Source organism: Grus americana, chromosome 3 (assembly GCF_028858705.1).
Source record: "Grus americana isolate bGruAme1 chromosome 3, bGruAme1.mat, whole genome shotgun sequence".
Classification (NCBI taxonomy): domain Eukaryota; kingdom Metazoa; phylum Chordata; class Aves; order Gruiformes; family Gruidae; genus Grus; species Grus americana.
In genome coordinates, this window is record NC_072854.1 from 59215609 (window position 1) to 59337504 (window position 121896).

Genomic DNA, 121896 nt, shown 5'->3' on the forward strand with positions numbered 1-121896 from the left:
AATGGATAAAACTGTGCTATAAAAGAAGGGCCTCTGGGACCGAGGCTAAAGTAAAATTTATCTAAGCGAGCTGCGATGCTAATCCATCTGCAAGCGATAAATTATCTTATGTCCCAGGTGTGGCATATTATCCGAAGGGTGCCTAGTGATTAAGGACACAAAGGTATAGATGTGGCTGAGGTCCAAGAAAGCCCCAAGCAATTAGTGGTGACTGGAAATTGTCAACAGTTGCTCTGAATGTTTGATAATTTCCTCTGCGCTCAGGTTTGCCAAGGCACACACTCCCAAGTGTCTGTGGTCGGTCTCCAAAGTGTGCATGGGGTGCAGTGGCAGGGCCCGGCTGGGGACCCACGCAGCTCCGGGTAGGATACTTGCAATCTTTTCAACAAGGTACTAATACACCCCCTCCCTGGCTCCTGCTCAAGTCAGAGGGTCAGGTCAATAATTAGGAGGAGAAAAAAAAAAACACCAAAAAAAAAAGAAAATGGGAATGCTTTTTTTTTTTTTTAAAGTACATAAATAGAAATATTTCTGTTTGGTGAGAAACAAAAAAAAAAAACTTAAAAAAAGTCCTTTCTGTTCTAAAGAAAACAAAAGTAATTCTTGGAAATGCTGAATTGCATTGTGGTATCATTATAAACTGCTGCAATTCTGAAAGGTCTTTTGAAGGGGCCAGCACAGTCCCCATAAATTAACAACAATAAAATGTTTAGCCAGCAGGCAGGGTGTGTTGGACTGGATACCCAAATCAGTCCATATCGTTATACAAACTGATTATGTTTCAAACAGTAAAAATGGAGAGCTGTTAATGGCAGCAAGCGTGTTTACATAACTTGGTGTCACTGGAGAAATCAGAAACAAACTCCTCAGATTCCCTTATTTGCAGGGAAGATGAACAGGATCCAGATGAATGGCTCCTGCAGCGAAACCCTGAGCCCGTGCGCTGGAGGAGCCGCGCTGCTCCCAAAGCAGGCTGCCGTTCCATCAGATGATCTGGGTGAAAGCTTCATCTGGCTGATAAAACAATAATTTGTGGAAGACGCCAACTGGATTATCAGCATTATTCGGAGGCTGCGGTGGGAGAGGGAGAGCAGAGACATTCGGGGTTGTACTCGCCGACTGAGAGCGTCTGGCATGAAGAAGGATGACACGCGCTCAGTGGATTAGATGAAGCCTTTGGGTTTGAAACCTGTGCTCCGCTTCATACCCAAACCCACACTGCCGCACACGGCCGGGTCACACAACAGCCCTTTGAAACCCTCCTCGTGCACCACGGTCCAGCGTGAGGTCGCTCAGTGGCGCAGAGGGCTGGCGTGGTGCCTGGTGCGAGCAGCGCCTCGGTGCCCGTCCCTGCGTTCCCCTGGTGCTGTGGCCCAGCTCTCCCACTAACCCACCGCGCACACACGTGATAGCTGCAGCACTGCACACGTGCGTTGGCACTCACGGAGGGTATTGCAGAGGGGACTGTCTAAAACTGGTCCTCACCACTTATATTCTCAAATCTCCATCTAACCAGGATCCATAAGATCTACCCTCTGTTTCAGGAACCCATGAGAAGGGAAAGCTTCAAGGGCAGCTCAGAGGCAAGACATAATGTGATATTCTGGACGTACAAAGAAATAACACTGCTTTACTATATGACTAGGTTGGGCTAGATGGAGAGCTGGCTCCCAAACAGAACTGAGAGTGCCAGTTTCAGCCTCTGTGACAAGGTATTTTCCAGCCTTGCTGGAGGACCCAGGGTACCCAACAGACCCAGGATAACATAGTCACACTGAAAGTGACACTTCACATTCGGGAGTTCCCCTCGAACTGCCATGAGCCTGTCATAGCTCACGGTCTGGCCTCTCCTCGCCTAAATCACCCGTCTCTTCAGACCCTGCCTTAGCCATGTACAGGTGTGCTGACAGCCCGGTCAGTGCCTTAACCACCACCAACCTGATTGCTGTCATTCATCGTACGCTTCTCTACCTTTTCGCTTTTTACCTGAAATACATTGTTCCTTATTCATACAGCACTATGCTATCTGTCTGATTGGAAGGGTTTGGGGCTGTTTATCTGCCACACTGTAGCTTCCCAAAATCCCTGCTAACACCAGGGTTCTCACTTCCATACAATCACACATGAGAACTGTGCTTCTTCCCCAAGGAAAATGCTACCTATTGCATTATTCCGCTGTTATACAAACAAAATCACCATTCATCTAGAGACCTTCTGGTAATTCTCACAAAATGGACTTAACTGACTCTGCTCTGTCCTCCTGGGCTTTGACATCCTTGTTGCTACGGATTTCCAGTAACTTAATGTGGATTAGTTCACCCCTAGAAAAATTGCCAGCATTTGAAAAGATGCCCTCATTAAACACTAATCAATATGAGGCTGTTTCTGCAGTCATTTTCCATTGAACTCTCGTTTTTGCTCCAATTAGTCTTGTTCGCTCCTTGCCACAAACTCAGGGTTTTGATTAAAGGGTTCATTATCTTCTGACCTGTCATGGAGACAAAACCACAGTGGAAACTTCTTCCCTATCCACTGAGAGTAATCTAGCAGAGGTCGAGCTCCCTCCTCGATGCCACGGAGCCTGCTGTATGCCCCGAGGGGCTTAGTCACATGGAGAATCCCAGATAGCTGCAGCAATACGGAGAGGCTGAGGAGGAGCTGCTTCCAGGAGAGCGGGGTCCATGACTAATGGCTACAGCCCTGCTCTGCATCACAGAGCAATTCACTCAGTTTTAGTCAGAATTTGCTTTTCCCACTTCACTAAGTATGGGTGCCTTCTCTTACCTTTAGGTATCAGTGTAAAGAGGAGTCTGCTTGGATTACATTTGATGCATATTTTAAATTATGGTCTTTATAAGCTGTTAGAAAATTGGCTTCAGTGAAAATTAAAAGATCAAGACTCAGTAATTTCACCCACCAGTCACCTTATTAGGACTATTTTTAGAGAGTTAGACAGGCTGTGGTGGGGAGGAGAAGGACACCAGGAGAAGAGGAGGGGGAACGCTGTGTCCCATCAGAGCCAACTGGATTGTCGTTTGCATCCTGCTGCTGTTCAGTTTATGACATGCAAAGGGACCCTTTGAAGATCTCCAGTGAACCCAGTTTATCAATATCCTTCCCATGTCAAGTTGTTGTGACCCAATGAAAACTGGTGGGGGTCAGGCTGCTGCAGAGGGCTCAGCAATCCCCTGGTGCTGCTACCGACCTGCCCACTGCTCAGCAGCATCCACTGAGCAGCTGAACCCCCCGTGTGAGAGCTACATGCAGCCACCATTGGTAATCACTGCCTTTGACCGGGCAGATAGACCCTTCCCACCTTGTCTCCATTTACTGTAGCCATGGATGTTGTTTGTTCGTGCTCTGATATGGAGCTACAGGGCCGCTGAGAGAAAACTTGTCAAGTTGGGTATCAGATCCTTGCTGACAGGGCCAAGGAAGATGGGCTATAACATTGATAGGAAGGTTTCTTTGGGGTGCCTGCATAGCAACTGAGTTATACTGGATATTTTGGCTTGCATATACCACACAGTCATGGTTGAAAAAAATCAAACATAATAATGTTTTATTTCATTTATTTCACTCCAGAAACTGGAGGGCTATGTGTAGACCTGATTGAATGCATTTGGCAAATATAAAATATAAAAATAAAATTTATCTGCTTTGTAACGCAGCTGTGAACTGAAAGACTTGCTTCAGTCAAAAAGATGAGGGGAAGATGCAAGCATTTCTAAAGTCTAACTGTTTTGTTTCAGTGGCCTTAAGAAAAGAGAGCTTAATTTATCATTTCAGAATACCAATTTTATTTTTATGCTGGGCTACAATTTTAAATAAAAGAGATAAAAGTTCAATTGCCTGAAAGCTAAGTGTTTTATTTTGGGTTCCCACAAAATATTTTCTTTGAGTTATTTAGGGGCTAGTTGGCTTTGGCCAGTGATAGTAAACCCTTGCTGTGCCTCAAGATCTGGGGAACTGGAATTGCCTTCTCCAAATCCTGGCTCTCCCAGTGACCTGCACAGAGACTTTTCCTGTGTCTCTCCTCCAATTTCTGCTTGCCTGGCTGGGCTGAGAGCTCCCTGGGGACAGGCACTGTTGTCAGACACCTACTTGTGCAGCTCCTGGCATGCTGGGGTTTCTGTTTACATAGGTGCTGCTGCAGTGGGAGCACTTTAATAAATGTCTCCCCTCTCATATAAATGTTATTATAACTGCTGAGCACTGTAGAAAGTCCCACACCTGTCCTCTCCCAAGACTTTGAGAAAGAGAAGGGAACAGAAACCAGCTGCAACTGGAAACCACAAAAAAGTTTGATCAGAGTTCATCTCTGAGGTAGCAATACCAACCGTGCTATTATAACCAACATTTGAACCTACGTTCATAAACAGAGATGACATTTGTTCCCAGGAGAGGCTGCTGATATGTCATGCACACACGAGCTGTATGGGCATTTCTTCTGATTCTCACACGCTGGTTGCAAAAGGCAAGTAGCAAATCCAGACTGATACCACCTCCCTGCTTCTGTCATGTAGCAGGTGGCTGGCGTGACTGGGTACGTCACGTTTGGACGTCTTCGGTCCTCCAGAATTAGCCATGAGGCTTCACCAAAAGACTCCCTGAACTGTAATATAAAAATAAAATGTCAAACATATGCTATACAAAAAAGGAAACAAAAGAAAGGCTGTAGTTATAAATGTAATATGAGCTTACTAAGGTCCAGGCTGCCACGGACATCACTGCTGCGGGTTTTAATAGGCTTTGAAATAGAAACCATTAGCATCTCATGTATAGCAATTCTAATTCTAATAAACAGTATTTCACAATCTTACCCCAGAGTCCATTGCATAAATCATTAATGCATTTTACTACTTTTTGGAGGCAGTGGAAGAAGGAATGGGATGTTCACGCTCTCTGCCACAACCCCCCATCGCTGCCATGACCCGTGAACACTGTGTGACAGAAAGGGACATAATCCAGTCTAAGCAGCTTTCATTCTTTTGGGTTTTTTATTTTCACAGCCTGCAACCCTTCTGCTCCTCCTCAAGCACAAGCACTGGCAATGGGATCACTAAGCAGGGTGCAAGCAGTTGACGGGGCCCTTTCTCCTTGAGACCTCTGCAACTGCCTTTAGTATTTCCGCAAGCTGGAAAGTATGCAGTCGCAGGGCTGTGTTTCAGTGCAGACACAGGGGGTTTGATCATTGTGGTCCCCTCTGCTGGCATTGACAAAAGAGAGGAACAGAACAATCTGTCAAGCAGCTCCAAAAATGTCCCAGGTCTGGTCCAAACCCAGAAACTCACAACTAAGCATCAAACTTTAAATCTGGTACAGAACTGCGGACTGTGAAAAATGTGGTCTGATGGTTGGGAGGAATGTCTGTGCAACCCCTGGTAGGACTCTCCTGAAACCACAAATCCCATTGAAATCCCATCTAGATGATAAGGTCTCCAGACCACAGAGCATGTATTTTATTTGACTGCAAGACCCCAGGCAAACTTATTAAAAAGCCTGGAAAAAAATAATCAGCTGTGGGTTCTGTCATACCTATTTATTGAAGCTTGAAACTGGAACCTTTGTCACGGAAAGCCAGGCTAGTGTGTAATATTACATATCCTACATGCTGAAAAACAGTGAAATGAGGAAACTTCAGTGGTTTAGCAAGGGACAGCTGTCACATGAAAGAGGAGACATGCTGTTCTTCCATGTTGTTCCTGTGCCAGACCTAAGCAACCTTCCTTCCCCTTCCTCACAGAGCACAACACAATGAGGTCCTTCTGCAAAAACTCAGTGAGTTTTCAGATTCAGCTTTTTCCAGAAACTTTTCTCATTTACTGCTTGTCCCACCTTGACTCTCAGCCTTGTAAGATCCTCAGCCCTCAGCGCGCTGCTGCCGTCACTCTTTGCCACGGCTCATCATCATGCTACCATCAGACTGTTCTCCACCAAATCTCTTTCCCTCTCCCCAGCACAATTGCAGACCTCATTTCACAGGCTCCTTTGTCACCTCCTCCAAACACAGCTGCCAGTTCCTTTCTTTTTTGCCCTGTTCACCCCTCACACCTGCCCTTCTGGCGCTTTGCCTCTCCTGCTCTGCTCTGAATTTTAATTCCTCCCTTCAGCTGCTGTCTGCAGTTCCTATGTCCTCTCCAAAAAGATTTCAGGAAACCAGGATTGCTTTATGGTGCCTTCTCCCTAGATCACGTTCCTTGGATACCTGTATCCCCTTCTCTACCTCTCTATATCCCTTTCCCTACTTCTCAACAGGACATCCATAGTGGGCATCTTCTTTCCTATGTGGGGTATGTCCCTGTGCTTTATCCTCCACACAGCACTGCCTTGGGCTCCTCCCTGGCTGCAGCTTCCTTCCACCTGCCCTCCTTCCAAGTACCTGTTCCCTCCCACCTTCTGGATTCTGGTTCTATTCCCTCCTCTCCAGCCCTCCCATTAAAGACCCGAACAAGATCTTAGAGCATTATTTCCTTCTTTATTTTCCTACGGTGCTCTGGCCCTGGTTTAAGTTCCTCACTCACCACTGACCAACAAATTCTGCTACGTCTTATCAACCAGGACGCAAGATTGGGTGTCTTCTGAACAGCACTGGCATGGTACATTGATGATTTCAAAGAGGAATCACGGTTCAGCTCTGAAATTAAGTGCTGTTTGTTTTGGTATGTGATAGCTAAAGACTACTTGGTACTAGTCCATTATGACTGACTTTTATTTTACTTTATGATGATGCAATCAGTGTAGTCATGTAGCAACAGAGAGAGAAACAGTATGGCACACTGAATTTAACATTCACACAGGTAAGTAGTGGGCCAGAATGCAATACATTGCATTAAGTGTGCCTGTCTGACAACTCTGATTGAGACATAAGTCAAAAATATACTCTGACTCTTCCCAGATAGATAAATTATTTCTGTAATTCGTTAAACTGCATGTGCACATAATTCTGGAGAAGCAAGAATTTCTGAATTTAAAGACTTAAAGAGAAGACTGCAGGGCAAAAAAAAGTAAAGTTGTCACGTGTAATGAAGATAAAGTACCCTTGCAATAAATTTAATTATGCAATAAAGTGCCAGTGTGGTGTGCAAGGAATTTGCTCAAGGTTCCTAAGGTAGCCTTTCATTCATTTTATCTTGCATTCTTAAGCACTAGCAGTCAGACTTCCGAGAGAATAGATTAAAGTATATATATCACCTCCTCATTATTTGTCTTTTTAAAATGTACCAGAGACAACATGTACAAGTTGGTTAATGCAAACTCTTCACTTTAAGAATGCAGAAGCCAAGAAGAATTCATGTAAAGGTATTTATTTATTTATTTATTTGATTTCCACATAACATATTCAAATATAACATCTCAGTCTCTTTGAATAAAAGTATGAGTGGTTTACATCACTACACACTTTTCCACAAACACATTGCCCTGTGTCTTTGGCACTCTGGCTCGGTAATACAGATGTAGATCTCACAGATCTGCATGACAAATATGATTGTAAACCCAGTGATAATTCTTCTGTTTCTTGTGTATTTACAGTCAGCTGCTATGAATAGAGGACTTGGGGAATGGCCATGCAGCATTTACAGAAACAAGATCATAACTGAAATGGATGTGATTTTCCCTTTTCATGTCATTTTTAACCACAAGACAACGATAGGCTTGTATACATTTTTGGGTACAATGACCCACATTTTATGCTGATATATCCTGGCAGAGCCTCACTGACTTCAGTAAAAATCCAATTTATTTGAACTTCCAGGAAATTCAGCCCTCTTTTCCTTAGAAGCATTTTTATGTATTCCCCTGAGAAGGCAAAAGTAGGTTCAGCATTTTCCTTGAGCACAGTCCCATGTGCTGCAGCCCCTTCTGTTGCCTGTCATGTTGGTCATTTCAGAAGGTAATCAGGTGGTCTATGGGCATCCCACATTTTGTTCTGCGTTTGGCCTGCAAACTGGTGGTGTTCTGCTGTACAATCTTGTGGCTTGCTATATACGGATTTGGGCTTGGCTTGTACTCACTGTGGTCTAAAGTCATGTAGGAAGGATTAGAACCAGAGTCTCAAGTAAGAAGATGGTTTAGAGCCCTGTAGAGGTTTTCTCATCGAAGGGGAAAAAGCCTCCCACACAAGCATCTCTAAAGAAGGGATTACCTGTTTTCATTTACCACTGAAACAAACCCAAGCATCTCTGAGATGTTTTTGTGGCTAATGCATAGCTGGTATTGTGAGAAGTACTGTAAGTGGTGGCTGAATCCTCTTCTCAGCGATGCCCATGTAAGGCTGAAATGACTACTTTTTGCTGAAGGAGTAATCCAGTTTTACACCGTCATAAGTGAGGGCAAAATTTTCCCCAATGGTTGAATGTCTTTGTCCCAGTGAAGAGACTAAACAGAGTCAAATCAAAGTGGCAAACAAGTACTCCTCAGAGGTGCACTAATTTATATCAAACTGTCCTTCATATTAGGCCATTGTTCTGGAAAGCGTTTGGGCATGTCTTTATCCTACAAAGCAGGTAAAACACATGCTGAATTCCAAGTTGATGCCCCTGAGATTGTAATGCTGGTAGTGAAGACTTTTGATGAGCTTCTACCTGTGCTGCAGAGTAACAGAAATTAGGTAAATGTGTTGGATCACTGCCTGCCCTCCACTCCTGCAAAGCAACCTCTGGACTCAGTACCAGGGGCCAGTGGGAGTCAGCCAAGCCTGCAAGCATGGCAAGATCAGTGGAAGACCCTGAAGGCTGTGGGCAGGGCAGTGGCATGGAACAGTTGTGCCTCACATCTCCTACTGGGTGTGATGTGGTTGGGTTCATGGTACGTTCAGCGTGGCATTGCTCTGCCCCCTTATAAAGTCTCTGTATGCTCTATAGTGTCTTTCCAAGACGCCCTTTTCTGGGCACGGGGGAAAGTAATTGCTGCAAAAATGTGGCAAAAGCCATATCCTTTTTGTTTTCATATAGGATGCAGTATTTGGCTGCGTAATATGGAAAACTATTTGTCACATGGGATATTTGGCAGCTCTTGCACTGGTGCGTGGGAGTTGGGAGCTGTATTAAACTGAACATCCAGGCTCCATGGGCCCATGTTTTGACACACAGCTGGGACGGGGTTCTCCTGAGCCCATATAAAAAGGAGTTATTCCTCTACACTTTTAGTTTGGTTGCGTGCAGTAAATATCCTGCCCTTGAGGTATCCTGCTGAGTGTGTTCAGAAAGGAGTGGCATCTAGAACTAGCATCAGAGTAGGATTTCGGCAATGTTGTGCTCCCTGCAGAGCACAACTCACAGCATGAGGATCATTCAGCTTTCGGTATCCACCCTCTGAAACTCATTGACAAAGATCTGTGAACCATGGATGTCTGTAGAGTTTGGGAGATGTGGGTCTTTATAGAGTCATAAACTGAACTCTTGGATGGCTGTGTATCGACAGCTGAAAAAGAGTTTGCAGTCAATAATAGCATGGTTCCTTTCTTCCCCCATCACTAAAAACTGTTAGTGGAAGATATAACCCAGGAGTTATATCTTCCATAGTGGAAGATAACCCAGGTACTATGGAGGCTAGAGATTGGAGTGGGTGGGTTATACAACTTTCAAGAGTCCGTAAAAGTAACTAAGGGCTTATCTATACTTCATATCTGAAAAAATATAATATAATAAAGGTCTCCGTTCCTCTGTGTTAAGCTTTTCCTGTTCCAGATCTCATATACCTCTCTTCCGTTGACAACATACCAAGATTTTTAGACCACTAAATTTAATAGTCTTTTTGCATCTCTGCCTTTCACAAAGGTGGACTTGACCCTTGTGTAGATGAGGAGCACAGCACTATACTGCTGTGCAGACATGCTTACTGTGTAAGCAACATATTTGCTTGAGACCATGCATTCTTTAAGTTTCATAACAGGACTGCTAAGGTCAGAGATAAAGCTTGCACACCATGCTGTTTGCAAAACATCTCAGGGTGTCTAGAAATGTGCTGGAACAAGCATATTATACCCTACGGAGCCACAAAGTTTTGCTTCTAGGAAGTTAGTCCTGCTTGGAGTAAGAATTTGCACTGACCATTGTGTAGTAAATTACACATTTTTTCCAGCGTCAACCTCATACTTTGGTTTTCCCTTGACACCTCCGATATTTTCACAGGCCGTGACCTGTTTGCGTATCTCATGTAGAGGACTAGTTTTATTACAGATGTTAAAATGGCATCATAACAACTAGGAAGTTTTGACACGTGCTCTGAAATCAGCCTTCACGACATATCGCCATATCTTCTCTTTTCAGCGTGCATGTCGTAGCAGCATACAGCAGCACATACCAGAGACAATCCTGGGACAACAGCACAGCACGACACGCAGTGACCAGCCGAAGGCAGTCCCTCATGGGGTGCAGTGGTTGTGCTGAAATCCTATCATGTTGCTAGAACATCCTTTCAAAAACTGACCCAAAGTCTGCTGGGAATCTTTTCAGGGTTTTGCATGAGGACACCCTGGTTCGATTGTGAATTAAATGTGCTGGGTGAATGTGCAGTATGGGACCTTTAAGAATAGTCAAGGTACCACAAAAGAACACCCATGTCCATTAGGTAGTAGGTAGGATCAGTGAACTAACTGAACTTTAAGGAGCTAGAGTAAAGCATGAGTATTTTCACATGCATGTTTCAAGGTAAGAAACTGGCTCTGTGTTTCCATTCTAGGTTCAAAGAAGAAAAAATATCATATATGAATCCAAACATTTATAAACCAGAGACATCTCTTTTCAAAATTCCCTGTCAGAAAATTGGCAAAATTCTGCCTGTATGGATTTTTGTATATAATAAAGTGCAATAAGATGAAATGTAGTCTCAGGAACAGAGACACAGGTTCCATGAAATCTCTCTGCAGAAATAGATGTATGTGCTTAGAAATCCATGGAATAGATCACTTTGGAGCTTTTGTCTTTCTCCTGCTTGGCTTCAGCAGGTACTCCAAGGCACTCAGACAGTGTTGCCTTATTGCTTTTGCATTAGCTTGCATCATGAAAAAAAGGGAAGGTAGTGTTGATAAATACAGAACACATGTTGTGCAGAAAATTCCTCTCCTTCCCCTTCATGGTGAGGGAGCATGTTGAATTTTGAGGGAGTTTGAATGGCTTTAATGGAGTTGGTGTGAAGGCAGAAGTAGAGTTTATATATAGCAACTTAGAGCAGGGACGGAAAGCAGCACATGTGCACTGGAGGGACAAGGACAGAGCTACTCAGAAGCATCGTAAATTAACATAGTGTGATGACATATGAAAAAAAGGGACCTTGTTAACGAACCAAATTGTTATTGCAATGAATGTTTATTTTTAGAGTTACAGGAGGTATGTTTTAGAGGCTATTAGTCAAAAAAAAAAAAAAAAAAAGAAGGGAGGGGGGATTTCGTTCAACATCTGACCACATGCTTCTGCCCTGCAATCCAGGGAAACAAGGAGAGCATTGGATTTCACAGATAGCACCACAGACAGCTATTAAGGCCTAATCCAGTGTCACATTTCTGCCCAGTGCTGGCTAACTACCAGCACAATTTGCTGGCTTCTCTCTCTCTGTGTTTCTTCATTGTTTCAAGCCATGCAGAGACTTATCCTAATAATGGGTCAACCCTCAGCCAAATGTGTTCAATTGAAGGCCACCATGGGAGAATGGCAGGATATTGTCTTTCCAACAGCAAGTGAATTTCAGGCAGCTTAAGGCGGTATCCATTTCACTATAATGCTGGTTTATGTTACAGCCCTTTTCAAACTTCTAATTGCCCTGTACTGCTGACATTTATAGACATCCCCGACTTTAAATGAAAACACAACACTGAGGTCAGGAGGAGGTTCTGGGACAGCAGAGATCCCAGGTGAGGCCAAGGGAGGAAATTACTTCAAAACTTCCAAATGCTGAACATGTTGGGGTGGGGGGAGGAGAAGAGAGAGAAGACTAAAATCCAGAGGTGAGGGAGACCCTATTCACAGCCTCAAAGGTATTGATGCTTAATAGTGGCTCTTACTTATCCATACATTCAAAGCCTTGAGCACAGATGGTCCTCTCCCCTCAATTTCTTCTTCCCAGGTATAAACATTTTGAAATATTTATTCATCTGGATGTGTAACTCTATTTTGGCCCAGCTCTTCAGTTGTGCTAAATTGGTGGAGCTCCAGCGAAGTCACTGACTTTATGTCAGCTGGGAACCTGTTCTCACCGGAGTGAGAAAGTGCTCTGCCTTTTATAGAGGAGAAAACTCCCAGATTTTCTTTCTTCTGTCCAGGCATCCTCTTCTGAGGAAAACTGATTTAGCAACGGCTGATGGTAGGAGATATCATTTCATAGGCTGCCCCTTACTTTCTGACATGCTGCACAACCTGTTAGCCACAACATGAGGTTAAATCTGAGTTAAAAGACCAAACTGAAGAAACAAGACATGTCTCACATTCACACAGGGATCTGTTACAGTGGTAGACTTTGTCTGCTCACTTCGCATTACCCCTGTGGTGGAAATGGCTCCGCTAGTCCAGGGGAAAATACCTTGCAAGAACAAAAGTGAATCATAGAGTCATAGAATCACAGAATCATATAATCATATAATGGTTTGAGTTGGAAGGCACCTAGTTCCAACCCCCCTGCCATGGGCAGGGACACCCTCCACTAGACCACATTGCCCAAAGCCCCATCCAACCTGGCCTTGAACACTTCCAGGGAGGGGGCAGCCACAACTTCTCTGGGCAACCTGTTCCAGTGCCTCACCACCCTCACAGCGAAGAATTTCTTCCTAACATCTAATCTAAATCTACCCTCCTTCAGCTTAAGGCCATTACCCCTTGTCCTGTCACTACATGTTCGTGTAAACAGTCCCTCTCCAGCTTTCCTGTAGGCCCCCTTTAGGTACTGGAAGGCTGCTATAAAACCTTCTCTTCTCCAGGCTGAACTACCCCAACTCTCTCAGCTTGTCTTCACAGGAGAGGTGCTCCAGCCTTCTGATCAGTTTCATGGCCCTCCTCTGGACTTGCTCCAACAGCTCCATGTCTCTCCTGTACTGGGGCCCCCAGAGCTGGACGCAGTACTCCAGGTGGGGTCTCACAAGAGCAGAGTAGAGGGGCAGGATCACCTCCCTCGACCTGCTGGTCACACCTCTTTTGATGCAGCCCAGGACACGGTTGGCTTTCTGGGCTGCAAGCGCACATTGCTGGATCATGTTGAGCTTCTCATCCACCATGAAGGGATGCTACCATATTTTTGTGGAATGTTATTTATTTCCTTGTATCTACAGCTATTCTTATGCATTTCCAGGGTGGGGCGAAGCCTGGCCTGTGCTCCCCAGATGCTTGGCACCCCTGGGACTGAGCTAGGCAGAACAGGACAGGGAGGCAGAAAGCCGGTGCTGCACCAGGGAATACACTTTCTTCATTCAGCCTGTCAAAGGATGCCTATACCTTCAAGGCATCATCCCATCCTGTGCAAGGGAAACTTGCATCAATGAGAAATAGTGGAGAAGAAACTTTGCAGTGTCACAGCCTCACTACCCAGGGAGAAAGATTGCAGCTGCCTGATGGAGCACAGAAGCAGTGCATGATACCACGAAAGCTCAGAGATCTGTGGAGCACACACAAGAGGGTAAGACACGGCAGCTGGAGGGACCCCTTGGTTCTCTATCATGAGTGCCACAGCTCCTCAAGAAGTCTTAACAGGTCATCATTTTGTTCCTGCTGAAGGATTTCCTACTGCACCGACAAAGGGTGATGTCTTCCTGCTACTGAATGGAGAGAAATTCAAGGGGAAAGGGATAGGGAAGGGACTGCGGAGACCTTCTTGCTCTGTTCAGTGCCACTAAGTAGAGCTAATGCCACTAAGTGATGGTGCCCTGGGAATTTATTTTTTCTCTTTGATTTATCAAATATAGACAGGCAAGGAATAAGACTGCAATCCACAGTTAGACTGGGAGGAAAAATCAGGATGTGAAAAATTCCTGTGCTGTTTGATCTGCTGCTTGGTGCTGTGCTTTATTTTTTTTTGCTTGTGTCACTATCACCTTTTGAAAAACAGGTTTATGAACTATGAGACTGTGATGGAGGATACGTGATATTGGACTAGAACTTGGACAATGAACCCAGATTACTATTCTAGAACCAGACAAAATTAAGATAGTTTTCTATTAATTATGTGAAAAAGATTATAAATGCCAATGTAAACAGATGAAAAACAAAGAAAATATGGATTTTGTTTCAAATATATTGTTGAAATATGTTTACAACTTTCAGGTACATAATATTTTTTACTTGAAATACAGGCATGTTTATATACTATTCTATATTTCTGTGATTACAGGTTGATATTATTAATGAATATTTATAATGCTTTTATATAGCAATAGAAAAATCTTCTAAACATAGTCAACTGTGTGCTGATTTTAAAGTCCTGTATTTTATCCTGCCCATAGATACACTCCTACGCCTTTCCTGGTGTCTTGCAAATTATCTAGTAGACATGCACCAACTACTATGCAAGATATCCAATAGCTGCACAGTGGCAGATTAGAGTACTTCAGGCCAGTAATTTAGGTTGCTGATGATGCTAATGATTCAAATGCACCTCCAGTGACTGTCAGTGGGAGACAAGTAACAAAACATTTTTTAAAATCCTGTGACAAATACCATAATGGGTTTGATTCAGTTGCTCATACACAGATATTTAGTGTCACTCCAGAGACCTTACAGTATCTAAGAGGGGGTATCTGCCACACAGGACTGGCAGACATAAATAGGACCTCCAAGAGAATCATACATTTCTGGAGCAACAGTCTGAATATCTTTATGATAAGGACAGAGGGGGAGGAGCGGGGGGAGGCTAATACTTTCCTATGTTCAGCAGAACTGAGCCCTGGATGTCTTATAACGCTTATAGATCTGACCTTTCCTGATTGCAGGAAGTTTAAATTGAAAATTGTCACCCCAAAGGCAATTTCTGATAAAGAAATGAGGCTTTCATTGTGCAGGAAGAGGTTCACTTACTTTGCTTCCTTGTGGAAAAGAAGCATGGGTGCCACATAGCCAGCCAGTAAAATTCAGAGGAGATCCACTCGCTTTAGTGGGCAGATGTTAATCTACCACACTTAAGGAAATGGCCTGGCAAGATTCCTCTTCCTGGGATTTTTGCAATTATAGAGAGTCATAGAATGGAATATCACTCAACCTGTCATAGGGATAGACAAGGAGGAGAAACTCAAATTCCTTCAACTTGGTGTTTGCCCCCATTTTGAAAATACAGTTCAAGTTTTAAATAACATACTATTAATACAGTGAAGTTTGAGACCTAAGTGAAGTTTAGGACCTTACAAAGCACATCTGGACCTAAAGTAGCTGTTCTTTCCTATGTATCCGTTCCTATCTCCAGGCATCAGCAGAAGATACCGAAATTCTTCCTTATAGAGAAGACAGTCAAGTCCCCTAGGACTGGTGTGGTACTTTGTAAGCTGAGACGTAGGTGTGCAGAATGCACCGGACAGTCCTCCTTCTCTCCTGCAGCTGCTCTTCATGCTTTTGCTCCTCACTCACAAAATCGAGACTTAAAAGCCTTGTCTTTCAGCATCCCAGTGTTGTGTCAGGGTTAGTCAAGTAACATTTGCGCTGCGTTAAGCTTTCAGTGGCTTTCCTGCTGATACCTTGGAAGGCCTGGGCCACAGCGGTCTCGTTCAGCTTCACTTCCTGCCTGATCCATCCTTGTCCCACACCGTGCAGGAAACTCCAGAGCTGGAGAGAAGGAAAGGAGAGGGAGATCTCTTGCAAATGCATTCATGCAATATCCCATCTTTGACTTTTTTTTTTTTTTCAGAGTGGTGACAACACGAATCTGTGTTATTAATAGGTGTAGTGACTGCAAACAAACTTACCCATTATTTTATTTTATTTTAGTGAGAGCTGATATTTCCATTAAAAATTCTCCAACTCAAATTTATTGCTGGAGTATAAATTACATTTTCTATTTCCTCTCTCTCTCTTCTTAATTTCTGTCAAGTGACGACACTGTCTAAGGAGGAAAAATGTCATTCTCATAATGGGATCTGTCAGTTCCCTTAAGCCCTGGTAGGTTTTTATTTGATGCTGTTGTTCCTTTCTGATTCTAGCTGTTGATGAAAAAAAGGTCTCTTCAAAACCATACTTAACATAAAGGTATTTATGAATGGGAAACCTGTTTCTAATGCAGCTCCTTGTTCTTGCACTATCATTTCTGAGCAGAAACTCTGACCCATGTTTCCACTGTTTTCAGATTTCAGCTTGTTAAAGGGAGTATTCAGTTTGCAGCACAACATTCAGCCAACATTTCATTACATTTTGGGATCCAATTACTCATGCAGAGGGTTGGGTTTTTGGGCTTTTTTTTTTTGGTAACTTGGTGTAAGTTTCCTTTTCCTGGTGAGGTTTTATTTTAATTCCCTTCAGTCTGCAATCTCCTACAAGTATTTAGTGATATTTTTTAAATCGTGGCAGAGCTACAAAATAAATATCTTTTTTTTCTTTTTTTCTTTTTTTTTTTTTAACAAATCTGGAAAAGAACCAAATCCAGATGAAATGCATCTCCAAGATTTTTGAGTGAAAGCAACATTAAAGGATATCTAATTAGACCTACAGTAATAACATCACCATCCTTGTTATGGGACATATATATATCTAAAGGCTTGTGATCTGCTGAGTTAGGAAGTTAGCAAGCTGGAGGGTCTACCACAATTTCTGAGCATCCAATCAGCTACACCACATATTACACACACCATGGAAATTATAACCTACTCTATAGCTTTTGTGTAATCAATTTGGAATGACCAGATTTGCTCTCAAAACAAGACTTCCAGGATGCAAAAACCACAGATCTGAACAAAACCACAACTCCCTATATGCAAACTATCACATTTTCATATAGTACAGTGAATCTAAAGAATTTAAAACAAGATGCAGAAAATCTGAAATGCCAGCAAACTAGTTGTGCTGTTTGCCTATGACCACAGAAAATTACTCTGGATGTCCTATACAGCCTGTAACTTTTAAAAGAACATTTAATGAGTATATAGGAATTGCCATCTATGAATCCAGGCATATAGCTTCACCAAATCCTAATATAGCATCTCTTCTGCTTGCTGTTGCTTGGCTCCTGAATGCCAGCACAATCTTTAAATGGTAATCTTCCTTACTCTCCAAAATGCTGATCTGTTCTTGTGAATTTTAAGTAACATCTGTTCTTAAGAATTTCAATTACTTTACTCAACATTGATGTAAATTGTTGGGTTTTGTTTTGTTTTGTCTTGTTTTGTTGGGGTTTTGGGGGTTTTTTTGGTTTTTTTGTTTTGTTTTGTTTTGTTTTTTAGTTTTCCCCTTCTACTGCATCTATTTGCCATTTTATGCAACATATTGAGTTTTGATGCTTTTATTAATCTTTGCAAAAGCTATTGAAAAGGACATTCAATATCATAAATAAGTAAACCTGGTCAATTTGGAATAGCCCATGACTGCTATGCATTGAAGGAGGCATTATGAACCAGTTCTGTTCAAACAAAGATACAAGGCAGCATCTTACCTTGTGAAAGCCCCATTTATTTTGCCACGTTTCTGTTGCATCATCCCCTATGTCATGAATACAGCTAAGTACTCCAAGCACTGCAGAGTCTGCATTCAACATATATTCTGGACTAAATCTTTTTCTAGACGATCTAGAAAATACTCTTTTAATACTCTTTTCTTGCTGAGATTTTATTAGGGAATGTTACCCGGTTTCAGATCCAACAAAGTATTTTTATTGATCAATTTCTCCACAAATCATCTTTCTTTTCCTTCATTTTTGCTTGAGGGGTCCAGATTTGAAGCCATCAACCTAAAGCTAGAGACACCTAGACCTAACTCCCAGACTCTTAAATAGCCCATTTGCATATCCTGGGGAGAATCCCTCCATCTTTACAGACATGGGCAGAGACAGGGGGAGAATGGAGAGTGTTGTCCTTCCCTCCCACCACACTGTCCACCTCCTGGCATTAAGTGAGCTAAACCCATCCAGCCTCTCTATTTTAAGAGAGCCCCTGCTGCTGCCTCAGAGGATAGACAGACTTGCCTTTGCAGCACTTTGTGAGTGTGGTTTGAAAGCTCCAAAGAAGGTCTAAGTTAGCAGAGCTGAGCAGGCTCTGAGACAAACTAAGGGAGCTTATACGAATGGTCATGTCATCCCAGCAAGGGAGGTGGCAATAAGCTCTGCTGTGCTTGTGGTAACAGGGCAACGAACCGATAAAGTACTCTGGCTAGTTAAATAAAAGTACATCTGCCCATATCCTTCGTTCTTCAAGCATAAATAGGAATTATGTCATTTGTCCCTCTAACACACATTAAGAATAGAAACATTGATGTCTGTGGTGGCTCTGTACTACAGAAATAGGGACTATACTAACTTCTGAAGAGCTACATTTCTTCACAGCAACTGACCCCCAGATTTTTGAGGCCAAATTTTCAGTACTCTAAATTCAACCTATTCACATCACGCTATTAGGACCCTCATTTCCAGGACATTTTACGCTGCCATAAATATTAGAAGTTTCTTAGGGTCATGAAACTCTGAAGTCATTTGACTACAGATATCTACATAGTAGATATCAGCTCCTGAACTGCCCATTCTTGCTTCCCTTTATAGCCATTTGGGAGAGAAAAAGTATGTTTACAACGGAATTTTATGACACACTTTAAAATTGCCCAAATCCTTTCATCAAGGAGGGGTAAGAAAGTGTACAGAAACTAGCCGGCAGTTGTCTTTATTTTATTAGCTGAATCTTACCCACAGAGTCAGCTGGGGTGAGGCTCTTGGAGGGGCAACGCTTTTAAGACAGTGATGTACTAAGGACCGAGAGCAGCAGCAGCTAAAGCCCTGCTCTGGCTGGAGAGGCTGCGCAGCAATGTGGTCACAACTGCCTCACGTAATGCAGGAGCGCACATCGCCCTCGCTGATGGCTCAGGGGAACTAAAGCTCTCTCCTCTCACCTCTGTGACAAATCCATGCTTGCAACTTGTGGCTGCTTTGGATCAGAGAAGCAAAAGATAGGGAGCAATGAGTGTCTCGTTAGAGAAATAGTCAAGTAACCTGAATCAACTTGCAACACAGAGGTGTCTATTTTGACACATAATAGCACAGTATTTATAGATCTTTTCTGGGCTCCAGGAAAATGTTCTGCTTTCTGTTGTGCTCAGTGAAATAGATCTGGATGCCGTTCACCCCTCTTGTTATCACTAAAGTATTTAAACACCTACTCCCTTATCTCCATCATGCTGTGGATCAAAATGACTGAGTGAATGTTCTGAAACTTTAAGCTGTTGGTCTGGAGTTATTCCAAAAAAAAAAAAAAAATGCAGATAAGGAAACAGATTTACCATGTTGTAGGAAAATATGATGGGAGAAAGGGGCAAGATTTCTTTTCTTGTTTGGTCCATACTGGCCCAAATAATGGCTAAGCCTAAATCATGTCTTCCTCTACCCTGCAACTGTTTAGAGAAAACAACACTTTTCCTGAGCACTAACAGGAGGTTCTGATGGTTCACTCTTCACTCAGAAAGAAATGATTGCCCAAGGCTGGGGACCCAATGGTCCTGTCCTTGGGGCAAAGCTGTCAAGAATGAAGAGAATTTGCAGAACACTTCTTTGTTTTGCTGAAAGTGTCTCAAATTCATTACATTTTCAAGAAAACAAATGCACACATTACACAGAGAGCGTTCTGTCATCAGGAAAATGTTGATCGGATGTATTCACAGTAAAGAACAAAAGCATAAAGATAAACAAGACCTTGACAAAGAAAAGTATTTAAACATTTTTGAGGTATATGTTCACAGTAAAACATCTCCATAATCACTTTGCTGAAGCATATCCAAAATACAAAACTAACCTACTTAGTTTTCTAGAAGTGAAATTGGGCAATGTGGTCCTCGCTTTCTTGCATGTCCTGTTGTATCTACCAATCACATAGCTCAATGCAGTACAAAACTTCTGTCAGATAAGAACAGTTGCATTTAACATGCAGTTTCAACCCACAGAAATTATCAAGCCCAGAAAACAGATTTTTGCATATAAATATATACACATACACAAACTCATCTACACATATACAGTCTAAATGTGTTTCCATTACTTCCTAAGTTATTGCAAGGCATAAGAAGACAACACAGTCAAGTAGCCCACCATAGCACATCCCCCTGTCAAACAGAATATGACGTAATTAAAAACTGCAATGGAGCTTCATACAACTTGAGCAAATACATTATTTAGTGGTGAATTTCCTGGGAGGGCTGGTGGGGACCTAAGGAGGTCCTAAAGTTCCTCTTGCACCAGCACCCTGAGTGGTGTTTCCCAGGGTAACAGCCACACCACTGATCAGCTTACTTGCTCCCACCATGTCTGCACCCAGTACTGTCATGTCTCCTTTATATCCAGACAGTTCCTTTTACCATGTTTTAATTTATGAAGAACTCTCTAGTATGATTTTCAGTCTACAAAGGCAAGTACTTCAAGGAGATGGTCTTCATGTAACTCATAAACTCCAAAGTTTTCCTACCATGGGTAGCATCTACTCATTATGGGGGGAGGGAGGAAGTCTGAATTGCAGCAGCCACAGCTCAGTTACACCTCACGTAAACTACCCTTCTATAGGAATATATGTGGAAAGATGTCAAGTCAATACGTGCCACCTTCCCTACGGCTGGAAACAGTTGTGCTTTCACTTATCCCCCCTAACTTTAGACATCTGCCTCTGGCAGTGATCCTCTCTCCACTGACAGAAAAAGAAATTTAGCAAGTCTCTGCCCATAACTTAAGCACCATTGCCAAGGACCTGAAATTATGTGGGATGACTCCAGGTTTCTGTGATGACCTGCCATAGTCCATCTCCACTTAAATTTCTATATGCAGTTTCAGCAATGAGACATTTTAAACGTTGAAACTGTCCTTGCCCTGCCTGAGATTACACACTGCAGCATACCTATTTGCTCATGACAGTCATCGCTGCAAATGAGCCTAGCAGGTAGTCTTGCATGGCACTTCATGATCATGTACCTTGGCCACGTATCCTAAGACTTTTTCCTAGCTTTCACACTGACACGCAGTAGCTAATTATAAAAGCAAACTGTAAGCCTATCTGTTTGCCCTTGCCTGTTGCCAAGTAATGTTTGGTTTGACGTGTGACAATAGTATCAAGATGCTTGAACCAAGGTTGAAATATAATAAGAGAATGATGTTCAGAGGAAACAATTGCAATAAGTAACTTTCCTCATAAGGAAAAGAATCAGAAAACTATACACAGTCTTAACATTTTAAATGCTCTTTCACTTTAGCAATAGCTTATATGTTAGAGGATAAATTTAACTTTGTGTATTAAAAGTACTGCTATCATTTCACTTTCTTCGATATTTATAACAAATAAAGAAATATGTATCTCTCTTTATAGACTTACAAAATCCCAATAATTTCTTGAGGTCTAGACATCCAGGCCTGAAAGATCAGATGAACTTTTTGGGTTTTTTTGTTTTTGGTTTTGGTGGGTTTTTTTTTTATAAAAGAGAAGAAAAAGAAGATAATATAAAATACCCAAGTAAAGTTTTGGATCCATGATTCCAGAGCTGTCTGGTTACTTTGTCTGTGACTTTGATCCAGCCAATGTCTACAGCTATGCATAGTTTTATATATTCTGACCTTCGTGCCGCCAATGACAAATAAGATGTAGCTAATGCATAACAAATTGCAGATTCACATCCTAATCAGTATCACGGCACAGCAGAGATCATCCTTTTCACCTTTGTATGTCTTCTCAAGCCATGATAACCTGACTAAAATTAACATACTTTCTAAGGCATCAGAAAGCAAACAAAAATGAAGTCTTGCTCAGAATATGTATTAAATTTTTTGTCTTCAGGATTTCTGGACAAAACCTGAATCCACCAATTCCAAAATTTCTGAAACCTTTTCCTAGTTCAGTCATTTATTTTTATATGTGTTATGTTCAGTTTTATATCCTAAACTCACAAGTTCTTAAATATAGCCATTTAGAAGCATATGGGAGAGTTGAGCTGGCATTCCTATTAAGGCTGCTCCAATACTGACAAGTTCCTGACATGCAATCTTCTGCTTTTTAAATTCTACTTGGTTGCCAAACCCAGGCATAGATTGGAATAGTCTGTCCATACATAAACTTCCTAAATTCCCATTCAGTTGATAACATCGTATTCTTTTGGAAGTCCTAGGAATTGAAAATTATTATTATTATTTTCCTTGCTCAGTAGTCAAAGGAGATCCCTGTGGCTTCTACTCAAGTCACTGAAAGGTAGAGGAGAAAAAGAAGTGCCACTGTCTGATATTCACATACCTTTAATGTTAGGCAATGCAAATTAATCTGCTTTGATAGAAGAGTAGTACCAATATCAAAGTCCTGAGTACCTATTAATTTCTAACAGAAATGCACCATGGCTTCCAAAAAAAAAAAAAGCAGGAAAGCAGATCTTTTCTTCATTTGTTCCAATTCATACCTGTTCTGGCTATTTATGGCTTGTTCTTTCCACCCAGTCTTCTGCAGGCATTTTTGTTCCTCATGACCCTTCAGCACTTTCTCTGGATGCCTCTGCCTGTAAAGAAAGGTAGGATTGGCTTTTGATTAAACAGCTAAGTCGCTGATGAGAATGAAAATACTTTTCCTGCTGTGGGTGGAGAAGGAGTGCTTGCAATGGCTTGACCTGGTCTGGTCTGACAGCTCTCTGTGTTCAGTAACTTGTCTGAAACATTTGTTATGGGATGTCAGCCATTTATCTCAATCAGTGTTGAAATTTTTAATAGGAGACTACTGGAAAACAACTTTCTGTTAGAACTATTCTACCTTTACATAACAAACAACAAAATATTTAACATTCATATGGAAAAATCTGAAGCAGAATGGATGATATATTTTAATATTTTACTAACATTATGTATTATTTGGCCTTGTTTAATCACATTTCTAATTTAAATTAACATCTGGCTCCTCACTGCATCCAGAAGAAAGAATATGTTCACCTCCACTATGTTGTGTACAAAGACACAATAGCAGGTTCAAGAGACAGTACAGTTTATTTCTGGATGGCAGATGCTCTGTGGTGTAATCATTATTCATTGGCTGCAGGGATTTTCAGGCAGGCTGCCAAACAGCCCATGTGCCTCTGCTTATTGCCACATTTCTTAAAGGTAGGCTTTTTAATTGGAAAAGGGAGAGATCATGTGTGATTTGCTATGCAGTTCTTGACAAGCAGTTTTAAAAATTAAATGCTATGCTATTTTTTCACATGCAGGAAACTTTGGTGAATGTGATCTGCCTCTCCAACAATCACACATTAAAATATAAAGCTCCAGAGAACACAACTGTTGATAAGAAGAGAGGAAAACTGGGAAATGATTTACACTGGGCTGCAGTTTGGGCCCTTAGGTAAGTGCATGAGAAATATAATGCACATATCTACCATAAAGAGCAAGTGGTATATTCACTGATGCATTCCTTCTCCAATGCAAAGTGCTCTTACCATGTACTTTTCATCTCTACCTAGACCTGTATCTTCATCTATACTTTGTACAATATACCCCTCCCATGTGGCAATGGATAAAACACAGATCCACAGATCAGTCTAATTCCAGGGTCTGATGGACATGACAAACATATACTTTGCATCTTCTAGACCCTATCTAAGATTTTACTGTTGTCCATATCACCACATCCTTAGGTCTTGGTCTGTAGATATAGGTTGTAGCCCTATAGGGATAAAACTACAGGATTTTGTCTTAAAGGAACTAGACTATGGTGAAAGGATGATGTATTGGGTTTGTGTGGCAAGGTTTTAGCAGCAAGAAAGCACAAGAGTAGCTTCTGTGAGAAGCTGCTAGAAGCTTCCCCTGTATCCAACAGAGCTGATGCCAGCCGGCTCCCAGATGGACCTGCTGCTCGCCAAGGCTGAGCCCATCAGCAATGGTGGTAGTGCCTCTGAGGTAACATAGTTAAGAAGAGGGGAAAACCCAAAAAACTGTCCAACATCAGAAGCATCCAGAAGAGAGAGGAGTGAGAATATGTGAGAGGAACAACTCTGCAGACACCAAGGTCAGTGGGGAAGGAGGAGGAGGAGATGCTCCAAGCAATGGAGCAGAGATTCCCCTGCAGCCCATGGAGGTCCATGGTGGAGCAGATATCCACCTGTAGCCCATGGAGGACCCCATGCCAGAGCAGTTGGATGCCCAAAGGAGGCTGTGACCCTGTGGGAAGCCAGCACTGGAGCAGGCTCCTGGCAGGACCTGTGGCCCCATGGAGAGAGGAGCTCACGCTGGAGCAGGTTTGCTGGCAGGATCTGGGACCCCACGGGGGACCCATGCTGGAGCAGTCTGTTCCTGAAGGACTGCACCCTGTGGAAGCGACCCACGCTGGAGAAGTTCCTGAAAAACTGCAGTCCGTGGGAAGGACTGACGTTGGAGAAGTTGGTGGAGGACTGTCTCCCGTGGGAGGGACCCCATGCTGGAGCAGGGGAAGAGTGTGAGCAGCCCTCCCCCTGAGGAGGAAGGAGCGGCAGAGACAACGTGTGATGAACTGACCACAACCCCCATCCCCCGTCCCCCTGTGCCACTGTGGGGAGGAGGGAGAGAATTCAGGAATGAAGTTAAGCCCAGGAAGAAGGAAAGGGGGTGAAGGAAAGGGGTTTTTTTAAGATTTAGTTTTTATTTTTCATTATCCTACTCTGACTTGATTGGCAATAAATTAAATTTCCCCAAGTTGAGTCTGTTTTACCCGTGACAGTAATTGGTGAGTGATCTCTCCCTGTCCTTATCTCGACCCACGAGCCTTTCGTTATATTTTCTCTCCCCTGTCCAGCTGAGGAGTGATAGAGCAGCTTTGGGGGGCACCTGGCCTCCAGCCAGGTTCAAGCCACCACAGATTAATACATTTCTTCACTGCAAACTTGAAAGGTCCAATTTTCACATTTCAATGTCTAGAAGTCATAAATCCATTTCTAGCTTTTAGCTTATTTCAGGTTTGTAAGACTTGATTTCAGCATGTCCAAATGAAAATGTCACCTAGATATATAATGTCTTAAGAGATATCTAGTTCAGCTTCGTCTTCTTGTGTGTCTCAGCAGTGTAAATGTGTACATCTGAGCTGGTCGTCTAAGCTCTTCTTTCAGACAGCTAGAGGAAGAGGCTCCTGTAAGGCACTGCTCATCTCTTCCGGAAGTAGATTTTTAAAGTAGATCTGTTAACCACAGCTTAAAAATGCCTTTTTTTTTTTTTTCCACATTGACAATAAAGAGAAGCTAGGGAACTAGCCCACCTGTAGACATCTGCATTGTAGATATTGCACACGCCTTGCGTACTAACCCATAGGGCTAACAAAACACAACCAAGTTTGAAAACTGAAAGTGAGAGGGATAACCTATGAGGAAAGAGTAGAAATGCTAACACATTAATACAGCCTGGTTAAGCTGTGACAAAAGCTCTCCTTCATGTTCTTCGGCATCACAAATACCAAGAGAGAAAAAGAAATTTTCTTGATGTGCTGGGGTTGCCCAGCTTTATCTGCATCAGTTGACTGGCAGTAAGACTGAGGTTGCCTGCAGACTGCGGGGATGACCCAATCTCTAAATGTGGGTGGAAGAAGACCAGAGGGTGCCAGCATCCCACCCGCAGTGTAGTGCAGCCATGGGGCCCTGTAGGAGCCACTGCCACCTCCTTGTGCTTGCACCCACTCCTAGAAGCCCCCTTTCACCAGCCCTCCTGCATCTATTTTGTGTTTCAGCACCTTATGAAGATTTTGTGATATATCACCAGGGGTCAAGAAGGCTGTGCTGACATATAGCTAGAAATAATGAAGTAGAAATAAGAACAAACAGAATAAGTATAAGGAAAAAAGAGTTTCCTAAAGCTTGCTAACAGTGAACTCTTATCAGGCATAAAAGAGAAGCAGCTCATTACTTGCAGACTTTTTCTTCAGTGTCTTCAAGCCTGACCATCAAAGGCATTATGAAGCAGACAGACACATAGCACTCTCACAGATTCCCGAACCTGTTTGTGATCAAAAGGTGTGAGGTCCCCTGACACTTCTGAAAAATATCTCTACAGGTAATCTGCTGCTATAGCTACTTTAATAACTTTAGATATCTGACACTTTACCCACTTTTTTGCTCTTCTTTAACCCTACGAGTGTACCTGCTCAACTTTCTTCATAAGATCTCCTGTGAAGCTCCATTAGACTACTGCTTTCCACAGTTACCAAGATATGAATAGAGACGTCTTGACTCTCATGCTCGCTCCCTCTCTGACTTATCCTCCCCTTTTAGGAAAGCTGTCTGACTGAAGCTATTGATTTAAATCATGTAGACCAAATCTGCCAAGCTTTCAATATTTTGTGAGTAGGCATTGTTTTCCTCCCAGTTGGAGACCGCCTTGCTTTTGCACCTCAGTTGTTTAAGGCTAGGGTATGCCTTAACAGAGATTTTTTTATACCATGTGAAAAATCAGGTGTGTAAAGCCCACAAAGGACGGAGAAGCTCCATTTTAGAGTATGATGCTGAACTGGCACAGGATAGATTAAAGTCATAGGGGCCAAAGCTGGGCTTCTGGGGGCTGCTGTGGGTTATTCAGTTGGCAGGGATTTTCATGTGTACATTACGGCAGAAAAGCATCCTACAGGTGAAGTTTGAGGATGGAAGCTATGTCCCATCCTTCTGGGAGCACGAGGGAGTTTTGGGGCTGGTGATGTATGGAAGGGAGAAGGGGGATGGACACATTAGTCAAGAACATCAGGACCTCCAAGCTGCTGGCCCTGCTCCTCAGGTCCCCAGTGAAATAAGGGGTCTAAGATGTTTAGGAAGGAAAGAAAGGAGCATCTCAGAATAAAAGAGTCTGCAAAATGTTCTCAGATGCCAAAGAAGTCCTTGGGGGAAAAAATAAAAATAAAATTTTAAAAAAAGCAAAAAGCTTTGAGTCTGGTCTGAATGATTAAGCAGCTTTTTCTGTCTCTAATTTCTATGACTTCATACTTGTGTGTTGAAATCCAGACTCCACTGAAACTGATGATGAAACTCCCACTGAATTCCAGGAGCCAGGCTTTTATCTGTAGCGTCTAAGGAGAACTTTTGCTAATTCTAAAAGTCCTAAGTGCAATTTGAGGAATTTCCAGCTGCCATAAAAGCTATTGTTATCTTCCTAGTACTGCCAGCACAATCCCATTTGAAAAGAATTCTGTACAAATACATTTGTGTAAGTATAAGGCTGCCTTTCTGTTTCTCATTGTCTGTAACAAGACATGTTTCCACCAATCAGCCTGAGAGTTAAAAACTAGTTATCTTACAGACGGGTAACTAAACCTTAATGAGATTGAAGATTGGCTCCCAAGTCTACATGGTCTGTAGGCTGCCTATCAGCATTTTTTATGCTGACAATTCCTGCTACTCACAATTGACAGTCTGAAGTGAAGCTCCCAGGCTCCAAAAGTCTATAGCTACAAAGGGAATAAGGGAGATCTGCAGGGCATTTGGAGAAGCCAGTTCATTCCACACAGACATGCCCATTGCAAATACTATGAAATGTGGAAAGCAGGAGCATACTTTAAATGCTCCTTCTCTCTCCATGCTAGACTCCTTCCTCAGCACCACTGCAGCACAGGTGTCCTTCTGGGTTTGGTTTCTTTCCCTGGCTGAAAAAGGGTCACACCACATCTCCCATGTTCCCGCAATTCTTTCATTTTTGGGAACTACTGAGGGAAATGCAACATATCATTTCCCTTTAGCTGCAGCAGTTTAACTTTTCATTTTAGGAATTAAATATTCATGAACACAGTAAGAAGGAACCAGTGTGAGTGCAGCTCTGTGGTTTAGTGCGTCTCCCATGATGATGGAAAGGAGAGGGAAAACGTTCTCAGGAGCAGGAGGGAATTCAATGCTGCTCTTGCTTCTTGAATGCTGTCAGCCACGGCATGTTGTCTGAAAAGGATGAAAAGGACTGTTATTTCTTCCAGTTGTCATGAGAGGGAATGGCTAACGACACTGCCTTGCACACACCTGATTTGTGTAGGCATTTTCTCACCTTTGGGTGAGGAAGGCAAAGCAATGTCCAGCCTATGGATCCCAGGATCACTCAGAGCATCAATCACTCGGGCTTTCTGGGCTTTCTTATTTTCTTAGGACACATATCGTTCTCATAGCATTTCCCTTTTCACAATGGCAGCAGGCACTGGAGCATTTCCAGTGCATTCTCTGGTGCTGGAAATGCTCAAGCTTCCAGTTCTGGAATGATCCAGCTATTGCATGGACCAGCATCAGTCCTGATAGGGAGACAGGCCCATGTTTCCTCATCTGTGCCCAGGTTTCTGCTTCCTCCTGTGCCACCTGCGTAGTCTTAGACAAATGATCAATCTCAGCTCCCAAGAAGCAGCAAAGGCATAAATCAAATCAAACAACTTAGGTGTTCTGAGTCATCCTAGTATGTAATTAAAGGTAACGAAAAATATATGCATAACAAGGGTGACAGGTTGCCACAGCTCAACCCATCAGCGCACGGTTGTGCTTGCTGTTGGCTTTATCCAGGAATCATCATTTGATGGGACTCCTTTCCACATCATCTGCATGGCAGAGTCAATGTCACCTACTCACTATGGTGATTTGGATATCTGCATAGTTTCATTCGTACAAAATACTAGTGGCTCTTGACATTGATTCTTTGCAAGACACTTTTCCAGGTTCTTTCCTTTTTCACTCTCTTCCTTGACTACCCTGAATGTTCCCATGTGGTTATAATTGCTTTTAGCAAAGCCATGCTCCTTAAAAGAAGCATACAAGTCAGTATGCAGCACACAAGAGACAGATTGCAAAGTTGTGTTCAAGTTTATTGAAGTTTCTTGCTGTACTGACAAACTGGACAAGGATGTATGAAAAGAGTAAAGCTAACTAGAGAAAATCCTGGTGACAATTGTTCTGTCCTACAAATGCCAATTTAATGTGCCTTTTTTTCCATCTGATGTGCAAAATGATGAGAAAAAACAGATTTGATGAGAACCATGTGCACAGCAATATGAATAACATTATATGAATATCATTAATAATATTTCTATCAAAGGGTTGGGGGCTGTTTTTCTTTAGTTTTCCATTTTATATAAATTACCGTTATTGCCTGTTTTTTTCAGACATCAAGGCCTCCTAAAATATCCTTAGATAAGGACTGAATTTAGCAACCATAAAGCAAAGCAGATACCTGTTGATGGTGAAGTAGAAGAAACACTGCTGTGCAGAAAAGAATCTTGTATGGCAACCAGTCTTCCATCTACATTTCCCAAGGTAAATAACTGGATCCCTTTTCCTTAGGCATTTAACACGAGGCATATGAATTGATCAAAATGATACATACACATCAACCATCTACATGTTGTGAAGTAATTAAACTAAAATGCATTAGATTATCAGCATATAAAATAGTAATAAGTCATTGTATTGAATTAATTTGTATCAATTTGGATGTGCTACAAGTCTGGCCAAACAAGCAAAAATTCCCTGCTCTTGGGAAATTCCTTGGCATCAGCTCTATACATATTCTAAGAATACGCAATTAGTTGCTTCTGTTTAAAACAGGAAAGAAAAAATTCATAGAACCAAATAGCTCTTCCCCACAAATGCTTACAGACTGAATATTCTGAGAGAGGATCTTTGAGATGCTAACAGAAAAATAGCATGAGACAGAAGAAATATTTTTGACCAGAAAAAATCAGCAGGAAAACAACGAAAGTGATCTCTTGAATGTAACAGAAAGCAGAAGTGCCAGGGAAGCTTTTTGCCGTATAACAGACTGGTTTCTAGCAAGAAGGAAGAGCTGAAGAATGATGGTTTATGTAAATAAGTCAAGATAATAGGGGCTAATAAATTAACTTGCATTAACACAAAGTATAAATAAATCCCATGTTTATATTTGGATGCTGAAAAAATTACTGACACATAAATGAAAAAGTAAGAGTTTTTCCATGGCTATCAATAGTACAGTACCTTAGCAGATTTCCTAGAAAATCATCCAAACAAGACAGCAAAGCCTGCCTGTACTTACTGGAATTATATTTGCTGGAGAGAATAAGGATCACACTACTAAAGAGAATTAAAGCTGCTATGGCGGGTGTAGTAGCCAAACAGCAGAGAATACATTGGAAATGTATAGTGTATTTGTCAGCTAGACTGTGGCTTTCTGAATACTTCCAAACTATAGACATGGAAAAAAGCTTCCAAGAAATAAGATCTCACTATACTTCCCAAAAAACCCAGACAAAATATGGAAAGATATTTATGAAAGGCTTAGATTTCCCTCTTTTATATATTAGTGTTTGGACTCCATACTCATGAGAAGCCCCAAAGAATGTATAGCTTACAAGCTAATATGCCATCTTCGTATGCAATGAATTATGATATGGATAACTTTTGCAAATATACATACAAGAAAGTGTGTTGTGATGGAATCAAGGTTGTCTGGGAGAGCACTTGGCTTCCTTTCCTGTGAGATCGTCCCTTCCCTGCAATCCCCTGCCTTGTTCACTACAAACTTGTCATATTCTGCAGCAAAGGAGCCAGGAAACCCAAAGAATAAAAACTGTGTTCTTAACATATGATTCTGTTTCTATCTCCGCATATGCATTAGGATATGCTTATCCTCTTGATCTAGTTTAGCAAAAAAGAGGAGAAAAGGAAAGATGAAAACTGAAACAATGAAATAATAGAATAATAATGAAATGAAATGAAATGAAATGAAATGAAATGAAATGAAATGAAATGAAATGAAATGAAATGAAAGAGAAAGGGAAAAAATTGGAACTTTAGGTAGATTTCCCAGTGTCTTCTTTAAGAAGCATCTTATGGAAGAAAGCAGACACATGTCTGTGAGAATTTTGGGGTTTTTCTTTCCTTGTTAAGCAATTTTATTATTTTTTAAATTGAGATAACTTCACAGTAGCTTGCTTTATAGTGTGGACCCACAAATGACTTTCCCTGTTCTGTTATTAGCTTTAATTTAGAATTGCAACAAATGTATTTTTCAATTTCTTAGGAAATGCAATTTTTTTAAAATATTGTGATACTTGTTTTGTCAACATGGCAAAATGTCATATCAGAAGTGCAAGAATTTTTTAAATCTTTACTAAAACTTGGGTTTAGGCAACATGTGACAAAGCTCAGTGGCATCTGTAATTTGTTTAAACCTAATAAATCAGTTGTGCCATACATGTCAAATAGATACTTCATCAGCTTCAGTGAGGCTTCATATAAGAGTGGGAGCTACTTCACTGGTTAAAGGAAAGATAAATATTGAGTTCCATTCTCAGATATATTAACACAAATCTGGAATTATTCCAGTTAAAGTCAATCAAATTGCTTTAGCTTCCTAAAATCATTGCACTGTGATGCAATTGATATCATCACTCAATTTTCACTCATGCGGAACATACGAATACTGTTCACAATCTGCAAGTCTCCTAAAAAATCTATTCATACAAATCTATATGCAAGTGGAAAAAGATTTTTTTGAGGCTTGCATTTAATCATTTTGCTTTCTGAATTGTGAAGTTTTCCTGCATTGTATCATGGTCATGCTTTGCATACCAAGAGATATTAGTAATGGCCGTTAAAGTATCCTGTCATTTTAAAAAAACAAAATTACAAAATCATCATGACATTTGACAGGATTACCACTTGCAAGAAGAGAATTACACAAATGCAAGAAGCTGAAAGGGTGATCGCTTTCGTTATTTCTTCATATTATAATATTGGATATTAGTCTTCCTACAGTGTTTCCAACACAGGGAATTATGTGGGGGAGACCGTTAAAAGTGTTTTCTGTCCACTATTAATTGGCTTCTGTGGATGCCCGTGAATTTAGACATTTACTTTAATAGTAGACTTTGTCCAACATTAAGCATATTTGAAAATTGCTTCTGCAAGTTACTAGTGACTGGGAAAAATGTTTTCCTCAGGCTGAGCCCTTCTTTGGTTAAGTATTGTCTCAAAATAGATCCCACAGTGGGACAAATGTGTTTGTTGCTTAGATATAGTCTGCCAGATTTTCATGTGGAATATTTCAAGCCGAGGAGGGAGAATGACCTGTACCATGCAAGTTCTTCATGGGCGTTTAACACCCACAGTTTGAAACTCTAGCTCTGTTTATTTTCTCAAATAAAAACCAAGTGCTTGTTTCTGGGTCCTAGGTTTGGACCAGACCTCCCTGTCAGTGAGGCCTGGCAGGAATGACTGAATAAGCAACCGCTTTGGGTCATGCTAAAGTAACCCTGGGTTACTGGCTAGAGAGAGTGGCCAGAACTTGCAGTTGCTCCTGGGCTGGCTGACAACTGAAGCCTGTTGTTGCTAGCCCTTCCCCTGACCTTCAGCTTGGCTTTTGGCTACTGACTTTGTTTTGGTCCCTGAATCCAGATCTTCATCCTAAACACTGACTTGGACCATGTGCGTCCTATTGCTTAAACAAAGGTCATGTGATGGGTTTTTTCAAGTGTGAGGAGTAAATCTTAAGAGTCTCGTGTCTTCGCGGGAGTGTTTCAGAATATGCCACCCCTGGTGAATTTAATTCAGGTGCTCCCTGGCAGCTGGGTTAGCTGAGGGTGGATGTGAACAGCTACAGCAGAAAGCCATCCTCTCATTACTGCATCCAGATGTGCACACCTTTCGTATGAGGTGCTAGGACTCATAAGGACATATCCTGTGACAGCGCTGGATGAAGTGGCACTACTCTGAATTGTTTTCATTATGTGTTAGGAGAGACCCTGTTCCTTTCCAGATGCCTACGCTGAAGTGCTCACAGCCCACCAACTCAGAAACATTTCCTTCCTATTTGTTATGCTCCATATTTCTGTCTAAGATTTTTATTCTAACAGATGGAAAGACACAGACTCTACAGACCTGTTCTAGCTGTTGACATCAATCCAGCTTTCATTTTGTAGCCCCAGAACAGAATTCATGACGTGAGGTGTACAGTAGAGCAACCTGGCATCTGAGGAAGTCAGCTTGGCTTTGTTAAGAAGATCACACAGTTTACAAGTGGATACAGCAGGTTTTAATAACTACAGCATTTCCTCATGCTGATTGTCAATATTGGAACAGAGTGCCAGGACTGTATCACCATGCTTTCTGGGGCAGCCTTTAAGAAGTTGCGTGAGGGACGTGCTCCAACCAAGGTAAGGACGCACAAATTGGAAAGACCCTATCAAGCCAAAAATGGGCTGCTATTAAACATCTCCCTATAAACTGGCCTTTAAATGGCCAAAGGTTTGTGATTTACAACAGTTTGAATGCTGACAATGGCAGGGATTGTAATGAAGGGTAAGCTAATGATACTGTTGAAGATGTCTAAAATTCCTGCCGTTTTCAACCAAATCAGATATCAGGGCTGCTATCTAGTTTGTTGAGCTGGATGTTGTGAGGGAAAAGAAACACCGTGGGCTAATAATCTCCTATTAGCCTATAGTGATAAAATATTTTGAGGTTGAGGTGGAACTAGAAAAGCTGAACTTAGCTAATGAGTATGACATTGGTAGTTTAGCTCCCTGTGTTTGTGGACATCTTTCGAGCTTTGGTGACAGAGTACACTGAAGACTGAGGAAATCTGTGTGTTACAAGAAAACACTAGGAGTTCATTCTCCACCACAGTGCCTTGAAATTTCTGCCACAAAGGAAATTGCCCTGCACTACTGTGTAGGCAGGGATTGAAATTTGGGCTATTAGGAACCAGATGCTAAGTGAGGTTGCAGGATCCCTGCTCACGGTAAGCTACTGTGGATCTGTGCACTTTGCAAGAGCTTGGGGCTTAAAATTATCTCAGATCAGCAAGTAGATTGAAGTTACACACTGGGCTTCCAACCCAAATTTTCTCTGAAAACTCAAGTGAAGTGAAAAAAACCCCCAAACATATGGATCAATATACCTATGCTTGTGCAGCCTGCATTTTCGTCCACAAGAATTGCTGGATTTCTATCACAAATGCTTGCATTGAGCTCCATTGAATACTGTAAACCACTTTTTACATATGTGAAAATGTGGTTCCTTTACTTAGAGCCTGTCCTGAGTCACATCTGCTAGGGACGAAAAGTGAAACAAAAAAAATGTGGGTTCTACCCTCTACTAAAGTTTATGTGAAAAATCTCACTTTAGCTCAGGGAATATTTTACATTCCAATAAGTGATTTGTCAGTACTAGGCAAAAGCTGGACCAGTTAATGGCCCCACAGTAAGAGTAAAGACAGCGCTCTCTGGGTTGCTGTGTGGCTGGCTTTTCTCTGTTGTCCTCTCTAGTCTGATCTTCCTTCTTGTCCTTACAGAGGTCAAAGAATCCCAGTTTGGGTTTGTCTTGACTGAAAGCTGCTTACATCCCTCTGGTCCCAAAGCTGCTAGTGACTGTTCCAGCTCTTCTTGTCTTTCTGTTCCTAGATGAGCTTTAGTAGCTCCCATTTTTCAGAAAGAAAATGGGCTTTCTTCTCATGGAAATGGTAAGCAATTGGTCCAGCTCATCATAGTACAGATGGGATCTTAGTGAGCTACCAGACAAAAACACTGGTCAGGTTTATAGACACCAAGAATGTCAGGTGCAACAGATTTGCAGGGATGTACTGGGCCAACTCCAAGTGCAAGACGGTGCAGACAGATTATTAAGAACAGTTCTGAGAAAGTCTTGGATGAAGTTCAAATCACTGAAATGACTAATGCGTTTCAGATTTGGCCAGGAAGCAGCATTAAGCCTTCATTTTCAACAGAAGGGCACCTACCGTTAAACAACGTGTTCTCTCTGACACATCACTTTTTACCAACTTCACTGTTGCAGCAATTTAATCGCTGCTTACTTTTACTACCAAGGCAAACTCTTATGTGAGGTTTGTGTGCAGATAGGATGATTCGTTTCGTATGTCCAAAATATGTTTGCTGCAGGCTGGGTTTGCTGCTAAGTAGATAAACCACATCTGAAGCACTAATGCTCTCATAAACTGGCTTGTGCTTTCTGATCTTCTTTTAAACACAGCTTCTACTCAGCATCAAAAAACATTAGCACTTTTCAGAGAAACCAGATCCCTCAGCTTTGACACATGATTTAGCACTCTGATCATTACACAACACATGGTTTCAAAGTGTCTGTTGCAATTTTAAACATGTATGATGCTACTTGAACTACACTGCCTTTTTCACAAACTGCCCTGGGGAGTTTATTGAACATATTTTCAGTCAGGTTTCCTGGCACTTTAAGTATAGTTTTCTCAAATAGCAGGGAATGTTGAAGAACTACATGAAACAAAACAATGCAGTGTGGACTGAGCAGGTGCAACTTTCATTGCCTGTACTCAGAGGTGTTGTGAATTCACAAGTGTTTTGAGTTATTCCAAGTTAGTTTTGATCTGTCTTATCCCATTTTGGCATTTGCAGAGAGTCTAAAAACAAGTATAACACAAATGCCACGACTGCTGGAAAGCAACAAGAAGTTCCTTCCTGCCACTTTAATTTCCTCCTTTAGTATCCTGAGTCCTTTACGGAAGGCAAACTCCTGGCAGAGGCAGATTGAGCACTTCCAAGGTTGCACTTGCTTGTATCAGTATGGAGCTTTTCATGGTCAAAGGAGTGGGTGAGAGAGTTTAGTTTGCAGAGGGATGCCCTCTTTGATCCAGCTCACCACAGACCCACATAAGTGCTAGTGACAGCACTAGGGAGGGCTGTGGGAATGAAAGACTGAGCCCACAGGACGGGATGAGACCACCGCTTTCAGCAGCAGATTAGATTTATACCAGATTCAAATAATCCTGGAGGTACAGCATGAGTAATACCCGTTGCTCACAGCCACTGGAAAACCAAATCAGCCCAGGCTATGCTTATTGCTGAATCAACTCCTTCCTTACAGCTTCAGAAACACAAAGCTGTGCTGCCTGCCAGCAATAGGAAAGAGGAAAATGTGGATCAGAAACTCCAGCCTGCAAGAGGATGAAGGAACTGAAGCTCTCTGCTCTCCCCCGAGCATCACTGACTGCAGCGCACTGGGAAGAGGAGGCAGGATATTAGGTCTGATAGGAGCAGAGCCGCTTTGTTGATGGACAATTGCTGGCAAGGATTTCTCCTTGAGAGCAGGTCTCTGTACTGGTTATCTTGACTGCTCATCCCTCCTGGTGACAGGTTTTGTGGATCCACAGCACTGTGCAACAGCTCCCATGCTGCAGGCAGCTGAGGCGACAGCCTCGCATCCCTGCTTCAGTCAGTGGGAGAAAGTGGGTGCAAGAGATCCCGGCACTGCCTTGTGGCACACACCTGCCCCACAGCAATGGCCTGGCTGGGGCTATTGGAAAGTGAGCTGGGTACTTCACAGCTATGAATTGGGCTTTTCCAAAAAAAGTTGTGTTCTGTGAAGCCCCTTGTCTGTGTCAGTCAGCCTTGCTCACTTCAGCCAGACAAAGGAAACAATGGAGCTACTGCAAAAAAAACCCTTTTCCTGGGAGTGCCTTCAGTTCTCACCAACTTCAGTACCAAAGTCCACACTAAACAAGAGGCAGAATTTAGTCCTACCTGTGCTCATTTGAGCAGGTACTATTACCAGGGCTATTCCAAAGTAAATGGGGTATCTGCCAAAATATCAACCCACTTCACCTTGTGATTGCTTCCTGGTGTGCCCCTGTTTCAGGAGGAATAGGTTAATAAGGAAAAAGCCTTAACCAGCTGAAAGGAGGGTGTGGTGCTCGGGGGCTAGCTTCAGTCATCCCAGTTTTCCTGCAGACACAAATACTAATTGGCCATGAAAGCAAAAGATACCTTTCTGAAACCTAGCTTAGTGAGATGAGCAAATCGTCACGGGCTGCTACAAACCCGCTGTTCCAGATCTATAGACAGACGAAGAAAAACCTCTGCCCCTGAAGAACAAAAGGAAATCTCACCTCGTGGGTGAAAGGATGTAATGGTATCATTATCAGTGGTATTTGACTAGACTGAGAGTTTTGTGTTGTGAAGGTTCAGCTGGAAGACCTACACTTGCTTCTTTGGAGCCTAAAAAGATCTGGTGTAAAACCACAGAAGAATCAAAAGTTGCAGAAAGCTGCACAATTAATTACTTCCAAAATTCTCAGATATAGAAAAGACAGTTGTTAGTTTGCATACACAAGTATAATATCAAGGTCTAATCTCAACTGATTTTACCTTTCCTTAGGCAAGATATATAGACCAGGGATCTGTCACTTTGAAACTTTGACCAAAATTGTATTTTAAGTCATGATAGTAAGGGCTGCTGATCAAGACAAGCTCTGGCACTTTTGAAACATGGTTGTCTGACCCTTGGAAACACTCCTTGTCACTCTAAAACTTGTTATCCTACAGACACTGTTTTATTCTCTTCTGCTATTTGTCAATAAGGCACATATCACTGTCACCAGGACGCATACAATTTGATCTGGCATTTTCTTTCTCATGTGGGAGAGCTGTTTCATTGTAGGCAGTCATGGCAATATACAATGATATGGGGTTCATAAGATAGCAATCAAATCAATGAAATCATCATCTGGTTAAAGCAGAAAGCAAAACATATGTGAAATAAATTTTAAGCCAGCAGAAAGAAAATCCAGTGCTGCCATCACCCCGCTACACTATCACCTGTACAGAAACAGTGCGTGTGCGCTGGGTGATCCTGCCACCCACCTCCCAAAATCACGTGCATGCTGACCAGTCCTGTCGTGTTATTATAAAGTGGAATTTATGCACGCTACAGCAACTATGGAAAGAGTGCAAGCTATCCTCGTCCAATGTGCTTTCAGAGAATGTGCAGAGAAAACAATCAAAGGCTTTGGAAGTTTTTGGATTGGATTTCTGAGCCAGCAAGAAGCCTTCATTCGTGAGGAAAGCGTTCTTTGATACAAATAGCTTTATGTCTCAGGAGTCTTCTTCCCACCTTCATAACCACTTCTCCGTTGTTGAGGACTGTTACTGTTCTGTGGGGAATCCAACACCTGGGTAGTGGGTTTTAATTATGGGACAACTACCAGGTAATACAGAAGTAGCTATTTTTATTATGCTTTGGTGTCAGAGTTTTGGGTTCGCTTTGTTTTGTTTTCCCAAGGGGTGTCGCAGGATGATTGCGAGGCGGGAATTTCCTCAGCTAATGTAAAAGCCCTGACTGAGTGAGGCAGAGGGCCAGGCGACCGAGCAGCACTGAGACACTGAGCACGGTGCCTGCCTGGAACTGGAGCCAGCTCCTGCTCCTCCACTCCCTTCCAAGCTCCTGTTGTGCCTGGCCATGGGTCCACAATGATCACACCGGATCTGATCTCTCCCAGCTGACCCAGATACAAATGTTTGATATGGATACAATGTGGCCATGCAACCCTTCTTCCAACACGGGAAGCACCTTATTTAAAATTTGTTAATTTTACGCTTCCAAGGAAGCAACCAGAGGGGGGACAATGACTGAGCCACAAACCTAATTGATGGAAAGATAAGCCGGTGCAATCGACCCAACAAATTGGTACTAGCAAAATGTGTTTATTCACTAGCAAAGTTGATCAGTACTTTGCATTATGTTTTTGTGGTACCTCTTGATCTGGTAGGAAGAGCCCTTAAGATGGAGTTGCTGTAGTGGTGAACCTCAGCTTCAAGTAAAGTATTGCAGTGCCCAAACCGTAACAGACCCTCTGGATCCCAGTATACCAGGAGTGGAGAACAGAGACGTTCATTTTGCCCCTGCATGGAACCAGAATAAGCTTGTCAGTGTTTATTAGCCTGGACAGCACTGGAAAGTGGCTGAATGGCCTTGGAAGTAGCATAGCTGACTTTCATATTGCGAAGCCTGACTTAATAAATCCTGCTAAATTGGAATTAGTGGTGCATGGGACTGCTTTGGGATTTCTGCCCCCATGACATGGCTAATTAATAGTCTAGATAAACCATCCATAGATAAAGGCTGACGAGATCAGAAGTACCCAGTTCAAATAACTGCTATCTCTACCTTCCGATTCATCAGTTTCCTGGTATTTCCTGCATTTCTAGCGCAGGCACGTGCAGCACACAGTGTATGTATGCCTTTGGCATACAAGAGAAAGAGATTGAGTGGGAAAAGACAGCCGCGCAGCACATGCTTCCTCTCCAGCCACACATCTTCCCTGAGAAAAAGGAAAGGATTACTTTGGTACACGCCGCACTGGCTCTGTCTACACTCTTCTGGGAGGCGAGATCAAACCTACAGGCCAGATTCTGCCTGCAAGCCTCTAGCTGGGCATCCCTGTTCTACCTGTTAGAGCAGTGCTGAAAAGCAAAAGCTTAATAAATAAAGATTTGGGGTTTGTCTAATGAAAGGAAACAAATCCCTCTGCATCCTACAGCAAAAATTGTTTAAAGTCCTCCATTGATTTTGCACTGGCAGCATTGAGGGCTGTTTTCTCTACAGTTCTGCCCTGGGAATGGCAACTTCCAGCAAGACCTTATGTTCTTACACTACCTCAGAGCACACTGTCATTGCTACATGGCACCATGCAGCACCGTGCAAAGAGATAATCAAGGATGCCAGAAGGAAGATAACCAGTGCAGCACTGCACTAAGCAGCTTCTCTGAGCGCTGCTCATTTGCTTGGGTCCCGTGCCATACCGATGTGGTGACGCTGTTTCTGTTCCTGGAGCAACCTCATCCAGTGCCAGCCCAGACATCTGGCACCAAATCTCATCACACAGGCTTGTGTTAACTGTGAAATTTATGAATGGTAATTACCAGTCCACATTTCTAATTCATTTTACTACTTATGTGTCCACTAAAAACTAGGGAGGCTTAACCATTGGCCCCCATGGAAGGGTGGTAGTTGGACTTACGTCTCTGAACCTGGAGTTTGATGCACACAGTGAAGGTTCACATCTGTTAATGTCTCTCCTATTTCTTCTTCACCCCTTCTTCCTTCTCCCAGCATATGCTGGCCACATCTCATATAGGCACAAAACCACCTGCAAGAGCCGCTGATGTCATTTGTTCATAGAGTTTGCAAGGCTGGCTGGTCTGCTTCTAGATGCAGTAGCACCAGCAGCCAGTATGGTCACCAAAAACCTGTACCAGCCTGGTCTATCTCAGCAGCTCCTATTTCTTATCTTTGGGTTTTTAATAGCACACATTCATTTTACCAAGGCAGGTTCTTTTCTCCACAACACCCACTGAAAATGTGTCTGTGGGATGCTCAGCAATGTTATGCCTCAAAACATGTCCCTAGGGGGTTTTGGCATCAGTAAAGGCTTGAAAGTTGAAGGAATATACTTACAATGTCACTTGTGTGAGAGCCTCACTGGTTTACTGCCTCTCTGAGGAACCCGGTGACCACACAGCAAGCCCAGATGCAGCAGCAGTCTTGAGGTGGACTGTCACCAAGGCTTTCTTTCCCCTGTTGATGGTAACAGGACCATGTGTCCTTGAACCTGAAGGCAAACAAGCTGTGAAAACCTCTGAGAAATTCGGAAGTGATGGCAGTGTTTTGTGGCACTGAATGCCAGTGCAGCAAACTCATCTCTGTAAAATGTTCCAACTTCACAATATTTCAGTTACACACTACTAGAAAGCATCTAGTATTAAGCCATACATCACCAGGGGCAGGTTTCTCATTCCTTTGCTGCAAAGGCAAAAGTAGGTAACTCGCGTGTGATTTATAGGAAAACCTCTAACTAGATGAGTGCAACACATACCCCATGCCAGCGGCAGTAAATCCAAGCCCTCTGTGCTCTCAAGGGAATGTTTCGTGCAGTAGCCTGAAAAATATGTGCAATGCCTTTGAAAATCCTGTGGTTGAGGGCTGGTAGAAAATTTCTCACCACTGTCCTATGGGGCTACCTGCCTGTGCTGAGAGACTACTACAACAGCAGCAACTGCAAAAATTGCCTGATATCAGGCATTATATCAGGCTTTATATCAGACTCACCAAATCACTTTTGCATATAGTCAGGTTAAAAAGTTCATCTATGTTTGTAAAGTCTGTCTTACCAGGAAAAAAAAAAAAAAAAGAGAGAGAGAGAGATGATTATATCTAGACTTGAAAAGAAGGACACTTTAATTGCGGGACTGAAATGTTTAAAAGCGTTACTCCAGAACTTTGGAAAAGTCCTGTTCAAATTACTAAGAAGAGAGTAAAACAAGCTCTGAGGCTGGTAAAGGTCCAGTCTGAAACCAATATCAATAAAAAGAATTTTTCTCCAGCGGGGTCCTGAGAATGCAGGATTGATGAGCAGGCAAAGTGGCTGGAGCAGGCAGCGAAAGGTACTCAGGAAGAGGAGGAATTCAGCTGGCTGTCATCAATTGTGGGTTGTTTTCCATTTTTATTTACAGAAATAAATTTTAAAAACTTTTTAAATTCTGCTTAGCCCTGAGTAAGAAAAGGAGCTCATCCCTTGCCATCTAAGTAACGCCCACAAAGAAGTGGAGGGAAGCATGGGATCACCTCACAGTCAAGCTGTGGGACAGCAGAAGAGCTAAGGGGAAAGCAGATCCCCAGGGCGCGGAGATGTGTCTCCACCACCTCCATCAGCTGGGCTGGAGTCATCCAGCCGGGCAGGTCTACCTCGGGATGGAGAGGCAGCAGGGCAGCTGTCTCCAACCCTCCCCAAAGGAAAGATCTGGCCCTGCTGGGTTCAGAGGCTGCTGCCTCCACTTCTGCTCCTGCAATGAAGGTTTATTTCTCCCTCTGCTCAGAACAGACTGCTCCAGGTACAGTATCCTGGGAAGATAAAGTAGATGTCAATCTTTGAAGTAATGGCATTTGCCCCCGCCCGGAGCAATATAACCATCACTGCAGAGGGGAAGGAAGAATTAAACCACTCTCAGAAATCTGGGAGGTGGCAGGTGTTAGCCTCTTTAATAGGAGTAATAAAAATAATGACTTCTCTTAATATTAGGTATCTGATTTCCAGCGTTGAACAAGAAAAGTGCAATACCTGCCATTTTAAATTACTCTGTCATGTTTTCATTCCTTTCTTTCCTCCTAGGATTTCAAAAATCTTGACAAAATGTGTGTGCACTCTTCAAATATTTCCTGAGGCCAGTGGGGTCCATATGCTCTTAGGAACAAGTTTTTCACTCTGTGGGTCATTCCTGATGATATTTAGATTTTCTGATTGGTATATATTGGCAGCACAGAGCTAGAAGATGATGGGGATTTCCCCTTGCAAATGTAATGCAGTATTTTATATAGCTTAAGAGCAGCTCAAAAGTAATATAGCATTTTACAAAAATTAAGCAGAATACTTCAATGTTTGTATTTTGATTATAGCCATTGGCTCCTAAATTAAAGTGTCATTGTCAAGGTAAGAATGATATTTTATTTAAACTGCTGCTGAACATATGGTGTTATTTATGCCTCAGACATCCACAGCAGAAAGAATTTTCAAAGTTTAATTTATGCTGTTAGCGAGTAGCCAGCAAAAAGATGAGACCTCACTGTTTTTACTAGCTAACAGAGTGCTGGTTTAGATTAAAATAGTTAAGGGGTGTATTTTTTTGAAGGAAAAAAAAAAATCTACATGGATTTGTACAGAAACCATGACTAATGTAAGTACAGATCTGTATCCTTCTTCTGCTGTCAGATCTTGCCCATGACACCATCTCTGGTTGTCCTCAGCTACCCATTGTACATCATATCCCGTGACCTTCCCCTCTATCAGTAGTTTTTGATGAAAGTATTATTTGAACAGGTTGGGGCAGGTTATGTATGTCAGGGGATGGACATGTCTGTATTCATCTGTGCATGTGCTGAGAATCATTTGCTCTTTTGCTTATACAGAAGATGAAACTCAGCTGTAGTCAAATTTCAGGTCAACCTTACTCCTAAGTAGTGGCAAATGGCGTAGGAGGTTTTGTGAGTAGGTGCACTCTGAGGAATTTTATTTTATTTTATTTTTAGAAACACAGGAAATGAGAGAGTACTTAAGAAAAAGGTTTAATTTTTATAAACAATCTAAATATATTTCAGTTCTGAGTCCTCTCTCCCTTCCTCACTTTCCCAGTACCACAGGAGGACTTGAGTCCATATATTTCACCTTAATTGCACTTCTTAACTCAGCTTTGTAGTTGGCCTTTAGAGCTACAAAAGGTCACTTCATTCAAAGCTTGATCCACCTAATCGCTTCTACCAGAAAAATAGATTTGTTTTGTTTAAATATTAGCACTTGCTCATATTAGAGAACTAGACAGGGACCTGTGATAGAACAGACTGCTAAAGAAAAGCTTCATGCAAAGTTGTGATATTAATCATTCAGAGGGAGCTGCTAAGGGTGCAAACAGGTAGGAATGGACACAAGAATTTTACTTTTCAGCTAGAACTTCTAAGGTGTGTCTGATTTACTTTTTTGTATTTTAGTTATGTAGAAAACTTGTATATGCATATATTGAAAAAAAATGTTGTAATTTAGGTTGTCCACCATACCATTCATTTGCATCATGCAGTGGCCACCCCCAGCAGCACTGTGCCGAGGGGTCCCCACAAAATGCTCTGCCGGTACAGCTCTGCAGGCTGGGGAAGAGGTTTGGGCAGGAGGTGGAGCAAGACAGAGCTCCCTTTGCCGGCCCTGCCGTGAAAGGCATCCGTGAACCTGCACCTCCTGTGGGGCACATACATAACAGGTTAAGGGCTGGATTTGGTGCTGTCCTTGTGCTCCCAGACCCCCAGATACAGCCCTAATTTCTAGAGCAATGACTTTTAGCTCTTTTCCACTTGCAGGCTCACTGGCGGCCGCCCCCCTGCCCATGCACGGCCCCACCACGGGCGCGGGGAAGCGCCAGGCTTGCAGCAGGACACTGCCACCTCCATCCTTGGCCAGCATGGAGAAAGGCCAGTGGGGACCAACCAAAATGACCAGCGGGACGGGGTAGCTCGAGGTTTCTAATGTATGATTTGTCAAGACAGCCTGTTCATAAAAACCAGGCATAGCATTTCTGCCTGTTGTTTGAAAGAAAACGCACATGTTATTGCTACTTAGTTCAGCTAATCTTTGCAAAGTGCTTAAGTTTCATGTTCAAAGACATTAAGCACATGTTTATATCCAATTCAGCACCGTTATTAAGAATTTTCAACAGGATACGAGCAAAGTCAATAAATCTGGAAAGCAGCCGTCTGACAAGTCCTATGACTTGCAGTAAGGACATCCAGTAATAACACAACAAGGGGCTGTGATGCTTTCAAAGGCAGTGTACGGTAACACCAGGCTGTGTCAGCAGGTAGTGTTATTACTCCTACAGCCACCTGGGCCAGCACACTGCCTCTTTCTCACAGCATCCAGAAATAAGGACTTTATTTCTCAAATTACACTGTTGAATGAAATTACTTTGGCCTATAGTCTCCAGTCCATTTCTTAGCAGGCTCCCAGCTCCATCAAAGGTAGTTTTGCTGAGGTACCAGAACCAAGAGGAGAGGGACTTGACATCCCACCAGCTCTCAAAATGAATCCATTCTGGGTTTTTTACATTCTTTTTTTTCCTATTTGTTCCCCTATCCTCATAATTCTTCTCTGAAGATTTCTAAAAGGGTCTTTTTTATTTCTTTAGAAATCATTTGTTCAAAATTCTAATGCACAGGATATGCTTATTAAGTAATTTATCCTCAAATTCTGTGTGTACAGAGCAAGCGTGAGACACAGATGTGTGCCTGTGCACAAAGCAGATGTATGCCTCCAGACTTGGGCACGGGGAGTCCCTCAAACTGGTATTTCACACACTGTGGTCCATGGCCAAATTTCATCAGAATCTGCAGTTTTATTTATGCCAAGGACACTAGCTTTCGAAATACTTGATTGTTTTAAACTCTAATATGTGATCATATTTTTTCTCTCATGATGTAAACCCCAAATAACTTCACTGAATGAGACGTTGGTGTCAATCTGGAATAGGTCAGATCTGTCTCTGACAAACCTCCTTGGCTCTAGAGGTGAATAATGGTTTAATTCTGTCATGAGATGATGATTCCTCTATTTGTTTCCCTTGCTTTGAAGAGTGGGGATGAATCCAGGGCTTTGCTCTGACGGCGAAGGCCTGATAGTGCTAAAGTCGTTTGCAAACAGTCCCTGACTTGCAGCCTACAAACCCCGAGCTATTCCCGTCCTAAACTTCTCCCCGGCAGATTCTGCCAATCATGACAAATTGTGTGAAATTTGTGGTGAATTTGTGATGTGGAGAAAAGTCCACTAGGGACTAATTTGACACCATCAGATGCAATTTTCCTTTATTACCCTAAGGCAAGATTTAAACTAGTTTCCAGGGGTGAGAGGTTACTCCATTAACCCACAGCGCTCGCCCCAGCAGGCTGCCACCTAGACAGCCTGGAGCATCGTTAAGCGGATGTATTTCTCCTGTTTCCTCAGTCTTTTCTGGGGTTTTCATTTTAGGGTGGCACTTCTATTCTTAGTCTTCAGATGGACACCTCTTTTCACAGTCAGACCGATCTCTACCAAAGCCTTTTCTGCAGCCTTTCTTTTTTTTTTTTTTTTTTTTTTTCTTCTGCAGGAGAAAACTAAGATTTAAGCTCAGTTGTTCCAACAGATCCGGTTAACCCTGTGCTGTCTGGAGAGGGCAGCGGGGGGTGAGGAGGGCAGGGACATGAGGCCCCAGGTGAAGCTCAGATAAGATAGGGAGGCAGGGATGGGTGGGGGTGTGCGTAGACATGGAGCACAGCGTCAGCTCAGGTCCTGCGGGGCAGGGCCAGCCAAGCCGAACCAGAACCGCCTCCGCACACACCTACCCCTGAGTACCTGGGCACCCAGGAGAAGACAAGAGACTTTGCACCAGGCCAGGCTTCAGCTGAGCATCTGCCTTCGTGTGACCTTGTGCCTGAGGCACTACATCCCCCTGCGCCCTGGGTCAGCGTGAGGCCCTCCACGCCAGCTCCCCCCAGCGCTAGCCCAGGCCCAGCAGGGCTTCCTAGCTTGGGCTTCATCCCCAACCAAAGCAGCTACTTTGCTTCTGGATCCCAGCAGTACAGCAGTACAGCCCTGTTCTCATGGAATCACCCCTGACTTATAAATCTTTAGCATAGTGTTTGCTCATGTCTTTCTTTAAGCACGGCAGTTACGCTGCTATCCACACAAACTGCACACCACTAACAAATAACTGTGCAGATGTTAATGCTGACCAGCACCGGGTGAGATTGCAGAATCACGTCTAACACCCATCTTATACTCATTCAGGACCCAGTTCCACCAAAGTCCACCATAAAATGTCAATGCCACAAGTAAGAATGGCGTTTGCAAAAGAGCTCAGATTGCATACACTTTTTTTTTTTCCCTCTGTTTCTTCAGGTTTTTTCTTTCTTCCTTCAACTTCAAGAAAGTTGAATTTAGTTTAGTTCCATGTCCTTCTGCTTCTCCCCCTTACACAGACACTGACTGCCAGGGGACATGTTGCTTATGTGAGATTTTGCAAAGGAGAGAAGGAGAGCTCCTCAGTGTTTTCCGTGATGAGTCAGAAAAGCAAGGACAAAAAATGATAACTTTCCTCTTTAAGCCTGAGCGTGAAACAGAGTCTTCCTAGGATGCTAGTGGTTTAGCTGAACCAAGGACTTCTGGCACAGCAGAGGCATAACCACCCTGAATCTGCAAATATTGCAATGTTTGTCTTTGGCAATAATTTGGAAAAGGCACTATAGAGGCAGGAACAAGAATCCCCAGGAGGGCAGATGCAACATAATCTGCCCTAGTGCAACATTCTCCATGGTTTTAATAGCTGGCATAAATCCCGAATGGTGAGGTAGTTCGGCCTCTTTTAAAATGCCTTTTTAATTGTCAAGAAGAGCTGTTAAGTGAATTAAAATGAGCTAGTTTTCAGAAATGAAATAAAAATATTTATATAGGGACATGGATGGGTTTGACTTCACCTCTTTAACTAAACTAGGTGAAGCCAAACTGTTGGGGACTGATGATTATTACAGACTAATCTGGATGAAGACTGCTTATAAATTTAAAGTTAATTAGCTATCCCTAAATGGTTTTATATATATATATGTGGACATTCTTGTCCTGAGGCAGACAACTGGAAAGACTCTGCAGGCTGGATCACCTGAGAATACATATCTGGGCTACAGTATTTCTGATGACAACATCGCATTTCTATCGTTAACTAGCACCTCATGGGGTTAATGCTACTCACTGCCCTTCAAGAACTGCCCAGCATCTCTGATTTTTGCCGCATGCTCTCTGCTTGTTTCCCCCTCCAAGGCACTGTAGAAGGCATTGCCATGTAAGAGTCTCTGCAACACACTCCTCCAGGAGGGAGAAGACAGGCTTGGAGGCATCTGCTTTCAAGATCAACAATTGCTTTGGGAGAACAAGAAAAGAAAAAAAAAAAAAAAAAAAAACCCAAACAAACAGGAAAAGCTATTTAAACTGAATTACTGGCACTACTATTTTCACCTCTCCACAACCTAGCCATGACTTAAGAGCATCCTGAGTTAAGAGTTCATAGTTCCAGCTGAACTTAATGGGAGTATTTACACAAGAATTATGTTGCAATAGCTAATAGGCTTGGTTGTGGGCAAGTCTGTTTTGCTGTGTCTGTACTGATTTTGTCCAAAGAACATTCCCACTGCTGCAGTTCCACCAATAGGTAGGAATAATCGTAACACTGCTGTGACTGATCACTGCTAATTCAGCAACCGTATCGTCTAATCGTGGCCCACGGCAGATTGCAGTGTTTGCAATCCATGCTGGTGGCTGCTGCTGCCTTGTCCACACCAGATCTCACATCGTCAGTATCACAAAAGAAGTTCTGCTAGTGGGCAACTTGAAAGGAAAATGTGATTTTAGACAGGTTCTCTCTGCCTCAGCTTTCTTCATGGACATGGTAACAGTAATGTTATTTCTCAAGGGTACTATGAACACTAATGAGTAAATGCTTATAAAGTGCTTTGAAGGTGAAAAGTGCGAAAAGTTCTATTTAGTTATAAAAGCATAGATGAGGCAAAGGCAGCAGACAGCCATCTAATTTAAATAAAATGTCCTTTTATAACATTTTAGTGATGCTGGTTTTTGAATGTGACAGAGGGCAGTCAATCTCTGTACATAAACAATGACACCAGGAGATGCACTTCCTCTTCATGAACTTTGGAAAACCTGATCCATCTCATTTAATAATGAAAAGAAAAATAAGGAAAGGAGAGAAAGAAAGAGAGAGACAGAAAAGGAAAATATGTTCTTTGAGCTAATGTGAGGTGTAGGGCAATGTTTCATATTAACCCCGGCTTCCTCTTCATTCAGCTGATTTCTTTGAACAACACAGTTCATCCACTGGTCCTATGGCCCTTGTTCCTCAGGGGGGCTCAATGTTGTGGTTACAAAGAACTAAAGGAAAAAATATTGCTGAGGAATTTAACTAGATTTTTCAATCTAGCAACTTGGTAAGTAAAGGGGATGCATTGAAGCTAAAGTTTCTCATGGAAACAGTGGGGTTTTTATTGATACTATCAGGAAAGATTGGAGCATTTCCAGCCAGGACCAGACAGAAATTATTGGATTGCATTGGGTTGGATTGGGATAGGTAGGGTAGGGTAGATTATGGCACCTTCTGCGGAAATCAAACCCCTGTCCCTCCTGGCTCCAAACAGGAATACCAACGTGACTGTCCCCTGCAGCAACCAGTGATTTCTGATCAATTATTTCCTTTTTCCCAAATCAGCTATGACTTTTCCAGCAGGGAGACTGTCACAGAAGAAGGGAGATCCTCCAGTCTGCAGTGACAGGGATGCTCAGCTGCTGTGCAGAGACCTGGTCACCCATCCCCGGTGCCAGTCAGACAGGCAGTGACAGCAACCTGAGCAACGTGCTGCTCTGGAGCTCAAAAGCTGGGAAGAACATTGATGGTAAGCTGCAGATGATGGGCTGGAAAGGTCTGTGTCCACGTGATGAACTCTGTTAGGTAAGATGTTCCATTCAATTTCTTGCTGTGGAGTCCATAGCAAATGTAATGCCAAAGAGGGACATGATTATGGTTTTCCCACAGGACAGACAAACACCCTCGTCACCCTAGGAGGCACAGGCATAAGAGGGGAAGGGAGCAGTGCTTTCCAGGGGTTTCTTCAAAATGCCTCAGGCCTGTGTGAAACAAAGCCAACAAAAATAATTTTTGAAATCAGAAATATATGAGCTAGGATTTGATTTCCCATATCTACCAGTTGCCTGACCTTCCCTCTACATGTTCCTTCGTCTATACACAACAGTGCAGAAGGGAAGTTATTTCATCTAACTTCAGGCATTTACATGTTTTAGGACACAATTAAACTCAGCTTTTAGACATCTATCACACGACAAAGAAATCAGTTATAAAATACCTGTGTCTTTCCACTGACTACAAAAGCAGTCTAGACGACAAGTTCATATGCAGATATGTGGTCAGATCAATTCCAGCACCATGCCTACTCCCCCCACATCCTTCCCATTTCCCCCATGAAAAAATATGAATCCCCTCACAGCACAGAGCTCTGCTTGCAGACTCACACCAGGATGTGTTCATTGATGAGTGAAACCAGGTTGAAATTCAACTGCTAGCTCTGGCCTCCCACTCATTATCTCTGCTGGGTGTTTAGATCTCAGGGAATTTGTGGAGTTTCTGGGTTTCCAGATACCAGATAGTCTTTTCCGTGAGGCAGTGGGCGTAATTCCTTGAATGATTGTGGAGGAATCTCTAGAAGGGAACCTCATGAGCATTGCTTGCTGTCTCTCTCCTCTAAGGGAAGAAATTGAATTCATGGTTTTCTGACAAATGCTTGTTTTCTGCTGTTGTCAGAAAGCCAGCAGACATTTAGCAGCTGTAACAGTGGAAGCTAAATAAAAGCAGAAAATTTCCAGTCTGCTGCTACAGTGGATATGTACGCAAAGTGAGGTTAAAGAGAGGTAGCTCTGCTCCAGGAGAAATTGTCACCCAGAATAATTTTTGAAGTGGTACAGCCCTCCCTCCCCTCCCACCACGAGCTAGGTTTAATTCTTAAAAACACAGTCCAGTGACCACTGCAAAGCAAGGATAGTTGCATATTCAAGCCACAAATCAATGTTAAAAGTGGACTCACTTTTTTAAGTAGAACATGTTCACAGCCTTCATCCAAGATACTAGTGTGTAATCGATGGGATATTATATCTGATTCAGAGTTACATTTCTAATATGAAGTTATTAGTGTGTCACCAGATACTGAAGTCACACAAAGAATTGCAGAAATTGGTCTTTAATACAAGCAATACCTCCATTTCTTTGGGATGTGAAACTCACTTTCTTTTCTGCTTTTGTTTCCTAGGGCTCTGTTTCCTTCAAAGCAAAAACTGGTATTTTCTGGTTTCAAGGGCTATTTATTGCTGTGACAGTGACACATCACTCCAAGTAATGCCTCTTAAGTACTATTAGCACATATCTGATCTGAAAATGTACAAACACATTCAAACAAAAATGCTGTATTAATAGACAGGCCTAAAATAAATAAACAGGAAACAAACAGAACATTTTAAAAGAAGGAACTGCTGTTGAAATGCTTTAAAGATAAATAAACTTTTAGATTTGACTCCCTCTAGAGTATTTTTAAGGAAAAGCTTGATACAGGAGATTCCTTTTTTGTTGCAGAAACCCTCTCACGGCAGTCCCACCGAAAAGCACTTCTCCCCAAACGCAGTAATCCCTTTGTGCCCAGCAGCCTCTCTGCAGCGGAGCTCTCTGCCTGGCGCCGGTCACAGCCAGGCCCCGGCAAGGCTCAGACCAGAGTGCTGCAGTGCCTCACTGAGACCAGAAAACAAAGGAAGATCTTCTTTTTTAATAAGAGGTGAAAGAGCCGTAATAGTGGGCACCTACACTTTCCAGAAAGGGGACCAAATCCTGCCTGTCTTCATCAACTAAAGGCAGTAGGAGGGCTTTTTCCTTCGGGCTGCAGTCAGAACAGAGTCTGTGGGGACCTGTTGTAGCATAGGACCTTCATTCACTCCGATCCTTAGGGGTTCAAACAAACTCAACACAGTGCTGCAACGTCTGCAGATCCCAAATGTCTATTTTTTCTAAAACGAGGCTCAGTTACCTATTTCAAAATGAGAAGTGCCAATGCAGTTACTGAGATGTTCACATTGCTTTCAGTTAAACTCCCGCAGTCCCGTCGTGCACGACACAAGAACACCAATGTTCAGCCACGCTCCGCAGCCACTGATGCTCCTGCTACCGCTCACTCTGGGGGAGAAGCAAAGGATTACAAGTAGAAGAGAGATATTGAACAGAAGAAAAGGTAGCACAGAAAAAACAGCTGAATTGTCAAGAAAGAGCCCAGTGGAAACAAGACATGGAGTCTTCCAAAGCGTTTATATCTATGTTTCTAATGAAAAACAAGCAGAACATCAAATACATTCCATTAGTTTCATATGTAATAATGAAGGGGCAATAAAGGACATGAACAACTTTTCTTCTCTCTTAACTAGGCAGCAAGATGGAAAGATACCTGGATTAAAAAAAAAAAAAAAAAAGTGTAAATACACTGTAGTAGCTGCCTGGATCTGAAAATACAGAAATTGGATTTCTTACTAACTGGCTCCATCATTTCCCAGCATGTGATGGATTCTCAGTTACTAGTTTTCTAAAGCCATAAAAGAAAGGGGAAAAAAACCCAAACCACCTAGCATCTCTTTAGCTGCAGAAATGTGTAGATAAATTCAATCTGGCTACAACTCATGTACTGCACTGCAGTCCCTCCAGGAATAAATTTGGATCACTATGCCATAGACTCCAAAGGGTCAACGTGACATATTGCATCATATCCCCCTACACGAAAAAGAATTCACTAACAAACATCACTTCCAAAAGTGCTCCTTTATTCCCCTTTCACATTATAGTTTCTTATGAAATATTTTAGTGGATGACTTTGGTATTTTGCCACATTTCTCTCAATCTATTTATAAATGTTTTGTTGGAAAGAAAGTAAACATTGCAGGACAAACACTTTATAAACCTTTCCTATTTTCATATAATATTCAAACTGGAATTGGTTTTGCTTAAAAAAAAATAAATCCTGGAGTGCTGTGCAGAATGACATAAAATCTCCCATGCTTGTTAAAATGCAAAAAGGAAGAAAATCAAAAAGCATAAACCAAATTATTTATATCTCACCTGAGAACACAGAAATTATGTGCTTTATGAGGGGGGAGGGGGGGGAAAGAAGGGCCTGCCAGGTAGACTCCATCCTGCATAGCATGTAGCTGGTAATAGCCTTCAGGGCAATCACTGCTATTTGATTATAAGTCGAATTGACTAACATGCCACTAGAAAGGCGGCAGCAACAACGAGTGTCCGATTCCCTCTTCCCACCCACCCCCCCACCCCCCCCAAAAAAAAAAAAAATTTGATTAAACAAATGTTTCACACCTTAAGGCTCTGGCTGCATTTGGAAAAGCACAACTGGTTTCTCACAGGCAGAAAAGCTCTGGCTAACGTGCATGCTGCTGCAACGATGGCTGCTAACGCACCCTCCCCACCCCACCCACCCAGTGACTTGCTGCTTGTTTATTTAAATGACACTGTTGTTTGAAATGATGGGGGCTTCTTATCCTCTTGAGTCATGCATTCTCTGTCTGGGATCCTCTGTTTAGGCACTTTTAGCACCTCATTAATTACTAACTGCAACAAAGTCATGCTGTTTTGCAACTCTATTGCCTTTGTTAAGAAATCTCAATCCTGTGTTAGAATGTGAAAGGGGACTGTTATCTACCATATGCCCTGCTTGACTCCATATTACAAAATTAGCTTTCTAGTTCCTGAAATACATATACATGTGCTCTTTATAGCCATACTCCATGGTTAAACAGCCTGGCTTCCGTTAAATAGCCTGCCAGTAACATTGTAGAAGCTACTGTTGCAGATAAAAACCACTCTTAACTCCACACGTTATAAATAAATGTTTTATCCAGGAAGATACAATTTCTTAACAATGATCGTTAAATCCTGCCACAGAACGCTACTTTAGATGCCTTTTTATGAATCTGTGGGTACTAAAACCTCCTCTAACGATTCACTGTTTAAGATAAGTAACAGATTAAGCAGTTGGAGATTTTATTTCACTTTTAGATGGCAGGTTGGTGGGACAGTATCACGTAAGGAACCATGACACTCTTCCCTGCAATGCCCTGAATGTTATTACTGTACGTAACTCTGCAGACAGGTTGGTTCCAAACAGGGACTTTGATGGCTGTGCAGAAAGCTGTGATCTAAGAATCACCTTCAGCAGCAGCTTAGCCTGGAAGCACCTAATTAAATTCACAATATCCTCCCTTGTTTGGGGTGAACCTCCTCAGAGTTCAGCCCCTGCACAGACCCAGAGCCAGCCCAGGCAGGACTCCTGGGTGAGCAGCTTGTGGGCCAAAGCCGAGCGCAGCAGAGCTAAATTCGCTGAAGCAGCTAGACTCAGCCACCAGCGGGATCGGACCCCTCTCAGCAAGCAGTGTGCAATAATTTCTTTATAAAACAGGGACAGAAGAAAAAGACATGATAATGATAATGTCTTTGCTTAGTGGTTGGGATATACGCAGCCAGCAGATACCAGTTTCTGCTCATAAATTTCTTTTTAATGTGAAATGTGCAAGCAATCTTTAAAAAAAAGAGACAGAAATTAAGACTTCCCTTCACATGCCTTAAAAGCAATTCCTTCTCATGGTCTGATACCAAGAATCTGGTCTCCTTTGCTATGTGGTGGCATGGATGCAGCAAGCAGCCTGCGGAGTGATCTCAGATGAAGAATCCCATAACTGGGAGCCCAGGGTGCGGGGTGCAATTGCACCCTGAATCGCACTCACACTAAAGGTACACATGGAGCACGGGGCCACACGCTGGCCAAGTCTTATTGCTATTGGGCTGCTATACTTAAAGGGGACTCTGGAAGAAAAGAGAAAGCTAACTCAAATTGTTGAAAGAAAGGATCTGAATTTCCCCCCTGATGGAGGAGGCTGACTGGATCAGGCATGGACAGATACTCAGCTGAGCAGAAAACCCCAGGTGGGCTGGGTGTTTCCTTACTGCCAGCTCCTGCTGGATCTCAGTTCAGGATGACTGTTGCTTCTGACAGCAGTTTGGAGGGGTGGACCTATTCCCACAGTTTATTTGGGGAGTTTAGACATCTAACTGTTGAGTGGTGGACATCACTTGCAAAGCCATATGCCTACGAGGTAAGATTTGTTACTCCTAGGTTGAAGATGGCTCCATCTTTCATTAAATCCCGGCTTTCAAGTTCTAGCTGTCTGATGCCTGGTTTGTAGCTTGTTTGGTGCAGTAAATGTTAAAACTAGCTTAGCAGAAGCTCTGCATCACTAAATTATTGTCTTTCCATGACCAGCTATCAGGCCCATATGAAAAAGAAGTAAGTCCTGAATTAAAACACAGTGTGGTTCTTTCCAGTCATGAACAGTGGTCAGAAATATGCTGGCAGGTACACAAAAATGGTAAGGCTCTGACTGAGGAAGGTGTGTCTCTTCAGACAAGTGCAAGAGTTTATTTCAGTTCTGATGATGTCAGTGCAGCATATGCACCTGCTTCAAGCTCTCCAGGTATAGGGATTGACATCAGCTCATGCTTAAAAGTTCTTCTCAAGAGTACCATGTCTCTGGTGCACTGGAGTCAAGCAGAGAAGATCCTTCTTCAGGACCACCATTTTGCAGTTTTTCAGGACCTTCAATTTACACCCTGAAATAAGCAACAAGAGCACTTGAGTGCAGAAGTGTTTCTTGGTTGCTCAGCATTATCTGCCTAATACAATCATATGTTACAGAAATATATCATAGAATAAGTATCAGTGGCACATTTATCAATGTTTAGTGAAAGATCATCTCTTGTAACATTTTAAATAGTATAATGGTTGTCTTCACCTGATAAAATTCTAATTAAGTGCCACAAAGCATGTATAGTAAAACAACTTTTCCTCCTGTGCCAACCCTGACCTGCTTATTTAGGAGGGGCAGTGCTGCTGTTTCACTGTATTTATTAACATGGGACCCAAGACCCATTTGTGTGGCTTAGCCGGATTCCTGCTAGCACAGGGCAGGGCACCCCGTGCTTGCTCACTCTGTGCCTGATGACGTGACAGTGGCTGCCCAGTCCCTCATCAGAGCGCAGCTACTACCAGCCCTGTATTACCTCTCATGCCTTCAGGTCACTGGGGCTGAACTGCTTCAGGACTTCCCGGTAATGAGATGGGGTTGTTGAGGACAGCTGGAACTGCGGCACGTGAACTCCATCCACACTGTGCACCATCGTCCTTCATGCCTGCCTGTTCCTCTACGCGCACGCTAGACAACATGCCCATCGCCCACACTGGGGTGTGAGCACACACGTTAAGAAGCAGGCTTCTTCTCTACTCCCTGCCTTTCCAAAGGACCCTGAATCTGTAATTTCACTTTCAGAAAGATTGCTGTGAGATTGCTTCACTGACCCCTTTGAGACAATCCCTGCTCCTACAGTTTTACATGTCAGGCTTTTCATTCCCATTTCCTCATGGTGAATCAGATCAGGGAACTGAATCTGCTGGAAAGAAACTTTTTTTTTTTTTCCAGGATCTCATTTTTTCAGCCTGATATTTCCCTAATCCAGTGTATGACTGCTAATGCTTGGGCCAGCACAGCCCAGGAAGTGGGAATGAGCAAGTCGCTTGGACAAATGTGGGATCTCCTTAGACTGACATTGCCACCAAGAAAATTCACAGGAAACACTGCCAAAGTGAGAAAACAGCTCCTAACTTAGGTGTTGTGAATCACCCTCCCAAAAACTCAAGTCATAGTGAAGTCAGTGCCTAGACAACTGGATGTGTCAGAATCCTGTGAAACCTTTATTGTTGATTACTCACATCCTCCAGCTTTACCCCGTTACAGTTCTACCTTACGGGTTGTCACCACAGGAGAAGTATACTTGCACAAACTGATCCATGAGTTTAATGCAGCTCATTTATTCTGGTATTGCCTTCTGGGTGGTTAATTTAGACTGAAAGCATATATTTTTTTTTTCAACTTAGCATACATTACAAAAGCATTTATGTTAATCACTTCTGTTCTGTGTTATTTACACCCAAAATACACAGATATTTCCATGGCAATGTTGAGATTTTTTCTCGTAGATACATTTGCTCTAGGCACAGATTCTGCAAACACAGAACAAAAAGTTGGTCTGCAGCCCAAAGGTTTTACAATCTGATCGCAAGGCCAAGAGACGACCAACTGATAGATGAATTCAGGGAAACAATGACTTAGCACGGTTTGATCATCCTCGTATGCCAAAAAGTTCTCAGTTTCATTTTGAGGCCTTCCTGTTGGATGTTCTTAAGTGAACTGCATCTGGAAGGTCTGTGCTGCAGAATTTGCCCATGTGTTTTTCCCACAAATATGCTTTTTTTTCCTATGTACAATAAAACAGTAATTCAGCTCTCTTCCAGTGTGATCCAGAAGACCAGATTCAAACCTCTCTTGGACTTGATGAAGGGTCAAGCTGACAGCAGCAGGCTTTGGACCTGGCCCAGGCTGAGGGATAGTCCAGACCGACATCCTAATTTAGGGCCCGATCCTGCAGACTTTGATTACACTGGGATTTTATTACAATGACAGAATTACACAAGTCGGAGATGGGAAAAATCAATTAGGTCATCTAGTCTCTTTGTTGCCAGTGTAGGATTGTTCCCTAGTGCACATTTTGTTAATGTTCTGCCATTATATCTTTTAAATATCTGAAGCATAAAGACATTATTAAGGATATTGGGGCTGGATCTTTAGGAACCTTTTTTTTTTTTCAAAGTACACATTCTCATAGGTTCAACTTATTCTGAGTAAAGCATTTCTCATCACTCACTTCGTGGTTTATTTAGATTATGCAATTATAATCTTCTGTTTGTGATATTAACAGCTTTTGAGAATGCTCATGATGTTACAGAAGATTAAACTCCTAAATTGAATATGGCTAAAGAACAAATGGGTTATGGTAGGAAACACAGAGAAATGTAACAACTGTCAGATTTGGAAATACGGAAAAGAGTAGTAATACGCAGACATACTTACATATGTGTGTGTGTTTTGGGTAATTTCTTATTTATTTGTACCTCTCTGCATGCCTTGCCCACTCTGTGCCTGCTTCTTAGTTTGTACAGAAAAAAAAAAAATCTGGGGCAAAGATTGTCATGATTTGGGGTCCTGTGCAGTGCCAAGAATATTATTGGAGTTTAACAAATAGTAGATGTATCAGATTGTGCAACCTTTACTCAGAATGACTGCTCCAGGCCTCTAATGCTTCTCCCTTCAGCAGACATTACTGACCCAGGTCTGTGGGGATGCTAACGTGGATACCTCCTTGGCGGTGAAGTCTGACCTATGTCATCTACACCACGCTACAGGGAGCAGCACCTGAAAAACAAGGATATTGTATTGGACACAGTATGCTTAATTTTCAAGTTATGTATTGGGAGTAATCCAAGGCCTCTATTTCTTTACTGTGTTTCCCAAGTTGAAAAGGCAAATTAGTGACCCTTTTGTTCACTTACACAAACTATTTCCAGTCTAGAGAAGAATGACAAAGGGTTAGCATTCAGCTGTCCTGTTCACATGGCTAGTTTTTATGACTAGAATGCCATTTTAAGCAAGCACAGTATCAGCTATTAATTGAATATTATTATTTTATTTTGGATATAATCTGAGCATCTTGAAGCTACCTTCTTTTCCCCCCAATTTATTAGCTATTCGGAAAACTGAAATTAACATTTTAAAGTTGCACAGAGAAACTGCCGGGCAGGAACTGCGCTAGTGAAACCACCACACACTATTCCTCTTTGAATAAAGGATAATTTAAAAAAATAAAAAATTAAAAATAAAAAAAACCCCAAACAAAAAACCCCCAAACAAACAAACACCCCCCCACCCCCAACACCAAGACACAAACCAAAACAATATGTAGCTGATTTTACAGTCTTCTCCTGCTGGTTTTAATGCAGTTCAGAAAAACAGAGGGCTCGGACATCTTTGACTTTCCAGCAACAACACGGATCATCAGCCATTGCCCCCCTCCCCACCCTCTTTAATAAACCCCGAAATAGAGAGGCGCACAAAACCACCCTGGGAGCTGTTTCTGATTCATCCGTTTCAGTTGCAAGGAACTACTACATCCAGCTCCCTCCGCCGTGTGTGCTGCTGCGGGCTCCTCACGTCCCCCGGCCTGGCGAGGGGAGGCTTTTTTGCAAGCCCGATCCCCCCGGTGCCGGCAGTCCACCGGCCGCAGGCCCGCGTGCAGCTGTGCGGCCCCGTGCAGCCCAGCCCGGCCGGCAGGCTCTGCTTCCCGAGGGCTGATGTCAGCCTGAACTTTGCCACCGATATCTCATCGGGATGAGCGACATAAACAGAGAATTGCACGCCAGAGTTTTGCTCTGGAACAAGCGCCTTCCACACATTTCAGCAATATAAATCTTCTCCTTTTATCACAGAATGGCAGCAACTGTTTATGGGGTTTGTTTGTTGTTGTTGTTGGGTATTTTTCCCCCTCCCTAACAGAGCTGGTTGGGGGGGTATCCTGGCTTTCCGGCATCCTCTCACCCTGCCTCTTTTCAGATCCCATCTCGAGTCAAGGCACAGCTTTTGTTTTCTGCCCAGTCTATGCCTCTGCCCCTCTTCCACAGCAAATAAGCAACCTCTCCCCCCTGCCGCTGGTCACTCATGCATACCCTGCCCTTCTGCTTGGCCCTCAGTCGGCACACACCGCACAAGTCGGTTTTGCAGAGGTTCTTGGACGACCCGCACGCTCCCCAGGATTGCCTCCCAACACATCTGCCCCACACATCCCTGCTTCAGCAGGGACACATGGAAGGGAACAGGCTGGAGAGGCAGCGAGCGGAGTTTCTCAGCCATACTTTGTCGGGGCAAGGAGAGGGAGTGCACTCCCCATTTGTTTAATGTTTTCCTTATGTTTCTTGTGGAGTGTTTATTTTTTGACATGCTTTCTCTGCCCACTGGTGCTAATGCTGCTCGAGCGAGCTGGCTGGCTGGCTGGCTGCAGGTTGGCTCACACGCGTGTCCCGTCCTTTCTCCACTGCCACTTGTTTATTTATGCCACTCGCCTGGCTTGCTCACAAATTTCCACACATGTACTAGCACACGAGAAGTCTCAATCTCCAACAAAACAAACCACCGAGGCGAACGCGCTTTCTTCATGTCAGCGTAGACCCTCGGCTTGTCTGCCGAATGACTTTTATTTTATGCCTCTCTGGCAATCCCACCCCATCCGGCTCAAGTATCCTGGATTAGAAAGACTTTCCCCAGAGTCCTTTTCAAAGGGAGCCTCCCACAGACCTTTAAATCCCCCACATTTTATGGTACAGATATTTAACAGCTCTGAGAGGGGCAGCGGGAGGAGAGCCTGAGGAAAACAGTTACAAATAGAGTGGCTGCTCCTCACACCGCTGACTGAGGTTCCTGATGCCATCAGCGCCGTTTCATCCAGCTTTCTCTCTCATCCCAGCGATAGCCACTGAGATAAGAAGTGAAGCAAGAAAGGATTCAGTGAAGTCGCCGGTTTTTCCCCTGAATCAGCCTCACCTCCCCGTTTCTAGCCCTCCCCCCCTAAAAGGAACCCTTGCCGGAGAAAGGAAACGCGATACCCTTCTGTCAAACAGGCGGCTGTGTCTCGCCTAGGTGCAGCCGAGCTGCGCCTTTGCTGCCGGGGCTCTGGTGAGGGTCCCGCCGGCGGCGGGTACCCCCCGGTGCTGCGGCTCGGCACGGCCCCGGCCGGCGGCCCAGCCCCGCGCCCCCCCCTGCTGCCAGCCGGCCATGGGGACGGTCCCCGGCCCCGACGGGACACGCGGCTTTGCTCTGCCCCGTCCCGCCGGAGGAACCACCCCGTAAAATGCCTGTCCCGGGGGGAAAGGCAACAACGGAGAAAACCCCGAGAAAAGGGAGAGGCTGAAGACCCCTTACCCCCCTCCCATCTCTTCATCTCCATTTTGAGCAGGGCTGTCAGGGGCAGATTCAGGCAACGGGTGGGGGTGCTGCGCCGTATCCCCCTCCGCGGGAAGGGGCCGAGCACTCCGTCCCGTCCCCTCGGAAAGTGGGGGGGCTCCTCCCTACAGGGGGCAGGGGCGCGGGGGGCAGTAGCAGCTCCGCGGGGGCCCCGGGAAGGCCGGCGGCGGAGGGGAGGCGAGCGGAGCTCTCCGGGCGGGGGCTGCCAGCGAGGCTGCAGAGCCCCGGCCACGGCCACGGCCCGCCCCGCCCCGCCGCAGGGGGCAGCGCAGCCGCGGGGCCGGCGCGGAGCGGCGCCCCCCACCCGGCCCCGCCGCTGGAGGATGCTCGGGCGCTGATGCCCCGAGGGGGCTCGGCCGGGCGCGGGGAGCTTCCTCCCGCCGTGCCGGGGCACTGGGGCTCGCCTCCTCCCGCCCCGCCCCGGGGCCTCTCCCCCGGGGCCCCGCTCCGGAGCAGTTCCCGCATGAAGCCCGGGGGCTCCTGGTCGGCGGGCGAAAGAGCCGGGGGGGCCCGGCCCACCTGCGCCCGGCGGCTGGCGGTGCCCGCGGCGCAGAGCGCGGCTGCTCCGGAGCGGCGGCGGCGGGGCTGGGTCCTCCTCCTGCCCCCCCGCCGCTCCCGCCCTCGCACACTCCTCTCCCACCGCCATCCATCCATCCGTCCTGTCGGCACCTCGCCCGCCCGGCGCACACACGGGCGCGCACAGCCGCACGCACCCCGGCACCCCCACAACATGCTGCCGGCCACCGGCCCGGCATGGACCCCGGCGGCGGCTGCTCGGCTCCTCTTCGCTGCTGACTCCCCTCTGAGGTTTGCGGCAGGTAGCGGGGCGGACGGTTGGAAAGTGCAATAGGAAAAGCGGAGGGGAAAAAAAAAAAAAAAAGGAAGAGAAAAAAAAAAAGGAAAAGAAAAGGCAAAAGCCATCAACCCGGCCAAGCCCAGCTTTGGATCTCAGTGCAGGTATTTCTGCTGCTGTGTTCATCCTTTGCCGCCTACCACCCCGTTTGTTTTGGGTTTGTTTTTTTTTTTTTTTAAGGAAAGAAAAAAAGAACGAAAAGGAGAAGTCGAACTCTCAAAGGGTTACTATGCAATTGCGACTGATTTCTTGGTTTTTTATCACTTTGAACTTTATGGAATACATTGGCAGCCAGCACGCCTCCAGGGTACGGCGACAGGGAAGAAGTAAGTGTGAAGAGATTTATACTTTGATAACTTCTGCTTCCTCTCGTTGTGCTGTTCACCTGTCCGGGGGGGGGTGGGGGTTGTTTTTCCCCCGGTGCCTGTGCGAGTGCGCTAGGAAGCAAGTCCCGCGCCCGCGGCGCGGCCGAGCGGGTCTGCAGGCAGTTTCCTTGAGTTGGAGGGATGAAGGCGATTTTTGATCTCTTTCTGCTTTTCTCTCTCACCTCACCGGGATGAGCAGAGCTCGCTCCGGGAAGACCTGCGTCTACTCCTTTATATTTTAATGTCTGGTAAAGGGGAACATCCTTTCCTAGCTCTTTCCACTTCCTAAAGGGAAAGCGCAATGACACGACAGGTAACTTTTTGCCGTGATGCTGTAAGCGCCTTTCTTCATCCCGGTCACCATTTAGCCACCTGGGGGAGGACGGAGAGAGAAGCCCCCAGCCCAAGAACCAGCAGTACAGATTATCGCTATAGGCTAAGCCTGGCGCCCGGCGATGCTGAGTGGGGGTCTGGGGTGTCGCGGCGTTGCCCGGGCCGCTGGCTTCCAGCCTCCAGTCGCCACTAGTCACCTCGGTGGCACCGTCCGGGAAGCCCCTGGGTCATCCATCGGCACTGCCCCGGGGCTGTGGACCCTGGGGTTTTTTTATGGTTTGGGGTTTTGGTTTTGGTTTTGTTTTTTGTTTTTGGTTTTTTTTTTTAAACCCACGGGATGAAGGGAGTTTGTCCCTTCTGACTTAGCCAGCCCCTGACCAATGCCGCCTGGGTCCGGGGTGGCGGCAGGAGGCAGCCGGGAGGGCCGGGGGGCGAGGGGCAGCACCCGGGGTTGCTGGCAGCTGCTCCTTGGGCGCTGCCGTCCGGGGGAGGCGATGTGGTAAACGAGAGGCGAGGAGAGCCCCTCGGCATCGGGGCAGGAAGAAAAGCGAAGCAGAAGCGAGTCGCCCCCTCGGGAAGGCGCTGTCCAGGTCGCGGGGCGCTGCGACGGGCGGGCGGGCTGTGGCGCCGGCGTGGCCGGCAGCACCGGGCAGCTCCGAGGAGCCGGGTCCGCGGTGACCCCCAGGGGCTGCCGACGGCGGCGGGATGCGGCAGCAGGGAGCACCGGGACGTCCCCCCGATCCCGCCTCGCCACCCCGCTTGCATCGGACCCGTCGCCGTTTCTGGGGAGGGGAGGCATTTTCTGCGCACCTACCGCGGAGGGGCCGCTCGTGCTTGTCCTCTTTTCCTGACAGCTGGAGATGCCGAGGAGATGTCATGAAACACGGCAGCCTGCATTTAAGCAGCAAGAAGTAACTGAGTTACTTCCTCAGCGAGGGGACGGGAAAGTTACTATTATTTTAATTATTTTTTTTTGCTCAGCCCTCGCTCCCTTCCCCTGCTTGGCATGGCTAGCCCTTGAAAGCCTCCTTTGTATGGTTTGCCTCCTGCACACAAGGTTTGATTCACCTAAAGTGCCCCTAAAGCGGAGCCGAGGACGAGAGAGACCGGGGCTCCAGCCCTCCCATCCCCACGGCCGCGCAGCGAGGGAGCACTAAGGGCTAAGTAAAACATGTCAGGGCATCCGATTTATTATCCTTGGCAAGGGAGGGCTCCGCAGCCTCCATCACTTCCCACCCACTCCTTTAACCCCTGGCAGCCTCGGGCCCACGAGCTGCGGCTGCCCACCCCGACGGACGCGGGTGGAGGGGTTCAGCCCTGGGTCGGGGGCACAGCAGGGGGGTTGGGGGACAGGACGCCCACACACCCCGGTGGGGCGAGGGTCGGGAAGCGGGCACCATTCCGCCCGTCCGTGCTCCGGCACCTGGTGCACGCCGCGCCGGGCCAGAGCCGGGCCGGCGGCGACCTCTGCTGTCCTGTGCCGCGGCGGGCAGCCCGCGGCGGCAGGTGCTCGGCTCCGCTCGGCACGGCACGGCCGCTGCCCCCCTCCCGGGTCTGCCCTTTTGGCGGGGGAAGGCAAGTCGCCCGCCTGCCCCCGGCCGGTCTCGGTGCCGAGTGGGCGCAGGGCAGCCGCGTTTCCCAGCGTCGAGGCTGCAGCGTGTGCGTGTGGTGTGCTGCTCATGCGAGCGCCGTCCCACCTAGGTCTTTCTTAGCCCCGCTGTTCAGCAGCGTGATTTTTGGGAAATGGAAATGGAAGTGTTGGCTGCAAATAATTATCTGGTTGATATAATGTGGAGAAGGTACGGAGTACTTGCTCAAAGTTTTCTGGTTAAAACACAAGAGTTAAGTTAAATTCACAGCAGAAAAAGTGGCTGAAAAAATCACAGCAGAAAAGAGTCAGAATGGAAATCTGTCTCATTATTTTGGCAACGAAGACAAATAACTGTCAGAAAACCTCACCTGGACACGGTGTACATCGTCCACTCGAGGTCTTCAAATTGGGATGTTTGCAAAACATGCTTTGGTATAACTAGCGGTTATTTGGTGTGAAGCAAAAATTGGAGCATGAGTGTTTACGAAAGTTATTATAAAAGAGATTACGGTCATCACTCGCACTGATCATTTTGGCTATTAGTGAACACTGGAACTTGAAAAAAATGATAGTGTGCAGATAAAGAAGACACCTGTCAAATTCATGTATTACATGGAAGACTTTCTCTTGGTTTTCTCTTTCTTTTGCCCAGATAGTCTCCGTTAAGCGTAAGTCCTAAACCCATTGCTAGGGAAGTGTTTTTAAATTTCCATTTAACCTATGTATTTTTAAATACAGTACAAACCAGTTGCCATCAAGCAGTCAGTGAGCCAGTGTTACTTCATTTTGTTCGATATCCAAGTCCCTCATTCTATGCATTATATTGTAGACTCCCATATTTTAAGATAAAGGAATAATGAAGCCTGAACTCACCAATTCAGAATATGCTGGGCCAGACCCTCAGCCAGTAGGAACTGAAGTTTCTTTTTTACTTTACCCCATCAGAAGGACCTGATCCTGAAGGATTACTTATTTTGTACCTATCGCCAAAGTAATCTTTACTGGGAGAAAAGTCTGGTGTGCAGTCCTTTCACTCCCCAAACTCCTACTGAAATTTCTAATTTGAGCATGCTAAATTTCCATTTCATAATCGGTAGTAAATGCAGAATTGGCTGTACAGAGGCAAAACTCCTCTGAAATCCACTACAGAGTGCAGAGGATTGGGTCCATAATTAGACATAGCAGACAATATCAATAAAAGTTCAAAAGCAAACATATCATTAGCAAAAAGAGGTTTGTTTTTATTCTGATAAGAGCAATTAAGATTAACAAACTAACTTGCTTGTTCGGGTCCTACAGGAGAGATATGCAGCCGAGTATAGACTAGCATACCAATAAATAAGTAGTTGTATATATCTGCCAATGATTACAGTTTGCTTAGGAAAAAAGTAGGAATAAGTCAATAGTTCCAAAAGATTTTGGCTCTGCAGGCCACCACCAAGCCTCAAAACAGTACTGACAGTTGTGCACCTTCCTCATTGACCTTTTAACTGACGGAAATGAAGTATTATTTGCTATGGGTCTGTGAATGACCGGCAGACCATTTGCCGTGACCCTGTGGACTACCAGTGAGCCACAGACTAAATTTGGCAATTGCTAGAATAAGCAAAGTGATAGAAAATTCTGCATTTGTACCACAACTCCTACATCTGGGAGTAAAACTATCAGTATGACTTAGTGGAACAGCAATTTGGATGTAGAGCTACCATGATGTATATTATTGGTAGCCCGTCAGTATCTGATGTTGGCAATTGCCTCCTGCCTTTTGCCGTAACGGCACGTTCGCGATACCCAGTGTTCGTTCGTTCATTCGGTTGCTCCTTTGGTCGCTCCTCTGTTGGTTCCTCTGTTGACGGGGGATGGCAGGTCTTCCAGCATCTGCTTCTGGTTACGGTCACGAGTGGAAGGCTCTACTCTGCAAATACTCTGTTTCTCTAGCTTCGTTTGCACGCAACTACTTTTGAATTCAAAATTAAGCAGATGCGTAACAGCCCATTTGAAAACATAGCTGTATAAAATAAAATGAAATGGGAGAGAAAAAACACAAACTGGTAAAATTATATCTTCATTTTTTTAATACCCTCATGAAGGGTGTCATTTACATGGAGGTAAAATGTCATCAAGTAAAGAGAAATTACATTATTAGTTAAAATAACACTGCATTTGGGAAGTTTTTTTTTTAATAGTTCACCATCAATATACATACTACTGATATCTACATGTATTTTTAGGGCTGGTATGGCATAGATGATAATGCTACATATTCTATATATAATATAGGTGTTGTTACCATTTTTTTTTAAAGAAATAATTTAATATATCTGAGTGCAATAATTTAAAGCAGAAGTTAGCCAAGCAAGCAGCCATCAAGTAAGCTGAATCTGTCCTTGAGTGGGATTAAATTATTCAGTGTTAGTTCTCTTTCAAAGTATTTGTATGCTGCCAATAATTTTTTCTTCTGTGATGTTTTCATATTAGTATTGTTGCAGTAAATACTTTGCTCGTGACAAGTGCATCTTTTTTTTTTTTTTTTTGTAATGAAACTATATTTCTCATTTTTGGATGAGATCCTATTTGTTTTGAAATAGACTGTAAAATTCCTACTGCAGTCATTAGAAACAAAAGCAGACGGAGAATTGTTTCATCGTATTTTCATAAACTGTGAACGTATTTCATAGTAGCAATATCTTAAACAATTAAATATTAGAAAATCGCTACCCATTGCTGAAAGCATTAGAAGTATTATAGGATAGCCTGCTTGCATTGTTTTTTTTAACTCTATGTGCATATAGATCTGTGCTTGAAGTATACTAGCTGCATGTGGAACGATACGTGCTATTATCCCAAGAGACTAAAGGACTTTACAGACCAGTTCCCATTTCATACCTGACATCTGAAAAGGTGATAATTTTTCAGCCACTGAAGACATTTCTTATACTATTTAAAATGTATGTTAAATTGCAAATACATATATCACAACATCTCAAAGCCACGGATGTAGGATGGTATACCAGGAAATATAAAAAAAGTCCTATTTCTCTTTGCAGGCAGAATAAAATATTGCTATTATTAAAGAGATGGGTTTAGAGCTTGAACCTACCCCCTACGCTTTCAGTGGAGAAAGTCCCATGGACTGTGCTGGAGCTGGAGAGGGCTTTTTTCCCGCAGGACCTCAGGAAACATTTTGAGTTTGGAAGAATTCCTCTGTTAGACTACTTGCAAAATTGCATGATCCAAATATGTACGATACCTATATAGGAAAAAGCAATTCTCTGTACCTTTCAAAACTGCGATATAGAACCTGCTTGGGAGGCAATCTCTTTCTTAAGCGTAGGAAAAGAACAGCTATTTTACTACTTTCACGTATGGAGCCAACTGAAGTCAATAAAGTTAACTCTGAGATTAATTTCTTCTTTTAAGCTTTGTTATTAGTGTATCAAGCCCTTACAAATCCCCGGTCTGCTGCTGCTTCTAGCTGTAGATTTTTCACTGAAGATAATGGGAGTTATGCCTAATAAAATCTGAGCTAGGACTTGAAAAAATCAGACTTACTCATTATCTCTTGCTTAGCGTGCTCATTTTGCTTTCCGGTTAATAAAGCTAGTGTGCTGGTTTGACCACTGCTCTTTATCGCTAACATTAATAAGCTGTCTACCATTTCATATTCAATCATTTATAGACAGTGACTACCAGGAAAACTCATCCGTTAAAACTATGGAGGTTCTTAAGTTTTTTCCACAATGGTAAACTGTCCCTCATGCTGTTGAAATTAAGTGAAAAGTTGCAAAACTCTGGTGGAGGAGACAGAAAAGCTAACAAAAAAAAAATTTTTTTTGGTCTTATTTCTAATTTTGGAGTCTGAACTACTCAAAATCACTTTGCCAATTTTTTACCAAAATAAAGCAGAACAAAGCAATCTTATCAGATGACAAAAGGCAGCTGAAACAATGTACACTTTTATACAAAAGTCTGTCTGCCTGCTATTACCATAAACATTGCCACAGATAAAATATTCAGAGAATATTTATACATGCAAAACATGTTATGGCTCTCAAAAACAAAACAAAACAAAACAAAAAAAACCAAAAAAAACAACCCAAGAGAAGAGCTACAACTTTTTTATAAATAATTGAATAACTGAGCTTCTGGCAATGGCAGAACAATTACTTATTAGACGCCTTGTCATAATAAAATCCAACAGATTTTATTAATGATTACTTTAACCCTATTTTTGTTGTTAGCAGTGAGCAGTGCGATGAGCAACATTACTTAAAAAGAAGGAATGATTGTACTATGGTTATACGATAGCTGATTAATAAACATTTTGCGTGTTTGGATTTCTAGATTATGAGCTATAGAGCATGCATTTTAAAATGTCAGTATTATTTACTTGTGTGATCAAAAATAGCACCCACTGAAGCAAAGCCATAAAACTTACTTTGCTCCAGTGCTGCTAGGGAAGAACTCAGCTATGGGGACCGGAGCTGAACCGGGAGAGGCACGAACCGTGACTGCACCGAGCTCCCGCCTGCTCCGAGCAGCACCCCGGCATTGCACCGATACTTCAGCTCCACGCAACAGAGTAATTAGGGGGAAGAACATAAAGAAATGCTTATAGTGACACTTTTAAATAAAAGTAAAACCCCGAACCACAGGTCTACACCAAGTTCTGGTAGTGTGCTGCTATTAACATTATCCTTTCAAGGTTCTTATTGTGTGTCAGTTTTATGTCCTGACATGTTTCATGTTTAAACTTGAAAGGTCCTAGATGGGATTTCAGACGTTTGATATTTCCTGCAGGGTAAAGCAGATTTTGGGGCACTGTAAAATAAAACAGGAGCTCATTGATGGGTGTTGGAATAGCAACGATGTGTGATTCCTGCGGCTTCCTGTAAAGAGCGAGGGCAGACACAGTGAGGCGCGGATCCAAGAACAGGACTTAGGTGCCTAAGGTGTGTCTGGGGCAGGATTTAAACACCTGAGTCCCTCGCCTTCAAAGCTCTGCTTAATTGCTACCTCAGCCTCGATGCACAGGCATTTCTGAGATCTTTTGTCATTTCTAACATGAGACTACAGCTTACTGACATTGAGCGTCCACCTGGCATGGGAGACTTCTGGGCTCAGGTCCCTTCTGCAGAGACTTTGAGATTTTCTCTTAAAGAAATCCTGGGTAAAAAAGGCAATAAATAAATCACAACAAATAATAAAAACAACACTACAACGTTCTTCCACAGGGAGCACAGGACTCTGCAGGCGATCGCTTACTGACACTGGAATATAATCACACGTATCCCTGCTCCCGTACCCGCCCCCCCCCAAGTCCTTTTCTATTCTGTGCTAAAATGGGTGCAAGCAAATTACCTGAGATTACATGCAAATCCAGATGATAAAAAGTCAGTTTATTAGAGCAGATCAACACAGGCTAGAGTCATGCTAGATAGAAGAATTAATTTAACTTAAATTTTCAACTCCGGGCTGAATATTTTAGCTGCTAAGGTTTTGGATATATTAAGGGCAAGACTGCTGCTCCCTTCTCGGTGTGTTTCAGAAGAAAAAGAGTGAGGTCTCCTTGCTTTTGTTAGAGAGACCTACTTGCAGGGCTGGGTAGCACTGACAGGGTGCCTAAACCCCCTGGACAGCCAGGATTTGAGACAATTTCTGACCCCAGCATTTCCCCATGACTAGGCTGAGAATCCCCTGTTGAGCGTGCTGGCTTTTGCCAGTCCCTTTTGGAGGCGCCCAACTCTTCCCTCCTACTGAAAGGCAACTCAGATGCCTCGCTCAGGACTGCCAACTGTACTTTGATGGAGGCGTCGATGGAGGGCATCGCTACACAAAGTAGAAATAGCATAAATCCTTTTATCAAGCACCAGCTCATCCACGCCACTTCTCTCCAAATAACTCACCAGGCGCACAGCTTCCCTGGTGACAGCATTTTGGTGGGATGTTACAGCAGAGGTACGGCTTGAGCCCTTTTTCCTCATCTCCCCTACAAAGTGAGGTTCTGTTTCACAGGGAAAGAAAAGACGACTGCTCTCGCGTGAACCAGAAACGTAGGAACAACCAGCTGGTGGAACAAGATTTCCATTGCATTTCTCGACTAACATTTACAAACATCCACATTAACCAGAGCTACTAAAACCTGACACTTTAATATGTTTACAAAGTTTATGTATGTTATCAGCACATGTAATACTCCCAACAGGATTTATTACAGGTTTCTTTAGCAACAACATTTTTATTCATAACAGCTCAACTGGTCAGAGAGAGGAAAACAGCCAGTTTCTTCAGAGCGCGCCTCCCACGCACACTTGCCCTGCATTATTGCATTGCTTATTCATGAAGATTACAAACACCAGTGTCGGCAAGTGTTTCATAACCTTGTTTCCTTTTCCTAGAATGTTCATAATTAATTTCACTTTTTTCTATGCCACTGAATAAGGAGTTGCTGGTTTTATTTTACTTTATGTTACACTGCCGAGTGAAGGATTACCCCTCCAAAATAGAACCAAGTGGGACCAAAGGATATTTATTTAACATGGGAGTCAGAAGAGGTTAAGTGCATGTATTTAGCAAATACATGGAGATGGATGAAGATTCCAGAAAGTTTTAGTATAACACTGAACTGAAAATAATCAACGATGATGAGACCTCCTTGTGCTGGGCACAATGGTCACAGATATCATAAAAACTAATGGACAAGATCTTGAAGGCAGGAAAAGTAAATAAATTACACAATTTGGTGTTTTGCAAAAAAAAAACCAAACCAAACCAACCAGCTTTTGTTTTGCAGTCCAAAATGAAGTCACACATTCGTCTCTTTTGTGTTTATGTTTTATGAAGAGTTGAGCAATTAATGAGTTTTAGAGTTGAGGATGTATTAAAAGCAAAAGTAGAATTCTGTACGAGTGCAGAATTTATAATTGTGCTATGTCCTGGACAAGCATTTTTAACTTCAAGGCTCTGGCTTCAAGAATGAAACAATTTAAATGTGCTATTTAAGCTACCGTTGAGGAGAAGCTTCAGGGGTGTAAGAATTTATCAGTAGGATTCAGTTGTGAGTGAATGTCAGCAAGAGGACATCCACATGGCTGCTTGGGTCATACAGTATTTCCTAAGTAAAGACCAAAGTTATTTTGAGGAACAAGTAAATATAAAAAAAAATTCCCCTGGACAGATAGTGAAAAAAAAAAAAAATTCCCTTTCTCTGTTGGCATCATTTATTTCTGTTAACAACCTATAAAATTAGCATGATTTGAGAATGCTTATTCTCTTCCATGACTGGGTACCATGTTCTTTCATCTGAGTAATTCACTGAGATACTAATCGTGCTTTAAACCCCCAGCTTCTTTCAAATGTATGTTTTAGAACCAGTAAGCTGTTACATTACTAACTCAGCTCAGTGTATTTCAGGAAATAATGTAACAAGTGGTGACATATATTATGTTTGTGTGGTCTCTTGGAGGTCAAAGTGGACTCAGTCACTCCATGGATGTGAAAATTAGGGAGGAGGTTTCAAGTAGGCTTTCTTTTACAACTTATGTACTGTGTCTGGAGACTCTGGTGAACATAAGTCTTCCCAAGCTTTTTGGAGGCTGGAAGCACTGGCTGGGGAGCAAGTGGAGTGTGTGTGGGGGTCTTATTTGTATTTGCCGGAGTCTGGCTGGCCACAAAGGAAACTGCAAACTATACCCTTTCAAGCTGAGGACAGGCTGCTATTCACCTCTTTCTGAAATCACATCATTTCCCAGCTACCCAGTGAGCAGAGAAGTTCATTTCTTCCTCAGTATAAATCACACCTGAGTCCAGATAAAATAGATTAATCAAAAGAGTAGTCTTTTCTTGCATTTCCATGCTTCATTGATTATGTAAAAAAGGAGGATTCTAACCATAGCTATCACTAAAAGACCACCAAGCATTTTGAAAGTCAATCCATAATCCTTTTCTGAAGCCCTGCATAATTTGTTGAAAAATAAGTTATTCATGTATGGAACTTGCTGGTTGAGCCTTCCACCCTGGTTCCCTGACTGACTGTGGTGACTGCTGTGTGCACCAAAAAGAGCCTGTGTTTTTTATCTGGAAGTCTGCAGAGACCTTGAGCACATCTTGCCCAAAAAAGATAAGCCACAGAAATTGCAGTCCTGCATATGAGAGAGCTTATTCAGAAGAAGAATCTTCCACCTCATACTCCCTGACTCTTACATAAGCCTTCTCTGGCTTATGTACTTCATCCCCTGGAACCCTCTAAGCATACAGCTGTTGTCCTAGAGCTGGAAAAACTCCTTTACTCAGCCTATGACCATCATCTTCTAAAAAGACCTTTTTGACCATCAGCGTATATAACTCTTGACAGAGGTGTCAGAAAACCGTAAACCTACTAAAAATGCAGGGTGGCTTTAACACCATTCACAAAATATTGACAAAATTTTTGATGGAAAATTTAATATCATTTTATAAAATATAAAAATATAATTCTAAAATTAAAAATATAAATAAATAAAAATAATATAAATGCTCATATATTTAGTCATCTCTCCCTTCTCTCCTACACATTCATACCTATGTCTTTATATACACATTCACATACATACATACAAATTCACACAATTAAAGGTCTTGACTTGTTCTTAAAGTATTTTCTCTTTGATATTGTCTTAAAATATAGGTTAAAAGACTACTGATAACCCCAGACAGAAGAAGTTTTGTTTCAAGCCACACAAAGCCCTTTGGTTTGTCTGAAAACTCCATCTCTTCTCCCACTTCTCATGGTCTGTTTGGTCATGGAAAACAAAATTATTGGTTTTATATAGGTTAAACCAAACACTAATTAAAAAAAAATCACAGGAGCCTTGGTAGGAGATCTTCTTCTCTTTCTGTTGAGCCTGGCATGCTTAAAACTATACTAGAAAATTATATGGACCCTTTCATTTTTGGTTGTGTACAGGTGAAACCTTTATGGCTTTCCATATGACGTGTATCAGTAGGCTGGAAATTTTACTCAGCAGCTGAGAGGGAAAATAACATTCCTTAGGCTGGGCTCCAGGCAGGGGAAATCGGTGGCGCTAGAGAAGAAGCATCTTTCCTTGCCCCCACGACAACCCAACAGCACTACGGCTGATGTTGCCTGGAGAGACGTCCGTGCGTATGGGTGGATGTGTGTACCTACATCTGTGCATCTGCTGAGGGAACAGCAAGAAGAGTTAATATTCCTGCCTTTTATCAGAGAACAGAAATGTCATGATCGTAAGGCACATGCCAGACTAACACGAGGTTTTCAATTAGAGCCTCTGCATTGTTTTTAATGGGAGTTGGTTTAGGCAGAATAAACATTTCATAAAGGTTAAAGGATTGATTCTGCTTCTAGTTACAACTCATGTCAGGAAGCAAATAACTCACAGAGCTCTGCCAGCATAAAATTTGCATGTGCTCAGAATCCAGCCTAATATGTTTATATAGCCTATTAAAAAACACGATAGTTGGTGGGGGATTTTTGTTCTCACTCACCAAGAAAAGGAGCAGCAATGCAATCTGCACTTTTCTTCCCGAGGTGCTGGTAAAGATCATGAGGATATTCCACCATCTTTTGTAAGAGAACAGCTGCAATTTGCCACTTAAAAGTGTGGGAGGGATATTTTCACTGCTTCCCCCATGCTGTACTTATTCACCCTGCCCAGCACTGTGTACTCGTGAGCTTTCTCCTACTTTGCCATTTGCTCAGTTATAGTTGTCAAGCTTCCCTCTTCCCTCTCTTCCTACGGGTATTGAACTCAGGCACTATTTCTCAAAGTAGTGACTGAAGTAATTCAGAGAGGGAGAACGTACACCAAACCAGACTAGCTAAATAAGTAAGCACAAGGATAGACTCCAAATGCCGCATTTTCTGAAGTGGCAAGTGGCAGAGGAACTCCGGGTCAGCTCCATTAGCCTGCCTGATTTAATACAGGCATGGTCCATGTCCTCCTTGCTATCCATAACATGCCAGGATCCATCCCAAGTCCACCTGGAAACAAGAACCAGCAGGTGAATGTAGTGAACCAGAGCAGACACATCAGAATTCACATGCGACAATGTTATGTAGGGTATATGATACCGTGTCCTTGTCAAATGATTTTTTCAAATAATTTTTTTCTCATTGTCCCATCAATTTCTGTTCCTCCTTAGTGTCACCCCGAAGAAGCAGTCCCTTAGTGTTCCCTCTCCCTCACTCCCCTATTCGTACCTATAAGCACATTTTCTCTTCAGCATACTTTTCCTTTTTGATGCCAAGCCACAAATTATTGCAACTTATGGTTCTGAGCCCAGGGTTTTGAGGAGAAATGGTGGAAAGAGAACGGATGCCCTTGAGCTGTGGTGTGATGACTTGATGATAGCAGTGGGTTTCTTGGTGAGAGAAAAGAAGCAGTGAACAGCTTCTTTGATTTACAAAGACAGATTGTAAAAACAATCTATGAATCTTTGCATATACAAAAAGATGTGAATCCTTGGAGTCTTTGTCAGACACGGCCTGGGAGAAGTAAGGAAGGAGCTGGAAAAGTTTTCACAGTCTAATAGAGTATGTAGCCCTGAGGTCTATCAAATACAAGAATATGAAGGGTGGAGTTTGGAAAGTGGTGAACAATTCTGAATGTGTCAGCTGATACCAAACATGGCTATGACTATTTGACCAAGCACAGATACCAACATTTTCACCCAGTTTGTCTACTGCTCTCCAAGCAGCAGTGCAGGGCCCTTCAGGGACCAGTGGAAAAAGTTCACTGTTTGCAAAAATATCGGGGCGGGAAGAAAGCCCCCTCCATAATGCTTTGCATTTCCCTACAACTTTGTCTGGGAGTGCCACGATAGATGGCAGGGCAACTGGACACAATTTAGTACAACTTACAAAATCCTCCTCCTCAGCTGCAGAGCGACGTGGTGTCACAGAAGGCATGGGCAGCGGAGTTCATCAGCCAAACTGCAACACGCAGCACTGCTTGCTACACTCTGTAAGCAATTCCCAGCTTTCGTAATGCCTGATGGTCCTAACTTTCCCTATGCCAAGCACTTTCTCCAACACATTTAATTCCTCAAAGCTCTGCACATGTCTATTCTCTCTTGTGACAGAAGTTGAATAATGTCTACAAATGGAAATTTCTACTCCTCCTCTTGGCTTGCTGTGGAGCCATGACCCCCTCCCCCAATATATTCAGTCTAAGTGGATTTACAGAGTTAGTCTGACAGTTTCTGAAATAGAAAACCTCTGGTTAACAGCAGAGCCCAAGCACTGTTCTCTCTATAGGCAGGCCAGTGCTTCTTGCTTCACTTTAAGATGGACTCCCTCCGATGACGTTGGGTCAGAGGAGATACCACACCCCGTCCAGCCATCAGCCTCTTGCTGAGACAGCTATCACAACTGCCAGTTCTTCTTGAAGGTTTTACAATGCATACGGTTTCAAACAAACATCAGATGAAAGCAATTTTAAGTCTAAATCAAGCACGGCCAGGTTTGCATTGGTGATTTATTGGTGAAAGTCATCAGCTCCTATTACCTATTTCTTGAGCCATCTAGTTCTTTGGCTTCCAGCCATTTCTAGGGCCTAATTCTGTTCCTATTGAAGTTAATGGGAGGTTTTGTCACTGATTTCAATAGGAGGTCTTTAACTTTCCAACTTTATGTCTATAGAGGCTTGAAATGCTTCCAGGTTTCCATCATAGTCTGCGGTTCCCCTCTTTAAGTCAATTGGACATTAACAGATTGCCTGGGCCCACACCTTTGGACATAGGAAAGCTCTAGATCTGATTCAGCTCTCACTCACACACCAGCCTTATACCTCAGTGAGTCCCTCCTGATTTATACTGGCAGGAGAGCGAGGTCCAATGTTACTTATGCCTGGGTCATTGCCAGCAGAACACGGAGAGAATTCAAGTCACTTGTTATCCCCTTCCCTGCACCTCTCAATCACAGCATATATGTACGTGTATATATACGCAGATATATTGGAATCATCTGGACTCTTTTAAGTTATTCACCATCGAAACTGACTTCAAATTCAAGTTTTAAAGTTGAAATAACAAAGAAGGAAAAAAGAGCCAGAAGGGAGCCAGCTGCAAGGGTACTCACAATTTTCATCAGTCTATGGGACACTCCTAATAACATATTTTACTACTTTGTAGTGAACTTTCTTTGCTTCTGCCATAAATATATTCCCTATGCTGTAAATGAATAGCTTGCAAGCTCAGTAAAGTTAATATAGAAGAATAAATCTTAACTACCTAATGTCAGGTCAGAAATATAAATCTTATCTAATATGCCAGGTCAGAAGGAAAGAATACTTTTAGCTGAAAATAGCAAATACTTTCCAGTGCAGAGTAGGAACTTATTTTTCTCTTTAAAAAAATATGCTCCCCCTAATAAGATGAGTTGAACAGTCTCCTTTTAGAATCTCCAAAAGAAAAATAAACACATAGAGCAGAGTTAATTTATAAAATGCTCCAAAGTTTATCTTGGCAGAACAGTTTTAGGCAGTGAGATTTCTCTCCCTCTCACACATGCATTCATACACATACACACTCTCTCTCTCTCACACACACACACGTCTCAAAATTAGGACAGGCCCTTACAATAGCAAATACTTCAGAAAACTTCTATATCTGGATAAATTCACAGATCCTTATTCAGGCAAAGCTCTCATTTTCAAATCAATGGAAATTTTTCCAAAGCAAGACAACAATCCTTCAAGCCTTTTTGTGTAAGTACAGACCTGCTGTGTCACAGCGGGAGATAGCGAGCCACACAAGCGCCTCCTGTCTCACGTCCCCCTCCCATGCGCTGGCACTTCTGCCAGCTGTAAAGCAGCAATGCAGCCGCCATCCCTTCCTCCAGACTGCCTGGGGCCCCACTTGTTGGGCACAGCTGGATAGCCTGGTGGGTGATCTATCAGCCAGCTGCTGCTGGCACACAAGTCTCTCCCAGGAGCCACAGGCTCCCACTGCTGCCCATCCTCTTGTTCCTCCTCCACATGTCCTTCATACACGTCTTGCACATCAGGACCAAGGCAACTTCAGAGGCTGTTAAGGTGAAGCCCACCAAAGGCTTTCTTTCAGCCTCACGGGCTTAGCTTTATTTTTTTTTTTTAATAGTCCATATGCCTGCAATCAGCTTGTGCCAGGGAGCCACAACAACAGGGGAATACTGCAGGCTCCAGATCTAACAGCCAAGAGACCGCCCAAGTGCAGGGCGCAATGCAACCAATGCCCTATGCTGACCCCCCAAAGAGTTTGGAGCTCCTCCACCTCTTGCAGCAGTCACTGGCCTTTCAGACAGTTTTCTCTTCTCTTCTCTTCTCTTCTCTTCTCTTCTCTTCTCTTCTCTTCTCTTCTCTTCTCTTCTCTTCTCTTCTCTTCTCTTCTCTTCTCTTCTCTTCTCTCCTCCTCTCTTCTCTTCTCTTCTCTCCTCCTCTCCTCTCCTCTCCTCTCCTCTCCTCTCCTCTCCTCTCCTCTCCTCTCCTCTCCTCTCCTCTCCTCTCCTCTCTCTCTTCTCTTCCCTTTCCTTTTTGGCTGCTGGGAAGTTGCCAGTAATTCCCAGCATTTGGTCTGACAACTGTTCTACTGTAAATATTTAGAAGAATCCATTAGAGATTAAACAAAGTGTAAGTAACTGCTCCTAAGTGATAGCTCTTATTAATGTTTGCAGCAATAGGCGCTTTACAAATGCATATGAAAGTCCTACCTCTAGGCTGCTCGTAGGAAAGGGCGAGATAGAAGGCAGCAGCCAGAACACAGTGTTATTTGAGCATCAGTGTGTTATCATTATAAATAATGAGTGCAGAGACAGCATTCTGTAATGTGTGCACCATGCTTGCAAATCTTCTAGACAGCAACGGGTAGAGTGCACAATCCTGACCAATGTGTTTTAAATGATCTCTATCAGGCTGCAAAAGTACTCGGACCCCCAGTTTGGACTTCTTTGCCTTTCTCAGGTCTGCCTCAAAAATATATAAAAAACAAAAACAAAAACAAAAACACCAGCCCCCCTGCACCCCAAATAGTATCAAGAATCGTTATGTGTTGCAAGGGAAAAGACAAGCACTGCTCTTGTGGAATTTGTAAATTCTATTGTATTCTGAAATTATCCTGTCTATACAGTGTCTTAAATGTTCACCGTGCAGTGTGATATTAGTGTTCTGGGGCTGACGATGAGATATTTAAGATGCAATGCTGACATAAGTCACTTTCCAGTGGATTCAATTTTGTGGATAAAAAAGGCCACCTTTACAACAAACTGAGATGAATGAAGATGTATAAATGCATCTACACTCTAGCTAATTTCTTTGCTGAAAAAATACAATATTCTAGGAATACAGTGAACAGTAAATATACGTCTACGCATCTGCACACCATGGCAGAATTTTCTATCCCAGCAAAGGTTAGTGATACTGGTTGTTTTTGTGGGGGTTTTTTGGGGTTTTTTGGTTTTTTTTTTTTTCATTTAAATTACATTATACATTGTCAGTTTGCAGTGAGTAAGGTGTGGTGGTTCCAGTACAGAAGAGGTAAAAAATTAATCACAAGACTTGGCTTCAGTGTCCACTTTGCACTGGTTAGGTTCTGCAAGCAAAAAAACCTGGGGCTTACCCAGGGTACTCATGATGCTTTCCTAGAGTGGTATGACTGATACTCAGAAATAATGCGTGCAATGCATCATTTCTAATTTTTTAAATTGGCAGCCCCCCTCAACTTTCCTGTCCCCTATCTTAAAGAAATCGTCCAGATAGTATCTAGGATTTATCTGTGTTGTTCATCCTTTCATTTTAGTTCCATGGACACATCTGACTCTTCAAATTTAAAGTCACCATTTTCTGTATGTGAGTTTAGATCATTACTGAAGAAATAAATAAAAGCAAGCTGGGTAACTGGGAGAGTTGGGTGTGAGCCAGAACATGCTGACTTGTTGGGTACTCCCATCGCTGATCATTGTGGCTTATCGAGTTGCTGGATTTGGTGTCACAGCAGGGAAAAAGGATGAAACTTGTTAAGGTAAAGTTTGGTACTGCAGGTTTCCCAGGGAAAGAAAAGGGGAAGGTATAATGCTAGCGATCACCTGAAGCAGGCCTCAGCAAGTTAGAAAGGGTGGTAGCAAAAGAAGTTATTAACAGTGTCCTCACTAGTTCAGATGTTGGGCTGGTGTCAAGAGTGAAGAGGAGGCTGACATCTGCCCCAGCTTCCCCTCTGCACAGTCAACTAGTACGCAGCACAAAAGAAGTAAACTTGTTATCACCAGTTCCCAAGCATGAGATGGGCTCAAAGCATAGGCAGCGATGTGCCTGACCCCAGGGGGTGCAGTAGATTTTTTGAAGTGCTGCTAAAGCAACGCTGTCTCTGATGTTTGGCTGAAGCCAGCAGCCGCCTGCCAGACAATGACTGCTACAGGCTGGATCTGGCCTTGTACCACACATCATTCATGTCCAAAAGCAGGAGACAGAAAGTCATGAAGTCTTCTTTAGGCCTTGGTCTTTCTGAACTTGTTTATAGGCTTCTGGGGGCCGACAGTCTTCCACCTCTAGAGCCAGTAGCCATCAGGAGAAAGGGGTGAGGGAGCTGTCCTGAGCTTCTTGACAGTGGCAAGGACAATGAATGTCAGGTAGGATGTAAGGCAATTTATCTTCTTCTATACTTCCATGTGTGCATATACGGGAGCTTCAGGAAGTCAGGCAGAAGACATGCTCATGCTCTAGAAAAGCTACAAAGGGAGAGACTAGGTGGTCTCTTCAAGGAAGAGGAACATTAGTAAGGAGTGTTTCTAAACTAGTGGGCTTGGATAGCCGAGAGCAACTGGAGTTGTTCGGCACAAAACTCCCCATAGTGAATGTATTCACCTTAAAATAATAACAATACGAAGCAGCAGCAAGAATGCACCTTTCAAAACCTGTACAAATATCAGTTCATTTTTCATATTAATTTTCTTGACAGATTTACAAGAGGGCATTGTCATATTTTTTCAAAAAGTGAAAAGAAGGTGGATAAGTTGTCTCCTCAGACCAGCCATCAGCAGTGATTTCATTTTAAGACACACAGATCACTTACTTGCAAATCATGCTGAATTCCAGGTGGTCAGACCTCTTACGTACCTTAAGGAACAAATCTTCCACTGGATAATTTGGCAGGGCACTGTTGATTTTTACAGGACAGTGACATTTGACCCAAATAAATAATTTTACCATCTCCCTTGACTGCAGGCATTGAAAGAATAAACACCAACAGCTGAGCTAGTCATTGGACATTACATGGCAATTCCCAGGCCATGTCATCCTTAGGCAGAGGTTTAAGACAGTTCAGAGGGACTGAGCCCTAGAAGTGTCTGTTTGCCTCCAATGACTACAAAGTCTGGTGTCCCCAAGCCCAGAGGATCTCCCCCTCTATGCGATCTCCCCATAGAAGAGTTAAACCCAACAAGATCCATGCTGACGTTTGAGGATCCTGGACAGATGGGTCAATCATGGATGTCCAAATCTTCAGTGCCTACAACCAGGGGAGATGAATCCCAGCATGGGTCCCTAAGTGCAGGCACCTTACTTTAAAAAATTAGATAAAAATCTTTCAGAGGTGCTAAAATGTAGTTGAAAGGGAACTGAACCTCCAGAGCTCTTAATTCCCACTCTGGAGCCATGTTTGAATGTTCAAGGGCAGCAGACATTTTAATTATACATAATTTCAGGGGGATTGCTGGGATAACATTTCCCCTCGAGTTTGTGATGCTGTGGGCCATTCCTGCTTATCTTACGACATAATGATCACGATGAAAACAATTGTTTCTCAAAATTTGCTATTCCATTGCCCTATGGTCAGTTACAGCATGAGCACATGCAATTTGAGTATGAAGCTGCTGATTGAGAATAGAAGCACTCTACAGCCACTCAGCCCAGATGTGAATGCATACCCCGGGGTCAGCGGGAGCAGGGGATCCAGCCTGACACTTCCAGAGCAGGAACCACAGTGCAATGGGGATGAAATAAAAGTGTAAAAAGAGAGGCTATAATAATAAAGGCAATTTTTCTTTTTTTTTGCTCACAGCCAAGCTGGCTGATGGAATATGCTGTTTAAGGCAACGGTGTCTCCAAGTTCCATATAAGACAGCATCTTAAACACTCCTCCCAGATCCTAGTTTGAAGAAACAAAGTGGAATGTATGCTGTAGTTCAGAAAAGACAGGAACAGTTAATAACTTGGCTTGTTATTCCTTCTGCTTTTTGAAAGAGAAGTTTTCCGTCATTTCACTCCATTTTTACACAAAACGACATTCCATCTTTGCCTCCTCTTTAAAATATTAATTTACTAGTGCTTTCTTAATTTTCTCTGATATATAGAATAAACAAACTGAGGAAGAGACCATTTTGCTGAAGAATTCTAGATACATGTTTAGGTTTTAAAAAATGAAAAGATACTGTTAATTTTCTTTTGTTTTGCCAGCAATTTCATATGAATGTTAAACAGCATTAGACAAGCGGCTAAGACACAGCAAGAGAAAATTATGTGAAATCAAAAGGATGGTTTCTTGAGATTCTCCCCTTCTCTAACCTGCGCAAATATATCATGGTAAAATCAACAAGTCTCCTACCATCTGTTTGCTTACACTGATGCCTCATCCAGCAGATATGCTACATTGAAACCTTATGAGACATAAAAATCCAATTTTGTTCATAAGGCAACAATGTGGAGTTTGTTTTAAGGAAACTGAAGTTTATTTTATTTCTGAAAACTCCTGTGAAGCAAGTAGTTCTCAAATCACAAAGAAAATATTGGATCATCACCCTATATTAAAAATATGGCATTTTTATTTGCTTTTATCCACAATTATTTCATTCTCCTTTTTATGTCATCAGAATCAGATTGATGAGCATAATACAACTCACTGTGAGTAAGAAAATGATGATATTGCTGATGCTATGTCAAGGCAAAACGCTAACAAACGGCTGGCTCGCCAGCGCGTGCAGCCCCTAGCCAGGGGTGCGGCAGCAAGGGATGTCTGAAGGTGCCTAGCAAAAGCTGTAGGACCCACTCAATGGTTGCTTTCTCAGGCACAATAATTTATGGCTAAACTACAGCATGCTTTTAGAAAGATGTCTGGCCTCTTATTTGAAGCACACATGCGGCTGAGATTATATCGCATCCCTGAGACTGTTGCAATGATTTAACTACCAAGGCTTTCTGAAATTTGTCTTGGATAATGCAGTTGAGACTCACTGATGCCCCTTTCCAACCATGGATCTGTCATATCTTTACTTCCAGTAGCAGATAGCTTTATAGCATCCGATATTTTAGGGGGAACACTTAATTACAGACTGACCTTTTTTCCACCTAGAGAAAGAGGTGCTGTTGTAGAGTGTGCCTCAGGCAAGGCTGGTTTTGGAGAAAACACTCCACAAAGTTAGATGCAGTTTTTACTGTGCCTTTTTTTACCTCTAAGAACAGGCATGACTAGGCTTTAATGTATCTGATCTCAGCCCTGTTCTAAGCCAGTGTAACCCTTTTGGTGTTGAGCTTTCATGGAGCTGTTCTTTGCTTATAAAGTCATAACAGAAGAATCGGAGCAGGGTCTACCACAGTGCTGTTCCTATGTTGTGACCAAGCAACTGTGTTCCCAATGGAAGTGAAGACCATGAATACGTCCCAGTGCCATTCTCCCTCACAGCTGTGCCCCACCTGCCACCATCAGCTCTCAGGCATTATGCAGCATCAAGACACTTCACAGGTTAGAGATCTTCAGAGGAAGAAAACAGCAGTGAGGTGATACACTGACCCTTCTGGATCCCTAGTACTGAACTATTGCTTCAGCATGGGCATCGGGATGGCTACGCCTCCTCCTTGCAATATAAAGCGGAATAAGACTGATAGCAATCATGCTGGGGTTGCTGGTAAGAGCCACAATTTCAGCTCTAGAGGTTCCCTAAATGTCTCAGTTCAGACTGGTTATGGCAGCTATCAAACAGGCGGTGCATTCCCTTTCTTCTCCAAACATGTGTTGTTAAAGAGCTGCTGCTCTACCCCTAAGAGAAGGGTAATATGACCCATAAAGCATTTACTCATATTGTGGAGCTGCATCTTGCACGCTATAAAGTGCCTTGAGGACCACAGGGTGAAAGGTCCTACAGAACTGCACATCTATTTGGAGTATTACTGCTGCTGTTGCTATTTGATTATACCATGTTCTCGGGGGTTTTAAGGATGGTTGAAATCACAATACAATTTGCAATAATTACATCTATTTTCTTTTTCACATATCTGTGAAAAAAAAAAAGTAATCATTTTCCCTGATCATTTGGCCTCCTTTTCACTTGGCTTCACTTTGAACACCTCTTTCTAATTTTCTCTGAGAACACCTTTGTTGTACTGGCTTTTTTCCATATGGAGTGTTACATATGATGTTGGTATGGAAAGTATTATATAGTAAACAGCAGATTTAAGCTGGAAAAGATACTTTACAGATTAATGAACGGGTTTTGAGTCTCTCATAAGACACCAGTTTGATTCTTACTGAAATCAAAGCAATCTGTTTTCCTTCCCATCAGAATATAGTTTAATAGCCCCTTATAAAATTATTTAATAATCTCAAGGTTGAAAAACTTTACATTAAAAAAGCAATGAAATTATCATCTGTGTTGGGTCTCCTGCTGAGACACAAAGAAACAGGGCTGCTAACTCCAAGCACTGTAGGAATCTTACTCCCAGATATAATGGCAGTGATTTAAAATGCATGAACATTAATTTTAAAAAGTTAATAAATTAAAGTTGTACCAGAAGCCTTTCATAAGCCTTTTGAATTCACATAGCTATGCTTTTCTCTGCAGAATTAAGGAAGCGAATTTATTTTTTTAATCTTTTAAAGGAGAAAAAAATAATGGTTTTGATTTCTGGAACACCATGAAAACATAGTCATTATGTTAAAAATATTTGATATTTAATTTCCTGTACTGCAAAACTACCTGAAAATGTTGAAAAGTTAAAAAATGAAAAATAGTTTAAACTTTGAATTAGTTAACAGCTGAGAAGTTCAAGGCATTATTGTCAAAGAATGTTAAGAGTTAGACTTTTGCCTACTTCAGGAAGATATGTGTATGCTCCAAGCATACAAGAATGTGTCCTTAATTTTAATCAGGTATTTAAGTCTAATTTAAGTCAAAGGGTCTGTAACACGTGCGAAGGTAACCGTATGCTGATGTGCTTTTTTGAATGGGGAGGAATTTAAGCATGGGCTTACATGGTAATTGTTCTGGGTTTTTTTTCAATTGGGTCCGGGTATGAAGAAAGTAGCATAAAAGGGATCAACAAACATTAAAGCTTGCTAATTGGGTGCTCAGTTATAGAGGAGAAAAAGGGCCTTTTATTTCCCTGAAATTTCTGACCTTTTTTGTTATTTTTTCTTCTCCCTGTTTCTCTTTGCTCACCGACCACAGCTCTCGTTTGCTGTGGACAATTCCCAAAGGGAACATTCCTCGCTGGAGTAACTTACCCAGCTCTTTTCCTTAATTTACAGCGAGTACAGCACCCCTTGCAGATTGCACAGCAGACTCTTTGGCTGCAAGCCAGTGCTAATAGCATGTTTTCCAATAATCTAATCTCCTCAGTCACAGAGCAGAAATCAGAAAGTTAAAAGAACTGGCTTCTCAACTTGTCTCAGTCTGCCTTTGAAATCTGTGCATGGAAAGGTTGTGCAAGTGACTACAATAAATTGTTACCACGCTTGCACCCATGACTCGGTAGTTGTGTTCATAACAATCTGATGTATATGAGAGAATCCCATATAAAGCAAGGTTTAATGTGGTGCCAGGAACAGAATCACACATGAAGGCTTGCATGTGCAAAGAAGCCAGGAATTTCAGCCAAAGCTGAGGACATATTGTAAACATCCATGAATTAAACACCTCAACGCTCCTAAAAGATAGGTATCATTTCTCCTTTGCAGATGAAGAAATTGAAGCCCAAAGATGACAAGGCCAAAACTTTTAAGTTTGGCTCTAGAAGTGAAGCAGCAATCCTTTGATTGGACTCCTAAATAAATAGCTGCATTTTCAGACCTCTGACCATCTGCATCTTCCACAGGCACTCTGAAAATCAGGTTATGTACGTAGGAATGAAGCAGGAGATTAGTTGTCTCACTGGAGGCCCTGGGTTTGAAAATGTGGATGTTAAAATACTTTTAACTTTCCAATGCTAGAAGGGGGCCATAAGCAAGCAACTTCACCAATTTTCAGATCCAGGAACCCTCTAGCTTTCTCCAAAAGCACATAACTCAATGGTGCTGTTAGGCAGGTTTCAAATGTAGGGAAAGGCAAAGTAACAAGAAGTTGCCTTTATTTTCTTCCACGCTGTTTGTTTCTTTTTTATCTGTACTGGACTGTGTATACGTTTGCTTTGGTGGGTGGGGAACTGATACCATCGCAATCATTTTTTCTCGTTCCTAAGATTCTGCAGACCTCTGGTGGCCTAGAGATTACAGGTTGATAACTGGCTCCATCACCCTACCCCAGGACAGAATCCCCTATATGAACAATTTTGCTTGTTGTCACCGGGGCCGTGTACTTGTGGGGAGCTGCTACCTCTCTGTGAGAGCAAATTGCTTGACTTGCTTCATGCAACTCCACGAGGTCAAGGAGTCAGTTAAGAAGGATGTTTTCATACCAGGGCACAGTTCAACCTTTCTTTTCACTTATTCCATTTTGGCATCTGCTTGTGTCATTTTTTATCACAATTTTTGCTGCAGCAGCCCGGCATTTGGAGTGGTGTTGTTGCGGTCATCTCATATCCGAGCCCTGTCTCATGGCAGCCCAACGTGGTGCCGCAAGCCACTAGCCACCAGTCAAGCTGCCAAATATTCATCATATTGGATGCTTTAAAAATAACTGCTGTGATTTCATGTTTTTCTAATATCTAGAGGATGTTTGGTTTTCACCGAAGCCTAACTAATTGTTGGTATAACTTATATTAGTTCTATTTGCAGTAACGGGTTCTATTTCTATCATGTATTCTGCATCAGCTTAACTTAATTATTTCACAGCGTGACAGAACAGAACTAACAGTCCTCTCTTCCTCATTGCTGTAGTTATTAGAAAAACGTTCTTCAACAGAGCACTGTTGCAAAGAGCCAAGGATATTTTGCAAGCTCGCTAAGGCATCCGACACCTGAAAAAGCAGCTCTCTCAGGCCATGAAACAGCAAATGCATCATTTCATTGTGCAGCAGGTTGGGTAGGAAGAGGCGTCTCACAAATTTGTACTTGCACGCACAGCATAAGGTTAAACATGCGCCCTCAGGGTGCTGCTGCGATCCAGCCTAAATGATGTGACTCCTACCGTTGTTATTGGTGACATACTTTAGCAAAAGTATATTTTTAAGACCACTTATTCAATTGTGCATAAAAAGTGGCAGATATCACTTTGGATGTACGTCAGCAATATTAAATAATATATCAGACAAATAAAACCCAGTCATCCCTAAAAGTTATAATTCATAGATTAACCATTAATCTTTCCAAATGTTTTTGTCTTCAGTTTAGGTTAAACTGGTTTGAAAGACACATAAGGCTTTATTTTTCATATTTTTTGCTGTTGTAGAAAAACATTAAAGTGGCTTCTAAACCTTTGACTTTTCAGTTCTTACTATAAAATGCTTAATGACACTCATAACACTACCCTTAAATTTCCTAGACATTTAATTCTTGGTTTTATATATAATCATATAACTTTGTTTGTTTGTTTTTCTTTACCTAGTATTGTCAATAGGTGGCCCCAGTTTATTTATTTTTTTAGTTTAGAATTTCCTTCTTTATTTTAAATTGAAATTCCATATCTAACCATTCCTTACCACCTTTACGTTGTCACTATTATTATTTAAAATTAAAGCCACTCGGAGAACTATTGACAAAACAAAATTCCATTAGAACATGTCACTCCTTAAAAATAGAAGTATTTTGTAAAAAAAAATTGACATATTTTTGTCCAAATATTTTTCAAATAACTCAAAGTATGTATTCCCAACAGAGTGAAACAGATTACCTTTTAATCTTTTGTGAAATATTTCATACATCTTTGCATTTTATGGAAAGCCGTGATCGATCGGCTTACTGACCGCTGAGGTCATAATGGCGCTGCCTGTCATTTTTACCTGCGCGGCTGCATGGAGCTCACCTGGTCTGTGCAACCACTGGCTACAACAGTCACTAACAACCCCGCGCAGTCTGCAGCTTCTGTTTTCAAATACAGCCTGTGCATAAGCTTTCAATTAATTTAACTCTCTGAAAAGTTTGATGTGTCAGTGGTATGCTGTTAATTGGTTTTGGGATAAAGAACATACTTTTACAGATGTTACATTTTAAAAAAACCATAACACGACTAACTAGTTTTAATTCATTTTAATTCATTTTCTCTTGCAATCAACTGAGCTGATTGACGTGCAAATCCTCAGAGAAGTGGTGTACACCACCACATAAAAAAAGAACTGTATCCCTGCTTAAGCACAAAATGGACGATCGCCTTGATTTCATCACCAGCACCCCAATGATTCAGCTCAAATACTTCCTAGCATGGCCTTAGCTCGACTGTAAACTGCCTGCTGTGTATGACTGTGGTGATGTTAGATGTATTATGGTTTTGGGGAACTGAATGATGCTTGATGCGAGCGCTAAATTTCTTTCATGTGGGTCAGCGTGTGAGGCAGTGAAGCCGGTTGAGAGGGGAAGGCTCAGACTTCAAAGGGAGGGCAGCGCGCAGAAGGGGTGATGAAACAAGCCCTAACTACGTGCCATTCATAGTTACTTCACAAGAAGAGCCAGGCATGCGGAGCTGTTGAACTGAGTCGGTTTCTCAGGAATCAGACGCCTACTTAAATCTCGCCTGTCCTATTACTTAATCCCAATCAAAACAGGCCATCCAGTCACAGGGCTCTCTAAAAATCAGATAACTGTACTCTGAACCATGGGCTACCCTAAAGTCGATTAACAAATTAGTGAAATCTTCACCCTGTCTCTTTGCAGGAGTTTTGCTGTTGACTTTGGTGGGCCAGGACTTCCACCAGTGAGTCTGAGCTGACTGGTGATGAAGTCTGTTGCCTGTTTTCCATCAGAGTTGAATTCTATTTCATATCATACCTTTCATGCTTTGCACTCGAAAACCTTTGACTTCTTTTTTTTTAGACTGGCATGGGTCCCAGTGGCATGAGGGAAAGGTGAAAACAGTTGGGTCATCATCTGCTGAGTGTTGATAGCATATACATCACTACACAGCACTACAGCAGAGAAGCAGTCACTAGAGCTAGTATTTTAATCATTAATTTAAATTTGGAATTTTGGACAGTATTTTGGGTCACTGACAGATGGATGGTCCAGTCAGCCTGGAGAATTTACCCTTTTTCCTTTATGAAAATTTGAGATCAGAGTTTCCCCTTGTTACGAATTGTATAAAACAATTTTTAGAGACCTTCCAGCACTGTGATACTCCTTAGTATCTATACTCTGGGTTCAAGTCTTGATGTGAGACTTGAATTCAAAGAGACAGGTTCCGCTTCAATGTTTGCAGGCATCAGTCCAGAACAGTTCCACTGCAAACAACATACTTCAGGGCTTTTAGTTAGCTTCAGTATGGTATGAATTTAATCGTTACACAGAAAAAATTATTTCATTCAATACAAACTTTTGATCAGTTCCACTTAGGAAAATATTCAAAATTGAGAGGATATTAAGTAATTGACCAAAGGCACATCTGAGCAACGCCAAGGCAGTGGGCTGGCTTGCTGTCTGGCTTATTAATTTTTTAACGCTGTAAACATGGTAGTAGAAAATCATAGCTTCGACATGGGATTACAGGCTTTTGCTGTCTAAACCCTTCTCCCTAGTCCCCAGCATGGAAAGTAAAATCTGTTACATCCTGCTGTTCTTTCTGTGGTTTCTGAAACAAAACTTTGAGAGAAAAACTCAGGTCTCAAAAGACCCTGTGGGAAACGAGAAACTTGCAAATGCTACTGTAGTTGTGTAATGCTGACAGTATGAGCTGAGTGATCCTTATACAGCTTGGAAGTACATGAGCATCTGTGTAAAACGCAACAATAAAAGTCTCCACTATGTTAAAGGAAAAAACCAGGAGAAGCAAACAGGGGGGACAGGCTCTGCTGCCAACCAGGACAACCTGAGCGCCAACGAACTTTGCTAGAAACGCATAAATGATAGATGGAACGCTAGCATCAAGAAGAAAATCAAGCAGAAAGACTGCATATTTCAAAGAATGAGCAAGTGCAATATACAGCTGTGCTTTTTTTTTACTTGACAGAAGTATGTTTCTCTTGTAAGGAAGAGATTGGGGAGTCATGGGAGTCACGGTGACATTGACGATGTTTTTAGAGTTCTGTGTGCATACGAACAGTGTAAAAACAACTGGGGATCTTCATGACAGCATCTTGCAGGATTAGAGTATTAAAATACTGTCAAATATATGTGCATCAAATCTATCTCTTTCCAAACTCATGCCCCCTTTTTCATCTCAGCACAGATGCTTTATTTGCAAGTAGCTGAGTCTGACAAGTGTCATGACACGTTGGTTATACAACTATTAGGCTATACAAATATTAGGGCTCTTTATAGAGCCTGTACTTTCCCTTCTATAACAGGTCATCATATCTACACAATAAGGAGGAGATAATGTAATTCAGTTTTTGATTTTTAGAGAAGATTCATAAAGTATAGTCTTGAAGCTTGGGTATTTGGAAACAACTACAGCTAATCCTAAAAGTAAGATCTGTAGTTGCTTATAGGATTTAGAACTTGATGTGACAAGGTATTGTGTGACCTGGTCCTATCTTTACCATCACTACCAGGGTGCTTAAGGCAACTTGCTTCAGGGATCCTCTTTGGTTCCTATACTGGTTAAACTTCCTGGATCCCTGAATGTTGGTGGTGCTCCGTAGTACGTGGGAAAAAAAAGTCAATTTCCCTTCTCTCTCCATGAAAAGAATTTTTCAGTTTATTTACAAAACTCTCTGGAATGAGAAGGAGCCATTTGTGGTTGCTGTGGCTGATTTCTGTTGTGCTGAAGATGCTAGGAGACTGCATGAAATTCTGCACCCCTGGTGAGATTTTTCAGCCTGCGATGCTCTTTCTAACCAAATTTAGGGGAAGTGCGTTCTGGCGGCCAGTATACTTAATTTTCAGGATCGCTTTGCCAGACATGTGTTTAATAATGATGAGGCATTCCCCAGTGAGATCTTGGCCATTTGGGCTGAAGGCCTCCTTGCTCACAGACACCACTATAAAATGGTTACAGATACTCCCTGAGACGGTGGGACAGTACCATACTCAAGTTTCTGTTGCTCTTTAGAACTGTTGACACTTAGTGAACAGAATAGGTTGGTTTCTTTTCCCTCAGATAGGAAGTGCCTTTTGAGGAGCAAAACATTCTATCAAGCCAGGCAGATGTTTGAGGAAATTTTTTTTCACTCCTTATGGGATCTTTTTCCTTCAAAACACAGGAGGACACTTGAGGATCATCTTTGTTACGTGTTTTGTACCATAGAAGGCAGCAATGCTCTGAAGTAAAATTGAAGTCAGGCAAATCTCTGGAGGAGTTATCATCCTCTTAGAAAGAAATCTTAAAGTATTTGTGAAGCACAAATCACAAAGAGAAACAGAAGACATTAAGCCTTTAACAGTTGACTTTTAGACCGATTTTTCCTCTTTGCTCCTTTGGGGCTGCTTCTCCTTTGAAGGCCACCTCAGACTCCTATAGATCCAGGGGAGGCTGGATGGAGAGCCCACATTCCTCAGCTATCACCACTGGTTCTGCTGCATCCCAGAAAACTTGTGGCCAATCCAATGCAGCAATTGCCGTGTATGGGTCTACCTTCCCCACAGAGCCCAGCTGCTGCCCCATCAGGACACATCAAGTCCCTTGCCTCCCTGTGGGTGATTTAAGGCCAAGCAATCGAGCAGAGCTCAGCCTGCATGATCGAGCTCAGGTTTCATCTTGGCCCAAGCCAGCGATCTGTTTAGCGGTGATAATATAAGCTTATCAAACCCATGTGCACTCTCCGAGAGCTGTCCTACCACTCCTGGGCTTTCTCCTTGCTCTGCACTGCATGTTGCCTACATGTTGGTTCAGTGGTTTTGCCCCCACCATTGCATGTTCCGCTTCTAATGCACAGACAAATGCTGTCCAAGAAAGAGTCTGAGGAAATACACTGTGGTTTGCAAACTGAATTCCTTAATGACTTTCTCATTAGAAGAGCTCACTGCCAAATGCTGTTTGTGTTTGCTTAAAGGACGGTCTGCATGATTAAGAGTAGCTCTGCTTTACGTGAAGTACTGTTCTCAGCCCACTGCCACAGGCAGCTGCTTCTCACTAGGCGAGAGAAAAATGAACACCAGTGAACACACAGAGCAATCAAGCAATGCAAGAACCCACGGGATATCCCCTCCCAAATCCCCACCACCACAAGGGCTAGCGCCTGTGTGGATGCCACATGGTGGGTCTCGCGGCAACGGGCAGCCCAACCAGGGAGGCTGAATTCCAGAGCAGCCCTGCTGTGAAAATATTTCCTGTGAGAACATGCGAACCCAAGAAACCAGAAGTAGCAGCAGCTCTCTAGCAGGGATGGGTTTCATTTGTCTAGCACATCCATTTCAAGAGCGAGCCTCTAAACAGACGTCTTGTATCTGAAGATTGGTGATGAGACTGCACCTCAGCTGCAGCAAATGGGCAAAGAATATTCGTCTATGTTCAGCTGTTCCCCTGGCTTTCAGAACACATGCCCAGCTGGAATTCTCCTGCATTTTCTTATTTTCTGTTTTTGATCCCATAAATTTTAATCTATATATAAAATAAAACTGATAGAAAAATTTAAGTGCAAAGGTTTTAGAATTTATTTGCTGCATGCCGTCAAAATCTCCTATCGCCTCATCATTGAAAGTTCAGATTCAAATTCAACTCCTTGTCCCTAACTTTCTATTTTTAACAGAGAAACCACAACTCATTGTTTCCAGAGCAGGGCTTTGGAAAATATTCTGAGAAAGGAAAATCCACAGTGATTTCATTTGCTAATGAGGCTTAAAACTAATATCTGGACAAACAGCTTGCACAAAAAAAGGCCTCCAAGCCAAAAAGGGCTTAAAGCCAGGCGGGGGAAAAGAATAGTTCAAGATTAACTTAGTGTCTTCTCTGATCTCAAGTATTTAGGTTTTATAAAAAGAAAAATGGAGGGATGGATTCTGGACCTAAAGCCAGTCACAAGCCTGCACATAAATACTTTGTACCTGATGAGTCAGCAGGCCTGGCTGATGCTCCTGTAAGAGATGGGGAAGAACTTGTCTATGGGTCTCTGTGCTCCCACCCCTTGCTTTGCCCATCGCTGTGCTGTATTTTCTGTCTTTGAGAGTCCAGGATTGCACTGTGGTTAAAGAGTGTTTGAATACAAGAGGGCAAACTGCTCAATGTCTGGTAGGGTCATCTCTAACGGCAGACACTGCTCCTAACAAGCCGTGCATAGAATACTTCATCCTCACAGAAGTCAGTTAAAAGGGTTGTGGAGAAATTTTTATAGTTAATTTTATTTGTCTTTATAATGGAGCAGGTTGCATCAAAGACCAAGTGGTTACAAGCGAGATTTGCAATGCTAAAGCCCAGACCTGGTTCTGCAGCCAGTGCCCAACTCACGAGGCCACAGCACCTGCCCCTCTGCCAAGAGACTGGACCTCTCTTTGTCCCTCTTACCACATCTAAAACTTGTGGCTAACAGGAGCGGTCTGCGCTCTCCTAGTGCTTTCTCACCTGTAGACTTCAAAGCGTTTCTTAAAGTGGATATACATTACTTACCCATTTCTACTGTTGACCTAAGTATAGAAATTTGAAGCAATGCTTACACCAGGTGTACCATGGCTGGATTTCACCAGATAGGGTTTATGTTCCCAGCTTGTTGTGGCATATCACTTAAACTCTGAGCTCACAGTGTCTGATATGGGGGAAAAAAGGGTAAAACTTCTGTTTGCTTCCTCATGGTTATGGTGTGCAGTTGCTGAAGTGCTTGAGACCTGCAGGCACTAACACCTTGCTGCAATGAGAGAGGAATAGTAACGGCCGGTTCCGTACCCAGGAGTTGTAAGTTTCCTCCCTGTGGCAGAAAGATGTTTCAGAGCCTGAGTTTGCCCCGTTTGCTTCTGGAATCCCTTCGACCCCACTTGGCCTCCGCAGGAGGGGAGGGACCGGCCCCTACATTGCAGGGATCAGGCAAGCGCCTGGATCTGTACTGGAGAGGGAGGAGGCTGAGAGGTAACGAGAATGAGATCTTCAGCTGGAGCTTGGAGATGTCTTATTTCAAACATGCTATCTCATTTCCTTGACACAAATATTTTCCCTCCATCATTTATTTTCTCCCAGGTTCAATGATAAAGCCCAGTGCTGTGCTTTCAAATGGTACCAATTTCGGGGGCGCTCAGCTGTCCCAGCTTTGCTTCTTGCCGGAGCCAGAATAAGGGTCTATCTAGCATTCAGAGCAAGCGCAATGAGAGACAGTTTCATTACACAGACACAGGGCTCAAAGAAATGCCAGGCACAATAAGAGACAATCAAAAAAGGATTCCTTTAATAGCTTTTAAGAGAAAAAATGTCCTTCTTCATTTAAAATGTCAGTTCTGAATTTTCAATGAGAATGTTCCTCTATGCATTTCCAAGAACAGGAGCTTGTTTTGCTTCACACATTGAGTTATAACATAGCATGAAATTAACCTTTAAATGGAGCTTGACTTACATATTTTAACTTATTCCTTGCTTCATAACACTAACAACATGATTCTCCATTTGGATCCACAGGCTTTCTTTTTTTTTTTTTTTCATGTTATTTGTATGAGATGTATCTGGGATGCATGAAAGGAAGCAGAAATTGTGAAAATGGCTAGGAGTACATTTTATTTTATACTTAATACTTCTGGAGTTAGAGGAGATGGAAACTGGCCATGTAATGGATCTTAGCTATAGAGAATTATCATCTTTCGGTAATAAGTATTGCCTGTCTCAAGGGCACACACACAGAGCTTGACCTCAGAGCAGTTACACATAATGTTTTCTCTGTCAAGAGAATCTGTTCATAATGATGTGTCACAGGTGCTCACACATAATATGTTTCCCGTCAAAAGTGATCATCCATATTTTATATAGCAGCTTTGATGACAAATATTTTGTACTTCAGCTGCTTTTTCTTCCCTCTGTCAGACTTAATGAAGGAAAGTCACGGATAGTTTTTAAATAATGTCAGCTTCTTAGATCACGTTACTGTGTCTGCCTTTGAAAGTAGCTTCATACAAGAGCCACAAGGCAGAGGAGAGAGAGAGAGAGAGACAAGGACATTTTCATTTACTTAACTTTAAAAAGAAAGCCAATTTTTCAGGCTCTTAATTTCAAAATCAATATGCTCCGTATCTTTGGAGTCTTCTCAGAAAAAAATATGCTATACTTACCAAGCACTCTGTATTTTGAGAGTCTAGTGAAAGCAAGTCTGATAACTGAATTGGGGTTGCAGCTTCTCATTACGCATAATGCCATTTATTCTCATAGCAGTGGTGTGTCCTAGTGGTAAAAACACTTTCCTCCAGGTTGTTCTACAAAGTGAGTGCCTTGAGAGGAACAGAGAATTGGGTTCTTATGTTCTCATTGAAATTTTTTGCCTGCAGCAGGGCCAAAGTTTGCTCTTGTCCTTGTGTTCAGCCCTACTGAGAGAAATAACCCTCATCCCTCATTCTGTTAATGAAAGAGGAAAAGTGAACTTGAACTCCCTTTGAGGTTTCTCAGATTGCGGGACTGTCTGGTCATTGAAACCTCAGAGCAGAGAGGAGTGCTTTTCCATTCATGGGCCATGTCTTTTCTGCCAAAACTGTTAGTGAACAAAGTACAGAGGTATTCCTGAACTTCCCTGCCACCAGGCAAACTCCCCTGAGCTAGCAGAGAGTGGTGGCTTTCAACCTGTAAGCCATGGATTCATATGGGCTTCTGGTCTGTCTCCAAGAGATCCACAGAAGGGAGCTGACAAAAGCCAGTTCATTGTGTATGCAAGCTGGTTAGCAGTGTCTGCAGATAAAAATAAAATCAAAACACAAAACCAGGCAACCAAAGTATGGCACATGCATATTTACAAAGTTATCACTGGCCTGAGGAGAAGGCAGGACAGGAAGCCAATAGTATTTACAAATAGGATTTACAAGTGTAAATGAGGACTGGATTTCTCTTACACATGAAATATAATCAGATATCTCAAGTTGAGAGATGAAAGCTTACACTTAGAAAAATGCCTGGATTTTTCATACAAGACGAGGTCGAAAACGAGGGGGGACAGGGTCTGGAGCTATTTGATGCTTAATTAATTTGCAGATCCAATTCCTATTTAAGAATGCAATGAAGGAGGAATTAAAAGTAGGTAACAACTTCTAAAGTACAGGAAGATGCAAAACTTTATTCTCTATCACTAAGAAGCAATACACTGATTAATGTCTGCTACTGAAAAGATAGTCTGCAATAGCATCCTCTTTTCTGCTAGCCCAAAGCCCCTAAAGAAGAACCGAATAGTCTTAAGCAGTGAGTGTAATCAGTTTTCCTTTCCTTGTCTGAAGAATTAGAACAATTCAATTGAAAGGCAAATATAATCCTACCTATGCTCCATGCTGGGACTGGAGCAGGGTAAATGCCACAGTTAAGTCTGAACATCAGGTTGTAATTGTTAGAGATTAAAAACATGCCAGAGAGAACATTCCAGGGAAAGAAGGAGGGTGAGAAGGATGGCTCTCCTGTGTCTTTTTATTAAGGCAAATTAGCATCAGATCTTACAAGGGCATATTCCTGCGCAGCAGAACTCAATCAAATAGCATTTAGTCAATGAAGGAAATTATACGCTAGGTTGATTTTTAATCATCCAGCTAGGAAAAGCAAAGATAAGTGAACATCTATTTATCTGCTGAGCTAAGTGCATACAAGTCAGAAAAGCCTGTGAAAATAACTAAAATAAAAATAACTGTTCTCTAGGATGCTGCTGTTCCATAAAATTTACTTCAACTATAATTTGCTGTTAGCTATTTCTGCAAGATGTGAGCACGTCAGCTGAGCTTCTCATTTTTATGCAGATCAAATAATCGCTTAAATGAAATGTCAGGTCATAAGAGACACAAGAAAAAATGAAGCAATCTTCAAGAGCTGTCAGAGAGGTGGATGGTCCACTCTTCCAAGTACGCAGGAAGCATTATTTCATGGTCTTGTCTTGTTCTCTCACCAATGTTTGTTTTTTTTTTTTCTAATGCTTGTCTTCTCAGTGCATCCTAACGTGAGCCAGGGTTGCCAAGGAGGGTGTGCTACATGTTCTGACTACAACGGATGCCTGTCATGTAAGCCCAGGCTCTTTTTTGTTCTGGAGAGAATTGGCATGAAACAGATTGGAGTATGTCTTTCCTCATGTCCAAGCGGATACTATGGGACACGGTATCCTGACATTAATAAATGTGCAAGTAAGTGCTGGGGAAAGGGGAAGCACATGGATCTGTTTGTTCTCTCTTGAATGCTGTGTCCCCTTAGGAGTCAAGTCAACAGAGAAGCAGATGGACAGGCCATGTCTTTATTGGTTCAGTTCTTTTATAGTAGTGCAGTAAATATTAACCTGAGCTAAAAGTTAAGGTAAAAGATCACAAAATGGCCTAAATCTCAGGGATCCCGGCTCTGCATGAATGACCTGCCTAGGATGCAGGTGATGGTCTCCTCCTTTACACCCCCATGTGAACGGGAAGCGCCGGTGGGTGCCAGGCACTGCCCTCTGGCAGCAAGAGGCAGCAGTGGCAGCTCCGAAGAATGGGGGCCAAGGGATGCTCAGCCTCGGTGCCCGGAGCCGTTTAACTCATTTCCCTTACCCACCTGACCCCTGCGACAAGGAGAGAAGATGGCAGGTGGCATTCTTTGGAGATGCGGTTTGCCCTGGTCTCTTTATCGCTTGTCTCTTAATTTAGTCCTCTAAATGCCTGTAGCAGCTGGCCAGGTTTCAGCTAGCCAGGTCTCAGCCTCATTTGGGGGAAGTTACCAATTCATGCTGCCTCCAGGCTGGGAGACAGAGAACCCAACACCATTCTTTACTGCTCGGGCAACATTTTGACCCCACTATGTATTTTGAACCATAAATGAACTGGAAAAGATCACAATGTCCTCCCCGCTCCTCTTTTTGTTGTTGAATGCACTGGTTTTAATCCCGCAGGTGATATAAAAACATGAGTGATGACCAAGCAACTGTCCCAGTTTTTACCTGGCAATAAAAGTTATTTAATGAATGGACCCCAGAGCAAAGTCTTACAGAGTAACTTGATGCTGCAAAGCATTTGCTCACTTTTTAGCAGCGTGTTGCCTTGCATATCGGACATGAGCTGTGACATACACAAATTTTTATGTATTTCTTTTAAAAATACCTGAGAACTGGGAAATATACCTCTAATGCCAACTTGGGTAGTCATATAGAGAATACATGAAATACTATAGGAAATTTGATTGAACATCAGAGAGTCATTTAAAAAGAGAAAAATATATTGATGCAAAACAGTGTTAAGGAGATTCTAAATTCTGGCATATTTTTATTTCTCCTGGATTCATGGAGCTAGATGATGTGGAACTGGCTCAGCACCTGTACCCTATGGGGTTAATTAATACCTATGCTGTGTCAGGGCAGAAGCAGTATATTGTTATTCTGATGTGCTGTGCTCTGTCTTCCATTTGCATTGGTCTGCAAGAAGACAAGCAGTGTGAGGCCGTTCAGCATCAGGCCATCCTTATTAAATCCTCACTCATGTCAAGGTCGCTTGTGGCTGGCCTAACTGTGTGTGCAGGTCACGAAGAAGATCTAAAGATAATTTGCTTCCTTTCAAAATTGTTTAATATTGCTAGAATTGTGTAATTCTTGTATATGTGAGAGAGCCCATGGCATTTTGTGGCAAAGAGTAACAACATTGTTGTTTACTGTTTGCATTTCAGAATGTAAAGCTGACTGTGATACCTGCTTCACCAGAAACTTCTGCACAAAGTGTAAAAGTGGGTTTTACTTATACAGTGGAAAGTGCCTTGAAAAGTGCCCTGATGGGCTGGAAGCCAACAATCACACGATGGAGTGCACTAGCATCGGTAAGTGCAGTCCCCCCGTGTCCTGCCTGGTTTTCTCACAGGGGATGGGGGATCTAAGGAGGGCATGAGTTGCAAGATCAGTTACATCACCAGGGAAATGCAGCTTAAAATGAAAATGTTCTGCATCACAAGATGTATTCCCCAGCACAACAAACTCAAGGTATTTCCCAAGCCTGTCGTTTCACAAGAGGCACAAGCTCAGTTGTGTCCCACCAACACAGCCTTGATGCTAAGGACAGTTCTGCCTCAGGAAATACAGCCTGTTTGGTCTGCCCTGAGGTAGAACGACATCCATCTCTTACTTGCTCTCTTACAGTGTTATGCAGCACTGCTAACATCAAAGGTTCAAAAATCCTGAGCCAGACCCCACGTATAGTTGAAAGATTAAAATCCTAACTGCTTTGCTTTAGCTCCCTTGTACTACCTGAGCCTTCAAAGCATGTGTGCATCAACATTTTGAAGCTTACCTTCACAAAGGTGAAGGCTAGAAACTAAAACGTTAAGGAAAAAACCCCCCAAACCCCCAAATGGTATATGTGCATAATCACCTGACTCCAGAAACTGAGGATTAAAATAAAACACCAAATAGCATCACAGAAGGAATGAGATTGGCGACACTGGTCCTGTGACTCACTGGCTGCGGAGAAGAGACCTGCTTTTGTACCTTCCCAGCCTCTGACTCACAAGCTCTGATTATTCACGCCGGGGCAATTTTAGAGGTCACCACACCTAACTGTCTGCTCCATTCCTCTGCCACCCCTCCAGCTGAAAGCAGAATGAGCGATATATTTGCCTCTGGGCTGCTGCAGTTGACATCCCCTGCCATGGGCATGCTGAAGCTGTGGCAAGGTTCAGCCTATTTTAGTACACCGGCTGTGAATTGTGGTGGCTGAGGGTTGCGAACTGCGGTGGAAGCAGTAACCTCTTCAGCCACCAGCAACCAGGGAGCACTTATGCGCAGTCTGGCCATGATGGAAATCTCCTCCCCCACAGTATCATGCACATAGCTCTCCCTGGCATTGCGTGTTTTGGAGGAGAAATAATGCAGGAATAAAAATAATGTACAGCAGTGTGTCATTTTCTTTCTCAAATATATATTAGTTCAGGTGGTAATGATGGTTTTTACAGTTTTATTTTCAAGCAAAGACTTTCCTCTTTGAAAGAAATTCAAGGAATCATTTTTGTTTCTTGATGGCTGTTTCCAAGTGCTGTAGACGTAGCTGCTTTAACAATGAGTCAGTCTCTACTCGGAAAAGCCATTTAAAGCTACGGAGGAAAAACAGAACCTTTTTGTGCACGTGAAGGCCAATTATTTTAACAGGAGAACTCCGGTGTAATATGAAAAACAAAATGACCCACATGACAATTCACTGGAGGAAGGCTCAGAGATTGCTTGAGGTCAGTTATATTTTTAGGTTTTGAAAAATTTGGAAGTAAATTCTGGAGCTGGAAAAATGTTGACTTACAAATTCCTCCTTATAGAGGGGCTGGAAGTCTTTCCTTCTTCAGCAGTGGTTTGTAGCCTTAAGCACACATGTGAACATAAATGTTTACTATCTTTTATCAAGAGAAGGATACTGAGGAGATGGCACAAAAGAAGGATAGTTATTAAGAGCATGTGGTTAAGCTTCCAAGGTTACTCCCATTTTTGTCTACACTGTTTGGACAAGTGTTCAGCTGCGCACCTTTTGAGTTCCAATAATATGGGATGTGCATTCAGATCACTGTGGTTTAGAAAGCGTAACCCACACTTTTCTGAAAAGCTTGCACTCCCCTGACCCAAATTCTCCTCTGCTTTGCCTACTTACAGTTTGTATATGCTACAGATGATGGCTCTTTCACTATTTAAGCTGAATATCACGCAGAGATACTTGATTCTTAATGTAATGCTGTTTGATATCAGTTGGTTTTTTATAACTCTATTGATTTCCAAACTCAGTACCTTTGAGACCAGCTGCAGCAGCTGGACCCAGTGACTGCAATCTCCTTTCACACAGACACAACCAAAGTTTCATTCCACTGAAGATACAAGGATTTACACCTCCACAAAACCAAAGCAACCTCAGAACAAGCCCCAGTAATTGATTTCATTGAGACCAATTGTGGTGTTGTTGCCCTGTTTCAGGAATGGAATTATGAAACAATGAGTCCAAAATAGTAACTGACATAATTATTTGACATTATGTTGTGCAGTATATCCTCAGCAGTCCAATTTCTGTCAATTCACTGCTGCAAATCCTGATTAATTCCATTATTTTTTGCCACCTTTTGGCTGATGCAGAATAAAATTAATGTACCATATGCATTGTGTATACAAAAAGATATTGGCCAGGCTCAGCTTGTCCTATGTTTATTGCAGTGCACTGTGAAGCTAGTGAGTGGAGTCCATGGAGCCCTTGCACAAAGAAAGGAAAAACATGTGGTTTCAAAAGAGGAAATGAAGTAAGGGTCAGAGAGATCGTACAGCATCCGTCAGCAAGGGGCAATCCTTGCCCAGCTACAAGCGAGAGCAGAAAATGTATTGTACAAAGAAAGAGATGTCAGAAGGAAGGAAAAGGTACCACGTTATCATCATCATAATATGAGATTGGTATTGTGCTTGTTTAATAACTCACGTCTGAATTCCCAGGCCTCAATTGCAGGCTTCACCAAAGCTCCCATCGATGTGGTGTTCTTTGGGCTGGAGAGAATTGTGCCCTTGTCTGGAGTGAATAAAGTCCTAATGCTGCTCCAAAAAATGCGCTTTGTGTGATCTAGAGAGAACAGGGTGGCTGGATGGGAAAGCACATTCTCTCTCGGTTCTGCTGAAAGAGCTGTCAAGATGAGGGGTTGCATGTGGAGCTCAGAACAAAAAGATCCATCGTAAAACATGTCATGGTGGGAGTTGTTTGTTGGGTATCAGGCAGCCAAGTTTCACACTTCAACTGTGGGATTCCTCCGAAACAATTCCTATTTTATGCTTCCCTACAGGTAAGACCATATCTCTTGCAATTGCAGCCCTGTGGCCTCTCTCCCACCCTGAACTCTTTCTACTAGCTCTGGCTGAGCAACGTGGCCTGATCCTGCCATCTGCATGGGAGAAAGACCACAACACTGCATGGCAGCCAAGGGAAACTCCGCTTGGCTTCACCCAATAAGCAAGAGTGCCAGCAGAACCGCCCCTCCATGCAGGCCGGCTTGTTGGACTTATTCCCCATCACGGCACACAGTGAATGGCATCCCACATGTTAAGAATGGGAGATGCTTAAGAAGTCTATGAAATAATAATTCCACTCAGCAGAGACTGTTGTTCCATTGTTCCCTTTTCTCCCCTTCTTGCAGCAGGGAAGTTACTTGCTCTGTCCCTGGTGCAGTTACTCTGGTTGGCACAGGAGTGTCACCGGAATATTTCCTTTTCCCCATCCCTCCCATTTTCCCCATCCTTCCTATTTCCCCATTCTTTCTATTTCTCCCTTTTCTCCCAACTCAAAAGCAAGGTTTCACCCTTTTTGAGGATGAGAGGAACAGGTGGAACAGCTGCCCCCCATGTGAACATCTGTGAGCCAGCATGAGCTGCTGGTACCAAGTAGTAACTTACTGTTTCATTGATAAATGATCACTAGGGTTGCTGCAGATTACTTATAGAAACGTTAAAGGGGTTTGGAGCTTGTAATCATTTTGAAGGTTGGCTTCTTCCCTAGGGATATACCTCATGAGAAGGGAAATAACATTAGTAGGAGGATCTTACGAACCAGACAGCTACAGGTGCATCCCCCTCACCCAAGAACTGGCTAGATCTACTGATTTATGGTAATCTATGGGGTAGATGTCACCTCCTCCTCCTTGTGTCAGGCAGTGCCTTGAAGAGGTAAAGAGGCGTATCTGCCTCAGGGGCGCAGCCAAGGCAAGCTGTTTACGGATTCCCTTATGCTTAGAATCTATGTCCAAAATGTCCATGCTTGCTCCTGCTCCTGCACAGTGGCACAAATGGAAACACAGCCTCTCATTAGCCCACTGTAACTGGGTGAAGAGTCCTTTTTTTTTCTACCATAGATAATTTTGCAAGAGCTGAAAATACAGGATGGAACTGTAAATTTGGAACTGTGAAACTTTTTTTGAGGTGATAATGATGTCGTGCATTTGCTTATGGCAATTTGGCAATCTCTTCAGATTGAACAAGACATTTCTCTTTGAGAAATGCTTGCTGTTCCTATGTAGTAAGTACTTTAGAAGAAACTATTCACGTATTTTACTGTTAATTCTTATTTTGTGGGATATGAGCCAAACCATACTTGAAAAATACTGCGCACCACAAGCATTTGTTCACAATCACGAATCTTTCTCTTTTTTTTTTTTCCCTGCAATGTGCATAAATGTGGGGGTTTTTTCTTCCTTTTGAGCAAGTCACAGACAATATATTCTAGCCTGTTTTACACTCAGTAGACAATTCCTTCAAAACCAATGCAGGCAGATGGAACCTATGTTCCAACTCTACTTGTGTCCTTGGGATTTGTATGTCTATGTCTGAGACCCCTTTTTTTACTGTTCTGAAATCCACCATTATATACTCCTCAGTATCCACAAAAGTCTGTCCCATTCACTTTCATACACCTTCATAGGGAGATGAATTTAAAATAATAATAAAGATAATTCTTAATAAAACTGAGGAAATTCACACATGGGTTAAAATAGCTTTAAGGGATGGTTTATGGTGACAACCCAGGAAACTGAGAATTAAGCTAAAAGTTTTCCTTCTGTTCCTACTGGAATGGGGAAATTAAGCTTTCCAACTTGATCTCCAGGCAGCTTATCTTCCCTAGTGCCACTGCCCCTTATCACACAGAGAGAAATTTCTGTTCCCCTTTGAACAACAGAATAATTGCACGAGGAACCAAGCCAGGCTCTGTTCTTACAGCTCTAGCTGCATCCAGCCAGTGAGTGCAGAAGGAGGTAACAATAAAAACACTCTGGGAAAGGGAAGGGAAAGTAAATATGTTTGTATTTACTGTACAGAAATCTTGAAAATGCTCTTTTACGTCGTATGCCTCCCCATCGGCGCTCAGGCATTGCTTTGGAGTTTAGCTTTCAGGGCATCGGCTTTTGAAGTCTAGCAGCAGACCCAGCAGCAGTCACCAACAGTGCTGCTAATCCTTCCTCTGCGGCCACGAAGAGGGAGTTAGCTCAGTCAGCCTCTGCCATTTCCGTGTGGAATACATGTCTGTGGCCGAGGAAGTCAGGGCAAAGACCACATGATGACGGGGTATGCTCGTCACAGATGCCTCAATGACTTTGCTCAAGAAGTTGAGATCAGAGACAGGATGTTAGTCAGTTAAGTTGCTGCTATCACACAGAAGCAAGGACATGTTTCTGGAATGGCTACGCAAAACAAGATAAAATGGATAAAGAGGGGTTTTTTGTTTATTTCCATCTGCTGGTGTGTCATTAAAGCTGGTGAGGTCTATTACAACTCTTTTTTCCCTTCGCTGGCTATAAAACAAAGTTTTACTGGGAGACGGTGCTAGTATTTTCAGAGTGAATGCAAACAAATAGGAATAGTGAGGTTACAAATAGTCCAACTAGCCTAAAATATTATTCTTACTCATTTTAGCACTAAATTAGTTGATCCCAGTGTGTTCTGACATGGCAATTCCCATATGTTTCACATACAGGCTCCTTTTATAATTCAGTCCCATCCAAACCTCACTGTAATTTATTTCATAATTCTCCTCTTTTAATCCCATGATGATGAGTTCTTCTTAGTCTGCACGACTACATGCTTTTAAGTTCCAGTTTCTTCTTCTTCCTTGCTCTCCCTCACACTTTTTGTTTTGTTTCCCCAGTGCAACGCACTGCTACTGTTACATTCCCACACTGAACATCATCTTGGCTCCTAGCTTTCACTGACAGGCATACTTTGAGAGTCACGTGTCTCCTGTAGCCACGTCTATTAACGCCAAATGGCAAATAGATGTACTGGAAAAGCATAACTTGCAGAGCTCTTCAAACACTGCAAATTATCCATCAATATTATTTTTTTGCCTTAAGAAATGTGCTCTGGCCAAACGCAAGTCCCTTTGGACAGCTGTCTGCAAAAGTGTGAGATTGACTTTTACTGGCCAAAAGGCAAATATCAGAATTGCATACAAAAGTATTTGTGGGGAAGGAATTGCATGTTTTCATGCATGAGTAATTCTGCCAAGAAAAGAACATTCACCATATGACTTTCTGATGAGTCCCAACTAAACCCCCCAGAGAGCAGGCAGTTTTAAATGCTTTCAGAGAACATGTTCTGATCGGTTTGAAGAGACTGAAAACACTCACCAAAAGACTAACTGTGTAGTTATGAACAAGGAAGACATCTTAGAAAGCTGGGTATTATGCAAGCCAATAGATAGGCTACATTGGTTACACAGTTGTACTGTTGTAAACAAATAATACATTTCAGTCGTTGCTTGTTCATATATTGACTCATTTGCATGCTGGTGGCATTTAGAAGTTCGAAGGAGAAAACCAACGTTAACTGCATCCAGTTCTCTGCAAACACAGACCAAAGTTCCTGTTCCTGACAGGCAAAAATTCAAGCATTAGACATGAAGACATGGTGGGATGAATGTAGAATAGCATACTTCTTTTTCACCGTGGAGTGTAGGGATTGCCACCTTCTAGAGTCTGAAAGCAGGATACTGCTATGAAAGAAAGAAAGGCAATTTATTAAAAATTCACAAGACTGCAACCCCCCCCGGAGGCAAGGTAGCTTGTCAGTTAATGGTTTGTGCTGTAAGGAGAATATGGATATTACGATGTGATTTATTTTTTTTTTAGCGTACAGCAAGACTAAGAGAGAAAGCAGTATCGTTGAGATGAGGAGCTGATGCAAACTGGTGAACGGAAGGGAACCAAGGGAACACGATTTGTTGTTGAGCAGTTTTAATGAGGAAGTGTATATATTTTGGGGAAATAAAGTAAAAGAAATCCTTCTATCCTGCACTGTGTACATATGAATATAAAAATCCAGGTTTGATTTGAATAGCTTGGAGAACTGAGACTCAGGTCACTCTGTTGTTTCTTTGAACTAGTTCCTTCACCCCTTATTGCTATATGTCCACATAATGCTTCAAACATATTAATCAGATCATGTCTGAAAATGTCTTCAGTTGGCTATGGTGTGAGGAAGGAATCCTATCAGGCATCCATCAGATTCCTAAAAGCACCACTCAGCTAAAAATCCCAAGCCATTCATCAAGAATTTACTTTAGTTGAAAACAATGTAACTTAATACTAACAAACTTAAAATATTAGGCAATAAACTATTTTCACTCACTTAACTTAAAGTCATTGAGTTACCCACCCTAATGTACATGCTCTGATGCCATATGGATTCATGTAACAACGGAGCACAGAGGGCTTTGGAGTCTAAACTAAGTTGCCCCTTTAGTATTTCTCACAAAGAAAAGTTTCTGTAGTTGATCTCCGGTTGCGGTGAACTAATTCCATTAACAGTCAGTTAAGCTGTCCCAGGCCAAACACAAAAAGAAAAAGAGAGCCCCTGCTAAAATAAAAGATGTGTAAGTTAGAATACATTTTAAAATGTATGTGAAAGTACAGTAGTGAAGGAAGCCATTTGAAATCGGTGGGAGTTTCACCCCTTCTTTGTACAGGTTTTGAATTGTGGCACATAAAATCAAAGGTCTGTGATCTTCACATCCCATAGAAACTATTATGTAGCCACTTTAGACTTGCCAAAGTATGTGCCACATTAATGTATTTATTCGTGTGGTAATACCCATTTTTCCCCAAAAATTCTGGACTGCCAGGCCTCTGGAACAGTTGCCTGTGCATTTTGTTGAGCTCTGTTGTCACTCTGGACAATCTGAATTTGACATGGATGCGATTTTCACAGACAGGGTTTGGCTATCTGAGAATTCAGACAAAGAATGGCAAACTGGGACCCCACTGAGGCTCCCTAGGCTTGACAAGAGCATCATGGGATTCAATGAACTTAAGCTGGACAGCTAAAAATTAGCTGGTTTTGTCAAAACAAGGGTCATGCTGATGGTGGGGTTAATACTGCACCTAGGGACGGGGATCCATGAGACCGTAAGATGGATTTGTAGAAGGGCAAAATAATTTGCCTCGTGAAAGCGCCTCTTTCTTGCCAATGACTGTTAAGGACAGCCTAGTATGAGTGATCTGGACTTTTACCTGCTAACTTTTAAATTAAAAGGCACATTTTCTCCATCTGCACAGTAATGACTTCGCAACACTGCAAAATCTAAGCCGAGGCTCACCCTGGCTGACTCTGTAAGCAAGATGAGCATGTTTCAGGGGATCCATGGGTCAGCCACAGTAAAATAAAAAGTAGAGTTGAAAAATACTTACTCCCAATACTAATTTCATTAAGTGTTGGCAAAATCAGGGTTAGAGCAGTGTTTTGTTGTGTGTGTTGATAAACATCTAGTAATGGCTGTACACGTGCTTATTCAAAGGTGAACTGCCCTTTACAGAACAAGCTCTGAATAGTCTGCCCCTATACACTCCACACACCAAAGATAAAAGTCTCTTCCCAGGGCAACAGAGGCCCACATCAGTCCAATAATTCCTCACTGTACTATTTTTAAACATTTTTTTCTGATTAAAAAAAAAAAAAAAGGCATGGGGGGAAATTCTGGATATTTTTGGCACTAGGTATTTTAACTTATTAATTTTTAAGTCCTAAGCATTGCTACATGGGAAAGTAAGACATTCCAGTCACGGCTCATCCCAAAAGTCACATTGTCTCCCTCAGGTATAGCTCAGTGGCAGCTAAAACAAGAGGGCTGGAGCATGTGAGCCGGGGAGACATCACAGTGCACAGTTCGCTCGTATAACTGTGAGAGATGGGGTGTTCCTGTGTGAAGGTCACTAGCGTGGTTATGGTTAATGACCTTACTCCACGGCGGGTCACAGGACTTCTGAAGCCTCAAAATGAACACAAAGCTAATTACTGCATCCCTGTGTTTACATACTGCATACGCCAATGGGTCATAACTCTGGCCTTTGCGAGGCTGAGTTACTATAATTGAGGAATCTGTCTTGTGAAGAGTTTGGTTGTTTATTTTCTGTTTGTTGCTGCCAAGAGGACCTCTCATTTCCTTTCCTTGCAGGGGTTTTGACTCTTTAACTTTAACACATTTCCAGCCTCCAAGAGTAAGGCTGTTGAGACTGGGAATCCTCTAGTTGCAACACGAAGTGAAATGGGGTCCTGGGGATACCCCAAGCAAGGCAGGGCACGGACAGCACAGGGCTGCCCACTGCCGCGGCCGGCAGACAGGGGCGCGATCAAGAGCTAGAAATTGGGGGGAGAAGGGGTGAGAGGGGAAAAATAGGCCTGATATGAATCAGAGCGATTTGTGAATCCAAAATAGCTAATGGTAGAGGATGCACAATTCAAGGGCTGAAAAGGCTGGAAAAAGCCATTTTTAAACTTTAATCATAGCATTTTCAAAATTTAATCACAGGCAGTTTTGAAAGTCTTATTAGGTTACTACCTGCAAGCTGAGACTTTAAAATCCAAACTAATTAATAGCACTATTGTATTTTGCTGCAAGCATGTTTAGTGTGAATATTAAAATCTCATCATGTGTCCCAGTTCTGACAGACCTGTATCCACCACGCAAGCAGGTAATACGTGCAGACTATGTGCCTCTGCACACGTGGTAATATGCACGTATGCATGCACTGCGTACCTGTGTACCGTGCCAAGGCTGTACTGTCTGAATAATATGCATCTCGACGAACAGTCAGGCTGAAAATGGCTGTGGCTATACACCAACCCGTCAGGTATTAAAATTGGTTTTAGACTCACAGGGTGCTGGGCTGACGCTGTCTCTGTGCTCCTTGGGGGATGTTCTCCTCTCCTGCTGCCAGCTCCTCTCTTGCCACCTCCCGTCTCCTCCCTGTCCTGGGGGGCCTGGGATCAGAGGGGAGGTTACTCAGCTGCCCTGAGGTCCTCTGGAGTGTGCTATAAAAAATGTGCTGGACGTGCTGCTGGTAAATGGCATCAACCTCGTATTAGCGGGAAAGGTGTCAAAGCTGAGACAGAAGTGTGTGGTCAATTGCTCCCGTAGGGGAAGTGAATCAGAAAAAAACTGACTGCATTCTTCTGTGTGAGATCTGTTCTCCTCAGATCACTAAACCAAATAAGGGATAGAAATCAGCTCTTTTTCTCTTTCTGATCTTCCCTTATGGTGCCTCCTCGTGCTCCAGAATTGGCTGGCTGACTATCTTTTAGATGCCTGAGCTCTGTAGGAAAACCAGAAGGGAATACAAACCTTTCATGAACCCCCTCCAAAGTGCCCATCAGGTATTCATTCAGCACCAAATTTCCATCACCTGCCTAAAATCTTCCCTCTTGAATAAAAATGTTTGGAACTGAGAGGAGCAGCTCCACTTTCAGAAGGTGAAATCCGCAGCTATGTCTATGCTGCTGAAGAAAAGCAGGCAAAGGTCTGCTCAGTGGCCACAAGGCCAAGGGCCACCTTCTGGTTTGCTTCCAAACTAGCTGGGGCCATTCCCTCCGTAGCAGATTTGACTGGGGAAGAGGGATGGCTGCTGCACGTCAGACAGAGTCCTGAAACAAACTACCAGGTATGCTGCGCAGACACGCAGGGGTCTGCCTGGTCTCTGGCCGCCTTCCCCAGTACAGCTGTGCTTTACTTCTCCATGGCACCTTCAGCAACGTTACATTGCAGTGTTGGGGGGAGAGGCAAATGGGAAACTGTGGCTACTGTCTCCTCTCAGCGCAGGCAGAGTATCGTTCTCTCTTGCCCCGCATCACTTCCTCGCTCTGCCAGCACATCCTCGCTTAATCATCTTCCTCTCCACACCGGTCTTTCTATCACTTCTCGCAATGGATGTTTCTGAAGTTCTTGCGCTAACTTCCGGTGCTTTAAGGAGCTCTTTTCCGAGGGACGTGTTTGCCACAGCTGCAAGAGGAAATGAGCCTCTTCTGGCCTGCATGCCCCAGAAAGGTATCTTGACAACTTCTTTCTCTTGACTGTCCAGAGGACCACGGCAAGCTGTTTTCTCACCTTTGGGCAATATAACCACCAAGTAAAGGCGAAGGCAAGTGGCTGCTGACAGCAAGACTCACCCAGCCCTCATCACCCGAGATCTAACCACCTCATTATTTTGGCCTGTATGCCCTGGAAAGAAGAACAAATGCAAGAAAGAAGTTTTCTAGCACATCTATCAAATTTAGTCCAAGAATGCAAAACATTTGGGGTATGTGAGCTACAGAGTAAATCAGGCAGTGGATGTTTCAAGTCTAATGGTGACACATGCAGCACTGTTTAATGAGCTAAACCGTGGGCTGTGGAACACTTCCATGTATAGCAATGCTGTTATAACACTGCCAGTCGTGGGCAGCAATGGCGCTCATTTACTATTGTGTTAGAGCTGCCATTCTTTTAAAGGGCCTGATCCAAGACCCATTGACTTCAGAGTACTTTGGATCTAGCTGTAAAAAAGGGATTTTCAGCATTCCATTTCTAACAAAGCGAAAACAAAGCAGCACTTTTTGGCTGGTGTTTCTCCTCATCTTACTGGATATTTGTCTGTTCTTACCCCACCCAGGCTGCTCTGTTTGGTTTTCCCCGCCCAGGTCTCTGCATCTCCAGTCTCGTCGTCTCTTCTCAGCACACTGTCCCTGCCAGCTCTGACACCTGATGTAGCCTTTGGTCTGCTTAGGCTGCCAACTCCCAGCTCTCTTCCAGAGCTTTGAAAAAGAAAACACTGGCTGCCATAACTTTTCTTTACAAAGGTCCAAAGGAGCCTCAGAGCGTTCCCAATGAGTTGATAACATCCAACGCTATTATCGGAGACCGTAAAGATCAGGAGAGAGGTTGTGGGAATCTCCATCATGGAAGATTTTTAAGGAGGTTAGACAAACATCCATCAGACACAGTCTAAGTATAGCTGTTCAGCTTCATAGCCCAGTAAGGGACTAGAGAACACTTTGATAAGCATTTCTAAAATTGCTACAAAATTTCCACAATTTTTTTTCTTGCCTGTTGCCTTCTGTAGGACTTCCGCAGGGAGACAGCGTACTGCACATATACAGAGCACAAATCCACGTATCTCTGTCCACCGACATCAATAAGGCCTCCTGCTGTCTTTACTGAACTCAGACTTTTATTTGGGCCTGAGTCAAAGAACTGAAACTGACTGTCCTTTCATTTTGTCCAGTTTAGTCATTTGCATGGCTGAGATATCTGTTCATGTTCCTCTTTGCATTCATCAGCTTTGAATCATTGTTATAGGAGGAGTATAGGGCTGGATTTTCTTACAGAAAATTTCAGTGAACTTGTTACACTAATTTACCAGAGATATAAGCTAGCACCTGTCTGCCAGTGAAGCTATGTATATTTTAGATGTATATTTAGATGTATATTTAGATAGCAGATGAAGATGTGGCCCATGAGGGTAAAATTACTGTATGCTTAGGCCTGAAAAAAAAGAAGAGCTAATTTTAAGGACTGACGCAAACGAATATTATTTTTCAATAATTTTTGTTGAAGCAAGTTTGCAGTGGCAAGAAATTAAAGGGGAGAAAAAACCCAACCATTTATCATTTAAAGATGCCATGGCCAGGCAAAATTCAGAAAAAGCATTTCCTAAATTTCCTATTTTTAGTTCTTTGAAATCCAAAATGGTAGCAATAGAATTAACCCGCAGTCCCTGAGTGAAATATATACAGGTGATATTAAGGCTAGAATTTAACAATTAACTGTGGGGATTTTTCTATTGTGTTTTGGTTTACAAGTGAAATGACCCAGTAATGAAATCTCTCACTTCTAATCTAATCCTCCCCAATATCTATGGCAAACAGTAGCCCCAGCATAAAGATTTACAGCTACAGTTATGTCTCTGCTTTGTTCTTAAGCATGTATTTACTTCTGCCCATTTGCTTTCTGAAATTCTCTCTCTCATTTGTCATCTGAAGAACTCTGTTTAAAAGGAAAACAGGCTTCAGACATGAAACACAGCTACATTCCTGAAACATGAGATGAACAACCTTTAATTCACGCAACCTTTCATTTACAGTAATGTTTAATGGATGGGCCAGTTTCATTATGGACAATGCCTCTCCCTGTCATTAGCCTGCAGAAAGGTCTAAAACTCTTAAGCATTTAAAGGAACGCTGTTTCAGGCTCTGTACTCTCTTCTTCCCTCCCTCCCCCGCTCCCCATCACCCCTTCTGACTGCCCTTGTTCTAAGTGCATAATCTAAACGCTGTACTCTGCAAATTGCACTTATTGTTGGCTTCGAGCTTCGAAGGACCCTTCTGAACACTTTTTATACAAACCCTAACAAGGTCAGAGTTGGAAAAATCTCAGCTGGTGGACTTGGATCCCATGAGCTAGTGACCATTTATAATTAATATTAATGAATGGCAGACAACAGATGTTTATTGCTTAAGTAGAAATGTGCATTGCTAAACTAGAAGGATTTAGTTTAAATCCAGAGGAACTGACTTTATTTCTTGTACGGATGTGGGTGGTGGGAGGGAATGCCAGCGGGTGATCCAGCCCCTGCTACCTTCAAGCATGAGCAAGGGAATGATACTCTGTAAAGAAGGATCCTGAGCTCTCTATTTGACTGAAGCATGACGTTTGGTCCTTCAAAACATTAATTGAAGTAAGGAGGATTCTCTGTTCATTTCAGGGGCTACGGTTTGGTTGCCTCCAACTTGCAATACATCGTAATACAGAAAATATCACTTGCTGAACGTTTGCTTTGGAGTCCCTAGAACCTTTCTGCAGCCCTGCAATTAGGCTCCTGTAACCAGCCCCGCCATACGGGCTGCGCACACCCCACAGGCACACCTCGAAGTGTAAAGCCTAGAATTGTTACCAATCCACCAGCTCTGCTGTAGCACTCTTGAGACACCAGCCAAGCACCAAGCAGAAAAATAAAACGTGCCTACAGCAAGTGCTGCTGAACTGCCATCGCGTACTGCTGGTGGCAATGGCACTAGACAGGACACAGGGCAGATCTCCTGGTGGGGTGGCTAAGGGCTTCCAGACTTTCCTTAGCACTTGGTGGTGCCCTCTGTCATCTCGGTGGGGGCCGCATCTCCTCTAACCTTCAGGCCACACGACCTCGTTTTGCATGCGATCTAAATGGCGTGGTGGTCAGTTTATAAAGCATACTAAGCGAAGTGGGCTCCTGTGATGCACTGTCACATGGCATACTCATTCTTCACATTCCACTTCAAGCCACTCATAAAGCCGGCTGCTCACTTCACTGTGCAAAGCCTGTGTTACTACAAACAGCTCTAAACGCACAGCTCATTCCCAGAGGGATTTAAAAAGAATAAACTTATCACATTCTTGGGAAAAAAAAAAAAGAAGACAAGACAGTCTGGATAAAATTTACACGGATAATTTCTATCTGTGATTCATTTCAAATTGAAGACTTACGGGCAATGTTAAAATACATGCATTCAAGTTTTTTTTCATGCATGTCCTCCATGACCCCTACTTAGAAATAATATTTTTTTTATATTTTATAGGGCTGAATCTTCCAAAGGAATGGAAAATACCAGATTATCAAAGTCATATTTCCCAGAAACTTGCTGATTTCAATGACGCTCCAGTGGAAAGTAGGCAGGTTTTGAAACAACTTTGCCTTCGTGTTAGGTTTCTGCCTAGTATGCTGCTGGCTTATCCATTGGGTTGGGTCTTGGCAACCCACCTGGCTGACAGGGACTCGGGAGCATGAAAACCTGAGATCCCTTTGACAGCATCTTTGTCACCCAAGCTCCTCAAGCTTCCTAGGGCTAAGTTCTGAATCATTTTGGCATAAAAATTTCCTGAGCCTTTTTCAGAGGCAACCCAAGAGTCTTGGTGATTGCAATCACCTTCTCCACAAGCTGCTCTCTACCTGGTGAACTGCCAGGTATCTTCTGATCAGGTGAGAAAAACTTCTCTGAAACATATGGAGATGGCCAAAGTCACATGTCATGTCACCCTTTTTGAAAGGGGACCTTTAGAGTCCTTGGTCTGTATGAAATTTAGAAACCTGACATGTCATTTTAATCAGGATGAAAACAGATTTGGAAATATTGGCACTACCTAGAGAGGGGAGGATCAATGCTTTGGCCAGCTGAAATAGTACACACACATTGGAGGCATGAAACAGAAACAAACAGACGTTTTTCAACGCCTTGTTTTGAAAAGTATCCTTGAAAGCAAATTCTCCCTTCATTTACACCAGAGACCAACCTTGGTGACCCCCGCGTGTTTGAGCAAGTACAACAGAGGGTAGAATCGGGCCTCCGGCAAATTTAAGTAATAGCACCCTGGCTCTGGGCTGATGGTTTTGCTGAGTGGATCCGTTAGGGGCTGCTGTCCCCCTGCGTGCTAGCTACCGCCGACCGGCTGATCCATCCATCAGGCTGGCCTGGGTTCCCCCCGGGACGCGCAAGGGCTCCCGTCTACCTGTCAGCACAGGTGTCACTCCAGGCGGGAACGCAAACAAACCGTGCTTAGGGTAGAGGGGACAAGTGAACCGTGCAGAGCGGGGCCAGAGATGCATCCTGTTGACTCCTTGTCTTCCTTCACCTTCCTGGCACATCGGAAAACTTAAGGAGACGTAAGGAGGGGGCTCCTGCGAGAGTGCATAGCTGCACCTATACCAGCAAACGAAACGGTGGAAGATGGCCGGGTTCCTTGGCCCTGGCGTCTAGTACTGGGGCAGAACTGCTGGCCTGGCCCAAGCGCTAAGTCGGCACTCACAAATCCCCTCCTGGATCCATACTCAGTCATCAGTATAGCCCAGCTCCAAGCCGTGGTCGTTTAGGGAAAAAGGCATTCTTATGGATGCATCCAAACATTAGGGTTGTGTGAGTATCCTAGGAATGGGCATATTATATTAATGCAATTAGTTTAAGTAAAGCCAAGGAAAACGTCTTTTCTTGCTTATCCCTCCCTTCAGAGCACTCTGAATACAAATTTGAATACTAAAGAAACAAGTTTCTCTGGGTGTTTTCTCCTCTTCACTATTGTACTAGAACGAGTTCAAATGTCTGCTGAGGCACTAGCATCTGTCTCTTATCATGTATAACTTTTCTTGATTATTTCTAGAGAGGCAGACTAAACATGCAGCTCTGACATAATGCAGCATCACATTTTTATTTCTGGTTTGCTCAAAAGACTGCACCAGCTGAACCAAGTCTCTAAAAAGAACTATATTTATGACCTCAATCTAGGCTAATAGGAGGGCTTGGATTATTAGTGTCTAAAAGGAAAACAATTATAGATTCCTGCCAATATCCTGATGCCCTAAAACCAGGGCAAGGTTTTTTGGTACCAATCACTGCTATCACCAATCTTTGTATTGGCATCTGATTCCGTTAGTCTTAAAAGAGGCTTGTCCGGTGGATTTGGACAACTCTTAGGACAGTTGTAAAAATTAAATCCCATTCAAAAGTCATCGTTAAAAATCTCGAAGCAAACTCGGTGACAAAACACCACTTTCCTAAATATCAGCATGGTGTATGTCACTTCCCATCCTAAGCAACGCAGAGTGGTTTTCTGCTCTGCTAAATAGCCATTACTTTCCTGTCTTTGGAAGCTGTGTTCAGCATTTATAAGCTGCAGGATCTTATAAGATGAAAACTGTTATGTAATTATAAAATTGCTGTTGTTAGCACAACATTAGTCCTGATTAAAACAAGGCCGCTAATTCCCTTAGTCCCAACAGACAAGTGCAAAGGAAATAAAACCCCACAGGCTCTGGTTTGAAGAGGCAGCAGTAAATGTCTCCACAAACAGCAAACAGAACTCATTATAGAAATACTCCTCCTCTGGCTGCTGCTTTGACTGGAGGTTATTCTTGTATTTTCAGGCACTGGCAATGTCTTTTCTGTGGCACAGGAGAGGCAGATCTAACCCATTTCTATTGCACAGAGGTCATCACAAGACAGTTAAGCCAGGGACTTTCCATAAGCCTTGCTTATGAGTTCATGAGCATAGCAGTGTCATTTCCCAAGCAGCCCATGGAAGAAATGATCCCTTCCTACTTCCCGTACACCTAATGGGATACAACTTGCTCTTTATCTGCTACAGCAGCAAAGCCTGACATCTCCTGCCTCAGCACAGCTGATCTGCTCGGCTTCCTCTCTTTCCTCTCTGCCTGCTTTATGCAAACGGCTGTTGCACAGGCCTGATCTATTCCTGTATTTAGACACAATGTTCTCCGTCCCCCTAACTTGCCTGATCTTCTTGCAAGGACAAGCTAGCACACACAACATAAACAAGAACATTTTTCAAGTGAATGCAATCTAGTAGTCCAGATCCTATTTTTAGAGGCAAATTAAGCTCAAGGATCTTAAATCTCACAGAAAGACTTCTGTAGGTCTCAGGCTCCACCACCACCTAGACTCTACATCTAGACTATTCCCATTTTCAAGAGGAGATAGGGCACATAAGTACAATTAGTCACTAAGTCACCTAATGCAGTTGCTCAACCACAAGTGTGGATTATCATTTGAGGTATCTTGGGTTATGTGAGATCACCACACAGGGCTGTGGACATGACACATGCCTTAAGAGCTGTATCCATCTGGACTGTTATGTGGAGGCCAGGTAGGCTGTCCTCATGCATCTCAGCAGCAGGAGAACCTATGTTTGGCCAAATTAATTGTTCCTTGAATGCCTTTGAAACTTGCCTTTAAAATTTTTACCTAGATTCACTTCAGCAGTTGGTACATCTTCAAGAGTAAGTAAGGCCAGGAAATGCACCGAGCCATCTAGCACCTGGGTAATTCTGAAGTTGTTGATTCTTGCCACTCTGGTCACCTGAATATCTAGTGATTATAAAATAGGGCCACTGTGACTAGGAAAACGATGATTGGTGATAAGAAAGTTCTGCTGTTTAAACTTCAGAAAGACCTACCAGATGAATCAGCCACTAATGGCTTATGAATGAAAGGGGAATGTCCTTTGCATCACTGGGCAGCTGGGGGTGTGGAGGATGGTTATCTTGGCAAGTAGCGCGAGTACATGCTACGGCCTGTGTTCCAGAAAAAAATGTGTCACTTTTCTTGAAAATGAGAGTGATCTAATCATTTGCATAATATGACACGACTCTATTGCAGAGAGAGCTGTAGTAAGTGGTTTTAGAGCCTGGGGCATGCTCCTCTTACTGGTACCTTTGCTCAGTACATGTCATGCTACTGTTGCCCAGCTTACATCATGAGGAAAGGATGACAGACTTTTAGCCTAAGAGGACTAAAAAAAATCTCTGAGAAGGGTGTGGATAGGTGGGAAGGAGGGCAACACAGAGGAGTGGCACTTAGCCCCCAAGTTTTGTCCCCATACCTGATGGGGTGTGGAGCTATCAGGGCACTGGTACCAGAGCATCAGTGCTGACAGTGCTCCAGTAGCTGGGAAAGTGCTGAGAGGTCAGCCGAGGCTGTGAGGGGTGTGAAAGAACACTGTGGCACGTTACAGCTGTGGCTTGTGGTCTTTTATTATAGCTCTTCAGCTTATTACAGTGTAGTGGGGAGGATTTTGTGGTCCGCGGTGACATGCACAGTAGAAGCGCCAGGACCCTTCCAGATAGGGGCCGATTACGTCGGTGCCTGCAACCCCGCCAGGCGCAGTTCAGTGACTCCTCCTGCCCCTTCTGCTCTTCCAGGGTAAATTTATTTGTGGGAGTGATCTCTCCAAAAGAAATACAATGATCCCAAATGCTTGACGCCAGATTCTCATCCCTCTGGGGCTTCCATGAGACCTACCCTGTGACACCCCCCCACCAAAGCAAAGCAGTTTACACAATCAGATTTTATGCCTTCCTATGGTGGTTTGGGGTTTCAGTGCCCACAGAAGGGCGAAGTGAACAAATATGCTGCTCTGAGTTCCCTGTAGCAATTACAGCTGAGTATAATAGGGTGGGACTAAGTGACAATGCCTAAAGTAGATGAAATCTGGAACCTGTGGTAGTTAATCCACGTCAGCCGCGATTTTTTCAGTAACTCTCTCTTACATGGTACTCTTAAGTACTAAGTTCTCCCAAGTTGTCACCAACCCCTCCTCCCTTTATTCCATAAAATATGACTATAGGTCTAGTAGAAACACCACATCTGAAGCAATAATGCAAAGACTTCTCTGAAATACGCTGGCTTGCATACTTAAAGATGTATTCAGACATGGATTGCATAAATACAGACGCAGGGATTTCTTTGACCAGGGGCTATAAATTAGATTAACAAGAACTCAGCACCTTTAAGCTGATTTGACATGTAATTATATTGTTCTCTGAATTAATTTCATGTCTGCATTTAATTTGAACTACTGCACTTCTCAAAATTATAGCATGTCTGTAGATTCTCTTCAAAGTTGCTATTATTAGAAGTAGTAAAGTATCCCCTATCCACAAGAAAATTCACGGGACAGTGCCTATAGTCTAATTCTTCCAGTACAGTTGGTTGTACGAAGTTTCGGTTCTGGAATAAAAGCTATTTTAATGCCAAATAATTACTTCACAGAACTATTAGAATCTCATAAATCCACATTTTCATGAGCAAAACATTCTCTTGGAAAATGTTCGACTATGTCCTATTTAAAAAAAGACTTACCCTCTTTTTTTTTCTTTTTTTTTTAAATTTTTAAAGGTTTTATTGAATCCATAAGAAGACACAAATGTTAGTAGCATTAGTCATCACTACAAAAGAATTCTATAACCCATCAGGAAACAATAATATTCCCATGTTGTGGCACAACACACTGCCCTTTTTTTTATATCCTCTTCCTGGCATACTAAAAAAAGTTCATGGTGTACGCAATATAAAGCGCAGACAGAAGGTGTAACGCGGAGGAAAGGAATCGGACGGGAAACGCTCGTTGCTAACTCCTGAAAATAAAACTGGCGGGGGGAGGGAAGGAAACCCCTACGCGTGCGGAGCCGCTTGCTTCCCCCCGGCTGGCAGGAGCCGGCCCCGAGGGCAGAGGGGCGGCGGGGGCCCCCCTCCCCGGCTCCCCCCGCTCCCGCGCACGGAGGGGCCTGGCGCGGCACTGCGGCGCCCCCGCGCGGGCGGCACCGGCACCGCCCCCCCGCCGCCGCGTCCGAGGGGGGACCTGCACTGAAATGCAGTACAGCCGCGTGAAGAGGCGCATAGAGAGATATGCATGTGCGCATAAAATGTTACATGTTCAAACACAGAAGGATTTTCTAACAACAGCATTCTTCGCAAGGGAAATTGAAATTTCGGGAGAATATTTTCTTCTAAGTTATGTTGTGGCATCATTCGCTTCTTTGATGAGCTTTAGTTTTAATGCTGTCCTTGCCTTGTCTTCTTCAAAGGCAAAGTAGTTCAGAGATGAACTTGTAAACGTAGTGGGCCATGTCAGTTTTGCACTTCTCATTCCACAGATAGCCAAATGCTCAAATTTCCAATGAATTTCCACAACTTCTGGTGTCCAGCTCAATGTACTGTTATGAAGTGGGCTTCAGCAAGTAGTAGGAAGAAGAGAAAATATTCAGGAGCAAATCTCTGCAAAGAAGAGAGCCGGGATATGAACAGGGGGAGAGATGCATGCAAGAATTTGGCTCCAGCTGCTCCCCAACTGCTGGTAGAATCTTCCCTTGGGTCTAAACTGAACCAAGGACTGACTGGAAGTAACATTATATTATCATATAAAAACTCCCACTAAAAGAGTGGTGAAAGGAGCTAAACAACCAGCTTGGACAAAGATGACCCTTCTATGCTTTATGGCATTACCAGAACAGCACAGGCCTAGAGGGCAGATGCTTTCATAAATGGCAACAGTGTGGAGATGATGGCATCAAACCATGTATAAAATTGCACAGAAGACTCAGTTATCCTCAGAGTAGAAGAGAATTAGGACTGAGTTTTAAGTACTTTCCAGAGATCAGTTTTGCTTGTCCCTTACAACGACACCAGTCTGATTAAAATAGAAACTGTAAAGCCATGCCTAGGTAAGTCTCTAGCTAGACAGAGTGTATTCTCAGTATATTCACACACATACATATAAATGCACACATCTTGATCCATGACTGAAAGGGAAATCATTAAACGTCATTCCAACATACTTAAAGAATTGTGGCTAGGAAGTCACAGCTGAAGGATTTTGGCTAATCACCAAGTGAACAATGTCAAACACTGAATGTCTGGACAGTTTCCATTCAAATAACATTTCGTCTGGGGCGAACTGTATTTACAAACCACTGGAACAAAATTCCATACTGTCATTTATGCATTAGTAAGAGACAGCATTACAGCTGGGTAAGATGCAGGGTCACTTCTGCATGGAGCTCTCCCAGCTCTCCCAGTGGTGGTAGCTCTCACTGAGCCTCACACGCCCATTCTGCAGGTCTCCCCTGCTCACCTCTGCGCATCTTAGATGGCATTGCCAAATTTAGAGAGGGATTCTGCAGGTATGTGGGTGTATATTGGGGTAATTTCTGACTGTTTACCTAAAATTTGAGGTGCCATTTTACATCTAAAACTTTACCGCATGTTTCAGAAACAACAGATGAGAAAGGCAGATGTTTGTCCCTACTTGACTAAACATGTGTATCTAAACCTTCCCTTGCTCTCTGATCTCAGGCAGTGATGGTAAGAAATGGAGAAGCTGTAAAATAAGCCCATTGAGCTACACAACAAGAAGAGGATACAGTATATCCTCACATCTTAGTCTTACTCCTTGCTTCTGCCTTCTCTTCACCTCTGAATCTCTCTCCCTTTATCTGACCTACTTCTCCTTGGATAGTCATCTGTTCCGAGACCAAAACCACCGTCCCTGCACCTACTCCCCCACTGTGACCTACCCCTAGAGAGCCCATCGAGGCACCAAAAGCTCCCAGCCCTGGTTTTGAGTCTGGATTGGGCACAATTCCCTGCATTCAGCACCCTCAACAGCAAGAGCTATTGCCAGGTTTGTGCAACTCCTCCAACATTGCTGTAGGAAAGCTTGGATTATCTCTGCTGATATTTAAAAACAAAAAGTATTTTTGCTGTACCAAAGAGGGATAGATTATTTTCAGTAGTATCGTTACCAGGATATCATAAAACAGAGTTTGGCCAGATGCTTTTCAATACTTGTCCAGAAATTTCTCCATGTAAGGAGGCATACAGGTCAGTATGACGTTGTATCATGAAAGTCTCAAGCGAGGTTGCTTTTGAACACATCATTTGGATTCATCTAACCACAGGTGAATTTCAGTTGCATAGCCCAGTAGATGAACCAGTTCTACACAGAAAAAATCTAACCTGTTTTAGGCTTGCGTGTACATACAAGTTCAATTCAAGGTCATACTTGCATTGGTTTGTAAAGCAAATAGAAGGAAGAGAATCAAAGAATCACAGAATCACAGAATGGTTTGGGTTGGGAAGGATCTTTGAAGATTACCTAGTCCAATCCCTCTTCACTAGACAGGTTGCTCAAAGCACCACCTAGCCTGACCTTGAATGCTTCCAATGATGAAGCATCCACAACTTTTCTGGGCAACCTGTTCAGTGTCTAACCACACTCAGCATAAAGAATTTCTTCCTTATGTCCAAGCATAAATGCACTATACAATAACATCTCCACAGCCAATACACAAAGTTTTAATGTTCGTATGGGGACGGGAAGCTTTATTGCAGAGGTTTGTAGCAGTAACAAAATCTTCAACATCTCACCTTTATAAGAATTTAAAGCAATAAAGTACTTGAATACCTAATTTTGTAACAATGGTCTAAAACTTGACTTGAGACTTGGAACATCACTTTTTAGTCTGAAGAAGGTCACATACCTGTGCTGGAGCTGATACTTTGTTCATAAGATTCATGTTGCAATACCAAGAATCCCCCGGGATATGGGTATGGGGGGGGTTAAGGGAGGGGAGAGGAATTTTTAAAAGATGTAGATGCTGAGCATTGGCAGTGGAGCAACACGATGGCTAATTTCCTCTCACCATATGCTCTGGGTCCCAGTCCAAGATAAATTTAGACCAGTCAGTAGTTAATGCTACCTGGCTTCAGCCACAGATGTCCCCAAACCAGTTGTGTTTTGGTGGAGTACATGGAGCTGGCTCTGGGAGACAGGCTATGAGTGTGTGAGATATTTATACCAGCTCTAAAGCACTGGGACTCCCCAGGGAGTTCTCGGTTCTTTGCTTAAAGTCAGACTGATGGGAGGTGCTAGTCCCATGGATGAATTTAGTAGTTTGATGAAGAGTTGGACACTTCCAAACACTAGTACTAGTGTCCAGCTTCTAACAGGAGGTGCTAATCCAGGGCCGGTTTTACAGGCTATGGCAAAGCGAGGGAGTCAGAAATTGCAACAGCCTGAGCAAATCTTCTAATGTGCCATCATTTTTATTTCAGGGAAAAAAAATAGGGAGGAGAAAAGAAAAAAGTCCAACAAAGACGAAAGCAAGGAGACAAGACAGGAAAGCAAAGGGCGAGCAGCCCGAAGACAAAATCGAGAACAGAGGGAAAACAACAACAAAACGCAGCCGAAGAAAAGAAAAGCCCCAAATAAAGAACAGAACCTGGCACCCATTGACACTGCACATTAACAGCCTTCCATGATTGTTTAAGTCTTATGATGCTGCTATCTCTACCAGATCGCCCTGACAGGTGCTCCAACCGTTCAGGCCGCAAATGGACAATGCTACCAGTTATTACTAAACTTTAAACAACATTCCAAATACTTCCTATATTCTCCAAGCAACCATAGTTCATTAAAGAGATTGACATGAGCCAAGAAAAAAAAAAATCTAAAAATGGGATACTTTAAAACTGTTATATTATATGCTTCCATGCATCTGTAAAAGGCAATTAAGAAATTTTGTATATATTAATAATAGGGTATAAAATATAGCAATATAATAATGAATGACATTCAAATGAACAATGTTCTTTTTCTTTGTAAAATATTTTTCAAGTTATTGTTTAAGTATGAGGCAAGAGATATGTCTAAATCAAAGACACAAATCGTATCCCTTCATATATTGTACATAAATATTAAGAGAAGGAGAAAAACGTTTCTGAAGAGCCAGTAGGAACCCAAGGTTTTATAACCTCTGGTGGAGCAGAATGGGATTGCCCTGTGGTTCCCTGGTCTGTGCTCCAGACACAGGTGAGAAACACCTGGGGAAGGCCAGCTGGGCTTCACGAACTGAGGGAAAAGAAGCTAAAGCATCTGCAGCTTTGAAGACTGAATCCCTGAGGCAGAAGGCAACGGACCTGAGCTTGAATAGCGCTCTTATCTGTGGGACAACACAATGTTTTCTGGTCTAAACAGTGGTACCGTGTGTGCTGTTTTATGCTTTTTATACCTATGTGTAACTTAAGTCTACATTTCAAATCTTCTGGTGAATGACAAATCGTATTTGTAGGAGACAATGTTGAGTTAATAAAAGCCAGAAAAATAGATCATGTAAGTATGTGTTTTTCACAGTGATGGTGTTGCCTTTTCTGTCGGGGGAGGGAATAATTTCATAGCTTCACAGGCAGAAGAGGACACAACTTGCATCCACAACGTGCATCTAGTCAAAGAGTATCCATGATGATAGACCTATTGAAGGACAGAAATTACAAACTTCTGTTTCAATTTTACTTAAATTCTTGTTCTATTTCTTCTCTGCCACACAGCAGAGATGAAAATCTCCACTGCTCAGAGGA

At 43.0% G+C, this 121896-nt stretch overlaps 1 protein-coding gene and 1 long non-coding RNA gene across 3 annotated transcripts; one reads left to right on the forward strand and one right to left on the reverse strand.

The window, feature by feature from the left end:
- Positions 1–50259: 50259 nt before the first annotated feature.
- On the reverse strand, positions 50260–52442 carry LOC129203960 (uncharacterized). The gene is made up of 3 exons (XR_008576221.1): positions 52358–52442; positions 51027–51172; positions 50260–50380 (listed from the first exon to the last, which is right to left on the reverse strand). It is a non-coding gene; the product is annotated as an uncharacterized LOC129203960 (long non-coding RNA).
- Positions 52443–60200: 7758 nt separating this feature from the next.
- On the forward strand, positions 60201–121655 carry RSPO3 (R-spondin 3). 2 transcript variants are annotated; one of them, XM_054819050.1, is made up of 5 exons: positions 60201–61137; positions 95399–95590; positions 97092–97238; positions 99598–99795; positions 104040–104190. In XM_054819050.1, exons 1-5 carry the CDS (start codon positions 61041–61043, stop codon positions 104087–104089), a joined length of 684 nt encoding a protein of 227 aa, XP_054675025.1. In that variant the 5' UTR covers positions 60201–61040; the 3' UTR covers positions 104090–104190. The 2 variants fall into 2 exon arrangements, with proteins under 2 accessions (XP_054675025.1, XP_054675024.1); XM_054819049.1 differs by lacking the exon at positions 104040–104190 and adding an exon at positions 120595–121655 and having other exon boundaries at positions 60205–61137.
- The last annotated feature ends 241 nt before the right edge of the window (positions 121656–121896 follow it).

Bases quoted from the DNA above. Each gene is read 5' to 3' on its own strand.
- RSPO3 (XM_054819049.1), top strand. From the start codon at position 61,041: ATGCAATTGCGACTGATTTCTTGGTTTTTTATCACTTTGAACTTTATG. The intron at 61,138-95,398 runs GTAAGTGTGAAG...TTGTCTTCTCAG, and splicing joins GGTACGGCGACAGGGAAGAA to TGCATCCTAACGTGAGCCAG. The intron at 99,796-120,594 runs GTACCACGTTAT...TTTTTATTTCAG, and splicing joins ATGTCAGAAGGAAGGAAAAG to GGAAAAAAAATAGGGAGGAG.